This window comes from Taudactylus pleione, unplaced genomic scaffold (genome assembly GCF_031769625.1).
Source record: "Taudactylus pleione unplaced genomic scaffold, aTauple2 ptg000009l, whole genome shotgun sequence".
Classification (NCBI taxonomy): domain Eukaryota; kingdom Metazoa; phylum Chordata; class Amphibia; order Anura; family Myobatrachidae; genus Taudactylus; species Taudactylus pleione.
In genome coordinates, this window is record NW_028284412.1 from 9,232,361 (window position 1) to 9,365,861 (window position 133,501).

The window sequence follows — 133,501 nt, forward strand, 5'->3', positions numbered from 1 at the left end:
TCTTAAGATGCCCACTTTCTCTTAGTGATACACGTCATCTCCAGGAAGTGTATGCAACAATCGGTAACATCGAGTAATATCGGACCCATACGCAGCACTTGTGGCTGACCATACCCTACCGCAAGCACTGTGAGTGCTTCAGTGTGTAATTCAGCCATGTGATGTGCATTATCATGTTGCGTCTTAATTATGCACGCCTCTGAAACAGCGTTCAGATGCTCAGACACGCCTGCATTCGCACCACCATTCCCCCATTTCCATCGACCATCCCCTGTCACCACCCAAATATGGCTCGTCCTGTCACTCAATCTAGCGAGGCATCTATGTACAAGGGGCGATCGCTTTGGGATCACATGGACTGGTTCGCGTACATGCATTGCGTCTTACACACATGCGTAGATTGCAAACATTGGCAGGCTATGTGTGAACGCAGCCTAGCGAACGGTTCTGAATCAGGCCCAGAGTTCTAACAATCTGTAGCTAATGCACTGTCTGTATCCTTGTTTTTAAATATTTTTGTTGTGCTTGCATGTTTGACCAAAACAAATACATCCTATAATTGTTAAATATTACATATTTTAAAAAAAAATTATATATATATATATATATATATACCGAACAATCAAGGCAGCACTCGGAGACTGATAACTTAGTGACAACGATTTCGGGGTGCGAATCCCCGTCATCAAGATATAAACAAATCAGTGCAAAGTGCAGATATGAATAACATAAACCTTACCTCCATCCACCCCCTGCGGTCACTGCAGCCACACCGGTCTCCCATCTAGTACACCTACTTCCGGGTACGGCAAACTCCAAAAAACCCGGAAGCCGCGTCAGTCTGGGCCAGATTGTGGTCAAGGGAACACAGTAAACACAGCAAAAAATATTGCTATGACAACAGTGCACATAATACATAATAACTGGCGATGCCTGCATAAAAATACTACAAAGCAATCATCAGTAAAACAAACAAAAGTGAGCATTTGAAACCTATACAAAATATTAAGATATACTGATAACAGCATAAGATGATAGTGCTGTGCTACATATATGAAACAAATTAGATATTTCAAAAAACACATATATAAGGAAGTGAGTCAATACCATATAAAAGCAATACCTCACAGAACATTTCCATGATAAAAAATTTAAAAAAAGAAAAGATACAGCCAGAAATGGTGTCAAAATTCTTAAACATATATAATGGCACCCTGCCACAAGCACTGCGAGCACTTCAGTGTGAAAACAAACCTGGTGACGTGTACTATGATGCTGTCTTTTAATTATGCACACCTCTAACACGCCGTTGAGATGCTCAGGCACGCCTGCGTTTGTACCTCCACTCCCCCATTTTTAATGTCCAGCCCCTGTTACCACCTACAAACGGCTTCTCCTCTCACTCACTCTGCTGGGCTGTCTATGTGCAGCGAGCGAATGCATTGTGAACTTTCACTAAGGTATGCACATGCGCACTGTGATGCATACCATCGGCAGCAGCAATAGTATGCTGCGAGTGGGTCTGGATCAGGCCCACAGCGCCATTTTGATGTCTGTGAAGTGCAGTACAAAATTTCCTACAGAAAGAGAGCTTCCTGGTTTTAAAGGTGTAAACAAAAACCAATGTAACCTCAAATTCCTGCCCCAAACATTGTATTGCGATCACACAGACCATGGAGAGCCTTCGCAGAGTAATTGACAGGCAGTGAGCATTTGGAGGTGGTGACAGAGGAGTGGTTGGAGAAACGCGGGCAACTAGGTTGTAGCAACTACTATGCCCCTTACCACATCTCCGGACTTTCCCCTGACCGGCAAGGTCGCAGCATACTACTTCATGTCCACATCACTGCTGGGAACAGACTCCTGGCAGCATAGTGGACATACTGTAAGGACCCATTTACCATTGTATATTTGCAGCTTAATCCCCTAAAACACCAGTTTTTTGGGGGTTAATCGCAAATATTAAGTTTTCCCCAGAAGTATGACAGAGGGACCACGGCAGATATCACCTGCTGCGATCCCTCTATTAGCAGCCGCATAACCAATAGGTTTTTATTGGGGATACAATGCTACCAGATTTACCAACTTCCCTGCAGCTACGTCCATTGCAAAGTTAGCCAGGAAAGGGTTCCCCTGGAACACTCACCGGCAATGGTGGCCGCACATGTGCAGTCAGCAGTACTTCTCATGCGCATTGGCCCCGGCAGCACTCTGGGCACATTGCAGGGACGACTTCTTTTCGGATTCCCGTCCCTGTGTGTGCCGGTTGATACATTTTACCGGTATGATCACATCTTGCAGTGATATCCTGGGTGATAATGCCATGCCCAGATCGCATTGCAAATGTGATCATTAATAAATAGGCCCGATGATCTAGTACACTGCCAGGGGCAAATGCAAGATTTTGAGTGGGGGTTGAGAGAGGGGGGTGTGATAGAAAGGGAGAGATATGGGAGATCCCTGAGGAGTAGTCCGAGATGCATGTGCGAGGGGAGGACATGTATACGTCATTTGCATCATCATGTCCCTGACCCTGTTGTAGGATGGGAGTGATGAGGGGTGTTTTTCCTTCTTTCTTTTTGTACCCACAGGCCATTGCCAGCTTGTTTAATCCCAATATATCTGAAGCAAATATTCTATTCATTATTTAAATAACTAATATCAGGTTATACGTAACAAAAATATATAAACTCACAAAGTGTTTAATCAGAATTATATACCTTTTAAATCATTTGGATAATTTCCTTTCATAAAGATAACGATGCACACAAAATGTTATAAGTAAAATGTTTTTATATTCATCAAGTCAATCTTCATAAAACAGTGTTTAAACTTAACAATACTAGACAAAATAGAGAGAGAGGGAGAGAGAGAAAATGGCTGCTGTGTGAGATTATGTGTGTGTGGGGGGTTGTTAGGGCACATGTCCTATTGTTCAAACCGCATGGTCTCTGATCACAAACTCCATTCTGAATGTCACAAAGCTCACATAATGTTGTAACTTCTGTAAATGATATTATAATTATGATCATTAATGGATATAACTATAATAAACCTATCTGAACTATACAACACCAAAACTGGGTAGAGTTATAACTATGATCACAAAACTAGTAATTCACAACTTCCATTGATTCAAGCACATGATTCAATGGGGAAACGTCAAGCACATGGAATTTCCTTTGTTCACACCACATGGAGGTAGCCATCTTTAACAAACTGCAGACTACCTTTCACACGGTAATTATTACTTATACCAAATCTATTTGAATTATAAAATCCACAAACTATGATAGTACATAACTTCACAATACTATCACAATATGGCTAGCAATCCGCAACTCCCATGGGACCACAACCACTAGCCGAATTCAACCTGAAATATTCACATTCCATACTACAATATTTCAGAAAGTATAAACTACTAAACAGTGTAAATTACTTATAAACTTATTACAATGTAATTGACCACGACCGAATTACGGGTTCATTCATCACCAGCTGATATCAAACAATTATATATCTACAGATTGCAATATTTTACCCAATTTCCATCTTAATCTTAACTACACAATGTTACAGTCAGACCACAAGAATACAACACACATTAAACCTATCTTTCTCAGGCAGTGCTATTGTTAAAGCACATGATGGATCGTATGAATGAACTACAATCTCCATTAAACACGTGAATAGACAAAGACTACACCATATCATCCACTGTATGCATTGCTACATATTCTACAATACAGAGTGACCCATATAGCTTGCTGTTAGAAATTCACTTCACTATTGAATGTTAACCCAGCCTTTTCCGAAACTACAAATCATACGTGTTACACATATAGGACCTCATTCAGAGTCGGTCGAAGCGGCCGCACGGTCGTACGCCACCGATGTTCGCTATACTGTGCATGCGTAAAGTTCGCAATGCACGTGTGCAAACTAGCCGCTACGATCAGAAATTTCTCTCTCCTTGAACACAGCCAGGTCGGTAGTTTGAGTGACAGATTGAGGCGTTTGTGGGTGGTAACAGGGGAAGGTGCTTGAAAACGGGGGAGTGGAGATCCGAACGCAGGCGTGCCTAATTATGCGAATGGCATTTTATGGGAGTGCATACGGTTTATGGGAGTGCATAATTAACAAAGTAGCGTCATGGCACATGTGACATGGGAGGTTTTTACACTGACATGATCGTAGAGCTTAAGAGAGGGTATGGTCAACCTTAAGCTCTACGACCAGTTCCGATGGTTCCCGATGGTCTCGATTAATCCTTATATGCCCGGAGATGACGTGCAATGCGTACGAGAAGGGGGCATATTTTTTTTAATTACGGCCGCTTCCTCCAATTGGGTGGCCAGCTACCGATCCGAACTTAGGGACACAACTTGGGAGGGAATCATTTGAATATCCGGCCCCTTTTCCCATACAACCGTGCGGCCGCTTCGACCGACTCTGAATGAGGTCCATAGTCTACTACAGATTGATTACTACATAAATCACTACAAACATCTATATAAGCTATGAACAGATTAATACAAACTTGTTACAAATACCCAAATAGGCTATCTAATGTACAGTTTACTTAGCCATTATGAGTAGATATCTCCAGGTCTCCTGGGGAATGAAGCTGCATTTTGGACTCCTTCTGGGGGGGGTCTGCTCTGCCTGTGTCTCCCTGGTGTGCCCTTGCAAGCATGTGTGTTTCTCAAAGTGTGTGTGCCTGCATCTGTGTGAGACCCTTTGTCTGATCTCTGTGAGAATCCAACCGTTTTCCTATTACCTGATAGGTGTGTTCAAAAAGGGGGTGTTTCAATCCTTTACTTTGAAACTCATGTCCAATCACCTGGAAAAAGCCTCTTGCCGGGGGTATGCTGTGGAGTGTGAACACCTTAACAAATGCTAATTAGATTGTAGTTTTAGTTAGCCATCTCTATTGATATGCTGGAATAACCAGTGCTGTGTAAACTTGTTTTGGGGCCTGACTCTCTCTGGAATATATGAATGACACATATATATTTGATTCTAATTGTATAAGGAATTATTATTATTGATTTTAATATACACACTGTAACATGGAGGGATCCTATAGGGTGGTCTACTATCCTAGGAGCCTGAGAGAAGTCTCAGAGATTCTGAAGATTCTTGGACATTCTGAGAGTGCACAAAAATTTCCCCAAAAATAAGAGCAAAGCTTGCCTGAACGACCCTGATTAAAGTGTTGTCTACACTCTCCCTGGGGGATGGGGAGGAGGGAGGGAGAGGGGGAGAGAGAGAGAGAGAGAGAGAGAGAGAGAGAGAGAGAGGGGATAGGGAGGGAGAGACAGGGAGGCAGAGCAACATAGAGGAAGAGAGAGAAAGAGAGAAGGAGAGGGAGAGAGAGCAAGAGGGAGGAAGGGATAGAGTGCACACACACTACCTGTTGCAGCAGGATCAGACAGGCCAGGCAGCACTTCTGATTTGGGTGGGCACTTCACATCATTAGGCTCTGCCCCCTTTCAATTCACCTGCGAATCGCAGCATTTTCTAAATCTGGGGGCGGGGCTTCTAACATCAGCCATGGGGAAACAGTGACTCATGAGTGTGCTGTCACTGCTGTCTGCTATCTGCTGCCAAGAGCTGGCCAGAGAGTTCCCGAGTGGCCCAGAATGCTTGCAGCCCCTGGACAACCGCCCCATCTAAGGTACAGTGGATTGTTCAAATAATTGGAAGACTCTAGCAGCACTTGCTGCAACTTTATACCACACAGCATAAACAGTTTGCACAACGTTGGGAAAACTGTGCAACAATTGGAACTGTGGACATCCCCTGTTAGTGAGATTAGAACTCCCCCCTCTTGCTAAGAATTCAAGGGACATTAGATTAAGTGGGGGAGTACATGTGCGGGACGCTGCTCACTCACGTACATCTCCCCAGGTATTTACTCTTTCACTGTGGTTACATAAATAGCTCCCAGGGGTACGTTTGAGTAAAGGCCCCAAGCATACATCATACGGAGAGTCATACCCACAAATGAGAAGCGTATGTCCCACAGGGTTCAGAGAGAACGAGTGGACTACAGGTGTAGTATATTGATCCAATTTTTTCCTGTCTCTCACTGACGACTGCACAGCGGTCTCCTGGGGAACGTATGGTATAAGCCTTAAGCAGAGACCATATGGAGAGCCAATCCCTCAAAGAGAATCTGACCCCCCCGCAGTGATACAGTGACAGAGGTCAAATATTGGATTCACCCATTACCATTGTTTATTGGACATTATATTTCATTGATCCAGTCTTTATGCCTGTCTTTCACTGACGACTGCACAGTGGTCTCCTGGGGAATGTATGGTGTAAGCATTAAGCAGAGACCATACGAAGAGCTGATCCCTCAAAGAGTAGCTGACCCCCTGCAGTGATACAGTGACAGAGGTCATTCACTGGAATTACATATTACCACTTTGTACTGAATATTGTTTCATATACCAAGACACTTATTACTATCATTCGAGTGTGCCTTAGAGCCAGAATTTACATCTAGTCGATGGACATATACCCATATTAATAAATAATGCTATTTCTTTTAAAATCACCGGATTTTTAGTCATCATTATCTTGTTCACATTATATCCATGTATACAAACATAGATTGATCATTATTGAGCGCATTTCCTCCCTGATATATGTTGTTTACATAAGAGGCGGACCCCTTTCAAATTCCTGAAGTGCAGCCATAGATCCATCTATCTACATAACCAGAGCGCAGTAGATCCCACTTTCAGCATAATCTGAATTTGGTCCAGATTTTACTGCTACACTGTAACAAGTTTTCCCTACATACATGGGTATACTAGAAATAAGACAGAATAGGGCAGTGAAAACAGACACTGTATTTTCACAGCTGGACACTACATCATCACTACATGACAGTGGAAAAGAATTTTGTGATACAGTTTTACAATTGGAAAAATTAATTTCAAGAGAAAGTAGAATATGGTGGGACAGCAAAACATTACAGTGGTATATTAAACATAACCTCATACCAAAGGGACTTCACATCAAAAAACTACCAACCCATAACACAGAAAATGAGATATTATTGGAAAAATGGACTAAAATAACAAAAAACTGCTCTATGCAACTCATGCAACTAATTATTGATACACATGAATTAGAATTGAGCACACTTAACACAGAAATATCGACACTAGATGCCAAACTTGAAACTTTCAAAAATTAAATAGAGTTTGGACATTTAGAGACACTCACAAAAAATAGACTACAACAAAGTGAGGATAAAATAATAAAAAACTATCTAAAATCCTTAGGGACAAAATAGGCAAATCAACTAAAGAAAAGTCCAATCTCCATTTAAAAAGAACTAAGATTAACCATAAAAGAGTTGCAAACAAGCAAATTCTAACTACACCAAAAACGAAGACAAATAATAGGAATAGAATAACTACACCGATATATACCAAGCTAAACTTAACATATCAACAGTATATTGTAAGATTACATAAAGGACTTACTGTTAACAAGAATAACCCTCTTTATATATCAATAACCACTAGTACAGACGCAGATACAGATTTGGACCAATCTTTATCGACATACAGTGTAGATGAGGAAGAAGACCAAATATATGAAGAAACAGCTAGGTCATCTTTAGGAACAGCAATTATTAACACTGAAATTACAACATCAGAACCAATACTCCAATTCACTGATCAGCCAGAAGATCAACAATGGGCCGACAATTTTTTAGACATAAGAACGGGCCTAGAAACATGCAGAAATAAACCTCAGACATCAAACAAAAGAAAATTACAAAAACTAGAAGAGGATGTAGAGGAGGTTACAAGAGAGGAAAGGACAGAAATACACAAAATAGCAAGGATAGAACCTTAAATACGGAACAAGCTGGAATCTTTAACCTTAGTGACTTACACTTGACAGACAAACAGATATTGGCTTTACAAAAAGGTATAAAATTTGCCCCAAATAGGTCATTAAATAAATTTGATTCTTACTTAGACCTACATAAGTTTACAAGAGAACTAACACTCGAAAAATATTTTGCCACTAATCATCTTCTGCAATATAATCCAGAATCAGGTAACACTAAGTTCACACGGACCTGAAACCAAAATCCCAGTTCTGTCCGAATCATATTAAGGGGAATTTTATACACAGATTTGAGACACTTGTAACTAAGGATATTGAGAAATTGGAATTACCGAACACAAAACAAAATAACATCAGCAAAACAGAATTAAAAGCCCTGAAAGAATTTAGGGAGAATGAGACGCTATAGTGAAACTGGCAGACAAAGGGGGAGGGACAGTGATACTGAATATGAATGACTATAATAAAGAAGCACTTAGGATACTCAATGATCAGAATACTTATGACATCCTCAAAGATAACCGTACTGACATATATCAAAAACAACTTAAGAAACATCTTAATTTAGGTTTAACTATGGGCATTTTGAGCAAAAAAGAACACAAGTTCCTTGACATTCCACATCTGGTTATTCCAGTGTTCTATAATCTGCAGAAGGTGGATAAGGATACCAAGAATCCACCCGGCCGACCTATAGTGTCAGGTATTAACTCTTTAATGGCAAACCTTTCACAGTACATTTATCAATTATTGCAGCCATATGTCAAACAGCAGAGATCTCATCTATTAGATACAGCTCATACACTCAGAGTCTTAGGAGAAATAGACTGGAAGGATAATTATTGGCTATGCTCAAGCGATGTTACAACTTTATATAGCATTATTGATCATCAAGAGGAAACAACAGCCGTAGAACACTATTTGAATCAAGATCCAGACTTAGACTCCAGACAAACACAATTCATTTTAGAAAGTATTACATTTATTCTCAAACACAATTACCTGTGGTTTGGCAGGAAGTTTTACCACCAGATGACAGGTACTGCAATGGGGACCTGGTTTGCCCCCAGCTATGCGAACCTATTTATGAGTAGGTGAGAAGACAACAAGATCTGGTCTCAACATAGCTGGATGGCAAACCTTGTCCTCTGGAAGAGATATATAGATGATGTAATTTTCATCTGGCAAGGAGATGAAAATTCACTTATTGAATTCACGCATTATCTAAATACTAATGATAACAACCTTATCTTTACAACCACATATAGTTAAACAGAAATCAATTTCCTTGACCTTACATTATATATACAACAGGGACAGATAAAAACTTGCACGTACCAGAAAAAGGTGGACATAAACAGTTTTTTTATTTCAGAAAGTGGTCACCACCCGAACTGGCTGTTTAACATTCATAGCAGCCAGTTTAAAAGGATAAGGCACAATTGCTCAGATATGAACATATATAGAGAACAAGGTTTAGACTTGAGCAAACAATTTCTAGAGAAAAAATATGATGAAAAACTGGTACAAACAGCATATCGCCTTTATTACGCAATACAACAGGGATAATCGAGCATTGACCAAATTAATAAAAAAACACTGGCACATTTTACAGCAGGACAAAACATTGGTGGATATCCAACCATCCAGACCAAGGATAACATATAAAAAAGCGCCTGACATTAAAAGTAAAATAATTTCAAGCCACATAACACCATCTACTAACACTCAGAGCACAATAGATGGGAAGACGCAACCTAGCGGTTTTTATCAATATGGAAAATGTCAGAGTTGTAAGTTACTAAACTATACAACAAGAAAACAAGAATCATTTATTTAACAACAAACTAAGGAGTCATAATAAATCAAAGATCTCATCACTTGTGATAGCACAGTTATTTATTTAGCAAAATGTCCATGCGGCAAACAATATGTCTGTAGAACGGTCCACACATTGATGATCAGAGCTGCAGAGCACATCAGGAATATTAGAAAAGGACTGGAAAACACAGTTTATCAAATTATTTTAGGATGAAGCACAATTGCAACCCAATAGGACTTAAATTAACAGGAATACAACTAGTAAAGAAAAATTGGCGAGGAGGTAATTTTATTAATGAGATCAACAGAGAGGAATTAAAATGGATTTTTCCCCTAAAAAGAATGACACCACGAGGCCTAAACATCGACAGTGACATCAATTCTGTTATCACTGCGGACTAAAATGGGTCTCTAATATACTATTACTGATAACAGTTCCGTTAGTATGGCTGATTAACATCCATCAAAATAAGGTAGAAACTCAATAGTGTCAGCATTATGAGGTTAGGATAGGTTATATATCATATATTAATGACAGAATATGGGGTATTCATCTTGAAGTGAGAAATACCTTTAAAAGCAAAAATACCCATATGCATTACATGATTAGAATTTTAATACGATTGTAATCTATACAAAACACACACATCATTTGTTTATAGTGAGATAAAAATTGTTAATTTTAATAATATTTACATACAATTGGTGTGAATCATACTATTATCCAACTTTTTCCGGAAAACAAACATAAATAACTAAAATATAGACTAGAACATTTTTTAATTAAACATATCAGTAATCACTGCTTTATTACAGTTTTAAGGACACATTTTTACCAATAATTATATCCAAATAGGAAGATTTAGATGGAGAATATAAGATACCAAGTTATCCATTTGTATTTAGTTTTATGTACAGCACTCCCAAACATACAAGTGCTGCATTAGGCCAATTTCATCTTAATCACACAATGCCCTTTATGAACCAATAGGGACATAGATCACAGTAATTCTAGACACACATAGCAGAGACCTACTGAAACACCCCCCCTGTGGAAGGCCAATCAGAGGCCGATACTCGTTGGGAACCCTCATTTGTATATACCGACATACCAGGAAGCGGCTGCACCGTCAGCAACATCGCAAGCAGGCTTCCGGGCTTAGGAGCAGCTCAGACACAGATGGCTGTGAGGTTCATGACGCAGCTCGGACCACACAGGAATCTCTATAAGGCTCCACTGCGCAGGTACCGCTACAGTGGAAGACAAATGGGAGAAGATTAAACACGTGACTACTGGAGACTAGCTGGACAGAGGAGAAAATCCCAGCAACAAAGTCTAAAGCTGGCCACACATCTAAAGATTATCTGTCCAACCAGCCAACTAGTTGATTGGTTGGAATGAAAATCTGGTAAGGTATACAATCAGCAATTTGCTCCCAAATGCTGGAAAATGGACTAAAACTATTGTTTGAACAAATAGTTTAGATCAAACATTTAACAAACTTGTCTGAAAGACCATTTTCATCTGTTTTCTGGCATTTAGGAGCAAATTGCTGATCATCATATACTCCCATTCCTTACCAGATTTTCATTCCAACCAATCAACAAGTTGGCTGGTTGGATGTAAGTTGGTCTAGTGTGTGGCCAGCTTAAGGTACAGTGGATTGTTCAAATAATTGGAAGACTCTAGCAGCACTTGCTGCAACTTTATACCACACAGCATAAACAGTTTGTACAACATTGGGAAAACTGTGCATCAGTTGGAACTGTGGACACCTACTTGATTTATCTCCCCTGACAGTGAGATTAGAACTCCACCCTTGTTGCTAAAGAATTCAAGGGACATTAGATTAAGTGGGGGAGTACATGTGCGGGATGGTGCTCACTCATGTACATCCCACCAGGTATGTACTCTTTCACTGTGGTTACATAAATAGCCCCCAGGGGTACGCATAAATAAAAGCCCCAAGCATACATCATACGGAGAGTCATACCCCGAAAGGAGAGGCATATGTCCCACAGTGTTCAGAGAGAACGAGTGGACTACAGGTGTAGTATATTGATCCAATTTTTTCCTGTCTCTCACTGACGACTGCACAGCGGTCTCCTGGGGAACGTATGGTATAAGCCTTAAGCAGAGACCATATGGAGAGCCAATCCCTCAAAGAGAATCTGACCCCCCCGCAGTGATACAGTGACAGAGGTCAAATATTGGATTCACATATGTTTATTGAACATTATATTTCATTGATCCAGTCTTTATGCCTGTCTTTCACTGACGACTGCACAGCGGTCTCCTGGGGAATGTATGGTGTAAGCATTAAGCAAAGACCATACGAAGAGCTGATCCCTCAAAGAGAAGCTGACCCCCCGCAGTGATACAGTGACAGAGGTCATTCACTGGAATTACATATTACCACTTTATACTGAATATTGTTTCATATACCAAGAGACTTATTACTATCATTTGAGTGTGCCTTAGAGCCAGAATTTACATCTAGTCGATGGACATATACCCATATTAATAAATATTGCTATTTCTTTTAAAATCACTGGATTTTTAGTCATCGTTATCTTGTTCACGTTATATCCAGATATACAAACATAGATTAATCATTATTGAGCGCATTTCCTCCCTGATATATGTTGTTTACATAAGAGGCAGACCCACTTGAATTCCTGAAGTGCAGCCATAAATTCATCTATCTACATAACCAGAGCACAGTAGATCCCACTTTGAGCATAACCGCCCCGTCTGCCCCGCCTATAATCCGGCACTTACTACTGTACTTGATATCAATGCAGTATCAGATGGACATGTTCTATGTTGTTAGAAAACTGTCATTATGCAATAATAAGGAATTAAATTCTCTAAAAATAAAGTGACCACAGATTGAATACAAATAAACAAAAATGTGAATAACTCTAAAAAAAGAAGAAATGCAAATAGAAAACAGGCTTATTAAAAGTAGAATATGTCTTTGTAACCAGTGTGTAGTGTTATCTGTTAAAACCACTGTACATCCATCTAAACTCAAGACATCCAGTTGAGTTCAAACTATAATTAATTTCTGAGGAGTTTCAATAGAAGGAGGAAACATTATAGAGTAATACAATGTGTAAATAGTGAAATAAAAACTCAATACACTCAATGGGGTCTTCCACATCATGTGACCTTCTCTATACAACACAGTGAAGCAAAGACATCTGACATCAGAGGAGGTGAGATATTCAGTCTGCATGGCATGGTATCCGTCCTTCTTCCATGTAAGAACTGCACGATTCCAGCTTACTTCATTAAAGTAGGGTAAGGAATTTTTTGGCAGGGTTTCATTAGTCATTTGAGCAGTGGTTCAAGTAGTGGGGTATGGGCTGGTATGGTGTACCATTAAGAAATTGTTAGCCGGTACACCGTACCTGCCTCTAACACCTTACCAGCGGCATTAGTTACACAACCGATTGCTCAGCAGCGAGCCAGACCCCAGCATCCAGGTCAGCTAATGTGAGTGACTTGGGGCTGCCCAGCAGCTACCGGAGTGCTGGGCTTGCCTCCAGAGTGCCGAGAAACAGGGGAGTGTCGAGCAATATGTAGCCACACTGTTTGTGACATATGGACACTCCTATTTTTGCATTGGCACATGCATAGAGTACATCTAAAAGAAATTATCTACTTGCACCATTACATTTCAGTAGTAGTGTATAGAGATAGAGATTTGAGTCTATGGTAATTTGAATGGTAAGTGGCAGGCTGAAAGGTGTTTATAGCAAGTGGTAGGGCTTATACAGTAGGTGTTTGGGGATAAATGGGGTTGTAAAGAGCATGCAGAGGTGTATTCAGTTAGTGGATATTGTATAAACTCTTCGGGGTGTTTTGGGATGAATGAGAGGTTTGTAATGTAATTGGTACATATTAAGGATGTTTTAGATTGTATTTCTAATCTAAAGGCATGCAGTGTCTCTTTGATTAAATGTAGGGTTTATCTTTTTATTGAGATAAAAAGTAATATGCAGTCCTAAACTATTTTTCTGTTCAACTCATTTAGCAACACACAATTCAGTTTATTGCTATAACACAGCAAAATAAATCTCTCTATATATAAAATAAAGTCCCTGGTTTAGGGGTCTGTCTGTTCATTTAGGCTAATCTCTTGAACCACTGGATGGATTTTGATGGGGTTGTCACTATTCTATACAGCATTGGTTGAGGGAGGTCTAGGTGTATGAACCATTCATCTGTGGCAAAAGAGAGCCGACAGCCGAGCAGTGACCATTTTAGTGAAGCAAGTCACAGAAAAAATCTTGCACCAAGCTGCTATATAGGAGCTGGCCATGGTGCTGAAACAGTAATGGAACATCTGCAACTGAGGCTTGGAATGACGCAAACCATAGAAAAAAATCTTGCACCAAACTGCTGAATAGGAGCTGGCCAGGATGCTGAAACAGTAATAGAACATTTGCAATTGAGGCTTGGAATTAGGCAAGTCACCGAAAAAACTGTTGTGCTGTATGAGTGACTGACTGCTGCAGGGCCAAGGGCTGCACTCTAATTGGCTCTATGAGACAGTGAGAGCCAATTCATAGATATCAATGTGCGCTGTTGCTTAGCAGCAGCCTAGAGAGGGGAGGAAGTCAGGGACTGAGCAGGCTTACATCTAAAGGTGCCCACACACATAGCGACATTTTACACGATTTGGCCGATTTCGACGAATCGTGACGACGAATCGGGTAAAAAAAGTACAAATCGTGAATTTATACTCACGAGCATGATGCCGATGCGCGTCCCCGCTCGTCGTATATCGCATCTTCTGATCTGCCGTGCTTTAGGGCAGATTAGCCAACCATGAACCCGATCGACGCCGATCGTGAGGGTTTTTTTCCTCACGATGAATCGTACGATTCATCACACAATGCAGAATTTGACTGACAGAAGCATGGACACGCCCCATCGCCATCTTGTGCAGCATCGTGTATGGAGCAAGTCAGTCGCACTTTGGGAGCCTGCACACTGGATATTTGTTTTGTTGGATATTTGGTGAGTATTTGTACAGTTTGCAACCACACTGACCACCAATATGTGCTCCCCACTGCCCACCAATGTATGCCCCCAGGCAATAAATGCATGACCCAGCCACCACCCGCCGTATTGAGGCGGGCGGTGGCTGGGTCATGCATTAAGCTCCCCCACTGCCCACCAATGTGTGCCCCCAGGCAATAAATGCATGACCCAGCCACCGCCCGCCGTATTGAGGCGGGCGGTGGCTGGGTCATGCATTAAGCTCCCCCACTGCCCACCAATGTGTGTAATACCTCAAATAAATAAATAAACACGTTTTTTCCAAAAAAACACCATACATTACATTTAAAAACACACATTATTTCAAGCTGGGGGTCTTCTAACTTTCGGTCTCCAGCTGTTGTGGAACTACAGATCCCAGGATGACCTGCCACCCACCTTTGAAACTATTTTTAGGGCATCCTGGGATCTGTAGTTCTACCACAACGACAGGCCCAAAGGTGGAAAACCCATACTGTCAAAGAAAAACATTATATTACCAAGCAATAAACACATAACATTCCTGTAAAAGAAAACATGATTAGAATACCATAACAAACCTTTAAAAACCTGTAAAAAAGAAAATATTAAAACATTAAAAATGTGAACTATAACAACATTACATTTTACAAAACTATATACACAAATATTTAAATGTCCTTTTTTTTCTTATTCATAGATAATGTCCATGGATTCTGAACGTGAATTAGTTACAGGATTCATTGAAATCCTGCACTCGAAAGACTGTCTGTGGAAGATCAGTTCTCGGAAGTACCACAATAAGTCGCAGAAGTTGGCCGCACTCGAGGAACTGTTGGTGTATACAAAAAAATACATATCTGATGCAGACCTGAAAACTGTACGGCAAAAGATACAAAATCTCAGGACAGTATACATCAAAGAAAAAAAGAATGTGGATGACTCCAAAAAATCAGGAGCGGCTACAGATGAAATATATACTCCTGCGCTGTGGTACTACCAAATGATGTCATTCATCAGTGAACAAGAGCCTCAAAGGGAATCAATCATCTTGATGTCTGAGCGTGAGGGAGATGAGGAGGTTGCAGAAGTCTTGGTAAGTAGTGACACAGTTTAAACCAAAATCCTTAATGTTTTTGTTGTTAAATCCCAAATGTCCAATTTAGTCAGTAGTTCACAGATAGTCCTCCTGCCATGGTACAGCACCTGGTCCATTGAAATAGGTCATGTACTCCTCCCTCACTTCTTTGGCACGTGCGGTGGATGTTGTTGTAGTTGTTGGTGCAGACACAGATGTCAAATGTTCAATGTCCTCCAGGGGTCTTACATCTTCTGGTCTAGCTGGGACTGGTCCTCGTTGAGTAGATTTTCTTCGCAGAAAGTTGTGCAGCACACAGCGCGCCATCATGACCCAGTCTATCTTCTCCACATGTAGATTGATGGTGGTGTGGAAAATGCGGAAGCGGTTGCTCATTATTCCAAACGCATTTTCCACAATGCGCCGTGCCCGGGATAGACGGTAGTTGTATATCCTTTTCTCTCTGGTCAGGCCCCTTTGTGCAAATGGCTTCATCACATGTTCATGTAATGCAAAAGCCTCGTCTGCAACGAAAACGTAATTTAGGCCGTGCTTTGTCTGGTCCAGTGAGGGCAGGTTGAGGGTTTTGTTGGCGAGTCTCTGGTAGAAAGCCGTCTTTTTGAAGGATCCACCATCTGAAGCACGCCCATTCTTGCCGACATCCACAAACAGAAATTCGTAGTTGGCATTCACCACTGCCATGAGAACGATGCTGAAGAATCCTTTGTAGTTGTTGTAATATGATCCGGTGTTGGCAGGTGGGTTGATGCGGATGTGTTTCCCATCAATGGCTTCTCCACAGTTAGGGAAATTCCAACGTTGTTCAAAATCTTCCGCGATGCTAGTCCACTCCTCCACGGTGTTAGGAAACTGTAAAAATAGGAAAAAATATGTTAAAACATGACTATAATATTTTTTATATCTTTTTTTCCTATATAGACTCCCACCCAAGATCCTGATTTAACATCCACACCGGACCTCAGTCTGCTCGGTGGCGACAGTGATCCGGAGAATAGCACACAAGTGGAAACTCCACTTCCACCTGGACCCTCATCTTCGCAACAACCCCAAAAAAAGAAAAAAAAAGGCAGAAAGGAGAATTTTACAGAACGAGAGGACCATTTTTTACAAAACGCAGAACGACTGCTGCAGAAACCCCCAGATGCAATTGATGATTTCACAGCTCATGTGAACAGCACATTGAGAAATCTGGATGCAGATATCCCCAAAAAATTTTTACGGTTAAACTACGACCACTTGAGTCGCTGTATGAGCAAAAATATCTCAAATTCGACATACATTGCAGATCCAATGCTATTTTCCCCTGCCCCAAATAGGTATGTCCGCCACCCCCCTGCCCAGTTAGATATTGCTCCCCCACCAAGCACCCCAAGCACTAGCACCACCTTGTATAATGCTCTGCTGGATGCAGCAGATGAGTCGCCCCAATATACAGAGATGTAAATTTGTTCTATATTGTAATATCACCAAATTTTAAGAATTCCAATCGGTGCTGCTGCATGGGATAGGGTGGTGATGACGCCATTTGAACAAGGTCACTACGCACATGGCACAAGTACACATAGCTGGAAGCCGGGGCCACAATGTGTACTTGTGCCATGTGTGTATTGGCCTGTTCAAACTGGCGTCTGACCCACCCTATCACATACAGCCGGCTACCTATTGGGATTCATTAAATTTGGTGATATTTAATTTGGTTGTTTTCTTGTCTTGATTTTAATGTCACCAAATTTTATGAATTCCAATCGGTGCTTGCTGCATGGGATAGGGTGGTGATGACACCATTTGAACAAGGTCACTACGCACATGGCACAAGTACACATAGCTGGAAGCCGGGGCCACAATGTGTACTTGTGCCATGTGTGTATTGGCCTGTTCAAACTGGCGTCTGACCCACCCTATCACATACAGCCGGCTACCTATTGGGATTCATTAAATTTGGTGATATTTAATTTGGCTGTTTTTTTGTCTTGATTTTAATGTCACCAAATTTTATGAATTCCAATCGGTGCTTGCTGCATGGGATAGGGTGGTGATGACGCCATTTGAACAAGGTCACTACGCACATGGCACAAGTACACATAGCTGGAAGCTGGGGCCACAATGTGTACTTGTGCCTTGTGTGTATTTGCCTGTTCAAACTGGCGTCTGACCCACCCTATCACATACAGCCGGCTACCTATTGAGATTCATAAAATTTGGTGATAATGTTCTTTTGTAAAGTTGTAATAAAAAAGTATTTTGCACACAGTTTAGTGCACACTTTCAGTTGCCTGCAGGTCAGTGCACATTGTATTAAAAGAAGGCAATTTCTTGCTTTATATGTTGAGTAAAAAATAAATATAAAAATGTTTCTTTGCACAAGAAACCAATGTGTGGTGTTTTTTTTTAACTTACCTTGCAATACTGGTACTGTAGCACTTTTACGGTGGCTTTGCAGGTCTCCGGAATGATGACGCCCAAAGACTGAGGTGAGATGAGTGTCCCAAACTTTAGGTCTTCCAGTGACCTTCCTGTAGCCAGGTATCTCAGGGTAGCCACCAGTCTGTCTTCAGCAGGGATTGCCCTCCGCCACCTTGTGTCCTGTCTCTTGATGTGGGGGGTCACCAGATGCAGCAATTCTTGGAAGCTGGCGTCATCCATGCGCAGGTAGTTCCGATAGTCCTCCGGGTTGTTCTCCTTGATCTCTTATCAGCAGGGACATGTGAGAGCGGGTATCCCTTTGTAGCAGCCACTCCTTGGTCCAGCATGCTCTCGTCCTTCTTCGCTGGGCCCTCTTCCTAATCTCCCGGACCCCGGCTTCAGCGACCAACACTTTATACTGATAGGGACGCATCAGTACAGAATTCAGGAACAGGATAGAATGCAGGTAGGTAGCACACACTTGCAGGTAGAATAAACTTTGTATAAGGCAAGCCAAATACAAAGAGCACAGTAGCAATGTACAGGATTCAGCAGGAATACACCTAGCCTCATCTAGTAGCAGAGCAGAATGTACACAGAGTTTAAAGGGTTCCTGCTGTTTATACTCCCTAGATAGCCCCTCCCATTGTTATGGCTATTTAAATTTCCCACCAATAGTCAAGAGCCTGTTTTATTTTTTTTTTAAACTCACGATTTGTTATGTCCAATCTCACGAAGCGTACGATCCGATAGATCGTGAGATCGTAAGACAGATTGGGTGTCTTTTTTCCCAAATCGTGATCACGACGGCAAGGGAGCTCCCGTGAAAGTTCATGAGGAAATTGGCCATAAAATCGTATCGTGAGCACATCGGTATATGTGTGGGCACCTTAAGGCAGACAGAGAATGAGAGACAGCTTCCAACAAGCCCAAAAAGATGCCTTGATGCAGACACAGTAGCTAGGAAGGAGTTAGGGGAGGCGGTGCTATCAGGAATTAAAAAAAAAAACATTGGAACACCATCAAATGATTTCCATTCAATGGAGGCAAACATCAGACCGCCACAACCAACACCAAATGGTAAAAACACTACCATTGGAACAAACACATCGATGGTTAGTAACCATTGGATTCTGATGTCCATCCCTACGCTGAACCTACAGGCGGAATTCAGATACCACTCCTCCACTGTGAAGTGCTCCCTCTCCATCATGATGTTTTTGCTCAACCACATGCCCTCTGTGAATAGGAGGCACCTCCCATGGGAGTCAGTGCTGTTCTAGCACAGGGGCACCATGCCAAAGAAGCACAACAGGAATCCCAGGAAAAACAGGGTACATTGTGAAAAGAGGGTATTGCTCATCACCGTGTTTGGCAGCTCGGGAGTGATGCACATGGAGGCTATGGAAATATGCAGTGGGGGACCAGCCTCGGGGTGCTGATAATTCTTACGGTAGCTGCAATACAAATATCTAATTCATGATCCTCTTGCCCTTCCCAGCACATCCCAGTGGCTGGGCCCCAGCAGTGGGAGTTGTGGTGACACTGGCGAGAGGCAGGGGGCAGGAGTGAGAAGCAGGGGTCTGTGGTGACACGGCGTAGGTTGTTATGTGATGCAGGGGGCTGTGGTGAGATGAAATTGCTCCCATATGAAGCAGGGTTGGTCGCCAGTATACTTATAAAGGTGATACATACTGTATTGTTTGTATAAGCATACCATCACTGGTGTGAGCCTTAGCCAGCGGCGTTATATTGTATTTCTCGTTCACTGAAGTAGATAAAAAAAAAACAATGACTTATAAAGCTTTAAAGCTCATTCTCTTTTAAAAATACTAAAAAAAAAAAGCATCTCAATCTTACTGAAAAAAGGGAAAAAAAGAGCAGGTCATACATTGGAGAGGAACACGATTTGCAATGCTATGTGGTTTATTTTAGAGTTGAATCTGGGACAAGAAAATAGGGTGGTGTCTCACACGCGTGATTGAGTCAAGAAAAGGGCAGTACATGCCGGGAATTTGTATTACAATGTAGGAACAATTCTGTGTGAATCAAAGACCTCAGCACTTATGAATGCTGCAATATTTTTAAGCTGGAAATGTAGCAATCAATCATAACCATGTGACATCATTGCAGCTCATGTGAATTCAGTAATTACCAGCATCATAAGTATCATGGATACAGATATACACATTTGTAACCAAAGCAACCAGTCTGGCTGGATAATTGTTTACACTGTAAGTCCCATTTGGATTTGACAGCTAATACAGATAAAATGAATGTATTTTAGGTATCTGTAGTAGATTGGGAAATAAGTAGGTAGTCTATTGTGTTTTTTTGGCACAGGAGAATATCTTCTCTGTACTCTATGGGGATGAATTCAATCAGCCATGATATTTATTTAATTATTACCAGTTACTGTATTTATATAGCGCACACATATTCCGCAGCGCTTTACAGAGAATATCTTACCATTCACACCTGTCCCTGCCCCAGTGGAGGTTACAATCTATATTCCCTAACATATGCTCACAAACATACACACTATGATCAATTTTGTGGGGAGTCAATAAACCTACCAGAATATTTTTGGAGTGTGGGAGGAAACCGGAGTACCCGGAGGAAACCTACGCAAGCACAGGGAGAATATACAAACTCCACACAGTTAGGGCTGTAATGGGAATCGAACCCATGACCGGTGCTGTGAGGCAGTAACGCTAATCATTACACCATCTGTAAATGATAACCCATGTACATGGGTTAACTTAACACATGGGAATCGAACCCATGACCTCATGGCTGTGAGGCAGTAACGCTAACCATTACACCATCTGTAAATGATAACCCATTTACATGGGTTTACTTAACACAATTATATTCAACTCAATGTGGCCAGGCGCACATTTGTTTCTATTGAATTAGTCATACAAGATTACCAATTTTATGAACAAGTCCAACATCTGTACAAAGTGCTTATTTTACAGTATATACATTATGCAAGTCTACTATACAAATCACAGAATATTATGAAATTGTGAACAATCTAAATAAATGTAATTAACTGTTACATTTAAGTGAAAAGAAAATAACCTATTTGTTATAGACCGAAGTCAGTCTTGGCATGGACTACTGTAATTGCATAACTGCATAATTTCCAAGAACAAAAACATAACTGGATTTGCTACAGTACAGTATATTTTTAGCACAGAATAATACAACTTGACACTTACAATTGTGAAAGTCTAAGCTAAAAATATCCTATGGAGTTCCCTTTTTTTTTTCTTTTTGCAGTCTTTGTATGCTAAATACAAATAGAAAGATGTGCGCGGACCCCCATGTTTTTGTTTTGTTTTTGCCAAAACCACCCTCAAGTGTTTTGGTTTTGCATCTGGATTTCTTTAAAAGTTGATAAAGAAAATCATATAATTTGTGCCTGCGTTTGCTCCTACAGTATTATTAACCTAAACAAAATAAATTTAAAATAATTTCCAGTCAATTTTTACCACCTTACAATATTGTTTTCAGTTTCACCCATATTTACTGATTAATTATCTGATTACAGAGTATTAATATAAATTTGAAAAAAAAATTATAAATGGTACAAATCATCATTAAAAAAAGAAGAATCTCAATGAGAATAATTGCTTGATTGATTGATTGATTGATTGATTAGTGCTATTAATTTAATTTAAAAAATGGAGAAATGGAAAACAGTATTCCAAAACAAGCATCTAAAATACCAATGAGGTTGATTGATTGATTGATTGATTGGTTGATTGATTGATTGCAGAATATAACTGTAAAAAATGATAAATGGGACAAACTATTCAAGAACAAGAATCCAAATGAGATTGATTGATTAATTACTTGATTGATTGAATAGTATTAATAATTTAACTAAAATAAAATTATATGGAGAAAGGGAAAAAGCTATAAGCATTCAAAACTCCAAGGAGGTTTTTAAAGTAGAAACTAAATCCAAACAGCAAATCACAGGCCTCATGACTCAAGGCCTAGTCAAATTGAATAATTATTTATTAATGATATATTTATATGATTTGACGATACTACTCTGTAAATGCATAGAAGCTGCAGGAAATGGGGCTTAAATGCCTGGATGAGAAGCTGGTGATGTATAGCATTGCAAGATACAAAAGAACCTGAATGCCCTGGTAAAGTACAGTACTATAAACTGCCTGTCAAATACACACAATCTTGGCAAAGCCCATAATGAAAAGTGGTGCACAATGGAATTGTCCTGTGGCCCTGCCACCCACCCATATGTTGTATATTAAAAAGGTAACGATACTGGATCAGAACCTCTATACACACCTTCTTATACCTTCTAATGTCCTGCCTATACCTTCTAATGTCCTGCCTATACCTTCTAAGGATGACGCTAGTTTGCGTACGCAGTCATTCCATAAATAAAGACTTAGACGTGGAATCTGTGGTTCCAAAGCACAAGTGATATTCAGGTAAAAGTTCAGACAGTTACACACAATTGATCAAGACACAAGTTAGGCGCAAAAGGAAATTATACAGACCGCAAGTACAGTATACATACGCAGCTGCTTCCGGACCCAGAGATAGGCATCAGCAAGAGACCCGTCATCATTCAGCATGAAGACTCAGAACCAGCGTTCGTGCACTCATATTTATACCCCCCCAGAAGATACAGGACAATAGGGAAGTCTGTTGCTGATATCATTGGTTCCCAGGGGTGAAGCATCTGTTACAGAACATTTAACAGGCTGGTTCAAACAGACTCTCCCTGCCTCTAACAGCTGGGGGTCTTCCTCTTCACGCCTCTTGTAGCATCCTAACAGTTGTTTCTAAAATATGCATTTTGTTGCTTGTAGGCTCTGCGATCCATAACTTGGGAATGCATGATGCGATCTCCCCACCGATAACACCGGAATACTGTAAAAAGGATACGCATCAGTACAACATGACTTGTTTAGCATGTATAATACCTTAGTTATCAAATATCTTTATTTCTCAGCATTTAAACTAACTGAACCAACTTAAATCATATACTTTAGAGCTTATTGAACCTTATGTGTGAATATGTAATGTGTGGGTATTCAGGGTTTGAAATAAGGACGCTAGTTAACTTGGGGCAGATGCGTGCGCCTAAAGCTAATAAAACAGCGGTTTCATATAAAGTCCTATGCATTCGCTAATATGCGACTAGTTAACAGCGCAATGTGTGTATTAATGATGATAAATGCAAATGCATGGTGCTATTAGTATTATCGCCACATGTACTAAAATGTGAGTTTATCTAAAATGGCGCTTAGGCGGCCATTTGCAAAATGGCATCTTGCGATCTCATTTTCAAGATGGCGTCTTGCGGCCAGTCGCAAGATGGCATCGCCGCGATTAAATTTTAAACTGAAATTGTCTCAGCCAATTATTCAGCTTCGACAGTCCACCCTTTGATAGCAAACAACATGCTATCACAATCTGCTATTAGAATTTAATTTAGGCTTACATTTTACATATTATTTGGTGTTATTATGGGATGGTGCAAGGTGGTTCTTTATCCATCAATAATGTGTCTCTGGGTGGGGACATAAAACTACTATTATATGCACACCATGGATCTTGCAAGATCATGTGAAAGGTGTGGGAATGCACCAGTCTTATAATAGCAGTCTTGAAGGGGAATTGAGACTTTACATTATCTGAGGTGTTCTATGAATAACATTTCAATAATACATTCTATGCATGTCTAAATATAATACATCAAACGATTGTATTTCCTAGTTCAGGGTTGTAATGCAGTTTTATATTTACCTCGGTATACATATTGTAATTACTGACCACCATCATAGTTTCTACATTTTCCACACTTCAACACAATAGGAACACACCGGACGCATATGCCAATTATTATGATGACAATCAGTATAAGGATTAAGAATTTGCCTATGCTGGTTATCACTTCCTGGACCCATTCCCCTAGACCTGAGAACCATTTCACTGGGTTCAGCCATGACACCCATCCTTCTATTTGTTCCCCTACTTCAGCCACTGAAGCGTTATGGTTCTTGCAAAATTCCCACTTTAGCTGTAGAATTTCATCCATCTTCCGGTCTATCACCTCCATAGGGTCGCTGGTATCATTGGTGACATAGGTGCAACATTTTACTCCAAATTGGGTGGCCAATGTTACGCAATACCCTCCAGTAATAGCAGTTAAATAATTCAACACTAGCCTGTGTTGCACCAGTTCTTTCTTGTACGCTTGCAATTCTCCTGAATGTGTCATCGTACATCTCGGTGATATTATCTATTAATTTAGCAAGTTCCTGGATATATCTAAAATTTAATGTACCGTGAGCGATCCCGGTGGGGTCCAATGCGACCAGAACTTGAAAGCCAGTTGTCTCACTGATTAACTGAGTGGCTTTATGTATATCACCAGGTACCATATTTCTTTTGCCTCTGTGTTCATATTGTGTGTGAAGATATGGTGACGGTGTGTTTTTATGTATACCCAGCATTTCAACATGTGTGAGGGTCATAACTTCTGGGACTACTCTTCCCAGGTAACACAAACCTTCGGAACTCGGGTAGAGCCATTTATACGCTTTTCTTCCACAGATGAAATATACATTATCAGGGAGAACATAAGGAATGGTATGCATCATTATCATTAAGCACATTTCCCTTGCAAACAATCCTATTTCTGGTTCCTCCATCTGGTACATGCAAGTTTCTGGCTGTATTATTTTAGCACAATGACCATTTGGCACCTTACCAATAATTTCTTTGGTGGAACTCAATGTACACCGATACCTAAAATGTTTCCCACCAGACTTAATGGAGCGCAATAGATCATGGTTTATGGACTCATTATCAGCTCTTTGTGAGAAGGTCATCATCTGATTATTCCCCGTCACTTCCCAACTCCCGGGTTTATTGGGATTGGTTATGTTTAAACACAAAAGTGATCTATCTACTTGGAATTGATAGAGTTTGAAATGAGGTGGTTTGGATGAGAGGAATTTTCCATCCAATGTTTTCCCTTTTTGTAATTCTAAAATTCCGTGATATTCAGTGGAAATGGCACCAACCCTATGTTATGCTGCCCCTGGGGCACATGTGAACACACCCAGCAATCAGTTTGATTTAACACTTTGCCTACCATGCTATGATAATCCTCTAGAGGATACCCACCCCAGTACGGATTATATTTAGGTTGGCACCGTTGGATACAGTTCTCATCAACTAGGGACCCACAAAGCTCACAAATACAGGAATCTTCAGACGATAACCCTCCACACCTTCCCCGAGTATCCGGAATGACAGCTCTTTTAACAATAATAGTACTAAGATTGGAAAGACACTCCCCTGATTGGCATTGCACTCCTCCTGATTCCACTCCATCAGCACTGCCATCAGCTCCCGTTTCCTCAATCGGTCCCCCATCACAGACACTGGATATCCCCGGACTGACCAGGATGGTGAACACTCTAAAAGAGAATATGAAAATGGAACACAGCAGGCCCATCCATTGTCACAACAAGACCTGCAAATTTCTCTCAGTTCAGGTATCTCACTACAACCTTTTCAATCCTCCCGGAACAAGCTCGCGAGCGACAGGTCCATGCTTTCAGCTTTGTCTCCGACTTGTTTCTCCACCGGTTGATTGACCTTTTTGCAGTGAGTGGAATGGACCCAGGTATCTCTCTCGGCCACCTTCAAAGATGTAGTACTCGTCAGCAGCACCTGGTATGGACCTTCCCACCGATCAGTCTAACAACCTGAACGCAAGAAATTTCTGATCATTACATATTCTCCTGGTTCAACATCATGACAGTTCATTTCAGGCATATCATTAGACAACAATTTCAGTTTCTGCTGCTGTTGCTTTAACTGCTTACTCATTGATATAAGATACTTCACAGTTACCTCGTTGTTACCCTTTAGATCTTCCTGTGGACTTATAATCAAATGAGGTTGTCTACCGAACAATATTTCAAATGGGGACAGATTCAGAGGAGGTCTAGGAGTGGTCCTTAGGCTATGTAGGACCAAAGGTAACGCTTCTGGCCATCCTAGTCCAGTCTCTGCCATGACTTTACTTAGCTTATTTTTAATATTCAAACCAGTGATAACAGCGCCGCGGGCTCTACACACAGCGTGCACCGTGCTGAGAGAAGAAATCCCCGGAGGGAGAAAAACAACCAGCGATTCCCCACGAGTGTTCAGCTGCGTGACAGCTATCCTTTACACCATACGCCGCGCTACCGCAGACAACCCCGGAGGAAGAAACTCAGCACTGGACATAAGGTAGGGACAGTCAGGGGCTGCCTGTACGGACTACTATTGGGACATTGTTGCTAAATTCCCACTCCTCCAACTAGTCTGAAAAGACTATAAACATCATATGCATTTATTCCACATGCATTGTGGTAGGAATATATTATAAAAGTCTGTCTTTTCTAGAGTTATTTAGAAGCGCTTGATCCTGAATTTATTTATTTTTAATAGTCCCGTTCATCCTCTCTACCTTGGCACTGGCTTGCGGTCGGTATGGGGTGTGAAGTCGGCTATTAATACCCATCAGCTTACACATATTTTGAAAAACATCACCTGTGAAATGGGTACCCCTGTCACTCTCGATGATTCTAGGGATACCGTACCTGCATACAAATTCCTGAACTATTTTCTTGGCAGTAAACGCAGCAGTATTAGTGGCCACTGGGTAGGCCTCAACCCAGTTAGAAAATATGTCTGTGCACACTAATACATACTTAAGGTTCCTGCAGGGTGGTAATTGGATGAAATCAATTTGTATCACCTGGAAAGGTCCATCAGTCGGTGGAATGTGGGACGGTTCGGTAGGGATCGCTTTCCCTATGTTCTTTCTCAAGCAGGTCAGACAGGACATTGCTATCTTCTCTGCTTGTGAAGAAAAACCTGGTGCGCACCAGTATGCGCTCACCAACTTGCACATACCCTGTTTACCCAGGTGAGTCAGACCATGTGCTGCCTCAGCCAGGGTGGGGTAATATGCCTTGGGGGCTACTGGCTTACCATGTCCGTCCCTCCAGAGCCCAGAGGACTGCCCACACCCCTTGGACTTCCAAATGGATTTTTCCTGAATTGAACACAAATTTTGCATCTCAATTAATTTCAGCATATCAATAGTTTGAAATGACATAATTGTTTCAGTTGGAGGAAACATTTTTAACCCTGCTGCCCATTTTGCAGCTTCATCAGCTCTGTTGTTGCCCAGTGACACCAGGTCATCCTCACATGTGTGGGCTTTGCATTTAATTACTGCCACTGCTTTGGGCAGTTGGATTGCTTCTAGAAGATGTTTTATGTGTCGGGAATGTGCAACTGCTGTGCCTGCTGCTGTCATAAAATTTCTCAGACGCCATAGAGCCCCAAAATCGTGCACCACCCCGAACGCGTACCTCGAGTCAGTGTAAATGTTAGCAGATTTGCCTGCTGCCAGTTCACATGCTCTAGTCAGTGCTACTAACTCTGCCACCTGGGCTGAGTGAGGAGGACCGAGAGGTTTAGCTTCTATGATGTCTGTGTCATTTACGACAGCATAGCCTGTACATAATTCACCTGTGTCTGTTTGTCTATGACAACTCCCATCCGTATAAAAAGTTACATCCACATTCTCTAAAGGTGTGTCATGTATGTCAGGTCTAGCAGTAAAGGTCTGATTCAGATATGTCATACAATCATGCGTATCATTATGTCTGCCGAACTCACCTCCCGCCAGCAACTCCTCTCCTTCCACCCTTTGTACATCATGTTGTACATATGGTAGGTATGTTGCTGGATTCAGCATACTGCAATGTTTAACAGTAATATTTGCAGGAGCGATTAGAGCTAGTTCCCATTTGGGGAACCTAGCCGAGGAAATGTTTCTGGTTTGAGCTGAGTTCAACAGAGCAGATACAGCATGGGGAATGTAGACAATCATATCATGGCCCAATACTACGACCTCACTTTTACTCACCAATAATGTGGTAGCTGCTACACTTCTCAAACAGGTGGGGAGTGATCTTGCTACAGTGTCCAATTGGGCACTGTAGTATGCTACGGGCCTACTGGCATCATCATGGTTTTGTGTAAGGACACCTGCAGCACAACCATCGGCTTCCATACAATACAAATCAAAAGGTTTTCCATAATGCAGGAGCTCTTGTCAGACTATCCTTAAGATTGAGGAAAGCCTGTTCTGATTCCTCTGTGTGTATGACACGATCGGGTTTTGAGGAAGAGACTAAGGGCCTGATTCAGAGCTGAACGCTCTGACCAGAGCGCTCGCTCTGAATCAGGGCCCTCCTCCCTGAAAATGGAGCGTCCTCTTGGACGCTCGCATTGCTGTGGGTGACCACCCACAGCATATGCGAATGTCCATGATGTCCATGTCCATCGGGCTTGCGACAGAGACCCTGCGGTAGGGTCTCGCTGCCTCAAGCCCAGGAGTGATTTTGGCTCTATCAGAGCCAAAATCACTCCCACTGACATCACTAGTGATGTCAGTGGGGCCGGCTCCAGACGGTAGGCGTTCCCATGGGAACGCCTCCGTCTGGCAGGCACACCCCCGGCACGCCCACCAAAGGGGGCGTGCTATCAATCAACATCGACAGCACGCCCCTTTGGTGCGAGACCCGGAGCGACAGCTTGGCTGTCGCAGTCCGGGTCATGCATGCGCACGACGGAGCTCCCTCCGTCATGCGCATGCGCAGTGGGGGACCATCGACCCATTTGCGAGCGTCCTTTGCTCGCGAATGGGTCTGAATGACCCCCTAATTCCTGTAAAGGTAAGGCCAAAATAGAAAAACCTGGTATCCACATTCTACAGTATCCACACATTCCCAAGAAGGTACGAATTTGCTGTTGATTCTGCGGCAGTGTCATGTTTTGTATGGCCTGGATTCTATCTGTTGTAAGGTGTCGTAACCCCTGGGTTAGGCAGTGTCCCAAATATTTTACTCTGGATTGGCACGGCTGTAGTTTGTCCTTAGCCACCTAGTGTCCTGTATGCGAGAGATGAAGTAACAAAAGATTAGTATCATTCAAACATGACATAAACGAGTCAGAACATAGCAATGAATCGTCCACATATTGAATTAGAACAGATCCATTGGCAGGTTGAAAAGATTGTAAACAGTCGTGCAAGGCCTGGGAGAAGATACTGGGGCTGTCTATAAAACCTTGGGGTAATCGTGTCCATGTGTATTGTAAACCTCTGTATGTAAATGCGAATAGATACTGACAGTCAGGATGGAGAGGCACAGAGAAGAAAGCTGAACAGAGGTCAATGACAGTGAAATGGGTTGCATTTGGTGGGATTTGCATCAAAATGACAGCTGGATTCGGCACTACAGGGAATTGGCTCTCTACTACCTTATTAACACCTCTAAGGTCTTGTACAAGCCTATAACCCCTCCCACCACTCTTTTTCACTGGAAAGATGGGACTGTTGGCTACACTAGCTGTACGAACTAAAATTCCCTGTTGCAATAATCACTCAATTATTGGAAAAACCCCTAGTTCTACCTCCTGCTTTAGTGGGTACTGGGGAATTTTTGGAGCTTGCCTTCCGCTTTTTAAATTTACCACTACAGGGCTTACTTTTGCCATTAATCCAGTGTCCTGTCCATCTTTAGTCCAAAGGGAATCTGGAATTAGGGACAACATTTCATCTACCTGTGATGGAGTTTCATTTAAAACTGTAGAGTGATACATTATCCTTTGAGGAGTGTCTAACATATCCCGCACCTCGTATACCATTCTCTCTGGGATATCTAAAAATACACCATCAGGGGTGCAATATATAACACATCCCATCTTACATAACAAGTCTCTGCCCAGTAGGTTAGTAGGAGCCGCAGCAGCCAGGAGAAAAGAATGCCTGGTATCCAACGGCCCAATAGTAACCTCTGTGGACTTTGTTAAAGGATAATGTTCCACTTTACCTGTTACACACATTCTTGGTACTGTCTCGTTGGTCACCTGCAAATTAACGGGAGATTTTATCACCGACCTGGTCGCCCCTGTGTCTACAAGAAAAGGATATTCAGTACCAGCTACATTAACCATCATGACCGGTTCTACCCTAGTACTTCCCATTAACCTGACCATCTGTAGACTACAGGTATGACCTGACCCCTAGCGTTGGCTACCATTCTCCAATAAAGCATTTACGGCTACAATTGGAGCTGGTGCCTGCTGAACATTTGCTGGCCTCTGTGCATATCCCTTATGGGGATATCTAGGTCTTCCCTGATGTGGGATCCCTACTCCTTTTACTGTACAGTTTCTACTTAAGTGTCCTGTTTGTTTACAGTAAAACAGGATCGTGTTTCGGGTGAAGACATGTGGTGTTGTGAGGTTTGCGCAGAGGGTAAAGGTAGTGGATATGGGTAAGGATAGGGAGGGTAAGGGTATTGTGGGGGATAAGAAGTTGGTGGATAGCCTGGGACCTGTGGTTGCATCGGGTTGGTGGGATAGAGTTGTGTTTGTTGTTGAGTGGGGTTAGTGAGAGCACATACTTGTTCAGAAGTGAGTGTGTGTGCAAGTGCAAGTGTGTCTGTTGGCTGTGATGTTACCGTAATTCCATCCAGAGCTTGTATACTGACAGCCATTCGTTTCTCGCTCTGGGCTTCTCTCTTTTTGGAGATGTTCTTATCATGTTCAATGGCGGTTTCTATGAGGGTATCTGTTGTAAGTCCCCACCAGCCAGGCTGTGAGGTCTGAACCCGAGTTTTTAAACTCTCTTTCAGACCGTCAACAAGTACCGTAACTATCATCACCCTGTGGTGAGTGCTATCTTTAATATCCTCTATCCCAGTGTACTGGGTGATAGCCTGCAGAGCCCGATCGCAGTAATCTTCTGCAGTCTCACTCTCTTTCTGCTTAATGGTGAAAATTTTGTTCCAGTTAACTACTACTGGAAAATATATACCCAATTGAGTTACAATGCGGGAAATGTTACCATGGTTTACTTGGTCTGTTAAGGGAACGTCATCATCCAATACACAATCCGTGATAAATTTTGTCACGTCGGTATTGCGTGGCAGACAGGCCCTTAACACCACACGCCAATCTTTATTAGTGGGTTCATGTGAACTACCCAAATTTCTCAAAAATCTTTGACATTTGGCTAATTCCTTTTTGGGATCGGGGAAATCATTTATGATGGAATTTAGTTCTGCTCTTGTCCAAGGACAATGCATTACTACTTCCCTCGTGGGCACTATACCGTTTGTGCCTGCATTTCCATTTGGAACAGTTATTGTCCGAATGGAATGCAGACCAGTAGCGCTGCTACCTTTGACCTGATTACCTGGCTGGGGGTTTAGTCTGCTGCTGCTGCGTATGGTATGAACAACTTCTTCTACGGGTGCAGAGGGCATTAACACTTCCCTTGCTGTTACCGATGGAGATGGCGGCACCACTCATGATTGTGGTGATGCAGCATCTATCATCTGCACAGCATGGGAAATGGCAGACATTACAATAGGCTCATCATCCGCATCATGAACATTTTCTTTATAATTGCTTAAGAGAGGGTACAAGTTGCTTGTTACATTTTTATGGGTATTTTTGGTAACTGTACTTGCATCCACATAAGGTGGGGGAGGTGAGCGTGAACTGCTGTCAATACTCTCCACGACGCTACCTTGTCGCACGTGCGTGCCATTTTGCGGCTCGCCCGTATTGCAATATAGCGTCGCGGATGTATTTTCTGACAATGTGCTCGCGACGCTAGTTTGCGTCGTTTGCACATTGTTAAGCCACGCATCCCCTTCATGCTGCCACAGTTTTAAACATTCATAATATTTAACCTTTTTCTCTCGGGAGCGCATCAAACTGATCGGCACCTCCATTAGCAGCACATCATTGCCTAACATCTCTACTGTTTGCGTGGCTCCCATTCTGAGACAACTCCTACACTTTTCAATAAAGATTTAAGCTGGTGAAAGACAATCAAGACACTTTCACTTACCTGTGGACGATTTAAGTCGGCGGCGCCCACACACCTGGATAAGATTTAGTAAGACAACTTCCACATCTGGATAAGATTTGAAAAAGTCAACTTCCACACCCGGATAAGATTTAGTAAGGCAACTTCCACACCTATGAGAGTTTATATGTCGGCTACTCTCACGCACCTCTCTACAACAAAGACAACATGTACACCTGCTACTGTGTATAGAGCAGTAAAGCTGTTTACCGAGTGGCTAGTCTAACCCTTGCACCTAGCCCTTAAGGATCATATGATACCCTTAACTTTGTTCAACAAGTATTCACTGTTACACACTTTTTTCCTGCGCAGAAAAATACACGTTAACACAGATATCGGAAATAGAAAAAAATGAAAACCTCAATGGCTTTGTTCAAACACGTGGCAGCACAACCGGAAGTACGTATACGCTATTGTGCGACCAGTCGCATACACAATAATGCGACTACCACACAAGCGTATAATGGCTTTTTAACTGCGTACACAAAAGTGCGTCTTTTTGCTATGCTCAAACCTGCGACTTAGTCGTGTACTCAGTACTGCGACACCCCTTTAAACGTAAGGTTTTATCAACAGAGAATTACAAACTTTTTCCTCTCTTGTCCCTTGATTCTAGTCAGCTTCCTTGATTCACACGGAGACGGATAGCGATCTTTCAGCACAAAGCGGTTGCAGGCAAACCCTGCATGTGGCCACTCCACCCTTTGCTGAAATATCGATGGCCATATATACCGTGTGAGCAGGTAAGTGACTTCACTACGAGCCCCCAACTAACAATACTGGATCAGAACCTCTATACACACCTTCCTATACCTTCTAATGTCCTGCCTATACCTTCTAAGGATGACGCTAGTTTGCGTACGCAGTAATACCATAAATAAAGACTTAGACATGGTATCTGTGGTTCCAAAGCACAAGTGATATTCAGGTAAAAGTTCAGACAGTTACACGCAATTGATCAAGACACAATTTAGGTGCAAAAGGAAATTATACAGACCGCAAGTACAGTATACATACGCAGGCGCTTCCGGACCCAGAGATAGGCATCAGCAAGAGACCCGTCAGCATTCAGCACGAAGACTCAGAACCAGCGTTTGTGCACTCATATTTATACCCCCCCAGAATATACAGGACAATAGGGAAGTCTGTTGCTGATATCATTGGTTCTCAGGGGTGAAGCATCTGTTACAGCACATTTAACAGGCTGGTTCAACCAGACTCTCCATGCCTCTAACAGCTGGGGGTCTTCCTCTTCATGCCTCTCGTAGCATCCTAACAGTTGTTTCTAAAATATACATTTTGTTGCTTGTAGGCTCTGCGATCCATAACTTGGGAATGCATGATGCGATCTCCCCACCGCTAACACCGGAATACTGTTAAAAGGATACGCATCAGTACAACTCCACACATGACTTGTTTAGCATGTATAATACCTTAATTATCAAATATATTTATTTCTCAGCATTTAAACTAACTGAACCAACTTAAATCATATACTTTAGAGCTTATTGAACCTTATGTGTGAATATGTAATGTGTGGGTATTCAGGGTTTGAAATAAGGACGCTAGTTAACTTGGGGCAGATGCGTGCACATAATGCTAATAAAACAGCGGTTTCATACAAAGTCCTATGCATTCGCTAATATGCGACTAGTTAACAGCGCAATGTGTGTATTAATGCGCGTATGGGAAATGATGATAAATGCAATTGCATGGTGCTATTAGTATTATCGCCACATGTACTAAAATGTGAGTTTATCTAAAATGGCGCTTAGGCGGCCATTTGCAAAATGGCGTCTTGCGATCTCATTTTCAAGATGGCGTCTTGCGGCCAGTCACAAGATGGCGTCGCCGTGATTAAATTTTAAACTGAACTTGTCTCAGCCAATTATTCAGCTTCGACAAAGGACATGCACAGTTTAACAAACCAAGCACTTTAGCAATAGGGACTGCCACTGTTGTGGCTGAGGTGCTTGGTTTGTTTGGGCCCTCACAAAAGAAAACATCTTGGTGGTTTGGTTAAAGGAAGCCACATTTGGATTTAAGGTTGCTAACAGAGTTGTTAATCATCATTACAGTTGAAAGATGTTATATAATCAACACACAATATTAGCTCAACCCCACTGAAATCCACCATTACAGAAGTCTATGTTTGTTGTAATTGATGGCAAAGGTCTTCCTCCTAAAATGGTTGCCCCTGGCGTGTTCCAGGAAGGCGCTGGGGGAAACCATTTAGCAGCGGCTGCTACTGTATCCCCGGTCACATCAGTTACTGGGGGGACGAGAGTGTTATGTTTAGATCTTTGACCCCGAAGTGAATGATACACAGGGTATTTAAGATGCACCAGAAGAGTTCCTATCACACTGCCTTGAGGAAGGGAGAAGTCACTCCTGAAACGCATTGGAAATGTGTGACAGGACTGCTTACCACAAGGAATTGCCCAGAGGGGACACCGATAGGGATCCCTATAGAGGTAGTCCGGAGACCTTCAGCTTTACATCTACGGGGCCTTATTAGAGGGACTTCTGGTAATTCCCCAATTATTTTTTATTGTTATATGAACTAGTGTATTGTACATGATGCCATAAATACACCATTTTATTTACCTATTTGGAGAAATACATTTTTGTGAAAATTCTACACTATGTTTTGTTTTGCATGTAATGGATTATTGTCACTTGTGAAAGACCCATCTACATACTATATGTGACTGACTGACTCATAAGGGAAGTATATCAATTATCATATTCCCACTGTTGTGTTGCACAAGCGCATCAGAGTTTTCAATACCTGTTATTAAAAACATGGTATGTGTTCAAATTCACCCAGTTGTAATGATTGTACAATGTTATTTACCTTATTAGAAATAGTAACAACAAATCCAGAGAGGGAGTCTTAGGGGTATATTTACTAAAGTGCAGGTTTTTAGAAGTGGGGATGCTGCCCATAGCAACCAATCAGATTCTAGCTAATATCTTCTAGAAGGTGATAAATAAGTAGAATCTAACTGGTTGTTATGGGCAATATCTCCACTTCTAAAAACCCGCACTTTAGTAAATACACCCCTTTGTGGGGTAAGCCATTTTGCTATCAAATCCCTGTCTTTTCCCAACAGAATGAGACTGGTATGCCTCTTAGTGAAGCCGGAGATACAGAGAGTAGCCTGCCTGTGAATGAACTGCCATTGTCTGTGAGATACTGTTTATGATTAACTGCACTCACTACCTCATAATAATCTTTACTATTCCTTTTTACACAACTGAAGTGTACAATATTGATTGTGCCTCTCTGAATATGTGCTAATCATAGGCATAAAGGTTGTCATTTCAACACTGAAGAAATGAGCATTAGCTGTCAAATAACTGTGAACTACGATATGTTGTAACACCTTAATTGAATACAAGGTGTCTAAAGTACAACTGACACTGTTTATATTCTACTGCCTGTTGGCAGAGATAATACATAATGGTTTAACCATGTATTACTTCCCTTATTATCAGGATCACAGTTTTTGATTTCCAACAAGCTAACACTGTAATAGTCTATTATATCTATTATAGTACCTGTAGCCATATTCATATGTGTTTATGATTCACTCCTAAGAGAGTAATAACAGGATTATCTTCTGAATTGCGTCCTACTGTTAGCTATCAAATTGGCTTCATTCTGATCATTTTAGTCAGATTATTTTGGAGCAGATCATCATATCGATTTATTACAGTATTTATATACATGTTTATTCACAATTCACTCCTGAGAGATGGAGAATAAGATTATTCCTTACATTGTGGCCTAACCTTATTATCTAACTGACATTAATTTGTCTATTTACTTGTGTCTATTTACTGACATTACCCTGCTTGTGTCTTCATTAGACGAGAGAATAATATCCCTCTTTTTTCAATAATTTAAGGAGTACTATTTTGTGTACAAGTGTGTGTAAGCACCCTTGACATATTTTAACATGTATATTTCACTTCCTTATCTATATTTTAAATTACTTCACCGTCATTTCAACTTTTGGAAGGGGATATACAATTTTAATGAATACTCAATAAAGGTTATTTTTTATTTTTACTTAATTTCTTCTGACCAGTGCATCATAACACTACTCTTTTTCTTCTTTAGTCTACTAATGCTAACATAGCCATAATTGCTTTAGTAATTCACTGTGCAACAGGATGGCTGCTGGTATACTTGGTCTCTTGCAAATGATTGTTTCACAGTTATTTGTCATTTGAAATTACTAACAGCTCTATTGCGCAAGGATTCTTCTTGGAAATCCTGAACATGGGAGGAGTCAGTATGCCTTTGCAGATTGGATACTGGACTACTTCTTTTGATCGCTAATAAAGAGTTTGATGGTGAAGGTGTTGGCGGCTTGTTATATATGACTTTACAGATTTTGCTAAATAATTTTAATTGACTCGATGCACATGACGCAACAAGGAGAGGTGCCTAGATGGTTAACAAACCCTACTACTTTGTCATCACAAATGCTACAGATGCCTTTCAAATGTTGTCAAGATTTGGGTAAAAATGTGTCCACATGGAAGAGGTGGATTTTTTGGTCTTATGCCCAGGAATGACAATGTGCTTGTTATCATCACTGTCAAGAACTTTTGCCACTGGTGGTTTACTTACAGTACTTTGATACAAGCAACATCATCCTCCTGAATTTTATTTACTTCTTCTTGTCCAACACATTCATAATCAACATCCTTATTAGCACCAGATACACATACACGCCATTCATCCTGTTGCACTTCCACAGTAGAATCCTCAATTTCTATGTCATCATCATTACTTTTACAACTACTCATCCTCAAATTTGCAGAGGATTGAGAAATGGTGGGAGGAAGCTTCTCTAGGATTATAGTGTTAAAATCAGAAATGTCAGACTCATGTACAGCACTTGTGGATATCCTTATGGGGCATAAACACTAGACAATAAAAGTGAATGATATGAACAATAACAATATCGTTCAATGATATATCGTTCATATCATCCAGTGTGTATGCACCAAATGACCAAAGATGGACGCTCCCTCGGGTTGTTAATGATGTTTGCTGTCGTGCAAACATGCAGGCCAACCTGACGATATCATCAGAAAGTGCCTGTTCATGGATGTGCCAGCATGATGTCACTGAATGATATCATTAATAATATAATTTAGTGTGTACACCCAATATCTATCACCAATATCTTCAGCACATCGTCTAGTGTGTATGTCCCTTTAGACTCAGGGATCTGTGAAGTTTGAAAATACACAATTTATGCTTCAGCCATAGTGTTCTTTTTGTAAACTGATTTGCCTGTTTTAAAATTGACAAATCTAGACTAAAGGGTATATTTACTGAAGTGAGAGATTTTAGAAGTGGAAATGTTGCCCATAGCAACAAATCAGATTCTAGCCATTAACTTCTAGAAGGAGCTAGATAAATGTTAAGTAAAATCTGGTTGGTTGCTATGGGCAACATCTCCACTTCTAAAAACCTGCACTTTATTAAATATACCCCTGAGAACGTGTGTTTGGCCTGGCTTTTTCAATAGGCCTTCTAGTGCATGAAATAGTAGCAGAGCTAAAACTCTCAATAAGGGTCATGGTGAGAGCCTTTCCTTATCAATGCATATGGTATATGGCATGTTGTCAATTTTTTTTTTTTGGCACTAACTTTTCCCTTCATAGTTAGAGTTGATATTTTTTTAAGATTTAAAGTGCCCTTTCTTAAACCTTTTTCCCCCTTGACCTCCTTTAGTAGATGGTAAAGAAGTACTATGACTGCCAGCACAAGTACTGTGTTGATCCTGCTGTTCTATCAATTGATCCATGATAGGATTCATTTCATCTACTGTAGTTACACTTAACTGCCACCACATCAAGTGAACATACTATGAGCCTTTACCATGCAGTTTAATTTAAAAAAAAAACAGATTTTTTTTTTACACCAGATAAAAAATAACCTTTTTGTGGTACAGCTGATGGGTACATGACCTCGCCCGTAAGTACAGTCATATACACTGACTCTCAGAAACACACACTCTAGTAGAATGAATGTTATTTAAATTGAGTAATAAAATACTGCAGATTTTTTTATACCAGAATTTTGGTTCTTTTAGCAATTTTTTTTTCTAAAAGGAAGATAGGTCTTATTTGAGGAGAAGTTCACTCAGACACAGAACAGTACAATTTTTTTGGACAAATAATCTTGAAAGCACACCGTGTCTGAAGAGTTTTCAAGGAATGCATGAAGGTTTGGAAGACTAGAGCACAGGTTCTCAAACTCGGTCCGCATAATTTCCATGTTTCCTCACAGAATCCCAAGTGAAATAATTATCTCCACCTGTGGATCTTTTAAAATGTGTCAGTGAGTAATGAATACACCTGTACACCAGTTAGGTGACCTGCAAAACTTGAACTGTGTGGGGTCCTGAGGACCGAGTCTGAGAACCACTGGACTAGAGGAAAGTCTTGTTGTGCATGGGAAGGTATTCCACAGAGTGGGTGCAGCCCGAAAAAAGTCCTGTAATCATGAATGGGAGTAAGTAATGCATGTGGATGAGAGACGCGGATCTTTTGTAGAGCAGAGAGGTCAGATTGTGAGATGTTTTGAGATAAGTAAAAAGATGTATGTTGGTGTAATAGTATTTTATATTGAATACTGTACAACACAGGTAACCAATGGAGGGACTGACAGAGTGGAGCAGCAGACGATGAACGTTTAGTGAGGAAGATCAGCCTTGCAGCTGCATTCAGAATGGATTGTAGAGGTGAGAGTCTGTTTTAGGGAAGACCATAAAGGAGACTATTGCAATAATCAATGCGGGAGATAATTGGTGCATGATTTAAAGTTTTTGCAGTGTCTTGTGTGAGATATGGTTGTATTCTGGATGTGTTTTAGATGTATGTATCATGATTTAGAAGCATATTGAATGTGGGGAGCAAAGGACAGTTCAGAGTCAAGGAAAGCACCTAGGTAGCCAGCTTGTAGGGTGGGTTTGATTGTCGAGTTATCAACAGTGATAGAGATATTTACTATTGGCCGGTGGTAATATTAATAATTCTGTTTTGGCAATGTTAATTATAAGGTGGCAAGATGACAACCAAAATTAAATGGCAGGGAGACATTCAGTAATGCAAACCAATACAGATGGTGACAAATCTGGGGAGGATATGTAGATTTCAGTGTCATCCGCATACAGATTATACTGAAATCCAAAAGAAGCTGATCAGCTTGCCAAGATATGTGGTATAGATTGAGAAAAGTAGGGGACCTAAGATTGAGCCTTGCGGTACTCCAACTGGTAGAGGTAGGAAAGAGGATGTGACATATGCCGTGCCCTGGATCCTTGCCCCGAGGTGACGTAGCAGGTGTCTACCCCACTTGACCACACACATCTGTCCTGCTGGGTGGCTGTCTCACAAAGAGGCCTGGTTGTATTTCCTCTTGCAGGGGGTGTGGCCTAGCGGGCATGCCTTACAGCATGGTCCCTGAACTGAACACTGATTACATTGCCTTCACCTGGGAAGTGATGCCTGTGTAACTTAAACTGTGATATGTTGTTTGTCATTAATGCACCTTTTCTGATGGCTTGAGCATCTTGTGGATTATCTCTAACCTTGACAAAGGTCTAATATAGGACTGAAATATCAGACACAGACAATTTACTGTTACATTGGTGGTATGTAATAATAAAGGACATTTTTTCTGCTGAAAATGGTGAGTGCCATCTAATTCTGGATTTTTTTGTAAAAGTGGACATCAAGCGATTGTTGGTTACATTGAGGATGCACCCCAAGTGGATGGGTGATGAGTGTGGGCTTATCTGGACTTCCTCCAGTTAAGCCCGCTCCTGGTACCATCCTAAGAGGTTTGTGTCCCCTAGATACAGCATGAACAATAGGCGGCACTCCGGAGACTTCTGGCTAAGTGAAAAAGTGTGTTTATTCGATCCCCATAACAGGTATAAAATACAGGGGAAACAAGCCATCAAATGATCAAAAAACATGAGGCAAAAGTGAGTACTTATCAAAGTTTAACAGGGGAGCAGCGCTCTATAACCATCAATGTCCATAGTCTCATGTAGTAGGAGCATGTCCCAACAGCTGTTTCGTGGTCACCTTCCTCATGCACAAAACCATTTCTGATGTAAAATGATCGTCAGACAGGATCCCCCATGTTTATCCAGTGTTACAAATGGCCGAGCTAGTTTTCACATAGGCAGTTAGCAATACACTCTTTATTATTTATATACTGCAGCAACAAGTTCTGCTCAAACCACAATGATATGATTGCATAACTGAAATAATTGTGAAGTGTGGCTCTGAGGCTGGTGGATACCCTTTACAGGAACCTGTCTTAAATGCCAACAGCAGCAGCTATATGAATACTGTGTGTAATAGTGAGACTTTCATAAGTGTGTTCCATCAGGGAACTATTGAATTTAACTGTAAAAATACTGTGTGTATCGCTGGGCTGACCCTCATTAAACAGATGATTGATATATCAAATGAATAGAGATCTGTGGTGTGCAGCAAACAGTAGGTAAACCTAGATCAGCATGCCCGTTGAATAGGAGATCCTCTGATAATGCACACCGAGACAAGGGTATAACCAAATTAGTGGATAAAAATAAACTGATCTTAAATAAGATACAGATTGAGGAGCGAGTGGAGGCAGCATGCATAATAGAAATTGTGTGCAATACATGAACAGACATCTGATAGAAATATGTATTAAAAGCACGATGCTAACAACGACCTGAACTCAGTAATAATGCATGTGATAAGGGAGATCCACCCTTATCACATGCATATAAAGCAGCAAAAAATATGCTCAGTGATTTATTGACATTGTGAATTGCACTAGAATTATTAGATGTCATACGGAATGTGAAACATGAAACATACGGAATGTGCTTGCTCTGGCAAGTTGGAAATAAAGAGGCACGTGAGATTGATTTGTTTTGTTTGATGGAACATACTTTCTAATGAATAAATACTCATGGCAATTTGGTACACCATATCAATTAAAAAAGGGCATGAAATAAAGTTACCACACTAGGGTGGTGACGCACTAAGCCTTGGAGGACGGTGATGCACTAACATTGTGCGGTACATCCTGCCAGACATCGCATCCCTACTGATAGCATATGTACTAACATATGCCATCTGTACCGCAAAGGGCAGCTCTTCCAATAAGAGCTGTCCTTTGCGATCAGCACTGCGCTCTGGACTTCCGGGTCTATGACCCGGGAGTCTATCTTCAGAGTGATGCAGCAGCCGCGGGGTATGCTAGGAGGGATCTGATTCAGCGTTACCCTCTGCATCGGAGCCCCGGTGACCACCCAATAGTACATTTTTATCGCATTTTCATTTAGTACATCCCGTACGGAGAGAGTGATAAAGTACTTTATCACTCTCCACGGCTTAGTGCATGTCACTTCCGCTCCGCCGATCCATTAGTGTACCTATAAGTGCAGTATATAGAAATTCTTACTATCTAACACCAGTAGCTCCGTTGCATATAAATGCATGTTAATAAAGTAGTGAATATTATATAAACTACTTTAATTAGATGGTCCGCTCACCCACAGACGCAATGCATATTGGTCGCAGTGAGTGGACTATCTAATTAAGGTAGTTAATATAATAATTACCACTTTATTAACACGCATTTATATGCAACAGAACCACTGGGGTTAGATAGTAATAATGTGTATTTATATATAACTCTATGTTTCTATATATCGCACTTATGGGTACTCTAAGGGATCGACGGAACGGAAGTGACATCACATTAGGGGAGGTACAGTATAAGAGGGCAATAGACCTGTGTGTTTAATCACTCACACTAGCACTGAGATTGGATGTACATATCGTAGCCACCTATATTGGGGTAAGTTTATAGGTCTATGTGCCTTATTATGATCACCAGCTATTTGGATATTGATATTTATATTTGTATTTCATTTACATATGTACGATTGTATTGGGTCTAAATTTGAAGAATTGTATATTTGTAAGAGACATCAATTATCATTGAGGATTTGTCCCATTGGATTTTGGATCAACATTTATATTGGGACTATTATTGTTTTTATTATTAGGCCATACTTGAATTGCATTTGTTATCCTCAGTATGATCAGCTGACAATTAAGGTCTATTTTTTAGACTGAGATCGTTTTCTTGGTATGTATATATATTTAATGGAATGAGGGCCCATTATGGCTTAATGTTTAAATCGTGCCACCACCCAATTGTTGTTACTATTGTTGTATTTGTTTTTAAGATACTTACCCCTGATGAAGTCCTCTGCGTAGGACGAAATGTGTAGGGTTATTCAAAGCCATCACACTGGAGATGCCTATAAGTGAACCCCACTATTGAGCTCACAACCAAGGGCGAAAGTGGGTGTACATTCCCTTATAGGAATCAACAATTGATTGGCTATTTTATGTAAGCATATTTTTAACAAATATCAAAATAAATTATTGGTATTTATACTAATGTGCAGCCTTTTGGCCTTTGTGTGGGGTGTTTTCCAGGGTGAGCGGGTTTTTTTTTCAGACCAATAATACCATATGTATGGTTAAGAAAAGACTGCATCTAATTATCTTCAGTAAAAAGAAGAAATATTCTCTACAAGTGATAAGATTGAGAGTATTCCCAAGAACATCGATAGAAGCAGCAGCGCCTTCCGGTGCACTGTTTGTATATATATATATATATATATATATATATATATATACATACACACACACACAGTATATATATATATATATATATATATATAATCACTGGTAAGTGAACCTGTGGTCAATGGTGGGGTACCACATACAACACAGACAGGGCCACCATCAGAAGAGGGAGGGGCCCGGGTGGCAGCAGTGCAGAATGCAGCAGCAGCCAGTGAGAAAGAGCATCGGTGCCATTAGAGATACGGAGCCGGCCACGAGCTTGTGTAACAGCAGCCCATCAGAAGCAACCACCAATGCTCTTTCTCCCTGCCTGCAAGTACCGCTGCCACTCGGGCCCCCTCTCTCTCTGGAAATTCCACTGGAGCTCTCACTGCATCCCTGGCAGCAGAAACAAGGTATCTAGTGCGTGACTCTGCCCTGTGCCCCCTCCCTTAGTCCAGCCAGCAAGCCTGCCTTCCCCTCCTTTGCCACCCAAGTCCATCCTTCCCAGACCACTGCCCCCCCATGTCCAGCCTTGCCTGCCCTGTGCCCCCCCCATTAATGTCCAGCCTTTCCTGTCCTGTCCCATCTCCCCTCCTCCACCATGTGTAGCCATCCCTATGCCCCCAATAGGTCCAGCCCTCCAAGTCCTGCACTTCCCCTTCCTTCTGGTTCTGGCTACTTCAATGTATTGTAGATCCAGGGCCTTTTCATTGTTTTTTATGTAGTTCCTGCTTTCCTGTGAAAATCAACATTACTTTCCTTATATACCTTATATATTTAGTATAGATTCTGGTTTTCTGTGTGGTTTTCTCTCCTATATTTCTGTATTTGTAAAGGTTCATATATAATATGATAGATTGACATGTTATAATAACAACCACCCCCACAGCCCAAACGCTGACAATTTTTAACTGGTTTAGGCACCAAGTGATGCCCCACCCCCGAAGTAGCACAACCCACATTATCCACAGCCCCGCCCACCTCTGTCCCATACCCCTGGGGGGGGCCTGCCTATCTTGTCAATACTGGGCCCCACAATTTATGATGGCAGCCCTGTATACTGTACAGTATATTGTCTGTTAATAAACAGACACCCCAATTATAGGTTATTATTGCCCAGTCTTTCCAGTGTACTCATAGAGCTAGGCTGCAGCAGTTATTAGGTAGGGGTATATCTACAGTATATTCAGGTATATTACCACCTTTTATTAAGTGATTACCTCCTAAAACCCTCTAAGACCAAATTAACAGTCTCCTCTGCTTGTGGCTCTCAAATGTATCCAATGCAGTAACAGTATTATAATTTACTATGCAATAATGTTTCTCTTTAGCGACTCTTCATGTAGCTACTGTAGATTATTCCACATGAATCATTCCTATAAACCACAAAGGTCAAATCAATTAACTGCTTCAGCACACTCCTGTGTTAGTAAAGGAAAAGGTTTCTCCTTCGTCCTGTGTTTTTTTAATGCAATTAGCTTTTACATTTTTGGGCTAATCTGATATATACTATAGTCTTTTCTGTAGTGCAATTGCTGTATAATATCTAGGGGCCGCTCTAGCCCACTGGACACACTGGGCTTCTCCTGAGGCTACATCTGCAGTGTCCTGGGCTGCGCGCCTCTCAGCTCCCACAGTCCAGAGAGGGCAGGCTGCTCCATGTTCCTCTCTGTGAGGGGGCCAACATATATATAAACTAGCAGCCACTTCAACCTTCATAACTATTTATATACCATTACTGTGTAAATACATCAACTTGCATGACATCAGAGAACAGTGCATTTGGTATTTTTCAGTTCAATGTACATATGTGAATTATAATTTTTTTAACTATATATATATATATATATATATATATATATCAACTGGACAGTAACACTCTAAGGGTATCACAACAGTAACTCCTGTCATGTTTCCAGGGCAATGCTGGACTAATATACAGAAAATTCGGTATCCCGAATGGACTGGCCAGCTCAGAGTCCAGATCTTAACCCCGTTGAGAACCTCTGGGACGGATTGGAGCGACAGCTGCGTTGTAGACCAACTCAACCTTCTTCAGTGTCACAGTTGGCCACTGTACTTAGGGCGGAATGGCAAACATACTGCCTGCTGTTGTCCAGGAACTTGTGGATAGTGGGCCGAATTCAGACCCGCTCACAAGCGGGTCGATTGATAGGCAGTGCGTGCGCACTGCGCATGCCCCGGAGCGAGTGATAAATCACTTGTTCCGGCGCTCGCATCCAAAAGGGGCGGCTGTCGATGTTGATCGATAGCTTGCCCCGTTTGGTAGGTGGGTCGGGGGGGTGGCTTGCCAAACGGAGGCATTCCTGCCATTTGGGGGCGGCCCCACTGACATCATGAGTGATGTCAGTGGTGAGCTTCCGGCTCTATTAGAGCCAGAAGCTCACTGGGGCTTGCGGGAACAAGACCCTACCACAAGGGTCTCGTCGCAAGCCCAATGGTCATGACCATCGCGACCATCACCTGGCTGCTCGCAAAAGCTGTGGGTGGTCACCCACAGCTATGCGGGCGGCCAGGAGGCCGGATTTAAAAAAAACATGCGGCCTCCCTGATTCAGAGCGAGCGCACGCTTTTTGCGTGTGGCTCTGAATCAGGCCCAGTTTCCCAAGAAGGGTATGTATAGTAATCACTGCACGTGGCGGGCCACAAAGTACTGAAGTCAATAAAATCTTGTTGATCTATTTGCTGTTAGTGTCCAATCACTTTTGTCTGGATAGTGTAGAACCAAAATATAGGAGTCCAGGCACATCTCTAATATTTACACCATTGCACTACTCTGCATAGCTCTCCGTTCCATTGACACACCCTCACTGAACATTGCCTGCACAAGAACACTCCAGCCCAGTTACTCCCCATCATTTGGATTTGTGGTATCTTGCGCTCCCAATATGTGTGTGAGCAGCTGTCTATAAGTTTAATCAGTAACACTGACTAATATATATGATATATTCAACTCTATCAAATTGCACTCCCCATCACTTGCAAGTGGAGATAGTAATGAATTACGTACAGTATGACTCGCTCATGGTTGCATACACTTTGTTCTGGAGAATGTGCAGTGCAAAAACACACAAGATACACTCCGAAAACAGGCGGACATTCATCTCTACAACAACCTCAAAGCAACATAAATGTTAGCTATCAAAACCATATTTTTAAAGTGATTTACACCGTTCAGAGTAATATGTGTTTTTATGCCAAAACTTTAATACCTACTGTAAGCTTATGATAATTTTTAATAATGTATTTTCAAATTACACGTTACATTGCAAATCATGGGCCTGATTCAGAGCCGGAGACAATTAGCACTCGCTCGTCCTGAAAATAGGGGTGGCTATTCAAATGAACCGTTCGCTGTTTGCGGTCTGTTCACTCCTCTAGGTCTGAACGAGCGAACAGAACTTGCGGTCGTTTTTTGGGAAACTACGCCCCCTAGCCGCTCGCATCCTACGTTATGTCCGCTATTTATTAGATTAATCGAGTACATCGAACAGGGTATGAGCTGCTCGCTATTCTTGTGATTGGTTTTTGCTACCACAATTTTGCGAGCAGTTCTGGCTTTAAAAAAACCCAGTGACGTGGTCAATGGCGCTGCTGTTTTAAATATGCACACCCATAAAACGCCCGTTTTGACCTTTAAGCACACCTGCGATCGGATCTCCACTACCCGTTTTCAAGCACCTTCCCCTGTTACCACCCACATACACCTCATCCTGTCACTCAAATTAGCAGGCATTCGCTATTTTGCGAGCACATGAATTTCGGCCGCACTGACTGGTTCGCGCATGCGTATAACGATCCGTATGCATGCGCAGATGGGCAAACATCGCTCGGAGCAAACGAGCTGCCGCTTACGAGTGGCTCTGAATCAGGCCCCATGTGTCATGATAAATTGATTATTATCTCATATTTATTTTTAACAAAAGTCTCATTGCATAGAATTGAGCATCAGCAACCATTACATAAAAAAATAACAATGTTTTACAAACTTCTGCTAATCCTCCTTCGGATGCGTACCCATGGCTGACAACTGTTCAGGTTGATCCATTGCCTCTGTAACTGGCAGAAACTGTGCCTAATCCCAAAGGTTTTCCACTGCACACCATGTATACTGACAGGTACCCGGCTAGCAAGGTACAGCTTAACTCAGCAGTTCTCAAGCAGTGGTATACGTACCGGTGGTACAAATAGAAAGGATGCGGGTGCGATTTTTTGCACGATGTCGACAATCAATCGTGCATATCGTGTGTTGATTCTATGTGTTTACAATGCCGATGCGCGATAGCTGGATCGTAGATCTTACTGCAAAACCATAAGATTGCGATCTATTGTAGTATTGTGTACAATGTGAAAAACAATTATGCATCATATCGTATGATCGTAACGATCAATCGTATACCATTTGACCACATCGTATGATTTCAAGGTTAGAAATTCAAGGGAAATCGTACAACACATCTTACGTCAGAAAATCGCACCGTGTGTGACCAGCTTAAGTGGTACTCAAGATTGAGAACCACCTACACAGCCTTGGGACCCCAGCTGGCAGCTCCCGATCTGAGAGGAGCAGCCGACTTCTACATTATGTGATCTTCTTTGCATGAGAGGAGAGGTCAGGCTGATGGCGAGCACAAAGTGAATGGTTAGTCTGACAGCACAGTCTCCCCAGATCACTGAGCGATCAGAGGAGACATGTCAGGTGCATAAAGACACTGGATTAAGGTTAGTGCAAGGACAGAGTGAGGTCTGTGGAGGGGGCAGAGAGAGGCCAGTGGCGGTAACAGAGCGGACGTCACTCTGTCTGGAGGGGGCAGTGAGAAGTCTGTGGAAGGCCTGTAAGATTATGTGGAGGGGCAGTGAGAGTTCTGTGGACGGGGCAGTGAGAGATCTATGGAGGGCCTGTAAGATTTGTATGGAGGGAGCAGTGAGAGTTCTGTGGAGGGGGCAGTGAGAGGTCTGTGGAGGGGGCAGTGAGAGCATAGGCAAACGCAGGGGGGGTTTCCGTCTGCCTGGAAACGCCCACACCATGACCACAATAGAAATAGTAATATAATAGAATTTTACTTGTGTTGTATGTTCTTCTCAGAATCACAAATTAAATAATTATCATCACCTGTGGATCTTTTAACATTTATCAGCCAGTAATAAATAACCTGTGCACCAACTAGGAGATCTGGAAAACATTCACTGTTAAGGATGTGCTGCTATAGATCCCAATATGTACATATATGTCCTGGGCAGTGCTAGGTTATTCTGCTGCTCCCCCAGACTCCCGGACTTGCTCTAATACTCTGGAATGGAGCCCACATCTAAAATAAAATTATTCAGCTCAGGCAGAATGGCCCTACTGCCACATCTAATGGCTCACTGTGATCTCTGGTCCTGTATATGCTGGGATTATGACACACATTTCACTTTGTATGATGCATATTAAAGCTGGTTAAGTGCTAATTCTACCCTCTTCGTGGACTGGCCACACTCACTCTAAAATCAGGCATTTGGAAACCCCCCTCTAGAAATCCTGCATTTGCCACTGAGTGAGAGGTCTGTGGAGGGCCTGAGAGATTTCTGTGGAGGGGGCAGTGAGAGGTCTGTGGAGGGGGCAGTGAGAGGTCTGTGGAGGGGTCAGTGAGAGGTCTGTGGAGGGGGCAGTGAGAGGTCTGTGGAGGGGGCAGTGAGAGGTCTGTGGAGGGTCTGTGAGATTTCTGTGGAGGGGTCAGTGAGTGGTCTGTGGAGGGGGCAGTGAGAGGTCTGTGGAGGGGGCAGTGAGAGGTCTGTGGAGGGCCTGAGAGATTTCTGTGGAGGCGTCAGTGAGAGGTCTGTGAAGGGCCTGTGAGATTTTTGTGGAGGGGTCAGTGAGAGGTCTGTGGAAGGGACAGAGAGAAGTTTGTGGAGGGCACAGTGAGCACTATGAAGGGGACAATGTGCAATGTGGAATGAACATCACAAATGATTACACATTTCTAAATGCAAAAATTCTGCAAAGTGGTATTTGACCTTTTCTCATAGTCACTATAAGGTGAACCCCTGGCTTAAGTCAAGCTCCAGCTGTGACTAAGTTTTTAGCCCCTGGAGAAAAAAAGACAACCAAATTTAATTTAAAAAAAAGGCTGAGTAGTTAATTAATAAGTTGGCCTGCTGACAGAACATAACTGCCAAAATTAACACGTTGCTCCAATAAAACAGATTGGTTTCAGAAGTTAAGCTGAGTACACACTATAGGATGCGCGACCCAGCGGTGATGCGATGTAAGGATACATCATGCACGCCATACACACTGCACGATCCAGTGTACGATGGCACGATGTGTCGTTACATGCTGCATGTAACCAGGGGTGTAGCAAGGGTGGCTCCAGTGGAGCATGAACTCTGGGCACCAGAATGGACAGGGGGCGCCATCCAGGGTACTGGAATTCATGGGGCGCTGCACAGTTTTATCTCAGTTTGTTTGCTCTATATCCTACAAAACTTAACCACTTGCCTGGCATGGTCATATCGGATACGACCATACCAGACTGGGTTTTCCCTGACATGGTCGTATCAGATACGACCAGTCAGAAAAGCTTTGTGGACGGCTGCAGGAAAATCATCTTCTAGCAGCCGCCAATCACAGAGGGACACACTGTGTCCCTTAAAGAGTATATTTTTCACAAAGCAATGCGAGTAGGGTGCACAAACAGCTTCTGCTGATTAAAATGATATGTGGCATACTGTGGGACGCACAAGCAACTGTGTGCAACTTTGGTTGAATCTGCATGCGAAATGCTACGTCACATTGTTAGCGGAAATGTAGCATTTAGCATGCAGCTACAGCCATAGTTGCACACAGTTGCTTGTGCGTCCCACAGTATTCACATCGCTTTGCAAATAAGATGCAATTTAAAGGGAAAGGTCTCATGAAAAGTCGTTCTGGTTCGAGTCGCACCACGGCATAGCGTGAATAGAAGGGCTGATTAACACGCAAGGAGGCTAGATGTATGAGGACACATTTGTATATGTATTTATTATGCCAGACAGTTTACAGGGTCTTCCTTGTTGCTTGCCCAATATTTTCTTTCAAAACATTTCAGAGTAAGTAATGAAACAAATGTCTGTTTGCTGGAAATTCACCACCATTGGGCTGATTCCGAGTCCCATAGAGATAAGTCTTTGCGTATTGCCGTAGCCGGGTCTATGTCTTACGCTAATGATCGGAACCACTCTACTCTGCTAGTACTTCTCCTTCCTTCGTCCACTACACGTATTTCTGCTTTCCACCCTCATAATTGTATTCTTACCAAATATTCCATATGCTGGATTATTATTATTCATCACTGTTATCATGTTTCTCCATTTCATTCATGTTGCCTGTATGAGACCTTATTCATTTCAGCGTGTGCTTCTGTAGGTTAAACTAACAGTACAGTATTATTCTCTTAAATATTGCCCCCTAGTGGTACTGATCTGGAACAATAAAAGTAAGTTATTGTTTTGCAGGCAAATCTCCGTTACTCTGTACTTTTGGGGAGAGCCTGCTTATTAGCTTGCACATGCACAATGGAGCCCAAAAACCCAAATTCGGGTGTTCATTTCTAATAATTAAAAAAAATATCAAAGTATAAAACTAAATACGCATGCATAAACAGCATGATATATAACATATATAATATTTATACATACATTATTAGAGATGTGTGCAGATCCCCGTGTTTTGGTTCTAATTCATCATTGTGTTTTGGTAAAACCACCGTCAAGTTTTCAATTCGATTTAATTTTTGGTTCGGTTATGGATTCCTTAAAAATCAATGAAAATTTATTACAAATCGCCATAAAAATGTATAATAAAAGTTATTTTGGACGTGTTTACTGTACATTCAATCCAAAACCCTAGTTCACTTTTTAAATCGGAGTTCCAAACTGACTGCAAAACCAAACCAGGACTCGGTTCATCTCGGAACTCCAAAGTTATTCCGAACTAGGACCCAATTTGACTTGGAATCACTAAGTTCAGGTGTGTTCATATTTCAGTAAAAGTGAACTTCACATCTCTAAACATTCTTATTATTTTTTTAAATAAATAAATGATTATTTAAACAGTACTTCTAAAAATATGCTTTATTTTCACAATAAAGTTTTTAAAAAATGTTTTTGTTATGGCAATGTACCATTCTGTGATACTAGTTAAATACACTTAGGGATAACATTGGTGGAGCATTACTGGTTTGTAAGCCTCATTCAGTTAGGATCGCTCTTCTGCTAATATGCATGCAACACAGCTGCTAATATCAGCACCGATATGAAAATAAATGCATTTGCATTGCGATCACAGCCTAACATAACTCCCCCTTACTCCCCCTTTTCCTTTGGAACTTTCGGGCCTGTGCATGAATCAGTTACCTGTGTCACCCAACACATTTGGTTGTATCAGCGACTTCTTCAGTGGTGTAAATTAACAAGGGGTGCCTGCACAATATTCAAACAAATGACTCCTGTCACATGTAAAACTGCTTCCTCCGCAACAGGGAGAAAGCAGTTTTGCATGTGACTGATTCATGATGGTTCATAAAGGTTTATGTTTGTTTTATATATATATATATATATATATATATTAGGGGTGAGCGGGTTCGGATTTCTGAAATCCGAACCCCCCCGAGCCCCCCCGATCCGAGTCCGATCCGAGTCAGGCTCGACTTTTCCCGCCTGACTCGGATCTGACATCGAGGCAAAACGTCATCATCCCGCCTTCCGAATCTCGCGGGTTTTGGATCCTATATAAGGTACCCGCGTCGGCGCCATTTTCTCACTCGGCTGTGGACAGTGAAGAGGGAGGGTGGGAGTTAGTGCTGTGTAGTGTAGTGTAGTGTAGTGCTGCTGTTGTCCACTACTTCAAAGTCCATAGGGGCTGGCTGTGTTGTGCTGTGCTGCTGTTGTTAATAGGGGCTGTGTCCACTACTTCAAAGTCCATAGGGGCTGGCTGGACTGTGTTGTGCAGTCAGTTCCAAAGTCCTGTGCAGTGTCCCAGTCCTAAAGGGGTGCTGTAGTGTTGTCCAGGGGGTGCTCTGTCCATCAGGGGTGCTCCCCCCAAGTGCTAAAAAAATAATATATTTTCTGTGTTTGTGAATTGTGTGCGCAGTAGCCGCACGTGCATCAACAAAGTAGTGCCAAGCGTGCGCCTGTGTCATAAGTAAAGGGCCGGCTGGCTTGACCATTAAGGGTGCTGTAACCCCCGAAAGTACACTCCAGTCCAAACCAAAAAAAAAATTATTTTCTGTGTTTGTGAATTGTGTGCGCAGTAGCCGCACGTGCATCAACAAAGTAGTGCCAAGCGTGCGCCTGTGTCATAAGTAAAGGGCCGGCTGGCTTGACCGTTAAGGGTGCTGTAACCCCCGAAAGTACACTCCAGTCCAAACCTAAAAAAAAATTATTTTCTGTGTTTGTGAATTGTGTGCGCAGTAGCCGCACGTGCATCAACAAAGTAGTGCCAAGCGTGCGCCTGTGTCATAAGTAAAGGGCCGGCTGGCTTGACCGTTAAAGGGTGCTGTAACCCCCGAAAGTACACTCCAGTCCAAACCAAAAAAAAATTATTTTCTGTGTTTGTGAATTGTGTGCGCAGTAGCCGCACGTGCATCAACAAAGTAGTGCCAAGCGTGCGCCTGTGTCATAAGTAAAGGGCCGGCTGGCTTGACCGTTAAGGGTGCTGTAACCCCCGAAAGTACACTCCAGTCCAAACCTAAAAAAAAATTATTTTCTGTGTTTGTGAATTGTGTGCGCAGTAGCCGCACGTGCATCAACAAAGTAGTGCCAAGAGTGCCCCTGTGTCATAAGTAAAGGGCCGGCTGGCTTGACCGTTAAAGGGTGCTGTAACCCCCGAAAGTACACTCCAGTCCAAACCAAAAAAAAATTATTTTCTGTGTTTTTGAATTGTGTGCGCAGTAGCCGCACGTGCATCAACAAAGTAGTGCCAAGCGTGCGCCTGTGTCATAAGTAAAGGGCCGGCTGGCTTGACCGTTAAAGGGTGCTGTAACCCCCAAAGTACACTCCAGTCCAAACCAAAAAAAAATTATTTTCTGTGTTTGTGAATTGTGTGCGCAGTAGCCGCACGTGCATCAACAAAGTAGTGCCAAGAGTGCGCCTGTGTCATAAGTAAAGGGCCGGCTGGCTTGACCGTTAAAGGGTGCTGTAACCCACAAAGTACACTCCAGTCCGAACCAAAAAAAAATTTATTTTCTGTGTTTAGCCGCACGTATATATCAAATCGATATAACATAAATGGAGGACCAAACTTTCTCCGATAAAAATAAAATAGAGAAAGATCAAGAACCACTTCCTCCTAGTGCTGAAGCTGCTGCCACTAGTCATGACATAGACGATAACATGCCATCAACGTCGTCTGCCAAGGCCGATGCCCAATGTCATAGTAGAGGGCACATACAATCCCAAATGGCAAAGTTCAGGAAAATGACCTTGAAAAAGACATTTAAATCAGCTGAAGAGAAACGTAAACTTGCCAATATGCCATTTACGACACGGAGTGGCAAGGAACGGCTAAGGTCGATCCCTAGTATGTTCATGACTAGTGGTTCAGCTTCACATGACGATGGAAGCACTCCTCCCACTAAAAAAATCAAAAGAGTTAAGCTGGCAAAAGCACAGCGAAGAACTGTGCTTTCTAAGAAGATATCACAAATCCCCAAAGAGAGTCCAAGTGTGGTGGTGGTTGCGATGCCTGACCTTCCCAGCACTGGACGGGAAGAGGTGGCTCTTTCCACCATTTGCACGCCCCCTGCAAGTGCTGAAAGGAGCACCCACAGTCCACTTGCTGATATGCAAATTGAAGATGTCACTGTTGAAGTACAACAGGATGAGGATACTGGTGTAGCTGGCGCTGAGGAGGAAGTTGGCGAGGAGGATTCTGATGGTGATGTGGTTTGTTTAAATCAGGCTCCGGGGGAGACAGTTGTTGTCCGTGGGATGAAAAAGCCCATCACGGTCATGCCTGGGCAGAAGACCAAACATTCCACCTCTTTGGTCTGGCAATATTTCTATCCAAATCCGGACAACAACTGTCTTGCCATATGTACCATATGTAAAGGTGAAATAAGTAGGGGTAGGGACGTCAACCACCTAGGAACATCCTCCCTTATACGGCACCTGCAGCGCGTTCATAAAAAGTTACTGTCAAGTTCAGAAACTTTGGCTCAGACCGTAAGCAGTCCAGGGACACCTAAATCCCGTTGTCCTGTTGTATCCAAGCGCCTGCAAACCACACCGTCAACTCCCTCCTCGTCAATTTCCTCCTTAGTCAGGATCGGAAGTAGTCCTGCAGGCCATATCACTGGCATGACTGACTCTCCTATCCGGGATTCCTCCGGAGGATCCTGCATTGCTACGCCTACTGCTGCCGCTGCTGCTGTTGCTGTTGCTGCTGCTGCTGGGAGTTGTTCATCATCCCAGAGAGGAAGTAGGAACACCACTACTTTTACTAAACAATTGACCCTCCAACAGTCCTTAGCGAGGAGGATGAAGTACGACAGCAGTCATCCTGAAGCAAAACGTATAACTGAGGCCTTGACTGCTATGTTGGTGTTAGACGTGCGTCCGGTATCCGCCATTAGTGCAGTGGGATTTAGACAATTGATGGAGGTAGTGTGTCCCCGGTTCCAAATCCCGTCTAGATTCCACTTCACTAGGCAGGCGATACCGAGACTGTACAGAAACGTCAGAAAAAGTGTCCTCAGTGTCCTGAAAAATGCCGTTGTACACAATGTCCACTTAACCACGGACATGTGGACAAGTGGAACAGGGCAGACTAAGGACTATATGACTGTGACAGCCCACTGGGTAGATGTATCACCTTACGCAGCAACAGCAGCAGCGTCACCAGTAGCAGCATCTCAGAAACGCCAGCTCGTTACAAGGCAGGCTACGCTGTGTATCACCGGTTTCAGTAAGAGGCACACCGCCGACAACCTCTTAGAGAAACTGAGGGAATTCATCGCCCAGTGGCTTACCCCACTTAGACTCTCCTGGGGATTTGTGATATCTGACAACGCCACCAATATTGTGCGGGCATTACATCTGGGCAAATTCCAGCACGTCCCATGTTTTGCTCACACAATAAACTTGGTGGTGCAGAATTTTCTGAAAAGCGACAGGGGCGTGCAGGAGACGCTTTGGGTGGCCCGAAAAATTTCTGGCCACTTTCGCCATTCAGCGACTGCGTGCCGAAGACTGGAGCGCCAGCAAACACTCTTGAACCTGCCCCGCCATCACCTGAAGCAAGAGGTTGTGACGCGGTGGAACTCAACCCTCTATATGCTTCAGAGGATGGAGGAGCAGCAAAAGGCCATACAAGCCTATACATCCACCTATGACATAGGCAAAGGAGGGGGTATGCACCTGACTCAAGCGCAGTGGAGAATGATTTCCGTGTTGTGCAAGGTTCTTCAGCCCTTCGAACTTGCCACACGTGAAGTCAGTTCAGACACTGCCAGCTTGAGTCAGGTCATTCCCCTCATCAGGCTTTTGCAGAAGCAGCTGGAGAAAGTGAAGGAGGAGCTAAGACGGAGCGATTCCGCTCGGCATGTGGGACTTGTGGATGAAGCCCTTCATTCGCTTTGCCAGGATTCCAGGGTGGTCAATCTGTTGAAATCAGACCACTACATTTTGGCCACCGTGCTCGATCCTAGGTTTAAAGCCTATGTGGTGTCTCTCTTTCCGGCCGACACAAGCCTGCAGAGGTGCAAAGACCTGCTGGTGAACACACTGTCAGCTGAAGCGGAACGTGACACGTCAACGGCTCCTTCTTCATTTTCTCCCGCAACTGGGGCTGCCAGGAAAAAACTTAGGTATCCTAAGCAACCCGCTGGCGGTGATGCAGGGCAGGCAGGACCAAGTTTGGACATCTGGTCCGGACTGAAGGACCTGGCAACAATTTCTGACATGTCTACTGTCACTGCATATGATACTGTCACCATTGACAGAATGGTGGAGGATTACATCGGTGACAGCATCCAAGTAGGCATGTCAGACAGTCCATACCTGTACTGGCAGGAAAAAGAGGCAATTTGGAGGCCCCTGTACAAACTGGCTCTATTTTACCTGAGTTGCCCCCCCTCCAGTGTGTACTCCGAAAGAGTGTTTAGTGCAGCCGGGAACCTTGTCAGCGAAAGGCGTAGGAGGTTGCTTCCACAGAATGTGGAGAAGATGATGTTCATCAAAATGAATTATCAGCTCTTCCAGGGAGACCAGCCTCCAGAAGGTACAGAGGGACCTGTGGTGGTGGATTCAAGTGGGGACGAGTTAATACTTTGTGAGGATGAGGATGTACACACTGAAGAGGGTGAGGAATCGGTGGATGAGGAGGATGAGGATGACATCTTGCCTCCGTAGAGCCAGTTTGTGCAGGGACACATTAATTGCCAGCTTGTTTTGTGGGGGCCCAAACGAACCAATCATTTCAGCCACAGTTGTGTGGCAGACCCTGGCGCTGAAATGATTGATTTGTTAAAGTGTGCATGTCCTGTTTATACAACATAAGGGTGGGTGGGAGGGCCCAAGGACAATTCCATCTTGCACCTCTTTTTTTCTTTGCATTATGTACAGTTTGGGGCCTAGTTTTTCTAACTGCCATCCTGCCTGCCACTGCAGTGTCACTCCTAGATGGGTCACGTGTTTGTGCCGCCCACTCGTGTCGCTTAGCATAGTCATCCAGCTACCTCGGTGCAACCTTTTGGACATAAAAACACTATTGTGAGGTGTGAGGTGTTCAGAATAGACTGGAAATGAGTGGAAATTAAGGTTATTGAGGTTAATAATAGCATAGGAGCAGAAAAACCTACAAATTCTGTGATTTTAGCTGTTTTTATGCTTTTTTTCAAAAAAATACAGATCCAAAACACAAAACCCAGAACCCAAAACACGGAAGGGTGGTTTTGGCAAAACCAATCCAGATCCAAAACACGAAGAAAGATCCAGATCCAAAACCAAAACACAAAACACGAAAAGTGGCCGGTGCACACCCCTAATATATATATATTTTACGGCTATAGTCCTTTTTTGATCAATTTAAGATTGCCTTGTTGATGTCATTAGTCGTTTTTCCTTCCGACATCATCACCAAGAGATTTAGGGCCTGAGCCATCACAGATCGCAACAGCATATGTAGATCAGCCGATGGTGCGTGTGCACTGCAGCGCACGTGCGCAGGTTAGCATTGTGATCGCACTGAAAACTTGTATGCAGATGCAAAGCCATCACAGAGTGAGTGACAGGACGTCAGATGTGACCACCCACATCTATAGCGAGCTGCCAAAAAGACCATCGGGCTTGCGACGAGACCCTTGTGGTAGGGTCTCGTCTGCCGCAAGCCCTGGAGTGCTTTTGGCTCTATCAGAACCGAGAGCACTCCCACTGACATCACTTGTGATGTCAGTGGGGCCGGCCCCAGACGGTAGGCGTTCCCATGGGAATGCCTCCGTCTGGCCAGCCATGCCCCCGGCACGCCCACCAAAGGGGGCGTGCTGTCACTCACCATCGACAGCACGCCCCCTTTGTAGCGAGACCCGGAGCGACGGCTTGGTCATCGCTATCCGGGTCTTGCGCATGCGCACGACGAAGCCAGCTCCCTCGTGCGTATGCGCCCTGGGCCAACATCGACCCGCTTGCGAGTGCGTCTGAATCAGGCCCTCTGTTTCATGTACATACTTTATGGGCCTGACTAGCCCTATTCAGTAGTAGCTTGGAATTGACAGCCCATTTCAACGCCTGAATCCAACCTGTTCGTAATTTCCATTAATGTTTCACACACCTAAACCTTTATCATCAAATAATGTATAGAATAGAGAAAACTGCATCAAGATCCGTCCAGTCGAGATTAGCCCAGACAAAATGACAGATGCCTACCATATATTATATATTTAATGATTATTCTAACGGCATTTTGGGCGTGCACCTGTTATCAAGGATGCCCAAAACGCTGTTGGAATAAACATCAATATTGTTTATGTAGAGTGCCGCCTTCTGCTGCTTTATTTTGTGTTGGAGTACAGTAGCGTTACTCCTAGGATGGTACCAGCGCACAGATATTATTATTATTTATTATAGGTGTACCAGTGAGTGGCGGGAATTTGCAAGACACCGGCCGGTCGCTATTAATCTTGTCACAGCCCCTGCATCTCATAACAACCTCCGGCATCCCATATATTCACCACAGCCCCTTGCATCTCACCATAGGCCCCTGCTTCTCACTCCTGCTCCTTGCATCTCACCAGTGTCACCACAACCCCCACTGTTGCTGCTCTGCACCTGGCTGGGACCAGGCCACTGGGATGTGCTGTGAAGGGCAGGGGGATCATGAATGAGATATTCGTATTGCAGCTACTGTAAGCATTATCAGCAGCATGTCCCCATGGCTAGGGCACCTGTGCATATTTCCGCAGCCTCCATGGCAAACCCTCCCCAATTGCCGAACATGGCTGTGAGCAATGTCCTCTTTTCACAATATACCCTGTATTTCCTGAGCTTCCTGTTGAGCTTCCTCTCTGTGGTGCTCCTGTCCGAGAACAGCGCTGCCTTCCATAGGAGGTGACGCCTATTCACCTAGGGTGTGTGGCTTAGTGGGAACATCATGCTGGAGAGGTAGCACTTCACAGTGGAGGAGAGTGGGCGGAGTCCGCCTGCGGGTTCAGTGTAAGGATGAGGTGTCACAGCGTGCCGGATCCCGGGGTCCACGTACCGGGTCTGGCAACACTGGTGTTGGGCTATGTCTGCAAGGCAAGGGGTGGGAGGTCCCTGGTGCTTGCTGCTATAAGACTTACCCAGCTGTTCTATGCAGCTGCCCGATGCATGCTTCAGCATTTCCCCGACGGCTTCCGGATTGTGTCTGCTGCTCCCATAGGGCCGTGCGACCACTCAGTAATAGTTTTTAAATGGCCATACATGCCTCCAGGTGACATCGCAGGAGGCGCTAAACTCGAGTCTCCTCCTATTTAAGAAAGCCTCTGAGTGCACTCCTGTGCCATAATATAGGCTCCCAAACCTTACTCCAGCGTTCTCACCTGTGATTCTCTGCTTGTTTCTGACCTTGGGCCTGATTCAGAGCCGTTCGCTATTTGCGGTCGTTCGTTCAAAAACAAGGGGTGGCTATTCAAATGATCCGTTCGCAAATTGCAGTCTGTTCACACCTCTAAGTCTGAACGAGCGAGCAAAACATACGCTCGTTTATTTGTTAAAAACGCCCCCTGGCCGCTCGCACCATACGTCATGTCCGCTATTTATTAGATTAATCGAGTACATCGACCAGCGTATGAACTGCTGCCTATTCTTGTGGTTGGTTTTTGCTACCACAATCTTGCGAGCAGTTCTGGCTATAAAATAACCCAGTGACGTGGTCAATGATGCTGCTGTATTAATTATGCACACCCATAAAACGCCCGTTTTGACCTTTAAGCACGCCTGCGTTCTGATCTCCACTCCCCATTTTCAAGCACCTTCCCCTGTTACCACCCACATACGCCTCATTCTGTCACTCAAAATAGCAGGCATTCGCTCTATTGCGAGCACATGAATTTCGGCCGCACTGACTGGTTCGCGCATGGGTATAACGATCCGTACGCATGCGCAGATGTGCGAACATCGCTCGGAACGAGCGTACTGCCGCTAGCGAGTGGCTCTGAATGAGGGCCCTTGGCTTTGTTCATGACCCTTGGCTATCCTCCATGACCTGCATACGTCTGCTCCCTGGTACCGTATTGTCCGTTTGGTTCTGACCCGGCATGTCGACTACGCTGTACATTTCATCGTACTCTACTCCTATCTAAAGAACACCAGCACTTGTATTAGGGAACCTGGTCTGAGGGCTGCGACCTGCGTGTCAGTCAGCTAAGTAAGAACTTCCTTGCAGGTGTCCCTGGTGAATATCGCTGGCACAATAGACGCCACGCCTCAATACTAGGTCTAGTCAATTTCAAAATACAGGTCAGCATCCATTATCTATCCGTGAGTTGTGACAGATGGATATCGCAATCCGATGGTCACTAACCATCAATTTGTTCCGATAGTAGTTTTACCATTTGATGGTGGCTGTCCAATGTTTTCCATCATCGAAAAGAAATCAAATGGTTGTTTGTTTTTATTAAATTCCTGATAGCTATGCCTCCCCTGGCTCCTTCCTGTTGGAGGCTCTGTCACTCTCTGGGCCTGATTCAGATTTGGTAATAGACTAAGACAGAACAAGTAACTCTGGGCCTGATTCAGACCCGCTCGCGAGTGCTATGCGCTCGGAAGTGCGTCAATGGTGGCCCGGGCAAACCGTCACTCCGGGTCTCGTACCAAAGGGGTACGACAGCACGGCCCCGTTGGTGGGCAGGCCGGGGGAGTGGCTGCCCAAACGGAGGCATTCCCATTTGAACGCCTCCGTTTGGGGGCGGCCCCACTGACATCACGAGTGATGTCAGTGGGAGAGATTTCGGCTCTGTGAGAGCCGAAATCTCTCTGGGGCTTGCGGCAACGAGACCCTACCACAAGGGTCTCATCGCAAGCCCGATGGTCTTGACCATCGCGACCATCTTCCTGGCCGCTCACTATAGCTGTGGGTGGTCACCCACAGCTATGCGAGCGGCCAGGAGGCCGCTCTAAAAAACAAGAAGGCCGGCCCTGATTCAGAGCGAGCGCTCTGTCAGAGCGTCCGGCTCTGAATCAGGGCCTCTGGGCCTGATTCAGATCTGCTCGCAAGCACTGTGCGTTCGCAAGCCGGTCGATGGTGGCCCAGTGTGCATGCGTCGATGGAGGCGGCTCCGTCGTGCACATGCGCGAGACCCGGATGGCGACGGGCAAACTGTTGCTCCGGGTCTCGTACCAAAGGGGGCATGCTGTCGATGTTGAGTGACAGCACTCCCCCTTTGGTGGGCGGGCCGGGGGCGTGGCTGCCCAGACGGAGGCGTTCCCATGGGAACGCCTACCGTCTGGGGCCGGCCCCACTGACATCACAAGTGATGTCAGTGGGAGTGCTTTCGGCTCTGTTAGAGCCAAAACCACTCTGGGGCTTGCGGTAAAGAGACCCTACCACAAGGGTCTCGTCGCAAGCCCGATGGTCGCAATGGTCTTGACCATCGCGACCATCTTCCTGGCCGCTCGCTCTAGCTGTGGGTGGTCACCCACAGCTATGCAAGCGGCCAGGAGGCCGCTCTGAAAAACAAGAAGGACGGCCCTGATTCAGAGCGAGCGCTCTGTCAGAGCGTCCAGCTCTGAATCAGGGCCTCTGTACCTGAACATACCAAGTGCTGCAAATCACACATTTGTTTGCATGTGGGGTGAATACTGGCTCCTTTTGCATGTAGTCTACAAATCCTGGACAGCCTTATTTTTAAACTGGAATTAAGATTTCAGTTTGGACAAAACCCCCAAATCTTCTCAGGTTCTGGTAGCCGCCGGAATTCCAGGACATCGTGTCTTCCGGCTGCAGGATCTGACAGTCTTGCTGGTCACCAGGCAACATGGACGCTTAGCAGGGACAGTGCCTGTGGTTGCTGAGAGACTAAGAGAGCGAGTGGCCGCGAGCACTGCTGGGTTTGCTGGATAGATGTGCAGTCCTGCAGCTGCTGGTCATTGTGTCATTTGCTTGCTTGCACATTGATTGGTGGAGTTCCTTGTTATAAGGCAGGTGGCCCTGGCCCTTTTTGACGGTTATATTTTATGCCACGTGTGTAGACCTTGGTCCCTGTCCGTGTTTTAGTAAGAATCTCTGCCATTCAGAATTCTACCTGTTCCTGCTGACTTTGCCTGCCTTGTTTCATCGGCAATTATTGTCACAGCTTAGCCGCTTATAGCCACCACTGAGCGGCAACTTCAGCTCACAGCCATTGAGCAGCGTCTCTTTCACGCTGCCTTGTCGCCCCTGCGACTACAGACCATGGCCTTGGTGCTCTTAATCATCACAGAGCTGTGACTTCTGACCACGGCCTAGCTGCTAACTACCATCAAAGAGATGTGACTTCAGACCACGGCTTAGCCGCTCACAACCACCACTAAGTTACGACTCCTATCCGTGTTCTTGTCTCGCCACTGCCAACTGTGTACTGCTACCTCAGCTGTGGCCTTGCCGCTCTATTCAGTATCTTTACTGTGTCCTGACCACCTGCCTCACAGTGTCAGTACTTCTCTCAGCTAAATCCTTGTCTGCTGCCAAACCGCTCAGTCAAACACACTCCTGTTATCAGTTGTCACCAGTGCCCGCCTTCTGCCACTAGCCACAAACACATCTAGCGACCACCTGAATTGCCGTGTAAACCTCTACGGTCCCATGCATACGTCCAGGTGGCAACCTAAGTACCGGTAAGTGTATATAGCTCTAGGGGAACAATGGGGGGGGCTGTTGTTGGCTTGAAGACCTCGCTAAAGAGACTCTAGAGGTCTTACACAGGATGATCCAAGTGATCACAAGTTAACACAGGCTTAACCTTACTGTAGGAAGTCTGCACTCAGTGTCTGGTACTTAGCCTCTAGGCCAGTGGTGGTGAACCCTGGCACTCCAGCTGCTGTGGGACTACATATCCCAGCATGCTCTGCCACAGTTTTAGAATTCCCTAATAGCAAAACTCTGGCAGTGCATTCTGGGATATGCAGTCCCACAGCAGTTGGAGTGCCAGGGTTCGCCACCACTGCCTAGGCTATTGCAGCAGAGGTTGTATATAGTAGCTCACTCAGGAGCGGATTTAACAATATACACATTTTGCGCCAACAACTTTCATTACTTATTGCAGAATATCATGGCAATAAAAATATTTTATCTGGGCAGGTTATCAAATTAGTCTTGCTTCGAAATAGGCTCTGAAAAGAGTCCATGCCAGCAAAGGATAAAAAGTATGAGAGACGATTTTCTAACTCGCTCCACCTCCAAAGTTGGTACCTGAGAAACAGATCAGCAGCAGCTATCATTAGATGTGAAAATGAGAGGTCTACAGGGAACTTGCCAGAAGGCAACTACTAAAGTATAATTGACGCAACCCATTTATGAGGCTGCATTTCTGACATTGTATGACATACTGACATGCAGTCATGGTATCGAGAACACAAAAATGAAAGCAAAACTATTGTACATAGCAGAGCCCTGCTTACCTACTCTCCAGGAAGTTGCAGGAGACTCACATTTTTTGGGGTAATCCCCTGCACCCCCAGAAGAATGGTTGGATCTCCCATATTACATCCACTTCCTAGTGACGTGGCCAGGATGGCGAGTTAATTGCCGGGAATCGTTCGTATGCGGGGAGGGGGCAGGGCTAAAATAATGTGACTGAGTCATTTTAGCCAAGCCCCTTCCTCATGGTCCCACAAATTGTGACATTTTGTGATGGGGTGGGGTCTAATGACATAAAGAGCCCGGTAACGCCTCCTAGATGGTCAACTGCATCTCCTCTCCAACTTCTTCTTAAAATGTCAGCAAGTATGGCCCTTCTATTCCCAGATAAAAGTTCATGCAAGGCGTACAGTTATGGAGTAAATGCTCAGAAAAAAAGTACAGCTTTACAAAAGTGATGGTGTTGCCCATAGCAAACAGTGTCTGGCTATCATTTATCTGGCACATTTTAGAAAAGTGTAGCTAGAATTTGATTGGCTGCTATGGATGACACCTCCCCTTTTGTAAAACCTACACTTTAGAAAAAGTACTCAGAAGTGTCAAAAGAGCAAAGAGGTTTATATACAGCCTCCATTGATGTTGTGGACGGGTTCTGGACACCTACATCATGACAGTAAAGCAAGCAACTATTCAAGTCCTGTTTCTAGTACTAGTATAGATACATGGAGAAGACAAGGCAAGCACCATTAATGACATGATCATAAAGATGGTAAAATGTCATGATCATGACCAGAGTCTACAAACATGAACACCTATGCCCTGCCACACTTCTGAGATCATCTGCCTCTTCTGAAGAGTAAAGTGTCGAGAAGAAAAGGTAGCTGCATAAATGATGTAACTTTTACATCCATGGCTACCAGGTAGATACAGTATACAGTAGTGCACTATAGTGATGGTTCCTTCCATGGCAGCAAAACAGTTAAGGATGAGTTGGCAAGCGTGCTTCCATGAGGCTGTCTTAAGCTGGCCACACATCTAAAGATTATGGGGTATATTTACTAAAGTGCGGGTTTTTAGAAGTGGAGTTGTTGCACATAGCAACCAATCACATTCTACTTAACATTCATCCAGCTCCTCCTAGATAATAACTAGAATCTGATTGGTTGCTATGGGCAACATCCCCACTTCTAAAAACCCGCATTTTAGTAAATATACCCCTATCTCTCCAACCAGCCAACTAGTTGATTGTTTGGAATGAAATCTGGTAAGGTATAAAAGCAAATGACAATCAGAAATTTGCTCCCAAACGCCAGAAAATTGACAAAAACTGTTGGTTGAACAAATTGTTTAGATCAAACATTTAACAAACTTGTCTGACAACCATTTTCATCTGTTTTCTGGCATTTAGGAGCAAATTGCTGATCATCATTTACTCCCATACGTTACCAGATTTTCATTCCAACCAATCAACTAGTTGGCTGCTTGGACAGATAATCTTTAGATGTGTGGCCAGCTTTAGACTCTGGTGATGACCTGCAGACGGGAGAATGTCTGGGATTTATAAGTAGATTTGTATTAGATTATGTAACATTAAAGGTGCATACACACACAACGATTTTTTGAATGATTATCGTTAAATGATATCGTTAAACGATAATCGTTTGCAAAAATCGTTCACTTTCTGAGTCAAACGATGAACGATTTTCGTTCATGCGCGTTCACGTTTGTAGTTTGTAGTTCAGTCAGACTTGTCAACTCAACGATTTTCAGTAAGGGAATATGCAAAAATCGTTTGTAGTTCTAAAAAATCGTTCCTTACATTTAAATGAACATAGTAAATGAACAACTTTAGTAAACGATTTTAGTTCATTTTTTCAAGGGAGAAAATCGTTGTGTGTGTATGCAGCTTAACAAATAATATAAAAATGTTCCACTTCTCTGGTATAATAAAAAAGCCTCTGTAGGTTGCAAATATTTGATATCATATACACACACATTAGTATTTATTACCAATATTTTCTAGCACTAATCATCTTGGAAATGATGTTCTGTTTTAAAAGCAGTGTGGTATCAGTTTCTTTGTCTTTATCTTGGTGCAGGTCTATGTGCAGAAGCTGTATAGCCAGCAAGTTCAAACAGTATGGGAAAACATCACAGCACAGCTGCTCAGAGAAACATAAAGAGGAATAGGGTAAAGTTTATTATGCAATAAAAAGTAGATAAGAACAATTGTACTCTCCATGGTTAGGAACTATCAGACATGTTAGCAATAAAGTCTAGGCAGCCATGACATGACGATGTGACGTCACTAATAAAGACTGGAACAGGCTTCAAGGTCGTTTCACCTTCACAACTTCATCAGGAAATCCCTCAATGGATAGTTTCACCAGATGAAATGTCATTATGCTATATGTAAGAAAACATGTCAAATTAAAAACAGTTATTTTAATTCTACCAGATTACGATTAATGACAGATTAATTAAGATAACAGAAAGAAATCACCAGCTGAGTAAAATATACATTATAATGAAACAATACTATAATGGTGCATACTAGGGGTGAGCGGGTTCGGATTTCTGAAATCCGAACCCCCCCGAGCCCCCCCGATCCGAGTCCGATCCGAATCAGGCTGGACTTTTCCCGCCTGACTCGGATCTGAAATCGAGGCAAAACGTCATCATCCCGCCTTCCGAGTCTCGCGGGTTTTGGATCCTATATAAGGTACCCACGTCGGCGCCATTTTCTCACTCGGCTGTGGACAGTGAAGAGGGAGGGTGGGAGTTAGGGCTGTGTAGTGTAGTGTAGTGTAGTGCTGCTGTTGTCCACTACTTCAAAGTCCATAGGGGCTGGCTGTGTTGTGCTGTGCTGCTGTTGTTAATAGGGGCTGTGTCCACTACTTCAAAGTCCATAGGGGCTGACTGGACTGTGTTGTGCAGTCAGTTCTCCATAGGGGCTGTGTCCACTCCAAAGTCCTGTGCAGTGTCCCAGTCCTAAAGGAGTGCTGCAGTGTTGTCCAGGGGGTGCCCTGTCCATCAGGGGTGCTCCCCCCAGGTGCTAAAAAAATAATATATTTTCTGTGTTTGTGAATTGTGTGCGCAGTAGCCGCACGTGCATCAACAAAGTAGTGCCAAGCGTGCGCCTGTGTCATAAGTAAAGGGCCGGCTGGCTTGACCGTTAAAGGGTGCTGTAACCCCCGAAAGTACACTCCAGTCCAAACCAAAAAAAAATTATTTTCTGTGTTTGTGAATTGTGTGCGCGGTAGCAGCACGTGCATCAACAAAGTAGTGCCAAGCGTGCGCCTGTGTCATAAGTAAATGGCCGGCTGGCTTGACCGTTAAGGGTGCTGTAACCCCCGAAAGTACACTCCAGTCCAAACCAAAAAAAAAATTATTTTCTGTGTTTGTGAATTGTGTGCGCAGTAGCCGCACGTGCATCAACAAAGTAGTGCCAAGCGTGCGCCTGTGTCATAAGTAAAGGGCCGGCTGGCTTGACCGTTAAGGGTGCTGTAACCCCCGAAAGTACACTCCAGTCCAAACCAAAAAAAAAATTATTTTCTGTGTTTGTGAATTGTGTGCGCAGTAGCCGCACGTGCATCAACAAAGTAGTGCCAAGCGTGCGCCTGTGTCATAAGTAAAGGGCCGGCTGGCTTGACCATTAAGGGTGCTGTAACCCCCGAAAGTACACTCCAGTCCAAACCAAAAAAAAAATTATTTTCTGTGTTTGTGAATTGTGTGCGCAGTAGCCGCACGTGCATCAACAAAGTAGTGCCAAGCGTGCGCCTGTGTCATAAGTAAAGGGCCGGCTGGCTTGACCGTTAAGGGTGCTGTAACCCCCGAAAGTACACTCCAGTCCAAACCAAAAAAAAAATTATTTTCTGTGTTTGTGAATTGTGTGCGCAGTAGCCGCACGTGCATCAACAAAGTAGTGCCAAGCGTGCGCCTGTGTCATAAGTAAAGGGCCGGCTGGCTTGACCGTTAAGGGTGCTGTAACCCCCGAAAGTACACTCCAGTCCAAACCAAAAAAAAAATTATTTTCTGTGTTTGTGAATTGTGTGCGCAGTAGCCGCACGTGCATCAACAAAGTAGTGCCAAGCGTGCGCCTGTGTCATAAGTAAAGGGCCGGCTGGCTTGACCGTTAAGGGTGCTGTAACCCCCGAAAGTACACTCCAGTCCAAACCAAAAAAAAAATAATTTTCTGTGTTTGTGAATTGTGTGCGCAGTAGCCGCACGTGCATCAACAAAGTAGTGCCAAGCGTGCGCCTGTGTCATAAGTAAAGGGCCGGCTGGCTTGACCATTAAGGGTGCTGTAACCCCCGAAAGTACACTCCAGTCCAAACCAAAAAAAAAATTATTTTCTGTGTTTGTGAATTGTGTGCGCAGTAGCCGCACGTGCATCAACAAAGTAGTGCCAAGCGTGCGCCTGTGTCATAAGTAAAGGGCCGGCTGGCTTGACCGTTAAGGGTGCTGTAACCCCCGAAAGTACACTCCAGTCCAAACCAAAAAAAAAATTATTTTCTGTGTTTGTGAATTGTGTGCGCAGTAGCCGCACGTGCATCAACAAAGTAGTGCCAAGCGTGCGCCTGTGTCATAAGTAAAGGGCCGGCTGGCTTGACCGTTAAGGGTGCTGTAACCCCCAAAAGTACACTCCAGTCCAAACCAAAAAAAAAATTATTTTCTGTGTTTGTGAATTGTGTGCGCAGTAGCCGCACGTGCATCAACAAAGTAGTGCCAAGCGTGCGCCTGTGTCATAAGTAAAGGGCCGGCTGGCTTGACCGTTAAGGGTGCTGTAACCCCCGAAAGTACACTCCAGTCCAAACCAAAAAAAAAATTATTTTCTGTGTTTGTGAATTGTGTGCGCAGTAGCCGCACGTGCATCAACAAAGTAGTGCCAAGCGTGCGCCTGTGTCATAAGTAAAGGGCCGGCTGGCTTGACCGTTAAGGGTGCTGTAACCCCCGAAAGTACACTCCAGTCCAAACCAAAAAAAAAATTATTTTCTGTGTTTGTGAATTGTGTGCGCAGTAGCCGCACGTGCATCAACAAAGTAGTGCCAAGCGTGCGCCTGTGTCATAAGTAAAGGGCCGGCTGGCTTGACCGTTAAGGGTGCTGTAACCCCCGAAAGTACACTCCAGTCCAAACCAAAAAAAAAATTATTTTCTGTGTTTGTGAATTGTGTGCACTGTGGCTGCACGTGCATCAACAAAGGAGCAGCGCCAAGCGTGCGCCTGTGTCCCATAAGTAAAGAGCCGGCTGGCTCATTTCTTAAAGGGTGGTGTAACCCACAAAGTGCACTACTCTCCAGCAAAAATAAAATAATATTTTCTGTGTTTGTGTGCGCTTTAGCCACACGTATATATATCAATATAACATAAATGGAGGACCAAACTTTCTCCGATAAAAATAAAATAGGGAAAGATCAAGAACCACTTCCTCCTAGTGCTGTTGCTGCTGCTGGGAGTTGTTCATCATCCCAGAGAGGAAGTAGGAACATCACTACTTTTACTAAACAATTGACCCTCCAACAGTCCCTAGCGATGATAATGAAGTACGACAGCAGTCATCCTGAAGCAAAACGTATAACTGAGGCCTTGACTGCTATGTTGGTGTTAGACGTGCGTCCGGTATCCGACATTAGTGCAGTGGGATTTAGACAATTGATGGAGGTAGTGTGTCCTCGGTTCCAAATCCCGTCTAGATTCCACCTGCATCCTCAAAGCAGCAGCGACAAGCGTGCGTCTGTCTGTTAAAGGGTGGTGACACCCTCAAAGTGTGCTACACAAACAATTAAAATACTGTTCTTTTTTTTTCTGTCTTTGTGAATTGTGTGGGCTGTAGCCGCACCTGCATCCTTAAAGCAGCAGCGACAAGCGTGCGTCTGTCTGTTAAAGGGTGGTGACACCCTCAAAGTGTGCTACACAAACAATTAAAATATTGTTCTTTTTTTTTTGGTCTTTGTGAAATGTGTGGGCTGTAGCCGCACCTGCATCCTTAAAGCAGCAGCGACAAGCGTGCGTCTGTCTGTTAAAGGGTGGTGACACCCTCAAAGTGTGCTACACAAACAATTAAAATATTGTTCTTTTTTTTTCTGTCTTTGTGAATTGTGTGGGCTGTAGCCGCACCTGCATCCTTAAAGCAGCAGCGACAAGCGTGCGTCTGTCTGTTAAAGGGTGGTGACACCCTCAAAGTGTGCTACACAAACAATTAAAATATTGTTCTTTTTTTTTCTGTCTATGTGAATTGTGTGGGCTGTAGCCGCACCTGCCTCCTTAAAGCAGCAGCGACAAGCGTGCGTCTGTCTGTTAAAGGGTGGTGACACCTCAAAGTGTTCTACACAAACAATTAAAATATTGTTCTTTTTTTTTTGGTCTTTGTGAAATGTGTGGGCTGTAGCCGCACCTGCATCCTTAAAGCAGCAGCGACAAGCGTGCGTCTGTCTGTTAAAGGGTGGTGTAACTCTCAAAGTGCTCCAAAAAATAAAAAACTATTTTTTTAATGTGTTTGTGACTTGTGTGCGATGTAGCCGCACCTGCATCCTTAAAGCAGCAGCGACAAGCGTGCGTCTGTCTGTTAAAGGGTGGTGACACCCTCAAAGTGTGCTACACAAACAATAAAAATATTCTTCTTTTTTCTGTCTATGTGAATTGTGTGGGCTGTAGCCGAACCTGCATCCTTAAAGCAGCAGCGACAAGCGTGCGTCTGTCTGTTAAAGGGTGGTGACACCCTCAAAGTGTTCTACACAAACAATTAAAATATTGTTCTTTTTTTTTCGGTCTTTGTGAAATGTGTGGGCTGTAGCCGCACCTGCATCCTTAAAGCAGCAGCGACAAGCGTGCGTCTGTCTGTTAAAGGGTGGTGTAACTCTCAAAGTGTTCCAAAAAATAAAAAACTATTTTTTTAATGTGTTTGTGACTTGTGTGCGATGTAGCCACACTTGCATCCTCAAAGCAGCAGCGACAAGCGTGCGTCTGTCTGTTAAAGGGTGGTGACACCCTCAAAGTGTGCTACACAAACAATTAAAATATTGTTCTTTTTTTTTCTGTCTATGTGAATTGTGTGGGCTGTAGCCGCACCTGCATCCTTAAAGCAGCAGCGACAAGCGTGCGTCTGTCTGTTAAAGGGTGGTGACACCTCAAAGTGTTCTACACAAACAATTAAAATATTGTTCTTTTTTTTTTGGTCTTTGTGAAATGTGTGGGCTGTAGCCGCACCTGCATCCTTAAAGCAGCAGCGACAAGCGTGCGTCTGTCTGTTAAAGGGTGGTGTAACTCTCAAAGTGCTCCAAAAAATAAAAAACTATTTTTTTAATGTGTTTGTGACTTGTGTGCGATGTAGCCGCACCTGCATCCTTAAAGCAGCAGCGACAAGCGTGCGTCTGTCTGTTAAAGGGTGGTGACACCCTCAAAGTGTGCTACACAAACAATAAAAATATTCTTCTTTTTTCTGTCTATGTGAATTGTGTGGGCTGTAGCCGCACCTGCATCCTTAAAGCAGCAGCGACAAGCGTGCGTCTGTCTGTTAAAGGGTGGTGACACCCTCAAAGTGTTCTACACAAACAATTAAAATATTGTTCTTTTTTTTTCGGTCTTTGTGAAATGTGTGGGCTGTAGCCGCACCTGCATCCTTAAAGCAGCAGCGACAAGCGTGCGTCTGTCTGTTAAAGGGTGGTGTAACTCTCAAAGTGTTCCAAAAAATAAAAAACTATTTTTTTAATGTGTTTGTGACTTGTGTGCGATGTAGCCACACTTGCATCCTCAAAGCAGCAGCGACAAGCGTGCGTCTGTCTGTTAAAGGGTGGTGACACCCTCAAAGTGTGCTACACAAACAATTAAAATATTGTTCTTTTTTTTTCTGTCTATGTGAATTGTGTGGGCTGTAGCCGCACCTGCATCCTTAAAGCAGCAGCGACAAGCGTGCGTCTGTCTGTTAAAGGGTGGTGACACCCTCAAAGTGTTCTACACAAACAATTAAAATATTGTTCTTTTTTTTTTGGTCTTTGTGAAATGTGTGGGCTGTAGCCGCACCTGCATCCTTAAAGCAGCAGCGACAAGCGTGCGTCTGTCTGTTAAAGGGTGGTGACACCTCAAAGTGTTCTACACAAACAATTAAAATATTCTTCTTCTTTTTTCTGTCTTTGTGAATTGTGTGGGCTGTAGCCGCACTTGCATCCTCAAAGCAGCAGCGACAAGCGTGCGTCTGTCTGTTAAAGGGTGGTGTAACCCTCAAAGTGTGCTCCACAAACAATAAAAATATTCTTTTTTTTTTCTGTCTTTGTGAATTGTGTGGGCTGTAGCCGCACTTGAATCCTCAAAGCAGCAGCGACAAGCGTGCGTCTGTCTGTTAAAGGATTACATCGGTGACAGCATCCAAGTAGGCATGTCAGACAGTCCGTACCTGTACTGGCAGGAAAAAGAAGCAATTTGGAGGTCCCTGTACAAACTGGCTCTATTTTACCTGAGTTGCCCCCCCTCCAGTGTGTACTCCGAAAGAGTGTTTAGTGCAGCCGGGAACCTTGTCAGCGAAAGGCGTAGGAGGTTGCTTCCACAAAATGTGGAGAAGATGATGTTCATAAAATGAATTATCAACTCTTCCAGGGAGACCAGCCTCCAGAACGTACAGAGGGACCTGTGGTTCCAGCAGGGACGAATTAATACTCTGTGAGGATGAGGATGTACACACTGAAGAGGGTGAGGAATCGGTGGATGAGGAGGATGAGGATGACATCTTGCCTCCGTAGAGCCAGTTTGTGCAGGGACAGATAAATTGCCAGCTTGTTTTGTGGGGGCCCAAACGAACCAATCATTTCAGCCACAGTTGTGTGGCAGACCCTGGCGCTGAAATGATTGGTTTGTTAAAGTGTGCATGTCCTGTTTATACAACATAAGGGTGGGTGGGAGGGCCCAAGGACAATTCCATCTTGCACCTCTTTTTTTTCTTTGCATTATGTACAGTTTGGGGCCTAGTTTTTCAATGCCATCCTGTCTGCCACTGCAGTTTCACGCCTAGATGGGTCACGTGTTTGTGCCGCCCACTTGTGTCGCTTAGCATAGTCATCCAGCTACCTCGGTGCAACCTTTTGGACATAAAAACACTATTGTGAGGTGTGAGGTATTCAGAATAGACTGGAAATGAGTGGAAATTAAGGTTATTGAGGTTAATAATAGCATAGGAGCAGAAAAACCTACAAATTCTGTGATTTTAGCTGTTTTTCTGCTTTTTTTCAAAAAAATACAGATCCAAAACACAAAACCCAGAACCCAAAACACGCAAGGGTGGTTTTGGCAAAACCAATCCAGATCCAAAACACGAAGAAAGATCCAGATCCAAAATCAAAACACAAAACACGAAAAGTGGCCGGTGCACACCCCTAGTGCATACACACTGTCAGATATGTCAGATGAACGATATAACCAACGATTTGAACGATTTTTACCTGTATTAAAATGAATGAAGTCTGACAAATCTGACTGCAAACACATCAGATGTCAGATATCGTTATCTGACAAACAGGAACGCGCATCATCGTTGCAGTCACACATGTCAGATTTTCTATCAGATATGAACGATTGAACGATTTTTAAAATCGTTATTGTTCAGATCTGCCAGAAAATCTGACGGTGTGTATGCACCATTAGGCATATTTATTATATGTGATGGCAGTGGTTCTCAAGCTCGGCCTCAGGACCCCACACAGCTCACATTTTCCAGATCACCTAGCAGGTGCACAGGTGTACTCATTACTCACTGACACATTTTAAAAGATCAACAGGTGGAGCTAATTATTTCACTTGTGATTCTGTGAGGATACCTGCAAAATATGCACTGTTGCGGGCCCTGAGGACCGAGTTTGAGAACCTGTGAGTTACGGTTAATAGAAAAAAGTCTCAGTGAACAAACATTCATTAGAAACTATGTAAAAACTATTCAAGGTTTGCTCAGTAGAAATAAAGAAAAAAGGGAGGAAAGACAAGAATACATTTAAAATTTCTGAAAGTTACTATTCCAATAAACACTATTTCAAATCAAGCGTTAGATTGAATCCCTGTGGATATATTGGGCCTGATTCAGAGCCGGACGCAAGTGGCTGCTCGTTCGCTCCGAGCGATGTTTGCCCAACTGCGTATGCGTACGGATCGTAATACGCATGCGCGAACCAGTCAGTGCGGACGAAAATCGTGTGCTCGCAAAATAGCGAATGCCTGCTATTTTGAGTGACAGAATGAGGCGTATGTGGGTGGTAACAGGGGAAGGTGCTTGAAAACGGGGAGTGGAGATCCGATCGCAGGCGTGCTTAAAGGTGAAAACGGGCGTTTTATGGGTGTGCATATTTAAAACATCAGCGTCATTGACAACGTCACTGGGGTTTTTTTTAGCCAGAACTGCTCGCAAAATTGTGGTAGCAAAAACCAACCACAAGAATAGCGAGCAGCTCATACCCTGTTCGATGTACTCGATTAATCTAATAAATAGCGGACATGACGTAGGATGCGAGCGGCCAGGGGGCGTAGTTTCCCAAAAAACGAACGCAAGTTTTGTTCGCTCGTTCAGACCTAGAGGCGTGAACAGACCGCAAACAGCGAACGGTTCATTTGAATAGCCACCCCTATTTTCTGGACGAGCGAGCGCAAATAGCGACCGGCTCTGAATCAGGCCCATTGTTTCTAATGCCAATCCAATGCAGCTCTTTATTGCATAAATATAATATTTTCTGTAGAGATGTGCTGGCTCGGATAGGTTCGGATTTTCCCGCTATGTTTGGATTTTTCCTCGCCAAATTTCGGTTCTCAGAAAGAGGCAAAATGTCATCTTTCATGGACTTTTGTGAGATAATGTTTGGAGATGAAAATGGCTATTTACTCCATTGCCCTTTATTATATTTCAAATAAATTGCAGAAAACGATGATATCTATGATTTTGAGATTTCTGGCAATTGTGATTTTTTAAGTTTTAAAAGTAGTGAAATGAAAATGGCCAAAAATGGTTGTTCCAACTAATTGTTTTATCTAATCGTTCTAGTGTAGGGGGAAAGGTTTCCAACTTTCCCCCCAAACACTGTAAGACAATGTCCGCCTACTTTTTCATCATCCTCATCAGGGGAGTGCCTGTCAGCCCGGAATCAGAGGCACTGGGCACAGAGTGGGAGGATGATCGGTGCTGCACCAGCCGCTATGCACCCCACACCAGAATCGGCAGACACCTTGCACCATGATCACTGGTGCACACACACCTCTGTGGGTGCCCACCCCTCCGCGATCACAGGTACACCCCCACACGAGCGCCCCCTACATGCCCAAGTAATAGCATTAGAGCAGTGCAATTGCACTGTTTTATTTGGACAGACAAGTTGAACAGTTGGATGTTTGGAGGATAGTTGGTAGGATGTATGGCCAGCATAAGTCTTCTATTGTTAGATTTCTAAAAAAACTTAAAATGTAGATAAATTAACCAATGATGCTATGTTTCTCAAACTCATTCCTCAGGGAGCACTGTATGTGTTCCATGTGTCCTCACAGAATCACAAGGGAAATGATTAGATCACCTGTGAATCTTTTAAAATGTGTCAGCCTGTAATAAATAGCCGTGTGCACCAACTAAAAAAAAACGAAATCATACACTGTTAGTGCTCCCTGAGGAATGAGTTTGGGGAATGAGGTTAGCCTAGACCAGGGCCGGCCAAAAGGTCGATTGCGATCTACCAGTAGATCACGGAGCTCCCGCTGATAGATCACGACCGACCTGCTGCAGTTCCTGGGAATGCTGGTCTCTGAAGTGATCAGAGACTAAAGAAGCCTCTGATCACTTCAGAGGTCAGCGTTCCCAGTGATGCAGTGCGCGGGAGCGCGGATGACGTCATGACGTCACCTGCGTCTCCCGCAATGTGAAGAGCCTGCGCACCTGCTAGATCTAATTAGATCCAGCCAGCGGCAGGCAGCGGACATCTACGCACTGGCCAGGTAAGTAATGCACAGGGGTGGGGGCACCAGTACTGGGGGCACAGCATAAGGGGCACTACTAGGGGCAGTAGTGGTGGACTAAGGGGGCACTGTACAAGGGGCACGGCATAAAGGGCACTTCTGAGGGCACTACTGGGGCACTGCATAAGGGGCTCTAATGCAGGGGCATTGCATAATGTTCACAACTACAGGGGCCTTGCTTAAGGGGCTCTAATACAGAGGGCATTGCATAATGGGCACAATTACAGGGGAACTGCATAATGGGCACAACTACTGGGGGCATTGCATAAAGGGCACTACTACTGGGGGCATTGCATAAAGGGCACTACTACTGGGAGCACTGAAAAAGGGGTACTACTAAAGTGGGCATTACATAAGGAGCACTACTACAGTGAGCATTGTATAAGGGGCACTATTGTGGGAATTGTGTATAAGGGGCACTATTGTGTGTCGTAATGTGAATAAGGGATACAACTATGTGGTGTAACGTGATTAAGATGATGCTGTTGTGTGGAGTAATTTGAATTGGGGATACTATGTGTGATTTTGCCAGGACTGACCCCACGTCCCTTGCTGTGAGGTAACGCCCCCTTTTTTTGCATACCACGCCCCCGTTTTTGGCTTGGTAGATCACGAAAGGTTTTAAGTTTTAAAAGAAGATCACAGAGTCCAAAAGTCTGGCACCCCTGGCCTAGACCATACCAATATAAAACGTTTAAGTTAATAACCAATTAAATAAAGACATTGACAACAGAAACTGTCATGAAAATGGGCAAAACTTTCATTTGAAATTGATTAAAAATTAAGATGGCAAGAAAGCATGGAAGCTGCCAGAAATACCCAATCTCAGTTAGTATTTAATCATATGGAGCAGGTCCCTGAACCTCAATGTTATCTGGATATGCCAGGGTACCACTCCCCCTCTTTCACATGGTCCTGGACTTTTTCCGACAGAAAGTGACCACCCCATCCCTGTGGTGGCAAAGAACCTATCCTGGAGCAAATAGGAATGCCTTGCATCCACTTTTGTGCCCAATATAGCTGCCAGTGACCAGTGCTTTCCCACTGAGTTATCCTGACCTGCAAAGGAATAAATTAGTGGACGAACAGACAAAATAAAACAAATAACTGACAGACACATGAACCAGGCTACAACAGGCAGGAGAGAAATCAAATAGGAAAATAGGCAGACTTTCCTGTAAGCTCACAGTAAAACTGGAAATACACCTAAACGACAGATCGGCCGGCCATCAGATGGGCCAATCGATCTGGTAAGAGTTCTGCACAAATGAATTGGGCATACACACTTACCAATCTGCCGTCCGGCATGCCTTGCTACTAGAATCAGTAGTGACATCATTGTCTGCGGCTCCTGCAGCCTGCAAATAGATCGGTCAGCGGGTCGCCTGTACACACAGGGATATGACATCTGTCGTGCTGCAGAGCGACATGATATTCTGTAAGGGGTACCGCTGGAAGTGTGTGGCCAGTGGCTCAGTCTTCTTCACACCAGACTCCAGAGGCGGGAGCGTGATGTGATGTTGTGACATCAGCGAGGTGCTCCTGCAGCCCAGGCTGAAGCCAGCCAAAAATAGAGGAGCACACGAGTTGTCACTCCGCTGAGCACTGTGACCTGCTTGGCGGTGCAGGCTGCAGCTAATGGCAGTAAGGAGGCCTTACTTTCACTACTGCCTACACTAGGTACCAAATATGTGCATGCAAACAGACATATTTATGCTTACATCTATGAGGCTGGTACAGAATCAGACACAAAGTGACTGGCTTTGAGTGACCTACAGTAGCCAGATTTGCTAATGTCACTGCGACTTTCCATGCAGCTAATGTGTATATCCATGCATCGTCAAGCAGGATACTGCAGTGCCCACTGATTTTATGCCAACAATAGCATCTATCATCATTAGTATCAGAACTTGTGCCAGTCCGGTGCTAGAGATCCATCTGATACAGGCTTCCCATCGCCGTACACACAAGTCACACAGGGCTTCTTGCTAAGCACCCATGACACTCCCATGAAACACAAATTTGTTGCTCGTTGCCATCCAGTTCCTGACAATTTCACGCACAGAGATCCATCTGTGTAGTCCACTTTCTCGTGTGCTCTGCTGGTTCGGTTGTTGGAATGTGAGTATGCAGGTCGCTTGTCAGAGAGTGCACCTCATGGGGTTGTGAGGTCTTAGGTCAACTGACCATAGTCTGCGTTGGCGCAGTGCATGTGGATGTCATGTCCCATTGTTAGACTAGGGACCAGGCTTGTATTAGATCAGAGGGGCAAGCAATGCATTTCCTTTTAAGCAGACACAATGATAAATGTACAACGCAATTTTAAACTCTATACATTGCATCACAATATCTATTTTTTAGACATCAACTGTTTCAGCACACAATTGCACCTTGTGTTATATAGAGTCAGGTGCATAAATATTGGGACATTGACAGAATTTTCATATTTTGGCCTCTATTCACCACCACAATGGCTTTGAAATGAAACAAACAAGATGTGCTTTAACTGCAGACTTTCAAATTTAATTTGAGGGTAATTACATCCAAATCAGGTGAACGGTGTAGGAATTACAACGGTTTCTATATGTGCCTCCCACTTTTTAAGGGGAAAAAGTATTGGGACTATCAACTCAAAAGCTATTTCATGGACAGGTGTGGGCTATTCCCTCATTATTTCATTATCAATTAAGCAAGTAAAAGGTCTGGAGTTGATTCTAGGTGTGACATTTGCATTTGGAATCAGTTGCTGTTGACTCTCAATATGAGATCCAAAGAGCTGTCACTATCAGTGAAGCAAGCCATCATTAGGCTGAAAAATCAAAACAAACCCATCAGAGAGATAGCAAAAACATTACGGGGGTCATTCAGACCCGGTCGTTAGCGCCGATGCGCTCGGACCGGGTCGATGGCCCCCCACAGAGCATGCGCATGACGGCGCCGTCGTGCGCATGCGTGAGACCCGCTACAACCGACAGCGCCGGTCGTAGCGGGTCTCGATCCAAAGGGGGCGAGCTGTCGATGTTGATTGACAGCTCGCCCCATTTGAAAGGCGGGCCGGGGGGGGTGGCAGCCCAAACGGGGGCATTCCCATGGGAATGCCTACCATTTGGGGGCGGCCCCACTGACATCACTAGTGATGTCAGTGGAGAGCTTCCAGCTCAGACAGAGCCGAAAGCTCTCCGGAGCTTACGACAAGGGAGATCCTACCCTAGGGTCTCGTCGTAAGCCCCGATGGTCGCGATGGTCTTGACCATCGCGACCATCACCTTAGGCGATCGTAAGGCTGTGGGTGTTAACCCACAGCCTTACCACCGCAAAGGAGGACGTCCTCCCCTCATTCAAGACGTCCTCCCCTCATTCAGACCGACCGCACGCTCTGTGCGACCGGCTCTGAATGAGGTCCTAGGTGTGGCCAAATCAACTGTTTGGAACAAGAAAGAATGCACCGGAGAGCTCAGCAACAACGGAAGACCACGGAAAACAAATGTGGTGGATGACAGAAGAATTATTTCCATGGTGAAGAAAAACTCCTTCACAACAGTTGGCCAAATCACGAACACTCTCCAGGAGGTAGGTGTATATGTGTCAAAATCAACAATCAACAGAAGAATTCACAAGAGTGAATATAGAGGGTTCACCACAAGATGTAAACCATTGGTGAGCCTCAAAAACAGGAAGACCAGATTAGAGTTTGCCAAACAACATCTAAAAAAGCCATTACAGTTCTGGAACAACATCCTATGGACTGATGAGACAAAGATCAACTTGTATAAACAAAAAGAAGAAAAGGAACTCTTTTTGGTGAGCACTCTTGATCAATGTAGACAAAGGGGCAGCTAGAAACATATATTTGCCCCTAAAATATAACTTTTAATAAGAGCAATTAAAACGATAGGTCATCTATTAATCATTGACCATATCTTACCCAACAGAGACACTCAAGTTATAACATACAAAAACACATACAACATATAACAAAATGACACTTGCATTAAGATCAATATTGCAATAGTCTCTAATAGAGACGAAGACGCAGGTGTAATACCCTCCTCAGTGGCGAAATATGAAAAAAATTTAATACAGTCAATTTTTCAATAAAGAATTAATAAATCTACTGCATATTAGTTTGTGCCCTTTTTATTACATCATTCATCTGACTTCTGTGTATGAAATCAAAATAGAAGAAGTCAGAGCATAGGACTGCTACTCCTCATTCTACTTCTCTTCACCTCTGCTAAAAGCTATCTATGAAGAGTGAGAGATTACCGGAGAGCAGGTTGCCCTTAGAAACAACAGGTAAACGGGGACTTTACTCACATTTCGTTTCTGCTTTTGGGTGTCATACTAACGCATTGGACACCCAATGAGAGAACTACTCTAATGAGATTGCCCGCAGTTTAATAGAGTGAAAGAAGCAATAGCAAACAATATTTATATGTGAAGTTCAATAATAGAAAATTAATAAAACACCCTATATAGCTCTCAGGTCTCTCTGATAATTGCTAAACATACTATGGGAGATTCTGTATGTATATCTCTGTTATTTATGTATACATCTTATAAAGAATCATCTGTGAATACAGAGTAATACCAACAAGGGAATATAAGCACAATTATTGTCCTACTAACTACCTATTTAGGCAGCCAATAGTATTATAACATGAGTTCTGCGGGTTAATACAATCGTATACGAACACAAAAAAAGCACACATATAACATTATTCATCTCACGGACATGGTGAGAAACCATAAGGCATATAATTATCTTTTGCCGTCGTATGGCCACTAAATTGAAGGCACAAAGTCTTATATCTGGAAGTATTATAACACAGTGGCTCTTATCTACGTATCACCAAGACATATGTAGCTATACCTATAGATTAACTGATCTCATACAAAAGCCTATGGACTACTCAGATGAGATTGTCCGTAGTTTGATAAAGTGGAAGAAGCAATAACAGACAGAAATACACACATATGATATTCAATAAAGAAGAATACTGAAACACCCTATATTGCTCTCAGGTCTCTCTAATAATCACATGACTCAATATGGAAAATGCTGTGTGTATATATCTCTGTCACTTATGCATGCATCTTATGAATATTCATCTGTGAATGCTGCTAACTACCTATTTAGGCAGCCAATGTTGTTATAACAAGAATTCTACGAGTTAGTATAATTGTATAAGACCACAGAAAGGGCACATATGTCACATAATTCATCCCCCAGATAAGGTGAAAAACAAGAGGGCATATAATTATCTCTTGCCGTAGTGTGGCCTCTAAGTTAAAGGAACAGAGTCCTAAAATCTGAAAGTTTTTATAACACAGTGGCTCTTATATACGTATCGCTAGAGCATATGTAGTTATACCTATAGATTAACAGATCTCATATTAAAGCCAGTGAACACGATTGTAGTGGAATCATATATTACAAGTGTTCTGATGATAGAATGTCCTGTGATGAGTGCGGGAGAATTCCCGCTGGGCACAATCTAATGGTGTGGATGCCTCGTGCCGTATCCACACCATTAGTTTGTGCCCAGCAGGAGTTCTCCCGCACTCATCACAGGACATTCTATCGAAACCCGGGGATAGCAGTTCGCGAGCATCAGTCTCGCGTGGTGAGATTATCCGTACAACAAGGATCACATTTGCTGTGTACCCACGTATGATCTACATACTATGTATTTACATAGGTGCCCCTTATATTTATCTTACATCATCAGAGCACTTTTAATATATGATTCCACTACAATCGTGTTCACTGGCTTTAATATGAGATCTGTTAATCTATAGGTATAACTACATATGCTCTAGCGATACGTATATAAGAGCCACTGTGTTATAAAAACTTTCAGATTTTAGGACTCTGTTCCTTTAACTTAGAGGCCACACTACGGCAAGAGATAATTATATGCCCTTGTGAAAGAGCTCCAATATTAACTTATCTCAGTGCCATCATGCAAGGGCCAGAAGACTTAGATTTTAAATAGCTCAAAGCTTAAACAAAGGAACAGACATGGTTGTAATAGGAGCTAAAACAGGATATACCACCTAGCAGAGTCTCTTGTTACAGACAATGTGGATGTGTGGGGGTTTTAGCTGGTGCAATGCATGATGGGAGGAGGTATATAAATGGTAGCAGCCAAAAACAACACTCTCTCTCTCTGCCATTCCCATCCAAGACACAGACACACACCTGGCTCACTGGACCTCTGACTGTACAAGGTACTCTGTCCTCTATAATAACTTGTCTTCTATAATAACTCTATTGCCTAAACTTTCCTTTCCTGCCTATGTATAAGAGCTAACACTCACACTAGATAAGACAAGGTTATATACTAGTGAAAGATTAAATCGAATCTGCATTGAAGTTTATTTAGCAACTGCATAGGGTTAATTCATTACTGGGATTAAAGTTAGAAAATCACTTCTGAGGTTATGTACTGTACTGCATACTATATTATCATTTGTATTATTCATATGTAAATCATCTATTATCTTGCAATTCTCATTTATGGAGTAAAATACTTTTTATATCATGTATATGGTGTATAGATAACTGAGTATGATTTCAAGGTTTAATTAATATGCAATGATACATTATGGGTAAGATATGCAGGGGACTTGATAGATTTGTCAAGGGATATTTGGGTGGTATTGGCCTGGTAATAGCTTGCATGTTTAGCTCACATGGAGCTTTGGTTGTTATGCATAACATAACAATGGCAACTCTCTGTCTGGGTGTTTTATGGTAAAGGACGGAAAAAGTAAAAAGACTGTATGGAAGATTAATAAAGTAATCTAGGGGGTCACAGATGTAGCAATATCAGACAGAGAAAATAGATTAAAGAGGAGAATATTGTGTCATATTCCTATAATTAATTATAACCATCACTATGGATGAGGAGGAGATTTTGTGTAACTATGAGACCCTCAGAGAGGAGTGGAGGTGGCGCGGACACCGGAAAAACACACTCTAACAGCCCTCTTGTTTTTCACCTTATCTGGGGGATGAATTATGTGACATATGTGCCATTTCTGTGGTCTTATACAATTATACTAACTCGTAGAATTCTTGTTATAACAACATTGGCTGCCTAAATAGGTAGTTAGCAGCATTCACAGATGAATATTCATAAGATGCATGCATAAGTGACAGAGATATATACACACAGCATTTTCCATATTGCGTCATGTGATTATTAGAGAGACCTGAGAGCAATATAGGGTGTTTCAGTATTCTTCTTTATTGAATATCATATGTGTGTATTTCTGTCTGTTATTGCTTCTTCCACTTTATCAAACTACGGACAATCTCATCTGAGTAGTCCATAGGCTTTTGTATGAGATCAGTTAATCTATAGGTATAGCTACATATGTCTTGGTGATACGTAGATAAGAGCCACTGTGTTATAATACTTCCAGATATAAGACTTTGTGCCTTCAATTTAGTGGCCATACGACGGCAAAAGATAATTATATGCCTTATGGTTTCTCACCATGTCCGTGAGATGAATAATGTTATATGTGTGCTTTTTTTGTGTTCGTATACGATTGTATTAACCCGCAGAACTCATGTTATAATACTATTGGCTGCCTAAATAGGTAGTTAGTAGGACAATAATTGTGCTTATATTCCCTTGTTGGTATTACTCTGTATTCACAGATGATTCTTTATAAGATGTATACATAAATAACAGAGATATACATACAGAATCTCCCATAGTATGTTTAGCAATTATCAGAGAGACCTGAGAGCTATATAGGGTGTTTTATTAATTTTCTATTATTGAACTTCACATATAAATATTGTTTGCTATTGCTTCTTTCACTCTATTAAACTGCGGGCAATCTCATTAGAGTAGTTCTCTCATTGGGTGTCCAATGCGTTAGTATGACACCCAAAAGCAGAAACGAAATGTGAGTAAAGTCCCCGTTTACCTGTTGTTTCTAAGGGCAACCTGCTCTCCGGTAATCTCTCACTCTTCATAGATAGCTTTTAGCAGAGGTGAAGAGAAGTAGAATGAGGAGTAGCAGTCCTATGCTCTGACTTCTTCTATTTTGATTTCATACACAGAAGTCAGATGAATGATGTAATAAAAAGGGCACAAACTAATATGCAGTAGATTTATTAATTCTTTATTGAAAAATTGACTATTACATTTTTTTTATATTTCGCCACTGAGGAGGGTATTACACCTGCGTCTTTGTCTCTATTAGAGACTATTGCAATATTGATCTTGATGCAAGTGTCATTTTGTTATATGTTGTATGTGTTTTTGTATGTTATAACTTGAGTGTCTCTGTTGGGTAAGATATGGTCAATGATTAATAGATGACCTATCGTTTTAATTGCTCTTATTAAAAGTTATATTTTAGGGGCAAATATATGTTTCTAGCTGCCCCTTTGTCTACATTGATCAAGAGTGCTCACCAAAAAGAGTTCCTTTTCTTCTTTTTGTTTATACTACATTGTATTTAACTCTAGTGAGCACCGCCATTCTATCCATCATAATAGTACTTTTAGTTAATATTATAGTGTACATAGTGGCTTCGAAATTTATTGTTTAACACAATACTATATTAAAAATAGCCTGTGCGACGTATTTCCTTTTCCCCGCATCCCCTTTTTTTGCAAAGATCAACTTGTACCAGAGTGATGGGAAGAGAAGAGTATGGAGAAGGAAAGGAACTGCTCATGATCCAAAACATACCACCTCATCAGTGAAGCATGGTGGTGGTAGTGTCATGGCGTAGGCATGTATGGCTGCCAATGGAACTGGTTCCCTTGTATTTATTGATGATGTGACTGCTGACAAAAGCAGCAGAATGAATTCTGAAGTGTTTCGGGCAATATTATATGATCATCATCAGTCAAATGCTTCAGAACTCATTGGACGGCGCTTCACAGTGCAGATGGACAATGACCCGAAGCATACTGCAAAAGCAACCAAAGAGTTTTTTAAGGCTAAAAAGTGGAATGTTATGCAATGGACAAATCAATCCCCTGACCTGAATCCGATTGAGCATGCATTTCAGATGAAGACAAAACTGAAGGGAAAATGCCTCAAGAACATGCAGGAACTGAAGACATTTGCAGTAGAGGCCTGGCAGAGCATCACCAGGGATGAAACCCAGTGTCTGGTGATGTCTATGCGTTCCAGACTTCAGGCTGTAATTGCCTGCAAAGGATTTGCAACAAAGTATTAAAAAGTGAAAGTTAGATTAATGGAGCATACACATGGTCAGATTTGTCAGATGAACGATTGAACGATTTGAACGATTGAACGATTTTTGACTGCATTAAAATGAATGGAATCGTCCAAGTCTGACTGCAAACACATCAGATGTCAGATATTGTTATCTGACAAACGGGAACACGCATCGTTCATCGTCCATCGTTCAGGCATGTCAGATATGTCAGATTTTCCTTCAGATATGAACGACTGAACGATTTTTAAATCGTTATCGTTCAGATCTGAAGGAAAAATCTGACCGTGTGTATGCACCCTTAGGATTGTTTAGTTTATCCCATTACTTTTGGCCCCTTAAAAAGTGGGAGGCACATATAGAAACCGTTGTAATTCCTACACCGTTCACCTGATTTAGATGTAGTTACCCTCAAATTAAATCTGAAAGTCTGCAGGTAAAGCACATCTTGTTTGTTTCATTTCAAAGCCATTGTGGTGGTGAATAGAGGCCAAAATATGACAATTCTGTCAATATCCCAATATTTATGCACCTGACTGTATTTAGAAAAACATATATTACAGCATAACAGTGGAGGCAAAGATTTTCCTACAGTTCCACAGTTTTAGTTTTAAACAAAGTCAGTCCAGCTTTCAAGAAAAAAACCAAAACTTGGCATGCAACTCGGCGGCTTTAGCTTTGAGCATAGTCCAGCATAAAGGAACATCAGAGAATTGCATACAGTTCATGGCTTAAGCCTTAAGCAGAGTCCAGCATTAAGGGAAATGAATAGAGATTAGCATAAAGTTTGTGGCGTTAGCTATAAGCAGAGTCCAGCATTAAGAGAAAAATAGGGATTTAACAAGCACAGGGCCTGATTCAGACCCGCTCGCGGATCCGGATAGCGACGGGCAAACCATCGCTCCAGGTCTTGTACCAAAGGGGGCGTGCTGTCAATGTTGAGTGACAGCATGCCCCCTTTTGGTGGGCGGGTCGGGGGCATGGCTGCCCAGACGTGATGTCAGTGGGAGTGCTATTGACTCTGTTAGAGCCGAAAGCACTCTTGGGCTTGCGGCAATGAGACCCTACCATAAGGGTCTCGTCGCAAGCCCGATGGTCGCGATGGTCTTGACCATCGCGACCATCTTCCTGGCTGCTCGCTATAGCTGTGGGTGGTCACCCACAGCTATGCGTGCGGCCAGGAGGCCGCTGTAAAAAACCAGAAGGCCGGCCCTGATTCAGAGCGTCCGGCTCTGAATCAGGCCCACAGTCCTTTGCAGACAATTAAGCGTAATCGGTAATAACAAATAAAAGACTGCAGTGTTAAGACCTCAATAACACTCTTAACGTAATTTACGCATAACCAAAGTATAGCATTTACATAAGATAAATAACAATTTCAGACTCCAAACAGACCATAAATCATATTTAGATTAAGCAGACAAAAATACATTACTAAAATTTAGCCTAAGCATTAACTTGAAATCAACAGTGAGCATTTAGCATTTTAAGCAAGCACATAAAAGCACACTTCTAGGCACTTCTAGGACCAGCAACAGCATAGGGCAAAGCATACGTGTCTTTAGCCAATAATTTAAGCAATAGGAGCACCAACAGCAGCTGACATTACATATATTTATGCACATAATTTATTTAGCAACTGTTTGGCTTCAGCTAATTAGCAATAGCATCTTCACCTATGGTGCTAAGCATGGCATTAAACAGGTTCAGGTTTAGCCTAGAAATAGACACTACCATTTGCCTTAGTTGCTCCTGATCACGCAGCAGTTGCCTCTGATGGTGTCCCCGCAGTTTTGCTGTCTAGCAAAAGTTTTAACAGACCAAAAAAACATTTATTCTAACTTGACATGATAACAAACAGTCTTGGGACACTAAAAATGATCCGCAGTACGGCACTGACATCAAGAAGTAGAGGTTCAAAGGTTAACCCCTAGCAAGTTTAACTACAGATAGTAAGGGCCCCTCTGGACATCTGTCTCTTACCAACTTATTTAATGTACAAAACCCTTGTTAAAGTTACTATAAGCTGCAGTGGGGCAATACGAATTAAACCTTACCCCTAAGAGCATGTTTTTTACTAAGTGCTGCACTGGCCCCAGGGGAAATTTTTACTACCCCTCCCCAAACTACCTATAAAAGGTGACAGGGAATCTGAGGTAATCTCACCCCTTGCTGTGGCTGTACAACCTCCTCTTATACAGGCTTGCCTACCCTCCCGATTTGGCCGGGAGCCTCCCGATTTTTGGGTGCCGCTCCCGGCCCCCCGGAAAGGCAGGCAAGCCTCCCGGAAGTCACACCCTCCCCACCTCCCCCCTGAAAAAAATAGAAATCCCCGCAGCGGGGGGCCAGTGACGCAATTCGCGCAGAATCGCGTCATCGTGGCCCCGCCCCATGCTTCACAATGCCAAAAATCACGGCATTGTGAAGAGGGGGCGGAGTTACGATGACGCGTTCTTGCAGCTCCGCCCCCAGTGTGACCCAAAATGGCCGCCCTGCCCCCGGCTCCACCCCCAATGGCCGGTCCCGCCCCCCGCTATTAGCCGACAATCAGCTCCCTCCCGGAAGGCTGGAGCTGATTGTTGGCAATTATGCTCTGATATCCAGTGGAGCTCCGGGATGCTAAGCACCGCACCAGAAGCAGTCCTCAGATGTCAGTACACAGGGATGCTGGCAGGGGAAATTGCTCTTCCCAGGGCTCTGCCTGGCAGACAAGTTACTGCAGCCCAGGGGTCCTTGAGCCTTTTCCTCTGGGGTTGTCTCTTCCCTTGCACGCTGTCCTCGGGTCCTCCCAGCATAGCCTTGCTCCAGGTGGGCGTCCCCACGGTCAGCCCTGGTGGGGGCTCCTTCCCCTTGACCCCGCAGGCAGCTCCTCCACGCTGATCTTCTGGATCTTTGGGCACTTCTCCGGGCAGCCCACAGCATAAGGGGTCCTACGGCTCTACCAGCAAGTCCCTGCAGCAAAAGACTTCTCCGGGTGTACTGGCTGACAAGTACAGGTGCTGATTACTCTAGGGGGTCCTGCAGGGGTAGGCTCAGTGGGGCTCTTGAGCCTCCAGGGTGAGTGTAATTACACCTCAGGCACATGTAGGGGTTTGGTATGGCAATCCAGTGGAGTATTCCTCTCTGCTACGGAGTACAGTAATTGTAATCCAGGGCAATCCAGGGGCTCAATAATTATAATCCAAGTGGGTAGCAGGGGTCCCTGCAACAGGCACTCCTCTAAACAGCAGGCAGCGACAGCACAGCTCTCATACTTAGCAGGGGGCTCTACCATACTGGGGGGTCCTCCCAGTTCTTCACTGGTCCTTACAGCTAGGAGTTCTCGTGCGGTCTTTGCACTGGCTGTTCGCAACTGGGATATCTTCACTGTGGCAGCGCTCTGGCTTCCACCACAGCCGCTGGGTTACTACTGGCTAGAACACCCCTCCTCTTCCCCTGCAGTTATTTGAATCACTCTACAAACTACATGACAGCTCCTATTGCCCAGCTGCTTCCCATCAGGCAAACTCATCTCCCCTCCAGGGAATTGCTGTTTTATAACCTTTCCCTTTTTCTCCTTCCTGCTTGTCCAGCTCCCCTGAATGGACAGTGAAGCCCCAGCAACAGACCACCTACAAGGTTCTCTGCCTGGACACCAGGGCAACCAATGAGTGGGGCAGGATTTTCACTCAAAAATGGGTTACTGACCAAGGGGCATTTCTACCTCCCTGTCTGCACATGCTCAATATGGTCCAGGGGAAGCAGAGGGTCAGTAAAAGTTCACTATATCTTTCTATGGGATCCATAGTGATGTATTAATTTATGCCTTCTGGCGGTATTAATTTATGCCTACTGGCGGTTGACGGCAGGCTGGGCAGGCAGTGGGGGGACCCTCCTCTCCTGAGGGCCCTTGCTTGGTGTGTGTTGGATGTGCGCACCTCGGAGGTGATGAATACTGGGGTTGTTGGAAGGCTGGTCCAGGGTGGGTGGCCGTATGCTGGTGGTGCTAGCGGCTGCCTGGACCAGTGGATGCCTTATGGTATCTTAGTGAAGGTACCTGTGGGTGGAGCTGGGATGGTGCGGACTGACACCAGCGGTCCCGTATCCAGATGTGGGTGTCGGTGGGTTCAGGTTGGGGTGTGTGGTCTGTGGGAAAAACTCCAACGCGTTTCGGCGGTAAGGCCTCCTTCCAGGGTATGTTCCTATTCTGTAGCTATAGACAATAAGCTGTACATGATAGTTGCTACTCTTTTGTGAAGTGCACAATATATTTTTCTCAATATAGAAATTGATTTCAGATAGTAAACGGTGTAGATTTGGTCATTTGACAGTTATCAGCTGCCTATTTTTCTACGCTGACAGCACCATTATAACTGGGTAAATAAAGATGGACTTGTTTTAATTGTTTTACACAATGCCCTGAAGTAATACTGTGCACCTACAAGACTAGTGTATGTGGGCAGAGAAACGGACAGCCATAACTGCCATAAAAGGATTACATCAGTAACAGCAGAGATTAGCTCACAGAAACATGGGCACTGTATAAAGGAAAGCAACAAACATTCCATTCGCTGTTGAAACATTTTTTTTCTTAACTATTTTTGTTATAGGGCCTTATATACTGTAGATATGTACACTAATACAATGGCAGCTCCAATCCTGTATACAGCTTCTGTGCCAAAATATGCTAATGCATGCAGCTGCCGGGAAATGTATTTGGGCGACCACCAACAACTTTGCAGAACGAAGCAAAAGCATGCAAACACGCAGTGGTGGTCGCAGATCCATCTATAATCAACCATGTGACTAACCACTCCGTGTTACTTCCCCCAAAATGGAAGTGTCAATCACTTGCAAATAAATCCTCACTACAACCGTAGTCACATTTGATCACAATTCAATTGTCGCTAGTGCGCATTACGGCTAAGACACATGCACAGGCGACCGATAATCGCTTAACTGCATAACTATCAGCATTGCATACATATCTGAATCAGGCCGAGAAATTATTTCTATTATTTTTATTCGTAAAAGAACTGTAGTGTATTCTCATATACAGAAATCTGTGACCTCTCACAAACATCCTAATTAATTCCAGACAGCATAATTTTGAGGTTCTAACAAGATGGCCGTACTAACTAGAGATGAGCGGCTCAGATTCTGAGAGATCCGACAGAATTGAATTTAGGGTTTCTGAGGAGAACAGAGTCCGGGTTTGGTTCCTCCCGCCAAATTTGGTTATCAAAATGAGGCAATATGTAATTTTCCCAGAATTCTCTGATCTTGCGTGTTTTTTAGGATTGCATACAAGTGCTGTGTTCATGATATCAGGGGCCATGTTACACAGTAGAGTGCATAAAGAGGGTTATGGGATGTATCTGTGCTACAATAGTCATCATTAGAGAGAGTTGTAGGTGGTTAGAGTGGGTGTAAAATGGATACAAAAGAAGGCATCTTTAATCTGTGTAAGGGTTAGACACTAACAAGCAATCTGCAATACAGGGTCCTGTCACTGTGTTTGTTTGTTGAACTGAGCTGCATTTACTGTACAATTGTTTTTCACAAGGGTATCTCTTTCGGGATGTCGTCAGCATCCTGACAGTCAGGATGCCAATGGTCACAATACCGACAGCAGCATCCTGACTGTCAAAGTACTAACGGATTGCATAGGTAAGTATTATGGTAAGGGGAAGACTTAGGGTTAGGGTGAGGCACAATGGGGGGTTCGGATTAGGCTGCATGATGGGAGTATTAGAGTTAGGTTGCAGGATGAGAGGTTTAGGGTTAGGCTGCGGGAGGGGTGAATTAGTGTTAGAGGGAGGGTTAGGGTAAGGGTTATAATACTTATAGAAATCTGTAGAGATTCTGACTGTTGGGATGTTGCTGTCGGTACTCTGACCATCGGCATCCTGACAGTCGGGATCCCGTATCCAACCCATCTATTTTTACACTGCAGTATATACAATATGTTATATGAGGGTGGGGACAGTACTGGAAACAATACCGTGATAAGATTTAAAGCTTAGCTGTCCAAAGATCTAGTTTGCTTAGTGTTGGTCTTGGGTGGAGAGAAAAACATACTAAGCGTTGATTTTTTTTCTTTCTGCAATTTACAGCTGATTTTCCAAAGCGTAGATGACTAAAGGCAAAGCCAACGGAAATTCACATGAAAATCCTTTCATAGGCAGCAATGCAAATCCCACATTTACTAAGCATCGTTGTTAATAAAGTCAATTGAAACCGAAGAAAAATTGCAACAAAATAGTAGAAATAAATAAGCTACCAAATGTGTGGCTGGTTTTTTTATGTTTATATAGGAAGTGGGCCTCAGACTGCACACCTTGAATATATATATATATATATATATATATATATACATTAACTGATTATATATAAATAAATACATTTTTGCAATGAATAGAGGTTTTTGGCATAATCTTGGCCAAGGTTATGGGCCTACCCACCGCATCCAGGTAACCTCTGTCGGGTAGGTCCCTAACATACTAAGATTCAGATCCAGAATGCAGGTCACCCCCAAACTGGCCCAGCTAAGCCGCCCCAGGGCACCGCCATGGTAAGAAAAGTGCAGTGTAAAAGAGATAGTTAAGAGCAGCCAGGCTGCATTTTCATTCTTTATGTGCAGCCTGGCTATATAAACTCAATCAGTGCATTACTTTGCACACCTGGAAAGCCTGAGACACTTTCCACTCAGGCTAGCACCCTTATTACATTGGTTAGAGCATGGAGTCTGGCATTTTAATATGCACACCAGTCAGAGGCACAATATAGGTAAGTCCTGCAAATATTTAGACTGTGTAGTGCAGCTTTGGTTCATTTTTGGGCCCTGGGTTCCCCTGGATTGCTTTGGTTGATCTGCTTCAGGGCACCGCATTTTTCCTTTATAACACATTTTAACCCTTCACTGTTTATTATATATGTATTTCACTTTTTGATTTTCATTCTTTATATTCAGCCTGGCTGCTCTTAACTATCTCTTTTACTCTGCACTTTTCTTGCCATGGGGCGGCTTAGCTGGGCCAGTTTGGGGGTGTCCTGCACTCTGGATCTGAATCTTAGTATGCTAGGGACCTACCCGACAGAGGTTACCCGGATGCGGTGGGTAGGCCCATAATCTTGGCCAAGATTATGCCAAAAACCTCTATCATTGCAAACATTTATTTATTTATATATAATCAGTTAATTTGGAGTTGAGCACCTGTACTTCTTTTTTGGGGTTTTTTTATATGTAAAGAGCTCCAACTCATCCAGCCTTAATCATTACACAAATTAAAGGACCCTAAATCACATGCAGCAATGTTGCTGAACCAAATGTGGTAGAAGCAGTCTTTTTGGGTGTGATGAACCATTAACTAACATACTTAGCACTCCACCATCTGAGTGAAAGGGCCCGGGAGGCATAAATAGAGGAGGATCAGCAGCTTATTGAAGCACTGCAGAGCCTATATGTGCCTAGGTTCTTCTGTGGGCTGTTAAATCTCAATGCAGTGTCTAATGGAGATGTTCTGCCTCAACCATACCAACTTAATGAACCAGTATGACCATGTCAAAACTCAGCTTGAGGCAGACACTGCATGATGATGTGCCATATCAGGCCTGCACAAGCTGCAGGTTACTCTAAAACTAGATGCTTTCAGACTGTCACCAGTCTAGAGTGGTTAATATATCACAATCCACCTTCTTCCAGCATCTGACCAAGGTGTTGGCATAACTGAAGACCCTCTCCTACACCTGTATAGGCTTCTCTAGCCAGGAGTCACAGTGCATAAGCTAAAGGTAGCATTCTATAGTCTTGCAGGCATGTCTAATGTACTTTGAGCTATAGACTGCACACACATTGGGCTGAGATTACCGAAAATCAAGGCTCAAATATATATATAAATAGGCATACGCCAATTGTACAAATGTGAAGGTGATGTGTGACGCAAACTAATAAATAATGAGTGTTGTAGTTGGCTATTCTAATTTGTGCCACAATGCCTTTATCTTCAGTGAGTCATCCCTCTATGATAAGTTTGAGGTGGTACAAATGCTATAGTTATGGCTTCTGGGTATGCACATTACATTATGTGTGTCCCATTATTGTAAATACACTTTTAAATATTTGTGTTGTAATATCATTAAACTCCTATTGTTTTTTTTTTTGCCTTACAGGTTTTTCAGGCTACGGCTGTTGCTCCTGGCTTCTGACATGATTAAGGGGAGACTCCTTTGATGCTCCAGCTGAGCATAAGTATAATGATTCACACATATCCACTAGATCAGTGATAGAACAGAATTTTAAAATAATGAAGAATTAAACGTATATTTGGCACATGAAGGCAAAAAATACACAGAATAAAGTGAGGACGTAAAACAAAATGGACACTAACCAGGTCAAGGTGAGGCATTACTTTCATGGATATGGAGGGCCAGGACAAAATCAGGTGGGATGATGGCACACAATGATTCTTCATATTCTAAATATATCACAGCTAGAGGGGAACCACCACCCGTGTGCCTTGCATCCTTACTCTCTTCTGCCATCTTGGCCTTTACTCTGCATTCAATGTTGCTGAACTGGTTTTTACAATGATCAATATCCAGCTTGATATGTATAGCAACATAGGGAGCAGCACAGACAGTGTAATAGTTAGCATTACTGCCTCACAACACTGAGGTCATGGGTTCAATCCCCAATATGACCCTGTGCTTGCCTGAGTTTCCTCCCACACTCCCAAATATGCAGGTAGGTTAACTGGTTCCCAACAAAAACTAACCCTAGTGTGTATTTGTGTATAGGGTATGCATTCGACATCCCTACAGGTGGGATGATGGCACACAATGGTTCTTCGGGATGCCGATGCTTACATTACCGGCACCAGGGAATATAGATTGTAAGCTCCACTGGGGCAGGGACCGATGCGAATGATCAATTTACCTCTGGAATATGTGTGCAATATATGAATAACTGGTAATAACTATATAAATGAATAGCTGCAGATACCACCTGCACCACCCTATTACAGATTTGTGTCTTACGCCGCCCTGTAGTGTGACAGCCAGCCGACCATACAGGACATCATCGTACTTCATTACATCATTCACAAGGGCCACATTTGGTCATAATTAAAACATCCTCAATCTCTACCTCCTACCTTCTCCTGCTCCTCTCACCCTCAACAGCAACAATACACAAATACAGTAACACCAATCTGCAACAAAAAGACCCACCAAACTCCTCCAAATAAACTCCATCAAACTTATATCTCTCCGTTCAAGACAAGTGCAAACTCCTGCTTTAACCTTAATCTCCCCCTGGGGGTGCCTAACTCTGACCCCCTTTACAGCACCCTAAACTTAACCTAACCTCCCCCCGGCAGAGCCTAACCCAAACCCTCCCACCTAGGGGTGCCTAACCCTAATCTCCCCAAAAAAATATAACCCGAACCCTGCTAAACTCCCTAAACCTAAAGTAAGTAGAGTAGGCACACCATTTAGGCAACTCCTCCCTGTTACCAGCACATGCAATCTCTACTGTCAACACCCTCGTCATCAACCTCCTCATTAGTGGAGGCAAACTGACTCTCCTTATGCAATCTACGATTTCCAAGAACAATCATTGTGCACTAGGACAGCTGGGGGGGGGGGGGGGGTGAATCTTCAACACAGAAGGAGACCAAGAAGATTAGTACTTTCAAACAATTTTCTGTTAATCAATCATTTACAGTTGGAAGTAAATGTTACAGCTGCCATCCTATTGCACAGTGGATCACTGAGGCCATGACAGCTATGTCAGCAGTAGCTCTGCATCCAATATCCGCTATCAATGCATTTGGTTTTATCCGGTTAATGCAGGTCATGTGTTCTCTCTCTTAAGGATTTATCATTTCTGATGATGTCAGCATTACAATTGGATGAATTTCAACATGTACCATGTTTTGCACACACAATAAACTTGGTGGTTCAAAATTTCTTAAAAAAGGACAGGTATGTGCAGGAAATGCTGGCTGTGACCCGTAAACTTTCTGGGCATTCTTGGCATTCAACAACAGTATGTAGAACATTGTAGCATCTGCAAAAAGACTTAAATTTGTCATGCCACCAACTGAAGCAAGAGGCAGTAACAGGTGGAATTCCACCCTTTATATGCTTCAGTGAATGGAGGAACAGCAAGAAGCCATCCAATCGTACATAACAAACCATGAAATAAGGAAGGGGGGGCATGTTACTTTAGTCCAGCACAGTGCAGATTACTCTCAGTTTTATGCAAGTTACTGAAACTATTTGAAATTGTAACCAACAAAGTTTCTCCTGCAAATGCTACTGCCAGGAAAAACTGACCTTTTCCAAGAGACCCACGAATGAGTCAACTCAGCGCACCAGAAAGAAACATTATGATAACTGGTCAGGCTTAAAAGAATTGGTCACATATATTGATAAATCTGCCATGACTCAATATGATAGAGTAATCATCAATAAAAAGGTAGAGAATTACTTTAATGTTAATGTACAAATAAGCATCTCACACAGTCCCTTTGAATACAGGGATAGAAAAATAAAAATTTAGATCCCTTTGTACAAACTAGCTATGGTGTATTTAATTTGCTCACCCTCCACACAGGAAGAGTGTCAAGGAGACCTTGTAAGTGATTGGCATAATAGGCTACTTCCAAACAATGTGGAAAACTGATGTTCATCAAAATGAATTACAAATTCAAAAAGGAATATCTTTGCTGCCAATTACAAACAGAAACTGTAACAATGGATTCTGATTGCGATGAGCCAATATTGTGTGATGATGCAGCTGCTGTGTGCAAATATGGAAATCGTCTGAGGACAAAAGACGCCTCCTGCTGGCATCGCAGATCCAAGTGCTGAGTCCAAAGACGCAGCATTAGATCACCACTGTGACCATTGGTAGGGATGGTTGCAGCATTGGCAATCTGAGAAAGCAGATGTAGGTTCTGTGAAATGCGTTATTTTAAGATATTGTATTATTTATTGCCATATACAGTATGATTAAATTAGTGTTATTCAATTTAACTTATTGGCATTGGATATTTTGACTATTGGATCCTATTATTCATAATACTGACAGACATCAGGTTTTTTTTAATGAATGTCAAAAGAATTCTTCCATCCTATTCAGGGTGAGTCTACTATATAAGATCTACAGTACAGTACCATTGGATACACTGATCTGCACTTCCCCTGCTTGCCTCCAAACAGCTGCAGCCTGTCAATCAGCAATCACATCTATTGTCCTTTGGCCTGTGATTGGCTGTTTGGAGAAGTGTGTTGGTAATGTACTATATTTTCTACTGAACTTTTACTTTTAGGCTATAAGTTCTTGATTAATGAAAACATTATATAACATCGTAAAGTTTATTAAACTGCCATCCTGTCTGCCACTGCAGTAACACAATGTTTCATAGATGTGCCATATACTTTTAAACTGCCATGTGTTTGTGCCACTGTTCTGTCACTTAGCTGAGCCAGCCAGCTCACTGCAGCCTTTGGCAAATATTGGTGAAAACAATATTGTGAACTAAGAGTCTGATTCAGTACTGTACACTAGTGTGATTATGATTGCACATTGTCCAATTGTTTATTATTGTGCATGCATATAAGCCACACTGTGAATGCACAATGATCGCACTGTCACTACAGATGCACAATGGAATCCATTGCAAAGTGAGCGACAGGCTGTCACTGGGGATGGTCGGAAGAATACAGGTGTGTCTGTCTGTTTGAACGCCGTTTCATGGGCGTGCATAAATTAGCCACTGCGATTGCATATGTAGCATGAGAGCTCACTACATGCTTGCAGACTTGCAGTGTCAGCAGCTGGTCAAATGCTGCATGACTGGTAGGGCCGGATTAAGCCTTGTGGTGGCCCCAGGGCAACTAAATTGTGTGGGGCTCCTTCAAGCCACAAGCAGCATACATAGCCATCCCCTCCTCCCCCCTTACCACACGGAGCCTACATAGACCCCCCACGCCTCTTGGCTACATGTAGTCTATAGCCCCCTGCCACCCCCTTCCCCCTAGCCACCCGGAGCATACCACATACCCCAGCAGGCACAGGCAGCAGCTCACTCCTCCGCGGCGTGTGTCCTGGATCCTCTCTGTGCGTGTGACATCATACGCACATGCGTCATAAGGGGTCATACACAAGGGGCACAGAGGATGTAGGTGTGCACTGCCCTGGAGTTGGCACCCGGCAGCTGTCATCACTGACAGCTTGCCGGACTTAAACCAGCCCAGTGCTTGGACATTTTCGGCAGAGCTCAGGTTCCTCCGGGAAATGCTCTCTCAGTGCACCTGACGGTGGGTCCCCTGGAACCCGCCAGGCCCTAAGCAGTCACCTGGGATTCTTAGCGTGAACCCGCTACTGCAGGGAGTCTGTGTGGGGGCCCAGGGGCAACCGCTCCTGTCTCCCCCCCCTTAAGCAGGTCCTGGTGACTGGCGGATGTGTGTCGATGGTACTGTTGTTTATGCAGAAAAACAACATTGGACAGATATGAGAAAGCAGTGGAGGGAGTCTTTATGCCGGCTGAGATTTGAAAAGTATTAGCATATTTTTGCAGCTGCATTCCATGTGAATTCACAGCTGCAATTGCAATTGCGATCAGTACTGGATCAGGCCCTAAGACTGGAAATAAATGTTATTGGTGTTCATAATACTTTAGGAACAAAAAGAAGTCCAAATTACATGATTTTACCTGTTTTTATCAAATTTTTAAGAAATTCAAAATCAAAAGATTTGAGGGTGGTTTTGCCAAAACTAAAACAAGACAATGATTTAGAACCAAAACCAAAACACAGGGGTTTGAGCACACCTCTAATACAAACCCATTAATACTGTATATCTATAGGCACTTTTAGGTGACAAACTTATAGAAATGTGTATTTAGGGCCTAATTCAGCACGGATCGCAGATGCTACAACAATCGCATGAAATTGCGATCAATTTCAGAACTGCGATATGGTTTAAACACACCCACCGGTACGCAGTTGCATATGTAATCGCAATTGCAAACAGGATTGCAAATACAATTGCAACCAGGAGAGATCGCAACTGATCGCAGATCAGGACCTGAACCTTGTCACAGCATTCGATGTTCTTGCTGTAATTATTATTTGATGTAATTGTTGTGCACACATTATTAATGCTAATTTGCCTTTGATCTGGCTAGTTTACTAATTTAGGCTAATAACCTACAAGAAAAGAGTAGTTGCACAAAGGCACTTTTTTTTCTATCAATCTGTTGTGTGCATTGTGTACAACCAGAAGATAGACAGACAGACAAAACTCCATTTTTAAAAAAAATGATTGTGTATTGTTTTCAATTAATTAAATACAAGTTATGTGTCAAATTAATAATTTTTTTTTTGCTCTGTGTATTGAGGCGATAATCGGAAATCTGTGCATGCGCAGGACCCATTCTGCAAGTGTGCAGGATGGGTCCTGCGTAAACTCACGCAGACCCTCTGATGCCTCTGCCTGACTAGGGTCTCCCCCAAAAGCATAATCAACCCCGGAAAATTACGGGGAACAAAACGAGTAGGGTTCCACCGTTATTTAGGAACCAGCACCTGGCTACAGGGCCAGTGTTGGTTTTAAATATAGGGGGAAAAAATTGCGTAGGGGTCCCCTATAGTTAAAACCAGCACCGGGCCCAAACTGACTGGGGTGTAATGCCACAGCTAGGAGACCCTTTTACTGGGTTTCCAAGGCCAAAGCATTAGCACCCCAAGCTGGTCAGGCCAAGCCGGGGATCTCAGGGGAGGTGGGGACCCACCAAGAAGGGGTCCCCCCTCTACCAAAACCCCAGGCTTGGTTTGAAGCCCGGTGCTCTTGCCCGCACCCCTGGAGCGGTGGGTACAGGGGTAATAAAGTCTAAAATAGAAGTAAACTATTGTATTTTATAGTGGAACTACAGGTGCCAGCATGCCTGTGCTTTGGCACTTGTGGAAATACAAGTACCAGCAGGCGGCCAGCACCCATACCTCCACTGTAAAGTAGTTAAAAAAAGACACAACACACACATCGTAGATAGTATAAATTTATTACACATCTGCCTCAATCACACATACTTACCTGTACCAAGCGGTCAGTCTACTTGTCCCATGTAGAAATCCATTTGACAGATGACCAAAATCATGTTATTTCTCACGGGCCGCTAGCCAATCAGTGACCAATTTACATGTAGCGGCCGCTCATTGACTGGGACCCACGTGGAACCAGCCAATGAGCGGCTGCTACATGTAAAGCGGCTGCTGATTGGCTAGCGGCCAGTGAGAAATAACAGATGATTTTGTTCATCTGTCATTTTGCAAGGTGTAAGTGTCAGGATGCAGCCTGGGATAGGCCTTTACTCACCGCTGAAATGATGTCTTTAGGCTCCAAGGCATTCAGGCACCAGTTGTAGTGATGAGTTATGGCTGAGTATTCTCACCGGGGCCTGCTAGGGCTTCCATGCGTAGCCATGTTAGTTCATCTCATCAGTCTCCTCCAATGGCAGTCCTGCGGTCTGTCAGCTGATTTCATGATCCAGTGACCAGCTACCCAGGGGTATTTAAGTCTGACTCCAGGAACAGGAAACTGCTGTTCAACTTCACTGTTCCTGTGATTACTGTGCTCTCCAGTGTTTCCCAGGAAGAACCTAGTTTTTTGTTGCAGTCCTCACGCTGTCCACCAGTGCTGCTTATATTAGCTTCCATGCTAAATCCCTGTGTTGTCTTTTAGTGTGCTGCTGAGTTCTCTAATCACCTTCCTGTGTTCCTGTGGTATCAGCTTTCATGCTAATTGCTAGCTTTCAGCTGAAGCTCGAGCTATTCCCAGTACATACCTGTGTCCATTTCCTTTGTGTTTCTCTGTGCAAATCAACACTTGGACCTCTAACTATTCCCAGTACATTCTCAAGTTCATTTCCAGTGTTCAAGTATTCTGTCCATCACCAGTGTCCAAGTATTCCATTCATCACCAGTGTTAAAGTATTCTAAAGTACATCACTAGTGTTCAAGCATTCTCAAGTTCATCACCAGTGTTCAAGTATTTACTTCATCACCAGTGTTCAAGCATTCTCAAGTTCATCACCAGTGTTCAAGTATTCCGTTCATCACCAGTGTCCAAGTATTCCATTTATCACCAGTGTTCAAACATTCTCAAGTTCTTCACCAGTGTTCAAGCATTTACTTCATCACCAGTGTTCAAGCATTCTCAAATTCATCACCAATGTTCAAGTATTCCGTTCATCACCAGTATTCAAGTATTCAGCTCATCTACAGTGTTCCTGTATTCAGTTCATCTCCAGTGTTTTAGTATTAGTTTATACTCTATTCATTTAATATAGATCCGGTCTTCTGCCACTCCCAGGTACCTATACAGAGGGCCGCGACCTGCCACTTGGTGCAGCAAAACCAAAATCCTGACTGGAGGGGTCACTGGAGAAGACCACCAAGTGGGTTAGACTCCGTGCCTCTGGGTAGGTCTAGCCAAACCTGGGTTTGGTCACAATATCTTCCTGTCATTTACCTCATTATCCTAACCCCCCAGTTCTCAACCTCAACAGAGGTCTTCCTAGTCCCCGAGCATGTCAGTAAGTATATGTAACAGCATATACTTACACCTGTTCGGCATGGTTCACGTAAGTCATTTTTTTGGATGCTATGGAGAGTGGCACCAGGATGGAGGTGAGTATAGGATCTTTTTGCAGGTACATCCAAACAGATTTCTACATAGGACAAGTGGACTGACTGGCTGGTACAGGTAAATATGTGTGATTGAGGTAGGTGTGTAATAAATTTATACTATCTACGGTATGTGTGTTGTGTATTTAACTATTTATTTTACAGTGGAGGTACGGGTGCCAACCGTCTGTTGGCACTTGCAGTTCCACAAGTGCCAAAGGGCAGGCATGCAGGCACCTGTAGTTAGACTGTAAAATACAATAGTTTACTTCTATTTTACACTTCAGAGACAGAAAGACTGGCAACAGTACTGTACTGTACTGTACCTAGGTGTCCAGGCACCTCTAGCAAAGTGAAGGACTTCAACAGCTAAAATTTAAATTTAGTCACTTGGCGATGCTATGATGTCACGATGTAGTTCTGGCCATAACATCAGAGCCAGGAGCTTAGATCAAAAGATAAGGTAGGGTATATGTAGATAGCCTCCCCTCTCAGTCAATCAATCAACCACAGGCCTCTTAGGGGGTCACATTTTGTGGGTGGCTGAGCTGGGTAGTCAAAAGTTGTGTAATTACCGACACTCCTGTTGAGTTCTATCGTAGCCAACTGGTAGTTATGTCCTGCTTGGCAATAATTTAACAACCAATATGATCTCACAGAACTGAAGACTTACATTTCACCCTGTGAATTCTAGGTTCATATAATCAAATAAGTCCATCCACTGTGGCTTACTGGTTTTCTAACCTTAGGTACATTGTGTCTATTTTAATTTGACTTTATATTTTTACTTGTATTTTGGATCTGTCCTTCGCTGGGTCACTACCTATTGTGCAAGGTATTGCAGGTTTTTTTTATCCCTCTCTTTTCCCCTCCACCTTTCATCTCTCTCTTCCTCTTGTCCCTCTCTTTATCCTAACTCTCTCTCCCCCTTTTCCTCACATTTCTATCTTATACTGTACATGATCATAGTGCATTTTTGGGTTTGGGGCACTCTCATACACTGGTGTATATGTGTGTGTGTAAGGTGGTGCTGAGACCTTCTCTTCTGATATTTCCACTATTTTCCTTCCTCGGTTGAAGGGAACTGCCACTGTCAACATGGGCTGGGCTTCTCTGCACAACTGCTAGATGGACACTCAAACCCATTATATAACAGATAATATACATTTTTGGTTATATTGTACTTTGCAGAGCATGTGTTAGTCTTAGTTATCCTTGTGATCTAATACTTTGTTGAATCATGTAAACTGATGCCCTGACCCTATAGAGCGATGTAAGAGTGCTATTGAGGGTTTGGGATGGCCATCAGTAACCAATAGTTTGTAACCATCAATGTTTTTTCTTTCCAATGGTTGCAACCATTGTCCACTTTGTTCTGTTTTCCGATGTTAGGTGATGTCACTCCATAGAAGAGTTCCTTGCATACACAAATGTAGTTTGTATGCTTGTGCGCATCCACAATGGACAATCAGTGGTTCAAACAATTTAATGGTTAACAAGTAATGGTTTCATGCCATCGATAGAAATGTACCGATGGCTGCATGACTGGGTGAATTCGATCTTGCCTTAGCAATGGCCATCCCTACTCTAGGTTTAATTGGACATTCAAAAGCAAACCTGTGGTATTTATATGTGTGAGCATTGTCTGTACAATTTGGTGGGCAATACTGCTGATGCATGTTTTCAGATATGAGACATAGGAATAGCATATTATTCGAAGTTTTTGATGAAACAAGAAAAACATCACATTAAAGTGATTAAGGGGTCTATGTACTAATAACGCAAAATTACCTTGATTACCATCTATCCATATCGCAGGAGATATTTTCATTTTTAATGAAAATATCCCCGCTAAGTACAATAGGGAACTCGTAGGGTAAGAAATTGTGGTAACCGCTATCCCTGCAAATGATATCCCCGGCAAATTGTATAAGTCTTTAACGTTTGTGAAAAACTTTTCCTGTGGAAGCTGACACTGCGCATGCGCACAATGTCAGCTTTCGAAGCCGTCCAGAGGCTGCGGGAGAGAGATCGAAAGATCTCTCTCTTGCACCTATAGCTTCCATAGGCTTAAAGCAGCTTACACCATCTGAAGATGGTGTAAACTACCAGGTCAAACTGTGAAATGCTTTGCTTTTTGGAGTTTGGTATATAGGGGTCAGATCGTGGTCACTATTGATAATAATGGGGACTGCAATCTGCAATGCTAATTACCACTTTGCCGGAGATTTCTGTAAAATCTCCTGCCTTGTGCCATTAGTACATATGAAAAAAAACATAAAACTATGCAGTTTCTGCATCATTTTCTGTAACAAACAACTTGCTACATAGGCCCTTAAAATTTAGATAGAGCAAAGCATAAATTAGAAGCTTTATTGCTTACAGAAAACCATTTGTAGTGGGAAATACTGTAGTTATGTTAGAGAGATATCAGGTGAATTAAATGATTCTAGGGGGTATATTTACTAAAGTGATATTTTTTTGAAGTGGAGATGTTGCCCATAGCAACCAATCATATTCTAGCTATTATCTTCTAGAAGGTGCTAGTTAAGAAGAATCTTATTGGTACTTTGAATTAAGAAAACACCATCTTTTTCCACAGCCCGCAACAGTTTAAAGAGAAATGGCAGAAGATACTTTCGATACATTATTTTTCCATTATCAAATTAAAAGAAGGGAAGATATTAGGGCTCTAAATTAAGAAATTCAAGTTCTCTCCACTCTTATTCATCCTTTTAAGGATATATAGATTTACATAAAACTGGCTAAAAAAAATAGAGAATAAGATAATTAGGAATACTATGAGTTGAGGAGGAAGAAGGAAACATGAAAAATACATTTTCATCCAAATATAATGATTCCATATAAAGGAATAAGAATGGAAAAAAGAACGGATATTCATATAAATGGATTGATTTAGTCTCATCCCCTCCGACCATAGTTTGCGAATAGCAAATCAGAAGTATATCAATCTTGCCCTACTGCTAATTTGATTACAAGTGGAAGGTCCTATCAACAAAATAAAACAGAAGAGGCCACAAGAGAAAGATGAACTGTTAATAGAAAATTAGATGGCAATCATTATAGACATCATTACTCAAGGAGGTATATTAGAAATTATAATCATAAGGGATAAAATAACAACCGGAGATTACCAACCCACAACATATTGTTACAATATGAGAAGAACTGTATTCCTCTTTTTTATGGGAAAACCCAAGTACATCGAAGAGGTAGGTGGTAGTAAGAAATTCAAAAACTTACAAGGAAATAAAAAATGGGGTAAACATGGGGTAAATGAAAATTGAAACTTAAAAACAAAAAATAGGAAGTCCTTTAAAAGAGGAAGTAGAAAACAATGAAATACAAAAGTGGAAAAAAAAATTTTAATCTAAGCTCAGAAATGTTAAAAGATGAGGAAATATCATTATTAAAGAAGGAACAAAAGTTCACACCTAGTGCAGATAATAATCTCTTTAATACCTATCTGGACATTCTAAAATATATTAGGAGTCTGACGGTTAAGAAGTTACTGCTAATTTATCAGCTTTTTTAGACTATCACATGCAACCAGGCATAATAAAAACAAAGCCTATTTAAAAAGCACTCTCAATGTTTTGAATGTTTTAGATAATACAATATGGAATGATCAATATATGAGATGTTACCTCATTATTAGAGATGTGCGGGTTCGGTTTTACTCGGATATGTTCGCATCTTAAAAATGGCATTTTATTGGCTATCGGCTATCACGTGTTTTGGATAACCAATAAAATAAATCCGAACTAATCCGAATGTGCGATAATTTTGGTGAAAAGAACCCCAGAAATCCGAGTAAAACCGAACCCGCACATCTCTACTCATTATATATTATAATTAATCATGACAAATGAATTGAGGCAGCATAAATCTTTCTTGGAAGTTCAGAATCTAGTCCACAATTGATTAATTTGAGGACAGTATCAAATTCATCTTTCAGAATAACTAGGGGCAACAGATTAGCCCCTAGTTATGCCAATTTGTTCATGGCAGGGTGGGAGGATGTGAACATCTTGCATAACAACCCACAATTGAATCTGACATCCTGGCATCATTACATAGATGATGTCTTTTTTATATGTCATGGTACCTTTTTAGAATTCAAAGAATTTAAAAATGTTCTCAATTGCAACAAACTTGTCCATCGCCTGAACATGCAGGCCAATCTGCCGATAACGACAGATTGGCATGTTCAGGAATGATGGACTGTGCCTGCACTGAATAACTGATCGTTCAGTGCAGACACTACAGGTGATCAGAAACAACGTTACGATTATGATGTAGTAATTGTACTGTCTTTCCTGATCGCCCAGTGTGTATGCACCTTTAAACAACTTTTTCATCAGACCAGCCAACCAGCCAACTTTTTCAGCACACCTGCCAACTTTTCTCTAACCTGCGATATCACAGAAGTAGGTGGACAGAGTATGTCTATTTCTGCATGTCTAAATAAATATTTGTTTGTTAAACATTTGAATGTATGTGTAGTTACAGTATTACTTTTAAACTGAAGGCATTGTTAAAAATCTAAATAAAAAATGTGTGGGGAGACCCCTCAATTTGTAACTAGCACTTTCAGCCCAGAACTAGTTACCCCAAAATAAGGGGAAAAACATGTTACCCACTGATTTTGGGCTAAACAGTACTGGCATTGGCAGTCTGGGTTGCTGGAACCATAGAGGGGGTTCCTGCAGAGTGATTGCCATGATTCCAGACAGGCCAGTTGGCACCACAGCTGACTTTCCCAGGGAAGTGTGGCTTGCAAAAATACATGTAACCCCCCTCCCTCCCAACTGCACCAGACATCCCATATCCCAACATGGTGGGTACAGCGGTAATTAAAGGGTTAATTATAATAATATATTTTGTTGTGGGTGAACTACGAGGCCCAACATGACCCATCTGCCAAAAATGGCTGCCAGGGCCTGCTGGTACCTCTAGTTCACCAAAGAAAATGCAAAAAAAACCACACAGTTTAATAAAAACTAATTTTAATAAATAAACACAAAGTTTAAATTTCATCCATGTTTTTATTTATACTTACCTGGTCTTGTTGCCCTGAAGGAGTCCACTTACCTGCTGACTGCTACTCCAGTCACTGCTGTGGTCTCCAGCTCCAGTATAGAGACAACCTCGTATTGAATCCAAGATTAAGGATGTGAAACTGCTCTATCTATACAGAGCAATTTGACATTGGCCATCTTGGATGCAAAAAGAGGCTGCTCCTGGAGAGGTGCGGGTTGGAGAAGAAGTAAGAGAGGACCCGCAAAGAACATATGTGCCACTCTCTCTCCATCCCCCCTGTCAAGACCAATTTGAATAAAGGGTGATTGTGCGTGTGTATGTGTACCAATCAGAGGTAGGTGGACATAGTGTCTGAGTTAGGGGAGTTAGGGGAGAAATGTCCAACTCCCCCCTAAACTGAAAGGATTATCATCCAACTAGATGGGAGAAATTAAACATGTTTGATTTCTCTAGCTAGTTGGAATTACCGTTTTTGCCCATTTTCTAGCGTGTTGGGGCAAATTACCAAATATAGTTTGCTCCCACACACCAGCAGATTACTGTTCCAACCAGCCAACTAGTTGGCTGATTGAACAATATCATTCTGGTGTATGGACAGCATAAGACTCTGTTCTAGGCCAACATCTCCCTACTGTACCCAACTTTATTTACCATAAGGTAAGAGTTGATTAATCAACCAAAGAAAAAGTGAACACATTAGGGTTTTACATATAAGGATAGGCATTTCTTGCAGAAATATAAAGAGTAGTAAAAACAAATTCACTGAATTTACAGTTACCCACTGCACTTACCAGATTAATGATTTTATAACCTGTAATGCAAGTAACGTCATCTACTTGACTGAATGTGAATGCGATCTACATTATGCTGGACGCATGATAAAGACAGTTAAAAGTATACCTGGGCGAATATTTAAGAAATATTAGAAAAGGAAAAAACCATTTGGTTGTCAGCCCATTTTGACAAAGTACATAACTGTTTAGATCAAGGGCTTTGGGGTATTCAACACAAAACATATGGAAAATAGGCATTTAAAAATAAGATTAGCAAGATCCCAGATGCAATGGATGTTTCATTTGAATGTTATATCCCCAAAGGGGATGAACATAGAGTCTGAATTAAAATGGTGCTTAGAATCCTGTATTTGTTTTTGATATGACGTGTTTGTCACACATCAGGGTTTTAGCCTTACTTATCCTGACTGGTAGACTTATATTATGGTGTCCTGCTCATCTCCTGGCTGCCGGTGACATTCCTGAGAATCAGCATCAACATTGTTTACAGACTTCCTGACTGTATGTGTGCAGCTATATTGAATTCCAGTCAGCTCTCAGGAGTGGCATTCCCGTGACCTTGGCTACCAATTGAGTGAGAGAGTGCCCTATTTTAACCAGTGAGTTATCTATTGCCATAACTCACTTCTTAGAAAGAGTATTCACATTGTCTCCACGCTTCAGCTGCTTATGCTCTTCCTGTGTTTACCTGCAAGCTCTCCCGATTACCTACAAGCTACTCTTGTTATCCTGCAAGAGTTCCAGTCATCTACAAGTACTTGTGCGCACCTGCATGCACTACTGTTTACCTACAAGTTTGTTTGAGTTTCTGCAAAAATCCGGTGACCAGTACACAGCCCATCTGCAGCACAGGTGTGACAGGGCGGGAGTCCTGTGGATCCCTATGGACTTTGTAGAAATAGAGATAACAAAGGTAAGGTCATGAAGGCAGAAGGAAGCGCTCAATGGTGGGTGGGTCTCTAATTATGGTTGTCTCAAAATGGAATATATTGTACATAGGTAGTCTACCTTTACGTATAGTGTCATTAATTAGTTCATACGTTCTTGTAACTGGTCGGCAAGAACTTGTGGCTAGAACTTGGTAGAAATAATAATGAAGTCTCTAAATAAAGTCTCAATTCAAAGGGAATGTCTATGTTGGAATCCGGTATGCAAAAACTTGTGGCTGAATATTCGGTGCAAGTTAAATGTCTTTATAAAGGCTTTATATGTAATGATGAGAAATGCTTGAAAAATTGAAATGTAGCTGGGTGGGCAAAAACTTTTGGCTGGGTGTTCAATAATATATTCATCATGCTTCCTCAATCATGGTAATCTTGCTTCCCTCAGCTCACATCACCTCAGGAGATATGGGTGCAGTATCAGAGCGGTGATGACACTATTAGGCAGTTGATATGGTAAGTGGTTGTACTTACCTGAAATTGTGCATCTGCTGGTCCGTTGCTACTCCGCAACTTCTCCTGTGTAAGCATGCATGTGAGTGAGGGGCATACCAGCGTATGAGTGCAGATTAGGTTAAGCATTGATAAAGAGGCTATATAGTTTTGGCAAACTTTATTGCAACTTAGTTACAATGTAAAAAATAGTGTACAAAGTACAGGGTATAGGTAATTGGGGTAAAATCTATATATTGTGGTCTCTGTCCCAACGCGTTTCATGCCTCAGCGGGACTTCTTCAAGGGCAAATGTCTGATGTTGTCCACTAACCTGGCTTTATAGTGCCGCTCCTTGTCAATATAGCCTCCGGTGTGCGGTGAGGGAGCCGCCCTTCTGGATGTCTAGATCATGCCTGCGTACTGCGTGCTCACGTGTGTGGCAGTCTAAGTAAACGGAGGACATCCTTTGTACATTGCTGCTGCTAATGTCTCTGCAGCAGTCTAGTGTAATCTAAACTCTGCCATCAGTGGTTTGGACTCCGTTAGCGGCAACGGCCATCTTTGGTGAGTCTTTTCCTAATCTTAATCTATGGCAATTGGCGGCCATCTTTGGTGTGTTTCTTTCAACTCTAGCGTCCATATAAATCGTCTGCCGTTTGCTAAGATATACTGACTTGCAAACATGTCATGTATTTGTCCCATTTAAAATACAACAATTATGATATTGTGATAGATGAGTGTGTTGGTGGGTTATTGGAGTACTGATTGCTGGTCAGCTAATAATAATTTTTTGTTGTTTATTTATTTATGATTTATGATCACCCTTCTATATGCAAATATTCTTAATTAGAGTAAGGATTGAATTTGTCTTCTGTACAGTCATTTTATTGAGTTTCCTTCTGCATTTCCAGTATGATCGAGAGAATGTTTAATGGGTCTAAAACTCCTATCCATTTCATGATAAACCTGAACATATTAATTCTAGTCATATTGAAACTGAAGAAATATAGAAATACAGAGAAGTGTAAATACACAGGATTATGTGTTATGAAAATGAAAATAATAATAATAGATTCGGGCTGCAAAGTCCCGATTTAAGCTTGTATGTGGTATCCTTCCAATCACAATGATGGAGAATGTCTAGGGTTAATCAGAACGTTTAACCTAAGAATAGGCTGAATAGTAACCAGGGGATAGTGACTGCTAGTGATGAATATTACTGAACTTTGGGCCTGATTCAGACCCAATCGCGAGCGGCTGTCCGCTCGCAAGTGGGTCGATGTTCTGCACTGAGCATGCGCACGACGGAGGGAGCTCCGTCGTGCGCATGCGCCAGACGCAACGAGCGAAGGACTTTCCTTCGCTCGTTGTGTCTGATCAAAGGGGGTGTGCTGTCGATGTTGATTGACAGCACGCCCCCTTTGGTGGGCATGCCGGTGGCGTGCATCCCTGACGGGGGCGTTCCTAAGGGAACGCCTACCGTCAGAAGCCGGCCCACTGACATCACTAGTGATGTCAGTGGGAGTGATTTTGGCTCTGATAGAGCCAAAATCACTCCGGGCCTTGCGGTTGAAAACCTCAACCGCAGGCTCCGGCTCGCAGTTTCGATGGTCGCGATGGTCAAGACCATCGCGGCCATCAAACTGCACGCTCGTATAGGCTGTGGGTGGTGACCCACAGCTATACGAGCGTCCAGGAGGACGCTCCATAGTTATGGAGGACGGCCCTCATTCAGAGCGTGCGCTCTGCTCAGAGCGTACGGCTCTGAATGAGGGCCTTTGTGTGGAAGGTTAATGAGATGGTTACCGCATGTATCTTATCTATGCTTGTCCTAAAACAGCTCCTGTTGTTTTCGATTGATGGTTGCATCTTATGATTTGGATATTTTCATATTTAATTGGTTTAGAGATATTTTATTTTTGTGTCTCCACGAAAGATAGGATCAAAATTGGTATGTCTGATTGGATTTGAAACTGCTTGTCGGTTTTACACCTTTGTAACCAAGTGTTTTGCAACTGAGACACCTTCCACAATGGAAGAAGCCACCTTTAACTATTGCTCCTTCTAAGGTGGTTTGTTGTGTGTCACTATTTGTTTTATGATGATTACGGACCAATTTTTTCCTATTATCGAGGGCTTTTCGGAAGACTATATCTGGTTTGTTTGGGAGCAATGTGTTAAGATTGTCATCCATCTGTAGGATGTGCCAATGCTTATTGAAAATGTTACGAACCTTCTGTGCTGCTCCTGTATAATCTGTAATAAAGTATACTTTTTCTGTCCCCTTCCCTGTTTGTTGTTCTTTAGAATATGTGTAATGTGTCTCTAGGTACTGCTTCCATTGTTTCAAATGCTTTCTCAACTATTCCCATGTCATAATTTTTTCCTTTAAATTTCTGTTTCAGATCAAAACCCTGTGTTCTGTAATCCTCCAAGTTAGTACAGTTCCGACTAAGGGGCCTATTCATCAACACTAAAATAATGTTTTTAAGTTCCCCTGCGTTAATTTCCACACTCCCCATACATTAGTATGTGGATGTGGAAATTGTGGTATTCATCAAATTCCGAAAATTATGAATTTTCGGAATTTGATGCAGTTACTATTCGCCACTGTGAGGTGGCGAATAGCAGAATCGACTTACCTGTATCCGCGTGTGCAGGTCCCCCGACAAGTCCCTCCGGCGCTCTGCTCCGTCCTCAGGCTCCGGAGGCTGGTCGGACATGTGTGCTCCCCAGCAGAGCACAAGAAAGTTTAGAAAAAAAAAAATAATTTTTTTTTTTCTAATCTGTCATGTGGTCTGCTGGGAAACCACATGACAGACCAGCAGGACGGAGCCGGAGGCTGCTGCGCGGATAGGTAAGTCGGGGGGGGGGGGGAAGGTAAGCGGAGGGGGTCGGGGGGGTACACAAACTTAACGCATCTGTAGGCAGTGCTGCGCATGCGCTGGTTTTACAGATGTAACAGCGCATGCGCAGCACTGTTTCCAGATGCGATAAGGTAGTGTAGGCAGGGAAAAGTATCTATTTCCGAAAAGCTGTAATCGCAAAAATGACAGCTTTTCGGAATAGATACTTATGGAGAGGTGGAATGATGAATTCCACCTATAATTAGGTAGAACTCCATGCGAGTTCTAAACCTAATTTTTAGGTTTAATGAATAGGCCCCTAAGTCTGGTAAACTGTCCTTTTGGTATGCAATTAATCCACCTTGGACGGTGATTGCTTTGAGCCAGAATATAACTGTTGATATTCAGCCCCTCACTCACATGCATGCTTACACCGGAGAAGTTGCGGAGTAGCGACGGACCAGCAAATGCATAATTTCTGGTAAGTACAACCACTTACCATATCAACTGCCTAATAGTGTCATCACCGCTCTGATACTGCACCCATATCTCCTGAGGTGACGTGTGCTGAGGGAAGCAAGATTACCACGATTGAGGAAGCACGACAAATATATTATTGAACACCTAGCCAAAAGTTTTTGCCCACCCAGCTACATTTCAATTTATCAAGCATTTCTCATCATTACATATAAAGCCTTTATAAAGACATTTAACTTGCACCAAATATTCAGCTACAAGTTTTTGCATACCGGATTCCAACATAGACATTCCCTTTGAATTGAGACTTTATTTAGAGACTTCATTATTATTTCTACCAAGTTCTAGCCACAAGTTCTTGCCAACCAGTTACAAGAACGTATGAACTAATTAATTACACTATAAGTATAGGTAGACTACCTATGTACAATATATTCCATTTTGAGACAACCATAATTAGAGACCCACCCACCATTGAGCGCTTCCTTCTGCCTTCATGTTTACGTATTACAATTGGGAATAAGGACATTCCCTGAGGTAGCAGCTAGTGGTGGTAGACAACCCCCCTTGCAGGAGCGCTAACCGCCCACCCTATATAAAAGGTAAGGTCGTACCATATCTCTTATTTTCTACTGCAGGGTCCATAGGGCTCCACAGGAGACCTTGGGGATGTCCCAAAGCAGTCTCCTTAAGGGTGGGGGCGCTTCTGTGCAGAAAGGAGAATCCACCCCCCCGAAGGAAGCATCCTGAGAGGCAAAGGTGTCAAATGCATAATACCTTAAGAATGTATGGACAGTAGACCACGTGGCCGCCTTGCACAGCTGAACAGCAGAGGCGCCACAACGAGCTGCCCACGAAGGACCCACAGACCGAGTAGAATAAGCCTTAACAGAGGACGGTACAGGAAGGCCCTCATGAAGGTAAGCCTCTGAAATTGCCAGGTGAATCCAGCCTGCCAAAGTCTGCTTAGTGACAGGCCATCCTTTCTTTCGGAAACTAGGAAGGACAAATGAGTCTGACTTCCGAAATGAGTGGGTGCGGTCCACATAAGTTTGTAGAGCACGTACCACATCCAAAGAGGCCTCACCAGCTGAAAGGTCTAGGGAGTTAAAAGCTGGTACTACAATTTCCTCATTAATGTGGAAGCTGTATACCTTAGGTAGGAAACCAGTACGAAGAACCACCCTGTCCCCATGAAAAATCAGATAGGGAGGGAGACATGAAAGAGCCCCCAAATCTGACACCTGTCACGACCAGAGTTTCTCGGCATGGTGGTTGACGGGTATTACCTGTGAGGTCACTATGGCGGGGGGCGTCTGGTGGTGGCGCTGGTGTTTGGCGAGGGGCATTGGCTGTGCATGGTTCTGTGCGAGCATGTTGTCACTTTGGGCTGATGAGGCCTGGTGGTGCTTCTGTTCCGCTCTGGCATTGGCGCCGCCATCTTGCCTCCGGTCACGTGACCTAATCGCCTAATCCTGGTTTGTCACATGCTCTCTCTGGCTAGTCACGGCACAGCACTTGGTATTTAGGGAGGTTCAGAGCCTCACTTCATTGCCAGTGCAACGTGTTTCTCAGCATAGAGAGTTCCCTGTGCTCACCACCTGTTTTCCTGTGATACGCTACCTGCCTGCCTGCTTGTCTGCTCTAACCCCGCTAGACTACCCTGCATCCTCCATTACCTTCCCCTTGCCTGAGTACCTGAGCCTGCTGTTCACCCTGCACCTTGCCTCCACTGACACTCTTCTGGATAATCCTTCATTCCAGCCACCACACCTGATTTCTCCAGCCTGTCATCAACTGGACATTTCCCTATTAACCAGTTACTACCTGGACAGTTCCCATTGTCTGCCACTACTTGAACATTTTCTATTTTACCAGTCAATACCTTGATATTTTTCATTGTCTGTCAATAACTGGACTTTTTCCCATTACTTCACCACCACTCCCAAGTGCACTTAGTGCTATATCTGGACTTTAGTTTTTGTCATATTCATGTCTATCAAACCACTCATTAAAAGTTCCACCTTTTCATTTAAACCTGCTTCAGTGTCTGCTCCTATCACCACCCAGGGCCCACAACAAAACCAGAACCTCACAACACCCTTCTGGCCGAAGCAATGGCTAGAAGAAACACAGTTTTAATTGTGAGCTATTTTAAATCCCCTAAGCCCAGTGGTTCAAATGGCGGTCCTTGTAGAGCCCTAAGGTCCACAGTCAAATCCCATTGAGCCACCGGTGGACTAAAGGGAGGTTGCGAAGCAGACCTTGCATAAAGGTGTGTACATCCAGAAGAGTAGCAATCCTATGGTGAAACAGTACTGACAGGGCAGAAACCTGTACCTTCAGAGAAGCAAAGCAAAGATCGTGATCTAAACCCGCCAGTAGGAATACCAAAATCCTGGATAATCCAAATGTCTGATGATTATAACCTCTGGGGCAACACCATTCAAAGAAGGTGTGCCACACTCTGTGATAAATTTTCGCAGAAGCAGGCTTGCGAGCTCTGAGCATGGTGTTCACCACCAAGCTGGAAAAACCCCTAGAACTCAAGAGGGCAGTCTCAAGAGCCATGCCATCAAAGACAGACAACTCAGGTCCGGGTAGAGGCAAGGACCTTGGGACAACAGGTCAGGACGTTATTATTATTATTATCCTTTATTTATATGGCGCCACAAGTGTTCCACAGCGCCTTACATAGTACATACAACTAATGGGTGAACAAGAAACAAGTAACATACAGTACATTACAGTACAGGACAAGGACACAACTTATATACATTGCTGAAATAGTGATTAAAGCACTCACAATAAGCTGCCGGGAATTGGCGGTCCCGTGTTAGGTGCCCTAATGGGGAGTAGAGAGTAGAAGAAAATGTAAAGAGAAGCACATGAAGGAAGAGGTCCCTGCTTGTGAGAGCTTACATTCTAAGGGGAGGGGCAGACAGACAGGCGTGACACAGAAGGGGAAGATGGGAAGGAAAGAGCATGAGGTGGGTTAGGATGAGTGCTGGAAGGCCTTGATGAAGTAGTGGGTCTTGAGAGCCCATTTGAAGAGAGGTGGAGAGTCTGATGGGGAGAGGGAGAGCATTCCAAAGGTAGGGAGCAGCACGGGCAAAATCTCGGATGCGGGAGTGGGAGGAAGTAATCAGTTGGCAAGAGAGGCGGCATGCATTAGTTGAGCGAAGTGGGCGGGCGGGAGTGTGAAGGGAGAGAAGGTCAGAAATGTATGCGGGAGAGGATTTGGTGAGGGCTTTGTAGGCGAATGTAAGAACCTTGAATTGGCATCTGAAGGGGAAGGTGAGCCAGTGTAGGGCTTGAAGGAGAGGGGAAGCAGATGTAGAACGTCTGGAGAGGAAGATGAGCCGAGCAGCAGCATTAAGAACCGATTGTAGTGGAGAGAGGTGAGAGACTGGGAGGCCAGCTAGGAGAAGGTTACAGTAGTCCAATCTGGATATGACCAGTGAGTGGATGAGGGTTTTAGTGGCATCCTGGGTGAGGAAGGGTCTAATCCTGGAGATATTTTTTAGGTGAAAACGGCAGGACTGTGAGAGGTGCTGAATGTGCGGTTTAAACGAGAGGGAGGAGTCTAGGATAACTCCAAGACAGCGCACTTTGGGGCTAGAGGAGATAGTTGTGCCATCAATAGATAATGAAATTGTGGAAAGTGATGTAGTGGAAGAGGGTGGGAAGATGATCAGCTCAGTCTTAGACATGTTAAGTTTAAGAAAGCGCTGGGACATCCACAAAGAGACAGCAGAGAGACAGTTGGAGATACGGTTAAGGAGCTCAGGGGTGAGCTCAGGGGTGGAAAGGTAAATTTGAGTATCATCTGCATAGAGATGATATTGGAGGTCAAAGGAGTTAATGAGTTCACCCAAAGAGGATGTATATAGGGAGAAAAGGAGAGGTCCAAGAACAGAACCTTGGGGAACTCCTACCTTTAGTGGAAGTGGAGGGGAAGAGGAGTCATGAGAGGACACAATGAAGGAACGATCAGAGAGGTAGGAGAAAAGCCAGGAGAGGGCAGTGTCACGTAGACCAAGAGAGTAAAGGATTTGCAGGAGGAGAGGGTGGTCTACAGTGTCAAATGCAGCAGAGAGGTCAAGGAGAATGAGCAGAGAGTAGTGGCCCTTGGATTTGGCAGCAAGGAGGTCGTTGCTGACTTTCGTGAGGGCAGTTTCAGTGGAGTGGAGAGATCGGAAGCCAGATTGAAATGAGTCAAGGAGGGAGTGGGAAGAAAGAAAGGTGGTAAGGCGGTTGTAGACAATACGCTCAAGGAGTTTGGAAGCAAAAGGGAGAAGAGAGATGGGTCGATAGTTGGAAAGTATGTTAGGATCAAGAGTAGGTTTTTTAAGAATGGGGGAGACAAGAGCATGTTTGAATGCAGAAGGGACAGTGCCAGATGATAGGGAGAGATTAAGGAGGTGAGCCAGATGGGAACAGGCAGAAGGAGACAGGTGGGAGAGGAGACGGGAAGGGATAGGGTCAAGAGTGGAGGTGGAAGGGGGGGAGGACCGGATGAGGGCCATGACTTCCTCTCCAGAAGCAGGGGAGAAGGATGTCAGAGTTGGTGAGACAGAAGGGGAGGGGTGGTAAGGGCAAGGAGGGGGAGGAGTTCTGAGGGTCAGATGGGATATGATGTCCTCACGTATGGAGTCAATTTTAGATGTAAAGTAGGTGGCAAAGTCGAGGGCAGAGAGCGAGGAGGGAAGGCAAGGAGGGGAAAGGCAGAGTAGGGAGTTGAAAGTGGCAAAGAGACGCCGGGGGTTTGAGGACTGGGAGGAGATGAGGTTCTTGAAATATGTTTGTTTGGAGAGAGACAAGGCAGCACTGTAGGAAGAGAGAATAAATTTGAAATGGAGGAAGTCAGCCTTAGAGCGTGACTTTCTCCACTGACGCTCTGCAATTCTTGAACACTTTTGTAGGTATCTGGTGCATTTGGAATGCCAGGGTTGTGGTGTGGATCTGCGAGGGTGAGTGGTTATTGCTGGAGCAACAGAATCAAGAGCAGAAGTAAGGGAGGAATTGTACAGGGAAGTAGCTAGTTCAGGACAGGAGAGAGAAATGATAGGGGAGAGAAGAGAGTCCAGCAGGGAGGAAAAGGCAACAGTGTCAATAGCCTCAATATTACGCTTAGTAATTGTAGCTTTAGGAGTTAGAGGAGGGGAAGGAGAGAGGGATAGGTTAAAAGAGAGAAGGTGATGGTCAGAGAGGGGGAATGGGCAATTGGAGTAATCAGAAATATCACAACGGTGCGTAAAGACCAGGTCAAGTGAGTGCCCACTCAAATGGGAGGGTGAGGAGGTCCATTGGGCGAGACCAAATGAAGAGGTGAGGGTAAGGAGTTTAGCTGCAGAGGATTCTGTGGGAATGTCAATAGGAATATTAAAGTCACCTAGGATAATGGAGGGAAGGTCTGAGGAGAGAAAGTGAGGGAGCCAGGAAGCGAAGTTGTCAAGGAATTTGGAGGGAGAGGCAACAGCATCGGAGTGTCTATGAATAGACTCTGAAGACCTGCGTACCAGTGACGTCTGGGCAACGCTGGAGATACCAGCAGTAGCATACTTCCTTCTTGCTTGAACTTCCGAATCACCCGAGGCAAAAGGGAGAATGGAGGAAACAGGTACGCGAACTGGAAGGTCCATTTGACCGACAGAGCGTCTACTAGCAGAGCCCCCACATCTCTTGTTCTTGAGCCGTACCTTGGCAACTTGGTTGTGCCGAGATGCCATTAGATCTACTTCGGGAAGTCCCCACTTGTTCACCAGAAGCTGAAATACTTCCAGGTGAAGTGACCATTACCCTGGGTGTACATTGTGACGGCTTAGGAAGTCTCACTTCCCAGTTCAGGACTCCCGGGATAAACACCACCGATATGGCTGGGACATTTTCCTCCGCCCAAGTCAAGATGAAGGACACTTCCATTAGTGCCGCCTGACTTCGAGAGCCTCCTTGGCAGTTTATGTAGGCCACTGTGTTGGCGTTGTCTGACTGGACTTGCACCGACCTGAGTTCCAATATGTTTATTGGAAGCACAGACTCCTCTATTGTCCACCTTCCCTGGAAGAGGTGTGAACCCATCACTGCACCCCAACCCCGGGGACAGGTGTCTTGTCAGAAGGACACACTCCAGGATCCAAAAGGGGCATCCCTTGGTAAGGTGACTTGTGTGGAGCCCCCAAGTCAGAGACAGACATACCCTGGAGACAGTACCAATGTCCGGCGTGGAGATCCATCCCATCTGGAAAGGATCAGTGTCTGTAGAGGCCAGGAATGGAACTGGCCATACTCCACCATGTCGAAGGTCGACAACATGGAGCCCAGTAACTGCATTGCTGAGTGAATCGACACCCGACGACTGTGCTGCAGCTGCGAACCTGCTGCAGCATGGTTATCTTGTCCCTGGTCAAGAAAATCCTCTGTTGTTGAGAATCCAACAATGCCCCAAGATGTAGCATCCTCTGTGAGTGTGTCAGTGAGGACTTCTTCCAGGTGATCAACCAACCATGGCTTTGTAGCACTGTTATTGTCAGCTGTAGATGCTGAAGAAGTAATTCCGGAGACCTGGCTAGCAATAGGTCATCCAGGTAGGGCAACAGACGGACCCCCTGCAGCCGCAGTTGGGCCGCCATCACTGCCATGAGTTTGGTGAACACCCTGGGTGCCATGGACAGTCCAAACAGCAGGGCCTGAAACTGGAAGTGTTGTTGCAACACTGCACACCTGAGGTACCTCTGGTGAGCCAAAGCTATCGGGACATGCAGGTAGGCATCCTGAATGTCCAGAGACACCATAAAATCCCCAGGTTCCATAGCCAGTATAATTGACCGCAGGGTTTCCATTTTGAACCGAGGCACTCGGAGAAACTTGTTTAGGGACTTGAGGTTTAGGATAGGCCTGTATGCACCATTCGGTTTTGGAACCAAAAAGAGAGTGGAATAATTGCCCATTCCCCTCTGGGGAGTAGGTACCGGAGCTATAACTCCCTGTAGGAGCACAGATCGTATAACTTTCTGCAGTTCCAATGCCTTTTCCTGATATATCTGAAGTCCCGTAGGGAAGAATTAATGAGGAGGTCTGTATTGGAAGGAAAGGGCGTACCTTTGAGAGACCACTTCCCTTACCCAAGGGTCTATTGTGAAGAAGTCGGCCTCCCACCTTGGGGTCTCCCAAGGAGAGGCCTGCCCCGTCAGGCTGAGGGTTTAGCATCAGGCTTGGTAGCTGGACGCCTGGTACTCCAAGCCTGCTTCTTGGGCATTGTGACCTTCTTAACTCCTGACAGTCTGGGAAAGGACTGAACCTTGGCCTTACCCTAAGGACGGAAAGTCCGAAAGGACTGAGTTCCAGATCCTGATGGCATTGGGGCCAAAAGTAAACAGGCAGACTTGGCAGCAGCCAAAGTGTCCACGATTTTGTCCAAATCTGGCCCAAATAATACCTGGCCATTAAAGGGTAAATCCTCTAACCCTTTCTTGGAATAGGCATCCGCTCTCCAAGATCGCAACCAAAGAGAGCTTCTAGCTGACACTGCAGCCGATGAAATGTGAGATGTTAGGAGACTAACATCCAAAGCAGCCTCATTCAAATTTGTAGCCGAGTCTCTGAGGTAACCTACCAGTTCAATTTGTTCACTGGTTGCCTCTACAGGCAAGAATGCTTCCAAGGCATTTGCCCAACGTTCCATGGCCTGGCCACCCAGCATATAGCCATAGCTGGCCTACCGACCCCACCTACCCCCCGAGAGGGAATAAATGGACTTTAGGCACACCTCCACTTTTCTGACCATAACATCCTTTAATGTTGACATAGGAAGTGTCACACTTTTGACAAGGCGTGTAATATGAGAATCCACCTGAGGAGATTTCCATTTAGAGAAATACTTCTCCTCGAGTGGATAAGTGGCTTCCAACCATTTCTGCAGTTGAAACCTCCTGCCTGGAGTTTTCCAGGCTTCTTCCAGATGTTCAACTAGCTGATCCAACAGGGGAAAAGCCGTCGCTGAACTTTTCACTTCCTTAAAGAAAGCATGTTTGGATTTGGCTACTGGGGTATCCTCATCCCCAATATCCATAGCCACACGGACTGCACGAATGAGGCCGTGTTCATACAGTTCTAGCAAGAGACACATACAATGCCAGGAAAACCTGCACTATACTGCACTATTATCAACTAACTAGACCTTGTGTCTAGAAGGAAATAGTGCTACATACAACAACCTGCTTGGAGGAGGGGTATGTAGGGAGACCCAGGCTCCACAGCTCCCTGTGAGACTAGCGTTTTATGCACATTAAAATGGGTGCCAGAGTACTCACAGGGGGCATGCCTGAGGAGAGCTGCCTGCAACCACCAAACTGCTGTGGAGAGGTGCGCAGTGCCATACAGGGAAGGCCCTCTCCCCTGGCGTGCTATTAACCACTGGGATGCCACAACGTCCACATGTTGTGGCCCCCTATCCCTGGTGGTCTAGTGACAGCGCAGGTGCCGTGCCTGGTACCACACGCAGCACTGGGAAGTAAATGAACTGTGCTATCAGCAGGCACCTACGCAGATGCCTGCTACTTACCTGAATGTCCCCCGTGACGTCTGTCCAGAGTCCTGGGCATTAGGGGGGCTTTTGCTAGCCAAAACCCCCAGACACCCGCCGCGATCCCTAGCGCAGTGCCAGCGTCTCGGCGCCGGCGGGATGTCGGAGTGGAAGCATGGGCATCCACTGGACAGCCCATGCTGACCACTCTGCAGTAAAAAACAGCTATTTTCTGGGCTGCCCCTCTCGAAGTGACCCGACTCCGTGCAGAGCACCTACGAAACTGAGGTGCCTTGGCCTGGGGGCAGGGTATAGGAGGGGAGCCCGGTGCATCCTATTGAGGTGCTTGACAACTGACGTCATCAACCTATACCCCAATGTCTCCTGTGGAGCCCTATGGACCCTGCAGTAGAAAAACATTATTTTAACTATGACATTACACAGGATGTAATCACTATTCCAGCTGTCAGGATGCCTGCGCTCAGAATGCCGGTGCAGGAATCCCAACACGAGTCAGAATACCGGTGCCAGCGAGGGTAAATAGTGGGATTAGGAGTAGGGATAGGGGTTAGGCAATAGGGGGAGGGTTACAGTTAAGCCCTAGGGAGGAAGGGTTAGGTTTAGGATGCGGGGGGGAGGTTAGGTTTAGGCTACGGGGGAGGGTTAGGTTTAGGCTGCGGGGAGGGAGGGTTAAGTTTAGGGGTAGAGTTAGGACACTTACCCTGCGGGATGTTGGCGCCGGGATTCTGACCGCCAGGATCCCAACCACCGGCATCCCGTACCCAACCCCATTACACACTTTGATAAAGACCATTTGTAAAATGGTCAAAATGCAACAGTGGAAACCAAAACTTGTTTCATTACTGGAGAACATTGTAACATAGCTAACAGCAGGATCAGAGCTCCCGGTTGGGTTCCGGCAAATGTTCCTTTAGGTCATTATTCTGATATGTCATTTTCTGTTATCCGATAGGAATTAAGGCTTCTAGAGATATGTACAGAATATGTAATATGCTTGATTTTATTGATATGCAGTCAGTATATTGACAATGACTATACAGACAGTTATTATGTAAACACCAGAATGTGGAATTTCACCCATGTCGATATGTTTAAAATGTTGATACATGACATGTCTATATAGTCATAATGTTGACACTACAAATTGTAGGGCTAGCATTAGGGTTAACTTTAGGGACAATGTAGAGTCGACATTGTGAGCATGTTGACTTTATGACAAAGTTGACATGCTACAAGTTGACATTGTACATGTCGACACAATGAACACGTTGCCATGTACTCTGTTGACATGTAGCACCTGTCAACATAATCGGTCTGATTCAAAGGTGCACACAGTTGCAGCCACGGTCCTCTTGCTAAGACACCCACCGGCTGTGTCGTAAATCTATTACTGTGCATATTAAGATGCACAATCTTTAGACAAAGTCACTGACAGCGATGTGCCCGCGTCTGGTTAGCCACTCCCCTGTTAACTTCCAGAAACGCCCACTGAAATCCAGCTCTTGCATCTGCATTCGTTATACGGCTTACAGAGGTAACCATCGGAATGCATGCGCAGTGCGACCCGGACGTTTGTGCAGACTGAAAACAATAGACGTGCACCGCTGACTCAGGCCTAATGTGTTCAACAGTATGACTGTCCACCTTATGACAAATCATACCAAACCTGTTTTTATTATGTATAAAGTGCAATTCTATTAAATATGTTTTTATTTAGAAGAATAATACGCTAGATGGGCTTTTCATCTCCCTTTATTCATATTATATTCTGCCATAATATGAGTAAAAGCAGAAGAACGGGAGTTTCTACATCTCTAATGACTTCAACTGAGATATTTGGAAGGCATTGATGCAAGTTGACATATTAAATACTAAAGGGGTCTGTGCTACATCCTCATTATAAGGTGCTTCTGCTTTTATTTATTTTATAAATTTTTTCGAGTTTCCACTATCTATTTCACTTTATAAACAGACTGTAATTTATTGATAATACAGTATTACAATATGTTCTTTTTAGGTATCTGTTTTCCATCCAGATGCTGTTGAGACGACCTTTAAAGACATGATAAAATTCAATTAGTCCATCAGTTTAAGTATATGTAATTAATCAGAGTGCACTATTTATTAACTCACCCTTTGTTATATTCTAATATTATTTAATATTGTAGGTGAATATCATGTGTGTGTGTCTAATACCTCTTTTCCACCAAAAACCCAGGTCTGGGTTTTTGGACATGGTTCCAACCCTGGTCAGACCCATTTACACTGCACCTTTGATCTGGGTTACTCCCAGGTCAGCCCTGTTCACACTGAACTCGGGTCTGCCCTGCTAAACCTGTGAGGTGATAAAAAGTGGGAGGTGAATGCTCCACAACCACCAATCAGCTAATTTTAGGCATGACCCAGGTCAGATAACCCGGGTTGCACCGTTTAAACTGCACCATTACCCGGGTCCATCCTGGGTCCAAACCTGGTAGCTACCTGGGTTGGATTGCTGGGTCACTTGACCTGGGTTATTTTTCAGGGACCCTTTTACACTGAGCTGCGACCTGGGTAGACCCAGCAAAAACCCAGATTTTTGCTCTGGTGTAAAAGGGGTATAAGTAACCTGGTATTGTGCAGAATTACTCCCAACCAGGGCCGTAACTAGAGTTTTCGACCGGTCAGCGCTGAACTTACGAGTGCTGCCTCCCCGGCCCCTCTGTACAATGTAGTGATGTCATGCGTGTGATGTCATGATGCCAGGTGCTCAGGGGGCAGGCTGGCACAGGGCGTGTTTGAGCCCTGTTACAGCGCTGCTCTCATCCTACTTATTAAAACTAGAGATGTGCACTGACCCTTGTGTTTAGGTTTTGGATTCATCTTCGTGTTTTGGTTAGGGTTTTGCAAAACCACCAAGTGTTTTGGTTTTGGATCTGTGTTTTTGTAATTTGATAAAAACAGCTAAAATCATGTTTTTCAAGGCCTCTTTTTGTTTCTACAGTATTATTAACCTCAATAACATTAATTTCTAGTAAATTTTGACCACGTCAGCTCACAACATTGTTGTCACCAATATTGGCCAAAGGTTGAGCTACCGATAGCTTTGTTGCTGTTCAACTTCAAACATGGCACATCTAGGAAATTGAGTGGCACTGCAGTGGCAGACAGGATGGCAGTTTAATAAACTATACAAAGAAACCAAGAATGTTTTCATTAATAAAGAACTAGATCAGAGGACCAAGGGCAATACAGGGAAATGGAGGTGGAAAATGTATGTAGTGGAAGGCAGGTAATGAAAGGAAGGACTGATTAGTTAATTTATTTAATTGTTTGATTGACTAAGAAAATGTATAAGGGAGGAGGGGGTAGTATTGCCAGCAGGTCAGCCTCCTAATATTTGTGTTCTCTAACCTTTGTTGGCAATCCTTGACTATTAACTTTGCATTTCTTTTTTAAAAATGTGTGGTAATGTATTAGAGAAATAAACCATAAAAATGTTTGTCATGGAAAAAACACCATCAGCAATGTGCCCACAAAAAACAGTATAGCTGTAACAGTACAATTATTATTAATTCTAATTAATTTATTATATGCTGCCAGTCAAGCACAGACAAGACAGCATGATAAGAATGAAGCATGAGCTGGTAAAGGATCGACTTGTGAGGGACAGAAGACCATCCACAATGCCCATACTGAGGAAAGTGATGCAAAATAGAATTGTCCCCTTGTAAGGACATACATAGTTTAACAAGCCAAGCACTTCAGCGACAGGGACTACTTTAGAGACAGGTAATGCCACTTTTGTGGACGAAGTCCTTGGTTTGTTTGGGCCCCCACAAAACAAGCTACCAATGGGCTGATGTGGCTAACAGTGTTGTTGTTAGTTAATCATCTCTAAGATCTTATCATCATTATCAACCTCCTCAGCCTCATCAGTGTCACTTTTAACTGTGCTAAACACTTTTTCCGAGTACACACTGGAGCGTAGGCAGCTTAAGTACACATATATAAGTGGAGGAATCCTAATATCAACAATCAGTCTTCTTGTTTAAAAATAATTATAGTGAACATCCAAAAGAGCGCTTATGCAGGGATTAAATACATTATAATATGGGATGTAGTCAGCATCCCGGCATGCAGAATGCCGACGGTCTAAACACCAGCGCCGAATCCCAACAGTTCGGAATCCTGGCACCAGTATCCCAACCGTCGGCATTCCGAAGGTAAGTATCAGGGTGTTAGGGGGGAGGTTAAGGTTAGGGTGTGGGGTTAGGCACTAGGGGGAGGGTTGGGCACCAAGGAGGGAGTGTTGATTAGGGTGTGGGGAGGTTAGGTTTAGGCACCAGGGAGGGGGTTAGGTTTAGGGTGTGGGAAGGTAAAGGTTAAGCTTAGGCACTAGTGGGGGTTTAGGGTTAGGCATAATATATATATGCACATCACTACAATAACACATATTCAATAAAAAGCATTTAGAACAGACCATATTACACCCGCTACTAAAAAAAGAAATATACACTGTATGATGTTTCAATTGTCTGAGAATACCTCTGCAGTAGGCGCACCACTGTAATTAATGTATTTTGACATCTAGTCCATATAAATAGAGCATTTGGATCAAAAAAACTCAATAGTAGGTGATGAATCCCCTGGCAAGAAGTTATCTCAATGTTACTTTTTCAGGTCAATAATAGTATGTAACCATGGTTAAATAGCCCATGCTCAGGTGGGCGCTGATAATATAAATATATATATATATATATATATATATTAAGATAGTGAGCCGTTGTAGTTTTATATGCTCACAATGTCCTATATATCAATGCAAGTAGTGTTTGGGCTCACTTTACAATTTCAGTATGCCCACTCTTGTAAACACCAGTATCGGCGATGATCTTTATTGGGGCTGTTTATAGTAAATACATTGCATTACCCTCCCAAGCCAATGCTCACTGGTGTAATTAATGACAGAGACAGTTTCTGTGATCCGCTGAATCGAGAGAGAGCCATCAATGTCATTGGTGTGGCTTAGTGTAGAATCACCTGCCGTAGCCGGTGTCCTTAGTTAGAGCGGCAAAAATACCTGTGCAATGAACGGACCTCCAACAGACCTCAAAAGTAACAACCAGGGGTTCAGTCCATTGACTGGATTAACCTTACGCATTTCCCCACTCAGGTGTGCAGCATTTTCGTCAGAGGGGGTGGTACACCAAAGCTAGCTTGTACAATGGGCTCCAAATTGCCTTTTTTTCCTCCCAGTAATCAAAAGGACTGCGTGATATGCAAATGTTTACATTGTCATAATCCTCCACCATGCTATTGAGGCTTAATGTATCAGATTGAATCAGGGTACAGGTGTCAATAATTGTGGGCATTTCTTCTAAGCCTAACCAGATGTCAAAATAGTGTTTGGTGCACTGAGTTGACTCATCATTTACTCCCCCAGTGGGTCTCTTGGGAAAGATCGTTTTTTTTACCTGGCAGCAGCATCTGACGCCGGGGACGTTATCATGTCATCATGTGCCATGTGAGCTGTCAAATTGCTGGCAAGGAGCTCTTTGCAATTCTGATGAGCTGTGTCAGTTTGAAATAAAGATATATTATATAAGACTTAAACCTAGGATCAAGCATTGTTGCCAAAATTTAGTGATTAATAACAATATCTTGACAACTCTTGGGTACTGGCAAAGCGAACAATGAAGTTAATCTACAAGTCCAGCATAGTTAGCGGAATCACTTTGTTTCATCTCCTCCTTCACTTTCTTTGGCTGCTTTTCCAGTAGTTTTGTTAAGGGAATCACCTGACTCAAGCTGGCAGTGTCTGAACTCACTTCATTAGTTGCTGCTTCAAAAGGTTTTAGTAGCTTACATAAAACAGAGAGCATTCTCCAGTGCACTGAAGTAAGGTACATTCCCTTTCCTCTCCCTATGTTATAGCTTGTTGTGTAGGCTTTGTTGTTGTTTCTACATTAACTGAAGCATGTAAAAGGTGGAAATCCACCTGGTCACTACTTCTTTCTTCAGCTGGTGGCAGGGCAAATGGAACTGTTCTTGCAGTGACCGCAACCTTCTACATGCAGTTGCTGAATGCCGACAATGTCCAGATATTATAGCATCTCCTGCACACTCCTTTAATTTTTTAAATAATTCTGGACCACCAAGTTTATTGTGTGGTCAAAATATGGGACGTGTTTAAATTCGCCCAGTTGTAATGCTCTCACAATGGGCTTGACTCAGCAAATATCTCAACTGTGATTATGCACACAATCAGCCGATTGTTACGTTCTGCACATGTGTATGCAGTGCGCGTACCAGCCACTGCGATCGGGACTACGATCACAGTGACTATGCAGACCCAACGCAGAGTGATTGACAGGAAGTACCGTTTGTGGGAGGTGATGGGGGGTGGTCGGTGAAACGCCTGTGCGTTTGAACGCCGTGCATAAAATATTCACTGCAATGCCATACGCAGCTTGGGCTTTCACTGTGGGCGATGAGGTTAGCAATTCCTGAGTGAGGTCAGACCTTGTGCAAGTGTGCATGAGGCTTCAATGGTACTCGATATTGCCGATGTATTCGCAGTCTTGCAAAGTATTACAGATGTATATAAGGTAAGGTGGGCGTCCTTATGTTGTGCTGCGATGGCATAGCTATCGCAGTGGATTAGCATATCATTGCAGTGAGACTGCGTGCGTAATCACAGCCACGATCGCAGTTGTGATCCGTACTGAATCAGGCCCTATGTTACATGCGTTATCGGAAATGACAAATCCTGTGGAGAGTCTTAGCGGGGTAAGCCATCTTGCTATGACATCCCTGAGTTTTTCTAGCAGGTTGACACTGGTATGCCTGTCAGTGAGGTCAGAGATACAGAGAGTAGCCTGCCTGTGAATGAACTGGCATTGTGTGTTAGATACTGCTGCTGTTGAAGGCAATACATCCAAGCCCGCCAAGAGCCACGCCGGGCCCCGGTAAAAAAGAGAACGTGGCCTAATCGCAGGAGGCGTGACTACGCCCCCTTAAGGAAAAAAAAGTTTTGCAGCACCGCGAAACAGCACTGCGCGCTGGCAAGTGGGACGCAGTGACCCCCTTCAGCCTGGCGCATAACCAGTGGGGGCGCGATCAGCTTCATTGCTCACCCCACAGGTATAGGAGACTGTTGTGGCTGCTCCATAGCAGCTGCGAGCAGTCTCTCAGTGCAGCCCAGCACACAGCAGCGTATGTTGGGCTGCTGTGATGTAAGAGGGGGGGGAAGCGACGCCAGACCCAGGCCCCCGCTGGGCCCCTCCAGCAAACCCGGGCCCGGGAAATTAGTACCCGCCCCCCTCCCCTCGGCACCCCTGAATACACCCAACCAGTGGGCTTGTCCACATATCAGTGGTTAAGTGGATGGTGGGTACATTGGCATTTTCTAGGCCAAGAACTAGCTTTATTATTAACGTCCCAGAGCAGGCGAGGAATCGCTATTCTTGTAAAATTGAAACCAGATGGAATTTGGTATCGGGGACACAGGACCTCAATTAACCATGTAAAAGTGCCCCTATAATGAGTGCTGCAGCCCAGTCCCCACACCCTCTCCTCCTGCAGCCAGCCCGCATACACAAACAGTGCCTACAAGTCAGTGCTCCTGCTCTTGCCCTAAATTGCTAAATCATTGTTTTATTTATTTTTTAAGTGCCCCTTGCCCCTACTGCCAGCAACCCAGTCCCACACCCTCTCCCTCCGGTCTCCAACGTGAAATGGCGCCCGATCACGAGGGAAAGGCTATATATGCTATCCAAAACCTGCGAGACCTGACGCCGGTAAGATGGCGTTTTGCCTCGATTCAGTATCTGAACTTGATGGAAAGACCTGAGCCCGCGCTCAGATCCCCTAAGTTCTAATTTTTTCGGTTTTCTAGAAATTGAAACCGCACATCTCTAATTAAAACTATAACATACTTTCAGATTGCCAGCAATGGCTTCCTAAGTGCCAAAGAGGGAGATGTATCAAACCTTCTAAAAGAGGACAGGTGGAGAAGTTGTGCATAGCAACCAATCAGCTTCCAGCTATGATTTTATGATATACTTGAAAAATTACAGCTAGAAGCTGATTGTTAATAAGGGCAACTTCTCCACTAGTCCTCTTCAGAAGGTTTAAAACATCACTACCAAAGTATTAATATTAAAGGAGTAGTTTCATATGATTTGATTCAAAGGAGGATACAAAGCCGATGTTTGTGGTGTTGAGCGATTATTTTTGTACTGTCCGTGCATATGAGTCGCACTGTGCTTGCGCAAGTTTCATGAACCGATGGCGGTCGCAGTAAGGACATGGGCGCAGAGTGGTTGACAGTCAGGGAGCATTTGTGGGAGGTAATGGGGGTTGGTGAATCAAACATAGGCGTGTCATGACCATTTCGGGGGTGTTTGTGGTGGTTAAGGCTCTAGCAGCTTACTTCCGCCTGACATTCTGAGCGACCATGGATGCTGCAACCGATGTAAGACTAATGGTAAATAAATGTATATAATATCAGGTATTGCTTTCTATGCAAGAGCTGCAGATTGAATGTTTTAATCCATAATTACATCAGCATAATTAAATAATCAGTGCCCGAGGTTTATTCACAAATTGCAAAATATGTGGATGCAGAAATGCAAATGGATTACCTTAGGAAGATGACATGGTTGTGATACAAGCCCTAGGGCAGCACAGATGGTGTAATGGTTAGCATTACTGCCTCACAGCACTGAGGTCATGGGTTCAATTCCCACTACGGCCCTAACTGTGTGGAGTTTGTTTATTCTCTCTGTGCTAGCGTGGGTTTCCTCCCACACTCCAAAAATATACTGTTACCGTAGGTTAATTGGCTCCCCACAAAATTGCACATAGTGGGTCTCATTCAGACCCGGTCGCAAGTGCCGATGCGCTCGCAAACGGGTCGATGGTCCCCACAGAGCATGCGCGAGACCCGGCTAGCAACGGGCGCTCCGTCGCTAGGGGTCTCGTAGCAGACGGGGCGAGCTGCCGATGTTAAGTGACAGCTCGCCCCGTTTGCTGGGCGGGCTCGGCCAAAAGGAGGCGTTCCAGTCGGAACGCTTGCCGTTTGGGGGCGGCCCCACTGACATCATTGATGATGTCAGTGGGGAACTTCCTGCTCAAACAGAGCAGAAAGTTCCCTGGGGCTTACGAGAGCCCAGACCCAACCTTAGGGTCTGGCAGTAAGCCCCGAAGGTCGCGATGGTGATGACCATTGCGACCATCACCCTGATCGCAAGCTAATCTGTGGGTGGTAACCCACAGCTTAGTTTGCGACCTGGAGGCAGCACCTCAAAACAAGAAGTGCCCGTCCTCATTCAGAGTGAGCGATCGACTCTGAATGAGGGCCAGTGTGTGTGAGCATGTGATGCTCCACCGGGGCAGATGTGAATGGTAAGATATTCTCTGTAAAGCGCTGCGGAATATATGTGCGCTATATAAATAACTGGTAATTAATAAGCTATATATTGGGCACTTTGTCTAGACGTCCATTTCAGTCACAGACTAAAGCTGCATACACACACAACGATTATCTGTCAGATTTTTTAAAGTGTAATGAATGATTTTTTTGGAACTACAAAAGATTTTTGCATATTCCCTTACTGAAAATGGTTGAGTTGGTCAGTCTGACTGAACTACAAATGTGACCGCGCATGAACGATAATCGTTTTAACTTAGAAAGTGAACGATTTTTTCATTGATTGAATGATAAACGATATCGTTAACGATAATCGTTCAAAAAATCGTTGTGTGTGTATGCACCTTTACAATCTGCAAGATGTTGTACAAATCTTCACAGCACAGTCCATGAAAATGTGGAAGCAGGGCTTGCACCCATTGATAAGCTACGGTATGCAGCTGTGGTGTTTTTTTCTAGTGTGTATTACCTCTTCTTTTAATAGTAAATGATTAAGCAGGGAAATTATACCCTAATTTATTACTCAGTCACACTAATGCCAAAGTGAAAACAACTGTTCAATAATTAATAGAAAATCGTTTTTTCACCCCTGCGCTCTTGCATTGCTAATTAAATTATATCAATATAACTTTTAGGGAAGTTGCACTCTATTTTTGGCATTATATAGCCACAAAAGTTTGCTTGCTACCTCACTGCACAGATCTGTGTTCAACAGACACCAAGAACCTCTTGTGCATAGTTTATATTCCTCTCTCCCTGTGTTGCGTGGGTTTGCTCAAGGTACTCCAGTTTAAAAAACATACTGGTAGGTTAATTGGCTCCTGCCAAAAATGTTTACTTTATAGCGTGTACATGCAGGGTCGCCATCAGAGGGGGACTGCCGGGACTGGAGTCCCGGGCCCGTATAGTGGCAGAACGAGAGGGGGCCGCGCCCGCTCCTACCTCCAATGCACAGCCCGCAATACGTCCCCATCCTTCCCATGGGTGCGCTGCAAGCCGGCTGATTGGTCCGGCTTCAGTGGCGCTTGGAGATGACGTCATCTCCAAGCGTCCACTTTCATGCCAGGAAAGCCGGGTCTATGCAGACCCGACTCGGTGCCGGCTAAATTCCGGATCTGATCCGGATAGGAACTCTGAGCCTGATTCAGAGCCGGACACTCTGAACGAGCGCCCGCTCTGAATCAGGGCGTTTTTTTTTTTATGCGTGCGGCCTCTTGGCCGCTCGCATAGCTGTGGGTTACCACCCACAGCTTATGCGAGCGGCCATGATGATGGTCGCGATGGTCAAGACCATCATGGCCATCGGGCTTGCGACGAGACCACTGCGGTAGGGTCTTGTTGCCGCAAGCCCAAAAGTGCTTTTGGCTCTAACAGAGCCAAAAGCACTCCCACTGACATCACTTGTGATGTCAGTGGGGCCGGCTCCAGACGATAGGCGTTCCCATGGGAACGCCTCCGTCTGGGCAGCCACGCCCCCGGCCCACCCACCAAAGGGGGCGTGCTGTCACTCAACATCGACAGCACGCCCCCTTTGGTACGAAACCCGGAGCAATGGCTTGCCCGTCGCTATCCGGGTCTCGCGCATGCGCACGACGGAGCCGGCTACGTCGTGCGCATGCGCACTGAGCCACCATCGACCCCCTCTGAATCAGGCCCTCTGTTCCAACTCCAGATCAGACCCGGAATTTAGGTGGAAAAGGGGTATAAGTGTGTATGTATTAGGGGTGAGCGGGTCCGGATTTCCGAGCCCCCCCGATTCGAGGCCAATCCGAGTCAGGCTCGAATTTTCCCGCCTGACTCGGATCTGAAATCGAGGCAAAACGTCATCATCCCGCCTTCCGGGTCTCGCGGGTTTTGGATTCTATATAAGGTACCCGCTGTGGACAGTGAAGAGGGAGGGTGGGAGTTAGGGTTGGCTGGGCTGTGTAGAGTAGTGTAGTGTAGTGTTGTGCTGCGCTGTGCTGATGTTGTCAATAGGGGCTGTGTCCACTCCTCCAAAGTCCATAGGGGCTGGCTGTGTTGTGCTGCTGTTGTCCACAGGGGCTGTGTCCACTCCTCCAAAGTCCATAGGGGCTAGCTGTGTTGTGCTGTGCTGCTGTTGACCATAGGGGCTGTGTCCACTCCTCTAAAGTCCATAGGGGCTGGCTGTGTTGTGCTGTGCTGATGTTGTCCATAGGGGCTGTGTCCACTCCTCCAAAGTCCATAGGGGCTGGCTGGACTGTGTTGTGCAGTCAGTTGTCCATAGGGGCTGTGTCCACTCCAAAGTCCTGTGCAGTGTCCCAGTCCTAAATGGGTGCTATAGTGTTGTCCAGGGGTGTTCCCCCCAAGTGCAAAAAAAATAATATTTTTTCTGTGTTTGTGAATTGTGTACACTGTGGCTGCACGTGCATCAACAAAGGAGCAGCGCCAAGCGTGCGCCTGTGTCCCATAAGTAAAGGGCCGGCTGGATTGTCCGTTAAAGGGTGCTGTAACCCCCAAAAGGGCACTCCAAACAAAATAAAAATATATATATTTTTTTGTTTGTGAATTGTGTGCGCAGTAGCCGCACGTGCATCAACAAAGTAGCGCCAAGCGTGCACCTGTGTCATAGGTAAAGGGCTGGCTGGCTTGACCGCTAAAGGGTGCTGTAACCCCCAAAGTGCACTCCAAAAAAAAATATATATATTTTTTGTGTTTGTGAATTGTGTGCACAGTAGCCGCACGTGCATCAAAATAGGAGTAGTGCCAAGCGTGCGCCTGTGTCATAAGTAAAGGGCCAGCTGGCTTGACTGTTAAAGGGTGCTGTAACCCCCAAATGGCACTCCAAACAAAATAAAAAAATATTTTCTGTGTTTGTGAATTGTGTGCACTGTGGCTGCACGTGCATCAACAAAGGAGCAGTGCCAAGCGTGCGTCTGTCTGTTAAAGGGTGGTGTAACCCCCAAAGTGCGCTCCACAAAGAATAAAAAATTCTTTTTTTTTCTGTCTTTGTGAATTGTGTGGGCTGTAGCTGCACGTGCATCAACAAAGGAGCAGCGCCAAGCGTGCGCCTGTGTCCCATAAGTAAAGAGCTGGCTGGCTCATTTCTTAAAGTATTGTATAACCCCCAAAGTGCACTAGTCTCCAACAAAAATAAAAAATTATTTTCTGTGTTTGTGGGCGCCTTAGCCGCACGTATATATCAATATAATATAAATGGAGGACCAAACTTTCTCCGATAAAAGTAAAATAGGGAAAGATCAAGAACCACTTCCTCCTAGTGCTGAAGCTGCTGCCACTAGTCATGACAGACGATAACATGCCATCAACGTCGTCTGCCAAGGCCGATGCCCAATGTCATAGTAGAGGGCACATACAATTCCAAATGGCAAAGTTCAGGAAAATGACCTTGAAAAAAACATTTAAATCATCTGAAGAGAAACGTAAACTTGCCAATATGCCATTTATGACACGGAGTGGCAAGGAACGGCTAAGGTCTTTCCCTAAGTTCATGACTAGTGGTTCAGCTTCACATGACGATGGAAGCCCTCCTCCCGCTAAAAAAATCAAACGAATTAAGCTGGCAAAAGCACGGCGAAGAACTGTGCGTTCTAAGAAGATATCACAAATCCCCAAGGAGAGTCCAAGGACCTCATTCAGAGTTGGTCGAAGTGGCCGCACGGTCGTACGCCACCGATGTTCGCTATATTGCGCATGCGTTAAGTTCGCAATGCGCGTGTGCAAACTAGCCACTACGATCAGAAATTTCTCTCTCCTTGAACACAGCCAGGTCGGTAGTTTGAGTGACAGATAGAGGCGTTTGTGGGTGGTAACAGGGGAAGGTGCTTGAAAACGGGGGAGTGGAGATCAGAACGCAGGCGTGCCTAATTATGCGAACGGCATTTTATGGGAGTGCATACGGTTTATGGGAGTGCATAATTAGCAAAGTAGCGTCATGGCACATGTGACATGGGAGGTTTTTACACTGACATGATCGTAGAGCTTAAGAGAGGGTATGGTCAACCTTAAGCTCTACGACCAGTTCCGATGGTTACCGATGCTCGCGATTAATCCTTATATGCCCGGAGATGACGTGTAATGCGTACGAGAAGGGGGCGTATTTCTTGGTCTTCCGGCAGCTTCCTCCCCTTGGTCGGCCAGTAACCGATCCGAACTCAGGGACGCAACTTGCGAGGGAATCATTTGCATATCTGGCCCTTTTTCCCGTTCGACCGTGCGGCCGATTCGACCGACTCTGAATGAGGTCCCAGCACAGGACGGGAAGAGGTAGCTCTTTCCACCATTTGCACGCCCCCTGCAAGTGCTGAAAGGAGCACCCACAATCCACTTGCTGATATGCAAATTGAAGATGTCACTGTTGAAGTACAACAGGATGAGGATACTGGTGTAGCTGGCGCTGAGGAGGAAGTTGGCGAGGAGGATTCTGATGGTGATGTGGTTTGTTTAAATCAGGCTCCGGGGGAGACAGTTGTTGTCCGTGGGATGAAAAAACCCATCACGGTCATGCCTGGGGAGACCAAACATTCCACCTCTTTGGTCTGGCAATATTTCTATCCAAATCCAGACAACAACTGTCTTGCCATATGTACCATATGTAAAGGTGAAATAAGTAGGAGTAGGGACGTTAACCACCTAGGAACATCCTCCCTTATACGGCACCTGCAGCGCGTTCATAAAAAGTTACTGTCAAGTTCAGAAACTTTGGCTAAGACCGTAAGCAGTCCAGGGACACCTAAATCCCGTTGTCCTGTTGTATCCAAGCGCCTGCAAACCACACCGTCAACTCCCTCCTCGTCAATTTCCTCCTTAGTCAGGCTCGGAAGTAGTCCTGCAGGCCATGTCACTGGCATAACTGACTCTCCTATCCGGGATTCCTCCGGAGGATCCTGCATTGCTACGCCTACTGCTGCAGCTGCTGTTGCTGCAGCTGGGAGTCGTTCATCATCCCAGAGAGGAAGTAGGAACACCACTACTTTTACTAAACAATTGACCCTACAACAGTCCTTAGCGAGGAGGATGAAGTACGACTGCAGTCATCCTGAAGCAAAACGTATAACTGAGGCCTTGACTGCTATGTTGGTGTTAGACATGCGTCCGGTATCCTCCATTAGTGCAGTGGGATTTA

At 43.7% G+C, this 133,501-nt stretch overlaps 1 long non-coding RNA gene across 1 annotated transcript; it reads right to left on the reverse strand.

Annotated features, from left to right (window-relative positions):
• Window positions 1-10,449: 10,449 nt before the first annotated feature.
• On the reverse strand, window positions 10,450-107,516 carry LOC148542746 (uncharacterized). Its single transcript, XR_015877330.1, has 3 exons — window positions 107,154-107,516; window positions 50,623-50,736; window positions 10,450-10,959 (listed from the first exon to the last, which is right to left on the reverse strand). It is a non-coding gene; the product is annotated as an uncharacterized LOC148542746 (long non-coding RNA).
• Window positions 107,517-133,501: the final 25,985 nt, after the last annotated feature.